Source organism: Scleropages formosus, chromosome 2, assembly GCF_900964775.1.
Source record: "Scleropages formosus chromosome 2, fSclFor1.1, whole genome shotgun sequence".
NCBI lineage: Eukaryota > Metazoa > Chordata > Actinopteri > Osteoglossiformes > Osteoglossidae > Scleropages > Scleropages formosus.
Genome location: NC_041807.1, coordinates 9,103,956 through 9,248,134, shown reverse-complemented (window position 1 = coordinate 9,248,134; position 144,179 = coordinate 9,103,956). Strand labels below are relative to the sequence as shown.

At 45.1% G+C, this 144,179-nt stretch overlaps 1 protein-coding gene across 2 annotated transcripts; it reads right to left on the bottom strand.

Moving 5' to 3' along the window:
* Nucleotides 1-97,915: 97,915 nt before the first annotated feature.
* Nucleotides 97,916-143,876, bottom strand: insc (INSC spindle orientation adaptor protein). 2 transcript variants are annotated; one of them, XM_018761172.2, is made up of 13 exons: nt 143,739-143,876; nt 129,234-129,322; nt 118,838-119,180; nt 117,037-117,089; nt 116,363-116,486; nt 114,566-114,679; nt 108,087-108,212; nt 103,793-103,964; nt 103,537-103,715; nt 101,488-101,554; nt 99,848-100,003; nt 99,603-99,679; nt 97,916-98,227 (listed from the first exon to the last, which is right to left on the bottom strand). In XM_018761172.2, exons 2-13 carry the CDS (start codon nt 129,287-129,289, stop codon nt 98,099-98,101), a joined length of 1,596 nt encoding a protein of 531 aa, XP_018616688.1. In that variant the 5' UTR covers nt 129,290-129,322; nt 143,739-143,876; the 3' UTR covers nt 97,916-98,098. The 2 variants fall into 2 exon arrangements, with proteins under 2 accessions (XP_018616688.1, XP_018616698.1); XM_018761182.2 differs by lacking the exon at nt 143,739-143,876 and adding an exon at nt 135,271-135,570.
* Nucleotides 143,877-144,179: the final 303 nt, after the last annotated feature.

Below are 144,179 nucleotides of genomic sequence, written 5' to 3'. Positions count from 1 at the left end.
CTCCGTCGCCCTGCTCTCTGAATACTATCTCGGAGCCCCAGCGCAGTCGGCGTACGCCCTTCCCGCCCCCGCCGCCGAGGCTCCAGGGAGAGAGACGACACAGCCGATGGAGAGTGCGTTCTCCTCCTGCGCTCCCTCCCGCCGCTAAGGCCGTCACTGCCCGTTTTTGGGTCTCCTTATCAGAGAGACGCGCCGCACCGCGCCGCTCGGGCTAGAATAATCAGCGTTTTCAGCCGCTGCTGCCTTTACGTGCGTTCGGGCCACTGCGCCCCTACGCGGGGCTGTCGCTTGGCGTCAGCAAGCAGCGCTCGCAGTCAGGAGCGAGCGGGACCCGTGTTAATGCCCCAGCAGCGCGTTCAGTCTTTTCTCTTGGATTCGCATGCAGAACCTCCATTTATAGAGAATTAGTGCTTTGTGATTTATACATCGGGACAATTTGTAAATATTTCTTTTTGGTCCTGGAGCCCGATGACAGGATCGCGGTAATAGAACAACAGGCACGGCAAACCTGTGGACGTGGAGACGAGGAGCAGGGGATTACAAAGTAAACACAATTTCAGCAAACATCTTTGAGGGCCGTTGAAAATCTGTAAATCACGAGAGGGCCCGCGTGAAATTAGAAGGTTGAGCCTTATTTTCCCCAAGTGAAATCATCAAAATGTTGAGCGCAGTCTCGATCTTAATTTTTGCAGCTGAAATTGTATGCGCTATTTGTATAGAACACGCTGACATTATGTATCTCCGAAGTCAAATTTGACAAACGAACACATGCGGTTTTCAGTACTCATTATTTATTAGAAATTTATAAGAAAACATTTATGATTGCAGTGTATATTTCTACCTTTTTTTATGGAAAGAAAGTTTGAAAGGAATAGGATTTTTTTGCTGCATGAAGTGGATAAGCCTTTTATATAATAAAATCAGAATAAGTGGAACAGGACATAATTACATTTCAAATATTAAATTTTGTTCATCTTTCTGTGAATGCAATGAACGGTGCAGGAATTAAATTGAAATGGATTTAGTCCGAATGTTTATTTTGAAATTACCTGTGAATATTTCGTTTATAAAAATTGCACTCTCCATTGTATAAATGGGATGTTGCACATAGTTAAATAATTGGGGATTTTCTTTAGTTTACTGACCAAAGCATTGCAGGATTGCTGCTGCTTGAGCAAAGTTTTTAACCTGAACAGCTTTTCAAAATGGAAAATTGTCAGCTATGTAATTCGCTCCAGATAAGAGCTCAGCAACATGAGTAACTTGTCTGTAGAGGAAGGAGGACATGAGGACATACTTTAATGACTGGAAGGAATAGAGCGCGCGTGCGCACGCACACACACACACACACACACACACACACACACACATACAGGGCACCCATCACCTCAACACTTTCCAGCCCCTCCTATCTTTTTCTCGCTCTTTAAAATTTAAATTTCATTCAAATTCATAGCGCCTCTATTAGCATAACCGAGTTATCTTGTCATATATTGCCGGAGATGTAAGTATATATTACATAAAATAAAATGTTAAAACACAAGATCAGACCTTCATGGAAAAATTTTAAATCTGGGCACAGACTGTAGAGCATCCGCACAAACACACCCGCATGCACACTCAGATAATTAGGAGTCATCAAATTTAAATGATAAAAAGTGTTACTCCTCCTCAACGGCACACAAGCAACGTGCTGCCAGCTTTGGAGCGAGTGCCTCCTTCCGCGGCAGCACGAGACAGGTACAGAGGCCCACCGTGGGGCATCTGGCCAGAGGGGGTAGGCAGGTGAGTCACAGTGTCCCGGCGTGTGGCGTCTAAGACAGGAGGAACGCCTCGTCCGCTTTGTGTCCTCGCAGAACCCTGGAGTCGCCCAGCGCGCTCCTGCCCGACCTGTCGACTCTTCTCGGGGTGCCCGGTCCGTCCGTCTTACCTCCCGAGGCTCAGCAAGGTAAAGCTACTCCTCAGGACGTGCTTGGGCCCTCGTCTTTCAATTGATTATGCAGCGTGTTTCAGTGGCGCGGTTGGCCACGTGGTGCTTTGCTGTGTGTGTGTGTGTGTGTGTGTCTCTAGCGCGAGAACCCCAGTGAAGCCTCGGCCGGGAGACGTTCATTACGGCGCTTCCTGCCCTCCTGGCACCAGCCGCCGGTTCGCACGTAATTGTCACCGTGCTTTATTCGCGAGCGATTTGTTTCGGAGGCTAGCGTGGCAGCTTGGGTGTTTTTTCCCTCGGAGAAGCTGCGGTGGCACCGAGAGCGGGACGCCACCTCTGCCCTCCTCCCGCACCTCCCCCCCAGCCCAGCCTCCGTCCGCACTCCTGGCAGCTGTTTGCCGAAGAGCTGCGCTCGCGGAGGCAACGCCGCTCCTGCGGCGCGCCCTCGTCCCCATGTCCGCCGGGCCCCGCCGCTCTCCTCCGGCGCCGGGGGACACAGGGTGTTGCACAGGTGCTCACGGGGACCCCGTCAACGGGCCCTGCGTTCAAGGGCCTCATTAAGCGAGCAGCTTTTTCAGATTTTCTTTCTGCGTTTAAGAATTTAGAAAAGACAAACTTAGACGGAAATCATGTAATTCCTAAGAAATTAGACAAAAAAAAAAAAAAAAAAATGCAGAATTTTGTCCGCTCTTTTCTCAGATCTGCAGCAGCTATGTTTATCGCTGTTTACGTCGAAAGAAATTTTCCAACGCTGAGCCTCGTTATTATACATTTCTTTGCATGCAGCTCTTCCTAGTAAAAGATGTTTGCTTATACGGTACAACAACATTAAAAGGCTTATTTATTTAGTGGTTTACACTGGCAAATCTTTGCCACAAAAGAAACGTTCCCTCCGCCGCTGCTTGTTTGTTCCGCGCAAAGTGTCGCGGTGTAGCGCCATCTACTGGCGGTGTCCCTCAACTGCAGCTCATCTGCTCCAGTATTCATGCTCACCTCCTATAAATTGGAATAGATAATTCAATGTTCCCTCCCTACATGGCTATTATCGACTAAGAATCCAATACCAGACTTTGGGCAAATAAAATTTCTACCTCCCATAATTTAGATGTCTTTGAAAAAGTAATCTATAGTTTAATAGCCCTTGGCTGTAACAAAGACTTTTTTTCTTTCTTTTGAATGAATGAGTATCAGTGAAATGGGGCTAAATGTGGTATACATTCAATGTGCGCTTCTGCATTCACTTGTTTTTTAGATGATGTTGCTGGCCAGGCTGATGTTTATACTGAGCAATGGCAGCTGACATAGACCATCACAAAGAGGTAGTTATATTTATATACTCATTCTGAGAACAGTTCTGAATAATACTGAATAACATCGTGGTTTTTCAAAATATATACATTTCAACTCCATTAGAATTTTCAGTTTTGTACATCTTTTAATATGACGTTTAGTGGAATTACACAATTTTTTAAAAAAAATGCTACGAACATCAAATGTTCTGTGCATTCCTGTGAGTGTCTGTGTGTGTGTGTAGAATTTACTTGAGAATGACATTTCATTTGAGATCCTCCTCCTTAGACTTTTTCATTAATTAATTACATTTACATCCAGTTGAAACCTGACATATTGTGGCAGGGGGCCATTGGTTCTCGGAAATATGTCCTTGTTCGTCACAGAGAAGAGGCTTTGCCACCGCAGACTGCAAATCCGATGTGTGATTCAAGGAATTTCTGCTGAATATAGAACCAGCGTTTGTAACACTTGTGTTTTCTTCCCGTTTGAGTGAAGAGGTGAAAATCTAGCAGAAGAAGTAGCAGGGGAGAGAGATGTTCACACTGGAGCAGGAGACACTGGAAGAGGAATTGATAAGTAAGGTGTTTGCGCCCCGCTTCAGTTGTGATGCATAGGGAAAAAAATCATGATGTACAAGTTGACAGCTGAGGGAGGGGAAAAAGAGCCATGGAATATTGTACTGCAACATATTTGTTGGAAGAATTTTAAAATTTCACATCTGTGGCTTTTTCTGAATGGCTTAGTTTTTTAAGACCAGGAATAATTTCTCTGCATATCTTACGGCGACGCTCGAAGAGGCCTGCGTGTGTCCGGCGAGCAGCAGTAGGCGCTTCGCCCAGCCAAGAACTAGGAAACATGGACGACGAAAGACAGTAATCGTCCGCAAAAAACACGGTAGAGACAAGGTTGCCGGCTTTAGTGATGTTCTCCCTCGAAGTCTTCCGTGTGCTGCGTGCAGAAAAGCCACGCTGCTGCGCTGTGCAGGTAGAGGAACTGGCATCAGAGAACTACAGAATTTGTGTCACATCTGAGGCTATTTTTCTCATCTTCCGTCTTTCTGTTAATCATATTGCAGTTTCAAATAGTATTTGAAATCATCCTGCCCGGAGCTTCTCCTGGATGCTCAGGGTGCGAAACAGGGTACACCCTGAATGGGATGCCAGTCCGTAGCAGGACAGTAACACACACATCATGTACAATTCAGAGTCATCTGAAACACATCTTTGGATTGTGGGAGGAAACTAGAGCACTTGAACGGAACACATGGACCTCCAGAGATGGATTTGAACAGGCATCCAAACCCTTAGCCCAGGAGTTGTGAAGACCAACAAAGCTATTATTATTCTTCTTCTTATTATTATTATTATTCTTATTACTACAGTTCTTTGGATCTCTGTTTTTCCGCTTGTGGTATAATTATACGAGCTCTGGAGTCCTCTTGACAGAGAGAATCATTGAAGATCTTGGGTAGGAGTGAATTCCAGGATTTAGGTCAAATGAAGGTTAGGGCGAACTGGCCTAACCCAGCCCAAAGGAAAATATTATTATTATTATTATTATTATTATTGTTGTTGTTGTTGTTGTTGTTGTTGTTGTTGTCTTTTATCAGCGTCCCTGTAACTCATTTGATTATCAGTCCAGTGCTTCCACTCCAGCCCTTGACATGAAACTGGCTTAGCCTTCTCATGAAAGAATGCATGTGTTTGGCCCTTTAATATTTGAAGAAGAGCACCTTGGACATCAATACATGTGTGATAATTGGGTGTCGTGTTTGCTGTGGGTGAAAAAGTGTAGTTTTCCCGTATTGTGTGATATTATGCATTCTGTTTAGCATTATAGATTTTTGTAACCTCAGTGTCCAGACATGGAGAAGAAAGCATTGTGCCATTGTGTTGCTCGGGTCTTGATGGTCCTTGGTGTCCATTGAGTTTTATAAAGGACTCTTCTGCATTCTCACTGCCTGAAGGCTGGTTTCGTAATCATATTAATGAGATCAGATACATGAAAATGTGTTGAAGGAATGTGGATTAGGTGTGCAAAGACGAGTCATACTTGCGTAGCACCTATACAAATCTTGTGGCCTTGATCAGGGTACAGTAAATAAACCCCAAGGCCTCTTATTGATCAGCCTTGAATCCACTCTTACAACGTGGCATCTGGTTAGTTACTATGAATGTTAGAGTTTGTTTGATGAATTATTTTATCAAACGCACACCGCATTAATTATTTATTTTTAAATAAACTTTTTTTTTTTTTTTTTCTCAGAAAAGTCCCGGGCAAGGTGCTCTTTGTATGGATCCCAGACGTAGGGGTGCAGCCGGATCACGTCACGGAGGAGAGGCAGCAGTTCAATACGGAGCACACAGCAAATTCTCTCGTGGTTCAGCCGGTTTGTTCCATCGCGCACCCGTGAGATTGTATCGGTAGGTTACCTATCTATGTTTTAAAAATTTCTTGAATTATTGATGTCCCTTTTACATCCTACTGTAAGAGAACAGCAATTCAGAAGAGACTTTTCAGTACCAATTCATCTTCACATGCCTTTACTGTATCGCAAGTCACATTGTTTAAAATTTGAGTGTCGGTGCAGATGAAAGGTCAGGGAGAAATCAATCGTGTTTCGATGAATCATAGCTATTTTTGCGCTGTGCATGTTTTACTGCACTGGTATCGAGTCACTTGTTTTCTAAGAGATTAACATGTCTGGAGTATCCACTGAAAAGAAAAATGACAAATATGATAAGAATTAGTTTGATTATTTGGCCATTTGGCACATTCATTGAAGACAGTCGCTAAAAATAAGGTCTTAGTGATTTTCTATATGTCGACTAATGTGGCCCCTGTGTGAAGCATTTCACGACATCGAGCTGTTGAGTCTTTCCCAGGAGATCTGTGGATCCACAGGACTTAGTTTTTGTTACACACATGGCCCACATGTGGGTTTCTTCTGAGTTGGAACCTTTTTTTTGACTTTGCTTGTACTGTCTTATGAAAAATATTACATGTATGCAGATGAATATGTGTGAAAAATATTGTATTACACATCTATTGAGGTGTTGTTTAAAAGTTTCAAATGTCTTTTTTAAAATCACTACCACCGTTTCAGCAAAAATGCAACAAACCTAAATATTCTAGGTGCGGTTCACACTGTAAATTCAAGGTAAATACGCAATAGTTTTTTTTTTTTTTTTTTCCCCTATATATTTAAAAATTTGCTCCATATGGACAGTTCATGAATGAATCAGAAAGGCAGGCTTACAAATGCACATGCTGAATTACTGCCGAGGGATCTCTTAATTTTGAACGGATGACTTGTTAGAGAAAAACAATAATCCTGTTGCTCATAGGATTAATCTCTGGAGTACAAGTTATGATTTTGCCAATTAAGGTGGAACATCTAAAATATTGCCTGAATGCATATTTTCACATTTAACCTCATGACCCCGGCTGTAAATTAACAAGTGACAGCAGAGGTTGTTTTTAGTCACTTTTCACGGGGTGCTGTCATGAGTCATGCGACTTGTTGCATCTCTTCCACCTTAGAATAACTAACATAAGAAATGTTACAACATGGAATATGGTGGGGGGGGTGGGGGGAATTGGAGTTTGTTGCTATGGAAACGAGTAGAGGAGGTCAAAGGACAAACAAAGAATTCTGGGTAATGGAAACAAATAAACAGTTTTGGATGAACCTTGTATTGTTTTATCAGTACATGAACAAAACACGTTACGTCAATTTTTCCTGTGGTTTCCGTAACAGCCTTGACTCTTCAGCGCACTCCATGTTTTTTTCCTTTCTGAGAGATTTGACCAGAATGGGGTCACCATTTTGAAATTTTGCTTTGTGTTCTCACCCGCATGATAATAATACTCTTTCAAAAGTATTTTACCGGGTGATAGTTCTTCCTGAAGATGAATGAAGTGTTGTAAGGGGGGCCAAGATGTAAAGAAAGTGTAGATTGTGAAAGCATTTCTCCGTGCCAAGTCAGATTCTAACCTGATCGATGGCTGTGCCAATGTCCAACGTCTGCACATTTTCATATCTGCACGCAGCGTTGTTTAATTCCTGCCGCTTCCCTGAATACAAAGAAAATATGGAATTGTCTAATCTGTCTTCCGGCCAATGAGATAAAGCAGATGCAATGTTTTTTCTCTTGACCGGACATCCTATTCAAGTGCTAATATATCTGGGAAGCTTGTAATGTAAACTGTAGTAATGGTTTAGTTGATAAGGGATAAGCATGAGAGGGAACTGGACTCCTCTGGCCTTTTGTGGATTCCGGAAGTTTCCTTTCACTTCTGATCTGGGTCCACTCCGGATACCATTGCTCATTCGGTGGACCAGGTCCACTGATCAGCTTCTAAAAGTAGCATCAAAGTTGAGATTTGTAGATAAAATGCTCCTGTCATAACAATTTGGAACTGAGATTGGTAATAGGGATACTTTTTTCCATTGTAACATCCTTGTCAAGTATCCAGAACTTGTCAAGAACTGTACAGACATTCATCTAGTTGCGCTGAATCGACCGAGACATCAATAGACATCAGTTGAGACAGCTGGTAGCATAGTGGGTCCCTGCTCAGTCTGTGTGGAGTTTGCATGTTCTCCCTGTGTCTCTGCGGGTTTCCTCTGGGTGCTCTGGTTTCCTCCCACAGTTCAAAGACATGCTGTTTATGTTCACCCATAGTGTGTGAGAGAGAGAGAGAGAGAGAGAGAGTGTGTTCCATGGATGGCCTGGTGTGGGTCACCTTGGTGAATAAGGTGTGTGGGCTGATAATGCATCTTTTACCTACCTTAAATTGCTCAAGTAAAAAATTGCCCACCTGTATAAATTGGCAAATAATTGTAACCATCTTTACATTGTAAGTCGCTTTGGGAAAAAAGTGTCAGATAAACGTCAGTTATTAGCACAAGTTAGCACTCATCTACAATGTCAAAAATAGCTGTAACTTGACTCAAAAGTCTTTCTTCTAACTAGAATGCCCAGGCAGGGTGAGCAGCTCCTGGCACTTAGACCCCCAGAGGTTTCTTCCTCTTAGTATTTTTTTTCTTTTGTTTGTTTCCTCCATGACCAGCTGGCTTATTTACAGATTTAATAGTTACACAGTTATAGTAGTTTAATGTACAGACAACTTTTTATTTGTATTATGTCTCATGATCATTTGTTCAACATTTTGCGGCACTGTGTGAAAAGAATACTCTGTAAAAATAAATTGAATCAGTTTAAACTTTAGATTTCTTTTAGACTTCACATAGCTTTCAGTGGTGTTGTAGGTGTGGGTCTCTCTCTTTCACACACACACACACACACACACACACACACTCTTACACTTCACCCTGCTGCATATGATCAAAACCTGGAAACCTGCTTCAGAGAGGTTAGGCTCAGATCCTCACCCCAACTGCACAAGCATGTAGAGACATGACCCCCCTAATGAAGAGGGCTCAGCGACATCTCAAATGCCAAGGTCCATCCCATTTATTTAATACGTCTCTGAAGTCACCAGGCAGGAGGTCACTTGGTGCAGTGTGTTCAGATTCATCAGTAAAGAAAAGAAAGCAGGGATTTCTTGTCTTGTATTACCGGAGTGGGCATAATCATCAAAAAGGTCGACTAATTCATACCAAATGGCCCAGTAGTTTGGCTTCATCTTTATAAGGCAGCCTGAAAGTAAAACTTTGCAGTAAAAACTGAATGGACCCCAGTAAAACACTAATAGGGGATGAAAATCAGTGGATTCCTAGAATATGTAATACATTTTTCCTTTTCCTCACACTCTTCTGATGGGGTATGTTAGCAGTCATTTATTGTAGTAACTGTAAGGGCCAGCAGGTGCCATAGTAGCTAGAGCTGCCACCTTCTACTCAAAGGACTGGGGTTTGACTCCCTCCCCACACTGCAGTACCCCTGATCAAAGTACTTACCCTGAACTGACACACACACACACACACACACACACACACACACACACACACACACACACACACACAGACACACTTTCTGACCCACTTGTCCCATACGGGGTCACGGGGAACCGGAGCCTAACCCGGCAACACAGGGTGCAAGGCTGGAGGGGGAGGGGACACACCCAGGACGGGACACCAGTCCGTCACAAGGCACCCCAAGCGGGACTCAAACCCCAGACCCACCGAAGAGCAGGACCAGGTCCAACCCACTGCACCACTGCGCCATCACGCCCCCCCCTGAGCTGACACACTAAAAATTATCCTGCAATACCAGTGTGTAATTCATTGTGAGTTGCTTTTAAGAAAGACATCAGCTAAATAAATGCACATGTAATTGGCTTGTAAACAGGGCAGAGTTGTCACTACTTTGTGCTCCAATACATTATGAAAGGATCTTTACCATGCACTACTGTGTAATGTTTTGAAGGCCAAATCAGGGCTGTTTTTAAGCAATGAGCTAGAAAATCAGAGGGATCCCCCAGTACTCATCTCCTATGTCAGTGTAATGATGAAACTCCGCCAAGGTTCCACAGAGCAAAGCTGAACAATATGCACAAGTAAAGACTTAATTCAATATTAGGAGTGTTTCTGTGAGATTTGTGACTTGGTGAGTTACATTTGTACAATGGCACTCAAAGACATGCAATGCAATAGAGAAAGTAATACAGATCATGGTATTGCTAACTTTTCTTTGTCCCATTTCAGTTCTTAAGTCTCAGTGTGAATATGCTCCAAGGCTTTTGGCCTTTTGTCACAGCTTCATCGCACGGATTGGGACTTCTCAGTACTCGGCCTTTGGGTTTCTCAAGTCCCAGCCATCGGGCCTTTAGTTGATTTTTCCAGTTGGTTGGGTGGTGGTAACTACTCAGAGGCAGTGTATCTGAGTCTGGAGAAAACCTTGTTTTCTTCAGCTTGATCACAGTTGTTTTGTGTGACATACACACACACACACACACACACATTTCCTGAACCGCTTGTCCCATACGGGGTCACAGGGAACCGGAGCCTACCCAGCAACACAGGGCGCAAGGCCGGAGGGGGAGGGGACACACCCAGGACGGGACGCCAGTCCGTCGCAAGGCACCCCAAGCGGGACTCGAACCCCAGACCCACCGGAGAGCAGGAATGTGGGCCAACCCACTGCGCCACCACACCCCTTGTGTGACATAATGGTGTTGAAATCACTTCCACAGTAACTCGGGGAAACTGGAGAATTTCCTGCCAGTGCAACAAACCTACAGGGTTCTGGTTGTATTATAACGTCTTTTGGTGCTTTGCTCGTTGTTGTACCCAAGTTGCTGATGAGGAGGGACTGTGAGAGTCTATCACAGAAGGGGACTGTGGCCAGGAATTGTTGTTAATTCATTTTTTCTGCAAAGAAACTGATGATGTGACATCTGAACACTAAGCTACATACAATGATTTACCCATTTATACAGCTGGGTAATTTTTACTGTATGAATTCAGAGGAAGTACTTTGATCAAGAGTGTTGCAGCAGAGATTTAGCAGGACCAGCACCTTATATTGCAAGGTAACAGCTCAAACCACTTTGCCACCTGCTGCTCTAGGTGGAGAGCAGAACCCCCTCCCCCTGTGCCCCTCTGGTGTCTGCAAGTGAGTTGAGCCCAAAGTCACTGACTCCCATGCAGTCTTTTCCTTTAAAGAGATTTTGCTTTCCTCAGAACAAGCTTCATATGACCTTTCCTTAACCAGCATCAGTCCACATGGTGCTTACTGTATAAGTGCACATATGGAGTTAAAAACTCACTTTGAATATAGTCCTTTAAACTCCAATTAATCTGCCCAGAGTCGTCTGATATGTACACTCCTGAAAGCTTGTGCATTATTCCACGCTGTCCGAACTCCAAAACCATTTCGCTTATGACCCCGATGACCTCAAAAATAAACAGCTTGTAAGGTTTTACAGTGAGTCAGAGCTTTTTCTCCCAAGACAGCTCCAGACGGGCTGCGGACCCTGGGGTAATGGATGGCCGACCTCCTCTCCCCCTCGTGCTGTTTTCTCTCCGTTGTCTATACTTGGTCAAGCGGTCTGCACCACAGGAGAAATTTGCATGTGACTGTGTACCCGCACTTGGCCAAGGAGACAATGGCCAGAAGCAGCGGCTGACCCCGGCTGAGAAGAGGGCCTGCACTCGTCCTGAGAACCCGTTGCGTGGAATGCTTCCACAGGGCTCTGCTCTCCATCAGCCCCGTTCTCCGCAAATAGATGGAAAGGCCACACGATGCCTCCGTGATCCCGAACGCCACAATAAGGTTGTGTTCCCAGGGTCTTTGTCCGTCAGTTGCTTCGATATGCCGAGGACGTTGGATGGTTAACAACCTTGCTTAAAGAAAAAATAGAATAACACAAATCTTTACGAAAAAATTTGGAACTGCTTCATAAGTCAGAACTTTTTTTCTGTTTTTTTTCCTCTGCATTCTTTAAATTGGTTAACATTGTTCCACTTTGGCATGTTTAGGAAGAATGGAACGTTTATTCTGCAGACACATTTTTTTGCTTCTGTCCTTCAGAATAGATTTATACCCATTTTGATGGGGACATGGTGTGGGAAAGAATACAAGCAGAAAGAAGTGCAAGGAACTGTAGAGAATAAATCCAAAGGGAGCCTTTGCTTGTCACTGCAACCTTGATGAACGATCATAAGCCGATACCGGTTGGTGAGGCTGAGCCTGGTGTCCTGTCCACAGGGCTCTGTGACATCAACATTCTAGAAGAGTCTTCTTTGCTCCAATCCAAACATATCCCAGAACAGAGGACTCTCCATCTGTGCACGTTTGGCCACGGCTCTTCTGTGCGTTGATGTACAGAAAGACCAAGGCAGCTTAACAGCTTTGCGTGAGATCTCAGTTCGGAGCCTTTGTGTTCGCACTTAACTCTTCAAAAGTCCCCACGGGTTTGGTGATGCACATTTCAAAAAGATGTTTGTGCATGTCAGAGTCGGAAACAGAGATGCTGAGAGTTAGTATGGTAGATGGAGACATGCATATTGTCCCAAAAGTTTGGTCTAGTCCTATAACTCAAAACACCTTGGGGTTCCCTTAGGTGATCCATCAGCCTCGTGGGATACCCCAGCAAAGATCTGTGGCACAGGATCATACCTACACAGAGGACCATTGAGGTGTGAGCCCTGTTCGTTTTTTTTTTGCATGTACATTACGGTGCTGTGTAATTATCCACTATGTAGGCTGGAGAAGATTTGACCGTCATTATAAAAGTCTTGACATACAGCCCCTCTGAAGATATATAATCTATGTTCTTGACTTCAATGGGGTAACACTCTCAGGTTATTGCCTTGAACGGCAACAGCGTCCCCTTCGGTCCACATTCCATGGATGACAAAGACATCCCATTTTTGTATAAGTATATGTTGGACGGATTTGCATCCACGCATATTTATCAATCCATTTGTCATGAATCAGATTGCATTTGCACCTTCAATTCCCGTTTGCCCTTACATCTCTCTCCTGTACCCTGTCTGTCTATATGTCTACACCGGAGACCACTCCTCCCAGATAAATGTTTGATTAGCAAGCCCTCAGATGCTCCTCCAAAATAACGTGTCCAATAGATTATGGGCACCATCACTCAGTCCCATTCACGTTAGACCGCAGATCTGCATTGCCTGGGTCCATCGTGTGTCTTTGGGAAAAAAAGCATAATTTAATACCCAAAAGTGACTGTCAGATAGTCTTCGCATTCAAATAACTATCAAAGGATTTTTTTCCCAATCTGATATGAAAGCATAAAGTGGGTCATGGGCTCCATCCACTGTACTGTCACAGTAAAAATTCACCAGCTTATCATTATTTAATCATGTTTTAATGGAAAAAAATCCCCACCCCAAATATGGGCACACTTCCAAACTGAATTATTCTCTAATATGTTAAAAGCTGTAATTGTACTGTTTCGTATGGTGCCTTTGAAAGGCCTTGAAAATAAATTACCATTTATAAACGAAAGAAAAGATAATTATGTTAAAGTAATATAGTAGGGATTGTAATTTAAGTTTTTAATCATTTAATTAATTTGATCTCCTGGATTCATTTAAGTTGGTCTATTGCGTTTACTAAAGGTACAGAGACACGTATGTGATGGCTGGCCCCCGCTTCTTTGAGCTGGGTTTAAAGCGTGGAGGACCTCTCTTGATAAACACACGTTTGGACAAGAGCGGGGTGGCGAGGACAGGCACCGAGGCAGGGCCAACTCACTCGGATTGTACGTGTTATTTGATTGGAGTTTAAATGACAGGGCCTCGCCCGATGCGATTGTTAATCAAAGCACAGATTGCTTTAATTACCCGACGGTTTTGGGCCGCCAGCGTGGTGCGCTTTGCCGCATTTTTTTCTTCCCCCCAACAGATGCCCCTGGAATGAGGGGCTTTGTGTGTTGTTTGCCGCGCTGCCCAGCCCATTTGTTTTATAAGCATTCAGGGCTCTGTGTTCTCCGATTTCCCAGGTCCCCCAAGGCCAGCCCCGCTCCACAGGAACGGCTGGAAACAAAATGTTTCATTGAGTGCCACTAGAACAAATACAGTTGTTGCGACACGCGATTAAGTATTCATGACGCCGGACTTGGAGGGACGAGAACAAATACGGTGCAGCTAATGCAACGCGGAACGATCGGATTTTGACCACCTTTTGTCATCATGATTGGACTGACCTGGGGTCGCAGGGTCACGCTTCGTTCTGTAGACAAAATAAGAACTGTGTGAAAAGTATGAGAATGTGCTGCGTCTGCCAGTTTTTCTTCAAATACTGCATTTGCCAGAGTACGTCCACATTCTTCGACTGTCGGTTTCCCGCGCCTATCTTATACTCAGCTGATTTCATCCTGGTATGAACTGCATAAACAATGCACAAAATAATTGTGCCAAGCATCGCAAATACCCATCAGACAACCTCTTCTAGAATTTATTATGTCTTTTGAAACCAGCTCTTTTACTTTTTTCACTCTCTTTTTCTCTGTGCTTGTTCGCTCCTTCTGTCTTCTCATTGTCTCTTTAGATAGATGACCATCCCTGTTCAGCAGCTCTGCCTGTGCTGTTGACTCTCAGCCTTGTTAAAAGCAATGAACAGTGAGAAACGCTGTAGGCCCTAACAGCTCTCAGACTGATTCACGCATAGCGTGTAGTTATGGAGTCTGGATTTTAAATTTTAATACAACATAACTCTATTGCGTTCAGCGTGTGATGAAAGAATCCCAGCTCGGCCTTTGAAGCGTTGTCTATTTTAAGTCTCCGAAGATGCTGTATGTAAAACAAAAGTTTACGTGTATTTGAGACTTTTTCTGTTACAGGAAGGACACTGTATTCTACGTGTGAGAGTGTGTACCGCATATAATGTAGTGATTCGTGTATATTTAATGTTGAATTTGAATATAGAAGCTCAGCTGCGGACCGTTTACATTTAATTTATTTTTCTGATATTGTTCTCCAAGGCAGAGGGGGTGCGGTGGCGCAGTGGGTTGGACCGCAGTCCTACTCTCCAGTGGGTCTGGGGTTCGAATCCCACTTGGGGTGCCTTGCGGCGGACTGGCGTCCCGTCCTGGGTGTGTCCCCTCCCCCTCCGGCCTTACGCCCTGTGTTGCCGGGTTAGGCTCCGGTTCCCCGTGACCCCGTAAGGGACAAGCGGTTCTGAAAATGTGTGTGTGTTCTCCAAGGCGACTTTCAATGTTGGGTTTGTTCATTAAGCTACTTATATACAGAGTCGTTTTTACACAGTCACTTTTGGGTAAGCATCTTGATCAGACCTGAGCTTGGGTCCTTCTGATTGCAAGCTACCTTCTGTGCCTACCAGGAGATATTTTGTCTTTCTGCATTATCTTTATGTCATTTTTTTACTGTGATTCACTATCTGATATAAACTTTTGAAAGCCTTGTCAGAAGGTCGTGAATTAAAACCGGCATGTTTCCAGTTGGTCACTGTGACATTCGGATCATATGCAGAGATGGGTGGAGGCAGTGATTGGCAGCAGTTAAGGGGCAGCTAGGCAGAGGGATTGGTGTACCAGCCACCGCACCGTGATCAGGACCTGCTACTGGAGACGTGAGACATGACAGGGAAATTACAGGCAGCATAGCAGTGAATGAGTGAGCAGGACACCCTGTTATGGTATATCCATCTTTTTCCCCCAGCACGGTCTTTGTGCATATATCCGTTTACTCACTGCGATTCATGAAGGAAAATCTTCAGGACCAAAGTGCAAGCCATTTGTGGTGCGTGATACATGGAGACAGGACATCCAAGACAATTATGTGAGGAAGAATAGGCAGAACCACAATGAGTGTCATCCAAGGACAGGCCTATCCTGTGGTTCTTTGAGTGAATCAAAACATTTGCTGCATATGGAGCTCGAGACCATTGAAAAACCAGAATGCTGCATTCGCATGGTGTCGGTCTTTTATGCTGGTTTTCAAGAGGAAAGAAAACAATTAACGCTGGAACTGAGATTGTGTTTCCCCTTTACTACATGCTGGGCCCTATAAATTCAGCAGTGACATGAATTATGTGTTTACTGCGCCTTTTGTGGAAAGTCCCCATTTAAAGAAAGAGTGGGAACTCCTATATATTATGGAACAGCACCTTAAGATCAAAAAGAAAATGTTACAAAGCCCCCCCAAATACTGCCTTCAGTACATAAATGACAAAGAAGAACGCCTTCTTTTCTTCAGTTCATTTCCTTAGTTTCATCTTAACTGAATTATGTCACTAAGAGAATAATGACAAATTGAACACAGACTGTAAAATCCCAGTGGTGAATAACCAACTCAGCATTATCCCCAATTTGATTTAATATCTCAAATCAAAAAGAATATACTCAATATGTGCTTTCTTGTTCTTTTTGTATTAAATAATGGAGCCTCCCGTCTGTACGCGCCACATACTGAGATGTAAAATACATTCAGCTGCACCCATTCATTCAGAAGTTGTAATTCATTGCAGCCCGCAAGCATTACATCGTTTCTATGCTAATGTTCTAGATAAAAACATATTTTGAAATTAATCTGAATGTTTTACTCGAAAAGCACTGGTTTGTGCATGGATTGTGAATGGTCCCAGTGTTCTCCTTTGGGTGGTGATCAACGTCCACCTGTTGAACACGGGGTTGTTGGCAGTATGAGCTGTGGTCGTCATCACGAGACCCCGATCGTGTCGAGCAGACACAGAAGGACGGGTTAACACAACTTTTGTGCCATTCACTAAACCTTTCCCAATAAAAGTTTTTATATTGTACAGTAATGGAGAATTTTACTGGCCTTCTGTGGGAGGCGGAGCTAAGGTCACAAAGCTGTCTGGGAGGTCAGTGTTTTGGAGGCCCCACCTCAACTTAAGGACCCACTTTAGAGCATTCTGGAAAGAAAGCATGGCTTTATATAGGGCATATGCGCAAAGAGGACTGGATGGAGACTAACTTATTGACAATAAAGCCAATACTTACCTCATCAAACTTGTTGGAATAAGTGAGCATAATTCTTTATGTTGGTTGTTTAATTCACTGTGTCAGGAGTTTCCATCCATTTACCTCATAGAAAATAAGGTTTGTCTCACTGTAAAGCATTGAGTGAACATAAGAGTATTAACTCCATACATTTGAAACCTAAGTTTCACTGAATTTATGAAATTCTTACATATACATATACATTTACATTTATTCATTCAGCAGACACTTCTCCCCAAAGCGACTTACAACTCCGGGAAAAGAAGTGCATTTTCCCAACAGACAGATAGATATAGATGCAGACACGTGATTCTCAGAGTATATTCAGTTTGTCTGATATCACTGCTTAAGCAGACATACCTTATGTGGGTGGCTGTGAACAGCAGTGGTAAAGAGTACAAAATGTTTCAAACGGATAAAATTACGAAAGGTAATTGTGTCAAAAAATTAATTCAAATTTATGGAGTAGATAAGCGATCCAGACAGAAGTCTAAAAGATGCTTTTTGAGACCTTTCTCAATGTTTTTTTTTTTTTTTAAATAGCACTAATCTCACAAAGTGACATAGAATGCTAAACGAAAGATAAATAAACAACCATAACAAAGATCAAAGTTTAGTTACACGTTAAATTACTACAAGAACTATACTACATAGTAACACTACAAAGTAAGCCAACTGGTGATGGAGGAAAGGAAAACAAGAACTCCTACCCAAAAGTAAAGGGAGGAAAATAAAACTACGGGGGTCCAAGTGCCAGCGGCTACCCATCATTCCCGGGCAGCTTCTTGAGAGTTGAAAGGGATTGAGCACTTCTGAGTGACAGAAGGAGATCATTCTACCACACTACAGTCAGAACCGAGAATCTTTGGGTTTTTTGGTGTTGTTTTGATTTGCTTTGGTTTGCCAGTTTACTGCCCCTTTTTCCTGTTCGGTCAACTACAGCAAGGCCAGCCGCTGTGGCCGATTTCTGAACAGGTCTTTCACCGCTTGTGTAGTGTGCTTTACCAAAGGATTGCTCAGCAGAGTCGAAGGCCTCCCACCCAGTCTTGCACCCGCCCCCCTTGTGGGAGGAGTTCTGCTGTGTCCAATCAGATGGGGACATCTTCAGTGACAGTCACTGTAGGAGGCGGGCTTTGTCACCGCTGTGTCAACATGTGTCAGGCTGCAAACTCATGGTGTTACTTTTCATGACTGGTTTGTGTGAAAGCTCCTCTTGCGGACATCCCTGCCTCCAACACCCAACCTCTTTGACTTATTGTTATAAATTGCACATTCTTTCCAAAGATGTGAGAAAGAAAAGGCTGTAATTTTGAATTTAAAACCACTTGGCACACCTACCCCACAGCACTGTACTTGTGCTGGAAGGGGAGATCTGGAGAGACTCAAACAAAGAGTGAAAATAAAAGAGACACCCCCGGCTGAAAGCTGCTGATGAGAAGGATTCTGTTTTCCAGCTGGATGGAGCCCAAGCGACCGCCCATCTGCTCGCCCTCCCAGTTTCGATGTCAGCCATCATCTCCTCCTCTCCTTCCTGGTTTCCTCCTCTGAGGGACAGGATGGGGTGCCAGAGGAGCACTGGGGAGTGAGCTTGCCTTGTTTTTGAGTTTGTTATTCTTTTCTCCTTCGATCAATAAGTTTGTCAGCTTTCATTAAGCTAATTGATTTTGTAACAGATTAGGGCCTGCGGTGCTCAAACAGCATCGCTCTCTGCTTGTGCGTTAAGCAGAACTGATACAGACCGCACCACAGCCATGGCCCGATCCATCTCGTTCGCGACTGATTGTGAAAGCTGAGGGAAGCTTTCGATTCACATGAGTGCCACTCGTTAACATCTCACCGGGTTAATATAGAGTGTTTTGAGGTTTCACTTTGGCTTTCCAAGGCGTTAGTAGGTTCTACTGAGTTCCAAGGAATTCTGGAGAGTTTGGCTGAAGCTGAAAGGATCAATTGTGGGCAAGATTGCACAGAGTTGGGCTGAGCAGGTAACATGCCAGGCGTATGTTGGTGTCTTCCATGGAAGATATTCAACTTACTAATACAGGTATGCATAGCACACCATACAGGAAAGACAACCCGTGGGTGGCAAGAGGGTTAATTGGTTACACGGTTAAAATCCATGATGTAATTCCTTTCGGCGACACCGCTGTTATGAAACTGCATGGGTGTGTAGAGCTTTAATTTCTCTTAAGGGGAAGAAATGGAAGGGTAATATACATTTCCTGTCATATTTTTGTGTAACATCAACTGTTTTCAGCTGCTGAGTAAGCTTCTTCTTTAATTGAATACTGGTGAGGACAATGGTTCCTTTCACTGAGTGTCAAAGGTTTCAATAAAGTCTCTTTGTCTTTGCATTATTTTACCTGTCTGGCTGGACTGAGCCGCCGACTTATTTTTCTGTCTTTCGTCTCCGTAACAAGTTCATTGCACGGGCTCCCACCGACACGTGGCCCAGCCAAAGAAAATAGTGTCTGAATGCAGGGAGTTGCCAGGGGCAAGAGCTCAGGGAATTAGCCCTCCCTCACTCTGTGTGCTTTCTGTTCGGGGGACCGACCTGAGATTGGGCTGTTCTCCCCCACTGCTCTGCAACAGCCCCAGTGACACAAAGCCCATTTCTCTGGGAGATTGCTCCACTGTTTGCAGACGCATGAAGCCAGCGGACACCGTTCTCCGTGGGAGGAGGGCGCCACATATTACAGTACAGGAACAGTCGGGCCAGTAGGAGAGAAAAAGCGCTGCTCCTGCCACTTGTGGTACAAAATGCCACAATTTCTGGTCCTGCCAGAATGGATGCTTGTCCTGATTGCTAGATACAACAGGCGGTCAGCTTCAATGCCTGGACCAGCTATGCAAAGGGCACCTTGTCGATGGCAAAACCGTTTTTCTTGTATGGCCACGTGTGTGTGTGTGTTTTAATGTTCTAAAATTAAATACCTGGAAAGAAATTGTTTGGGACTCTGCCGTTGTATAACAGGAATAATTCCATACCCACATTGCGCAATTTGTGAGGGCTGAACCCGGACTGCAGCAGGCAGATTAGTCCATTAAGTGCAGTCCAACACAAACGGCACCGCCGAACACTTGCCGGGTTTTCTTTGTCAGCTGCGTAAATTGAATAACCCACAGCCCTGGCGGCTTGACCGCTCAACCACACAAGTCCGCTGTGACATTCGCTTCCTGTGAACACAGCCCAAAACTTGCTGTTCCCCTCAGTATCTCCACTTGCTCATAAAGCAACTTACAGTTGCAACTGCAAGCAAAAAATGTAATGGTTATAGTCCAATTTGTGCTTAAACTGAAGAAGTCATTAAAAAAGCGGGTATAGCTGGTGAATTTTTTTGGTTTAAAGGGCTGTCAAGTCTCCGCTGAATTACATGAGCTCAACAGAGTATGAATTGTATGGAACATCGCAGGTCAGGAGTGTTCCTGACATACCTCAGCTGCTGGCAATCAGTTCTGATTAGCATAATTCAAAGCAGCTGAAGGTAGTTGATAATTTTGCACTGATTGATTGTCAGTTACCTGGTACCAGCTGCTGTTCCCTGAAAATGGCATGAGCAAGTTGGCATAGAGCCTCCTGCAGCTGGCGTTCTTCAGGAAAAAGCACTTAGTGTCATCGCTGATTCTTTAACCTTAGCAGCATATTGGGCCTGTTGGGTTTTGTCTCAATTTTTTCCATTTTGTCTAGTATTTGATTGTACTTTAGGTGTGAAAAGTAGATGGTTCTGTAGTTCTGTCTTGTCACATGCCCATGTCTTCTTAAGTCTGGTTAACTGGTGATACAAATAAGGATTGAATTTTTTTTCATGTCCGTTCCTTTACACTCTGACACATGTTGACCGAAAGAAGCAAACTGGGACCTTGTGCCCTTCATTCAGTGTCCTGGTTTAGCGGTTCAAAGAGCTGGACCGGACTGGCAAAATCAAAGCAGTGTATTTGGGCCGTGTGTACAGATTAGCAGTTTTCTGTTCTCGCGTTGTTCAGAAGGCCATGAATTCAACGTACCACAATGCTCTGAAGTTATGCAAATTCATGCATTCTTGGTGATTCATTTCTGTCCTCGCAATCCAAAGACGGAGCAGGAAAAATATGAAGCATCCGGAACAATATCTCTTCAGTAATAATTAAGCTGATGGCCTATTATAGCGTATTGCAAATCAATAAGTATGTTATTTGGCGGCCCTTGAAGTGCGGAGCTTTGGCAGAGGGCCAGCCCCTCTCGCACTCGACGAGCAGTTGCAGGTGCGTCGTGATGTGCCGCCGTATGTCCGGGGGAGGGAAGAATGGCTGCGTGACAATGGCGGTCTGCCTCTTCAGGGTAATTGTTTGCAAGTGCTCGTTTAGGGATTCTCTCTTTGTGGGCCAGGTGCTGTCGCTCTGGGCTCCTTCCTAAGCGCCAGTGGTTGGGGCTATAAGGAAGGGGTCCGGGCGGGTTAGTGGGCGGTTAGCGGGTGGGCTCGGCGACCCACTCCGGTGGTTGGGTTCCGCTCCAGCCACTCTGTGAAGAGAGGGTCTTGTAACTTGGCTAGTGTCCACATCATGCCCGCCATTCTCTGAACGTTTATGAAAACAACTAAGGTGAAAGGCATGTTATCGTAAATAATCGTAAGTGAATTAACGCTTTTAGAATGATAGTCTTTCATTTTTGGGAAAATTTCTCAGTCGCGCATTTTTATAAGGGATAGCTAACTTTTTAGTAATGTTTAGTAATGTTCCTTTTATCCAGCAGGGTCGCTAGCAAAATTAAAAACGAAACTAGAAGCCGTTATAGGTTTACATTAAAATTTGTATCTGAGTTGTTACAACTGTGTTTTTTAGTGTCTGAAATTGACTTAACCTCATTCCTGTTTTAACAGTATTGTGAGTCCGAAGTCCGCATGCAGAAGTCAATATTTTCGTTTCACTCCTTGATTTGTCTAAATAAAGCTCCCTGCAACATTGTGTTGTGTCTGTGCCTACATTGAAGTAAGCTGGCCCATTTTTATATATTTGCTCTTTGCCTTATTTATTATTTTTTTTTTAAACATTATCACATTTAGAAGTCAGCCACATGTTTATCCATTAATTGTTTGGTTGTCATCGTTCCGTCTAATCGGCATTAATTCAGTATTCTCCAGGCTTTTAGGGTCTGATGTTGTTTAGCTGTCATCAAAAGGCCTCTCTATCAAAGTTCTTGTGTTTTTGAAGGAAAGCTGAGTATCGGCATTAAAAATTTAGGGCATATTGCAAAACATCACTTCATAGATTCGCAGCAAGAGTAGGAGCAGATGTTCCTTCAGTGAGCTGTAAATAAGTGGAATTGTAGATAAAGACACTGAGGAGGTTGTTAGCTATGCAGGAAGCGCTGAGGCCCGTGTTAAATCGTCTGCAGGAGATTGTGAGAAAACAGAAGCAGAAAACGGTCGTAAACTGTTAGGGCACATATTTGATTTCAGTCTCCTCTTTTTTTTTTTTCCCTTTTTTTTTTGTTATTCACTTCCACCCTTTTTCTCTTTTGGACTCAATCCATCTTGTGAAAACTTGTCAGGAGGCAGACCTTGAAGACGACTGAAAAATAAATTAATCATTGATTAAAAGAAAAAAAAATATCAACAGAGTACTTGAGTTTAAGAAAAACAGAAGAGAATACCAAAGTTTTTTTTGGCACTCTAACTCCCTGCCATTTATTTTCCATGATGGAAGATTATTAATTTCCTTGCTTGGAACTGGGTTTGTGCCTCAGATTTTTAATGAAATTCTGTTACGCTTATTCATCAGTTAAATTAAGTGCTTGTTTAAAGTGTAAATATGTTTCTTTTGGTTAAATGGTGGAAACGAGACAGAACAATGTGTTTTTAGGTCGTATCATCTTGGATTTTTGTTGGATCTCAGAAAGGGCTTAGTGAACTTGAACAGTGACAGACCAACCATTTTTTTAGGGGAAATTTGTTAAACTCCCTCTATTACTGTAACAAATCAGTAAGTAACTGTCAAATTGTATTGAGGTCACATATATTTGTGTGTCTCTATGTGTGTATATGTGTCTATGTATATATGTATAAATATATGTAGCACATTGCTTGCTTAGGTTGAACACATTTCTCTACACTCTTTGAGGGCTGTACCTTATGGGTGTCTAGAGACTCATTCTGAAATTTGAAATTTAAACTTTCTCCATCTTGAACGCCGGATATTCTCAGCGCTGTGAAATGCATTTTAAATGTTCTTATTCACGTAACTGAAAAAAAGTTGCTTTGAACACTCATCACGAAAAGCAGTGTGAGTGTATGAGACTAGATGTACCGAAAATATGTTGCACTATTTTAGGGGACCTGTTTTATATTTCAGACTCCGTCATAGTTAGTACCCTGCATGTTGTGAGTTCTTGTTTGGGTGGAAAATATTTGACTGTATTTCAGCAGCAGTGGTGTAAATTGGACTACATTAATTTGAACAGATGCAGGGAGTCTTCAGCCTTTCAGTGTATGTTTCGCATTGCGTTAGTCTTTACAATTTTTGGTTTTCTTTGCGTAAAATTCTGTCCAGGCTGCAGAATGAGAGTGCATCCAGTCATAAAATCAAAAAACTGACATCTGCGCTGCACAGTGCAGCAGACAGCCCATCATGCTGGTTTTCACTCGTTTACAAGACAGCTGTGACTCTGGGCAAAAGGAGAGCTGCAACGTAAGGCAAGAATTTCACCCCATCATTGGAGTCAACCAGGGGTTTTTTGTCTGCATATCAGAAGGCTTTACTTCATTTAACCAGCTTTCTTTTGACCGTGTGGGATTGTAGGAGATTATTCCCTCTCCTCCCGCATTCCAAGCAGGACCAATGGATACTGGTGTTTCTTTGTGACTTGTTATGCCTTCATCAATGCGCTTTTCCTTTAGATTCACCTCCCCCTGCCCTGACTCCATGGTAAGTGCCACCTAACCTCCCCCGTCCACAACCGCATTTGGGTCTCCCGCTCAACAGGCAAGGTGTTGATCCCCGGTGTCGGCATCTTTCACATAACCTCCATCTTCTGACAAAAGCGTTAATATGACACAGACAGCCATCACTTTGCTGCGGGCGCCCAATGGCTGTGACACTGAGGTGGCGAATAAGTACTTGCCCAGACTGACAAACGTGTGTGTGTATGTGCGGCTGTGTGAATGTGTATGATGCAATTCTATACATCGTAACTTGAATGCAAGGTAAAAGGTTTACCAGGTTTCTTGTCACTTTGCTGTAAGTTGCACATCACTGAAGGTGTTTTTCAATGAGTTAATGGATCTGATCAATAGTATCTATCAGTTGGGACACACATGACTCTTCTGGTCCAAAAGCCCAAAGGTTGTTAAACTGTGCGTCAGCCAAATGTGTTAATCCTGCTGGTACAGTCCACTTGTTTTGAATTATTCACACAACTAATTTACAGTGAACGAAATCATTCTGCGCCTTTACTGTGTCCACAGATCAGTGTCTCCAAAGCCTCGGCCTCAGCGGCTGTCAAATGGGCTAATCCCCCGCTGAGCCAGAAGTTTCCCTCTGAGTATTTAACCAGCTGCGACTTCCCACTTCATTTCTACTCTTTTCTTGGCGGGGTTTCGATCTCTGCTGAAGCAATTATCAGACTCAGAGTGAACGTTATGGATAGATGGCTCGGTGGAAGGGAACGTCTGGTCTTCAGGATGGAGGGTCTCTCACTAAACTAAGCTGCACTGTGTTTCACCTCTCTGCTCTCCTTGCAGACGACATCTTCAGGGGCCACACAGCACATGGAGCTCTAATGAGGAAAATGCCATACAGGAGAGGCTGTGTGCAAGGCAGGTGACAGTGCACTGTGCATTTATGAGCATTGACACTTCTTGGCCAAGAGCTCCTACTGGAAAGTGGTTCACCATCTGCAGGCCTTACCTCGTTCAGTAGCACTGCTGTCAGCATGGCTGAGCTGTACCTCTCCATTCAACAACTACTAAATGCAAGTTTAATTACAATTAAAAAGAGCAGAAAGTGGCACAGTGGTTTGAGCTACTGCTGCTAAAGGACCCGAGTTGAAATCTCATTCCAACTGTATTGCTCTTGATCAAGGTTCTTACCCCGAACTGCTACAGTAAAAATTACCTAGCTATAAAAGCAGGTGAATCGTTGCAAGTAACTTGGTGTACAGACATAACATTTTAATACATTTAATTTCTTTGAACTTTTAAAATCAAAGCTTTAGGTGCTGAAAATTGTATTATGAACGACACACCTTTTAATTAATAAAATGTATTATTTAAAAACACTTGCAGTTAGAAATCTGTGTCAAGCATATAGTGTATTACATGGAGAACCTCTGCCAGAATATCCCTCCCAGGCTTTTTTTCATCAGGCTCATCCTCTCTCTCTCTGCATTAAGGCAGTTTTACATGTCTCCACATGTTTTAATATAAAGCACAATTTCCAGCTAATCCTGGCAGGAAGGATTTGTAGCGTTGTGACACAAGCAAGCCGAAAATGAGACCCCGAGAACTTCTGACTGGTATGAACAAGTGCAAGGTTCTGCAAGCTGGGGTGGGGGTGCTGGGGGGGGGGGGTGATGCAAATGAGCCACACGCAGACGTGCAAAGAGAAAGGCGCGCATTCACCGGCAGGCCGGGCTATTCTCGCACCTGCAGCCCCCTGAACCCGGTGTCACGCGCGTGTCGACAGCCAGCCGAGACACCAGCACGGTCCTCGCTCATTCACAGCTCTGCTAATCACATGCAAATGAATTCCCTGCAGATCACATCCCCCGGGCTGACACATAATACAACCATGTCACTTCTGTCCTGTCCTCTCCCTCCTCTCCTTTCAAACCCGAGCTTTTCTCCCCATCTCTATCATGTCCCATTGATTGGGATTAAAACAGTGGCAGATTCCTGTAAATTGGCAGTTCATAGTAAATACGTGTTAATCTATTTAGAGATGTGCAAATGAGTTGTACGGAAAAGCACTGATTTAATTATTAGGTACTGCTTATCCATGCTATTCAAGCCAAAATATTCATTTCAATGGTTTTGATGTTATGTTGTTGGTCTTGTTGTAGGGATCTACTCACATTTTTATAAATGAGGGCTCAGACAGTTTGCAACCTAACTGTTCTGAAAGTTCAGAATGGAAATGCAGTGCAATAAAAGAAACATTAGGGATAGTTGATACTGTAGTGGTTAGAGCTGTCTTCACATTCGAAGGTGAGCTTCAAATCTGACCTACTCCTGTAGTACATTTAAAGAAGGTACTTAGCCCAAAAATGACTGGTGAAATTGCCCAGCTCTGTAACTAGATAAATATTTTTAGGCAGCTTATTATTGTAAGTCGCTTTTGAGAAAATCATCAGCTAAATGAGTAAGTGTAAATAGTACCTTTTTAAATTTATATTGATATGGCAATATACTTTGTTATACTTCTTGTCACAGACAGGCTCCTATTGCTGATATGAATTGCTGGCAATGTATCACTGTTGTAATGCTTCAGAATGCTTTATATTTTAGTATCTTAAATTATTTTTAAAGTATGGTGCAGCAGGTGACGTAATGGTTAAAGCTGCTACTTTTCCACTCGGATGACCAAGGTTTGAATCTCATCTCCTGCTGCAATGCACTTCATCAAGGGGCGAACCCAAGTTACTCCAAAAAAAAAAATTGCCTGGGTGTATTAGTGGGTAAACCATTATAAGTAGCTTAACATTAGTCAGTCAGAGAAAAGCATGAGCTAAATAAGGAAATGTAATGAAGTATGACATCAAGGTGTGCTTGAAAAAATGCAAGACCAGGCTCCTAACATGCAAAGTTGCCACCTGGGCAGCTAAACTGTCATACAGCATAACAATCTGAATGTGGGTCATTTGTCTCGTACAGTGGCAGCTAATTACTTGAGCCAAACGCCTGTACTGTGTTTTTCTCTGTACTTCTCGTACTTTATTTCTCCACTTTCGTAAATGTATTTATGAGTATTTTTATGTGTGGTACTTTGATTTACCATCTTTGTTTTAGAATGGGACCCTGGAGGTCCAGCCCTCCTGTAATAACAGTGCTTTTAGGCTGGGCCTTGAGTTGTCACAGAAAGGGGCCCATGTGACACCCAAGTCCCCATACCACATGGTTAACCCTAGGACTCCAACAAAGCCTCATGGTCTATTTACAGAGCAGCCGACCCCTGCCAGGTGGACTGCGAAATAAAGTTTGAAGATCCTTTTCTTTTCAACAGCCACACTGTTGTCTCGGGCCTTTCCAAAGGCTGCTTTGTAAGAGGAGTACACCCCTGCACAGGCGCCCAGTATTCCCCCGGTTGGGGATTGGGTTGCTTGCACCACCAGACCACGTACCGTTTCCGTTGAGTGTCCAGCAGGCCATTGCATTGAGGTGTAAATGTCTGCTGTGGTCTGACACACAGCAAATCTGAGGGGTGTATGTGCATTAACCTTTTGGTATAGTCTTGCAATTTTCTCCTTTGAGCTTTTCAACTTCGATATTGCTGTGAAAAATCACATACTACTGGAGTTATTTTAGTGGCATACAATATATTCATAGTTGGTCTCCAATAAAATTCAATATGTCATTCCTAAACATTTTCCTTGGAGAATCACGCCTTTCTCTATAATTTCCATAGACATTTTGTGTGCAAATGCAGTAATCGACACATTTATAACATCAAAAGGATTCAATTTTCTTTTCAATCATACAACAGTATGAATAGCTTTTTCCATTGAATCTAACAATGAGAGGCCATTACCACAAACTAAAGGATTGGTTGCCTTCAGTAGCTTTTATGAAAGTATGTCAAACAATTTGCTGTATCTCACGTTTGTTCTAAGCCCATAGGGTTGTCAAACATGTCAGTTTTTAATTTTTGTCAGATGAATGTCGTTTTTATATCACTTGAACAGGGTAATCACCGGTGATGCCTGTATTTTTTTAATGCCAACTGGTAGACCCTTTAATACACTAACTCCACTTTTGCAGACTTCGCAAGACCCAGAAGTGACAGCTAGAGTCGGTTAATTGCGGTGCACAAATGATTCTTGAAAGGCTGCTGTGCATAGCAAGTAGTTGATTTCCGTGCACTGAGTGTTTGGATCAACTGATTGCCACCAGCAAATGGGGAAATATTCAAATCCAAGTGTTGACTATTTTTTATTATTATTTTTTATGTTTTCCACAAGTCATTTGTTGTGTCAGTCATCTGATGACTCAGTGTGTAGTGGACAGCAAGGAGATTACATAGATGAGGTTACAGAAGTATGTTGTTTTTTTGCATATGTTGGTCATACCCCGACATTTGCAGTAACACAAAGTCAAAAACAAATCTCATATCAGCTTGGAGTAGGTAGATTATTGGAAATGATTCTTCTGGAAAGACTGTTCTGGACTGAGGTTTTTTTCATTCTGTCCCTTAGAAACTACTCATATGGGTTAAAAACACCCAATTGGAATCATGTCGCCCATTGCACACTGTATGCTTAAAATACACTTGAGATGAAATGGAAGTTTGCTGTTTCAATTCCATAAATGACAGCTTATTTATTTTTAATTTACCTGGCACATTTTGTCCAAAGAAACTTACAACATTATGCTTCTGTACTGTGCTACTTACAGTTATTTACCCTATTATAGAGCTGGACAACTTGCTATTTCAGTTCAGGTTAAGGACCTTGATCAAGTGGATCATAGCAAGAGCAGGGACTTAAACTCAAGTCCTTCAGTTGCAGGGCAACAATTGTAAACACTACGCTACCTGCTGTCTCAATTGTTATTTCTTTTCCTGTGTTTACCTGCGACCTTTCCAGACATGTTGTGCTTTAACAATGTGTATGTAATTCAAATGAAGATATCATGATGAGCATTCTAATAAGCGAGATCTAACCAGAGTTGTGGACACTGTATATTTGCATATTTAACGGCAGTTGTCGGGGGGACGGATTCAGCTGGTGCCTGCTGTGTGGGGGGTGTGGCGTTCGAGCTTTGCTTGGGGTGCCTTGCGACGAACTGGCGTCCTGTTCTGGGTGTATCCCCTCCCCCTTCGGCCTTGTGCCCTGTGTTGCCGGGTAAGGCTCTGGCTCACCACAACCCCACTCAGGATAAGCAGTTGTTGTCGATGGATGGATGGACGGCAGTTGTATTCCAAGAATTTAATATTAGGTAAAATCCATGCATTAGATAAATTAGACTTCACATGGTTTTTCAAGTTGCTCTGCAAAGAATTGTGAAAATCTCATGCTGAAAATTTTTTGGTAGCGCATTCCTTCTATATCAAACAGCCAAAAAGCTTTCTTCTGATGTACATTGACATGCATTTATTTAAAACGGCCATTTACTCCATTACAAAGAACAGGCTTGCTGCAATATTAAAGGAGACAGCGGCACAGAGAACATCATTATACATGTACTGACATTTCATCATGGTCTTTGTCCCTTTGCGTTGTTGCATGTTGGATTTCTTCTCATAGTATTTTTTCAAGCTGCTTTGCGTCTCCTTTGCTTCGCACCATGTCCGTCACAATGCCTCAGTTCACATGTTTAATGATGACACGTTTTTCTTCTACTTTTTTGGTTCCATAATGTGCCCACTTTGTTCTGACTTTGAAAATAAATATAGAAGTGTGGGCATGCTGGCAAACAGACAAATGCAAATCCAGAAGACTATCAGACCAAAAAAAGAATCCTGCCTTAAATGTTTTGCCACATTTTTTTACTTCCGTTTCCTTCTGTTTCAGCTTTTTAAGCAAACCATTTAAAGACAGGATTCTTTTTTTGGAGCCTGGGTATCCATGAAAGAGCTGAACATTTGCAAGGTACTTTTGCAAGGCAAGGTCTTTCGCAACTCATTAGAGTGTTGTAGTTGGAGGGACCCTGTTGTAATACCTACGGAAAGCTCATCCTAGGACTAGCTATCATGCTTCCATTTCTACCTACGTGTCACACCAGACACCAGGTAGAGAAATATTTATCCTGATGTGACGCTGAATGCCGTGTCTTCTGAGGTATCAAAGAAGAAGCTTCTTTGGTGTTGCCTGTGCATGCTGAACTGTGCAATTTTCTCACCTGTAGAACAATTCAGTGCTTCCTGCATGGTGAGCAGCCATCATTTGCTGCTATGCAAAGCATGACTGGTGTGTGAGGGGGGACACCAGTTGCCTTAACTGTTATACTGGCTTTATGAACCTACAGTTGGTTTTTAGAGTATATGCTGTTTCCTTTGTGCGCTATAAAGAACTTTGGATATTATCATGTGTTTGTGTTTGATTTGCCAAAGCACTCCCATGCATCTCCTCTACTCATCCCTCTGCACTGGCTTCCTATAGCTGCCTGAATCAAATTCAAAACCCTGGTTACTGTGTACAATTGCATCAATAGAACTGCTCCCGGCTATTTACAGGACTTGATCAACCGGTACACCCCAACCAGGCCCCTTCGCTCATCTACTTCTGCTCGCTTGGTGGTCCTGCGCACGAAAGGCAAAGCTCGGAGGTTCTCGATTCTGGGTCCGTTGTGGTGGAACGACCTTCCCCTCTCACTCAGAACTGCGGAAACTCTGTCTGTTTTCAAGAAGCGTCTGAAAACCCACCTTTTCCAGATCCACTTTGCCCAAGATCTCTTCAGATCATCTATGGTGTAACTGTTCATGCATTGTAACTCCAGAAGCATCCCCAAATACAACCTTCATTCAGCCATTACTCTGGTATTGTTCTGCTCATTTGTGTATCTCATAATATTTAATTTTAAAAAAAAAAAAAGGTGTGGGTATCGGGATTTGTCTATCCTGTGTCTTATGCACCTACTTGAACGATGAACCTTGGTGCAGCAAGTGGTAGGGGGCAAACTAGGTTTGCTTGAGACTTTCATGTCTGCAGCTATGTCTTCTTCTCTCAATGTAATGCATAAATTGTACTTTTGCTGAGATGTACGTTGCTTTGGACAAAAGCGTCTGCTAAATGAACAAATGTAAATGTATTAAGGTACACTGTGTATACACATCCATGACTCTAGATGAGAGTTGCACATGCCAGCTGACATAGATGCGTATCATCTGCCCCCAGATAGCAACAAATGCTGCATGTCAGGGGAAGAGGGTTGTCATCTTGTCGGGTGTCAGTACTGGACGGGCCGTCTCGCAGCCCTACGCTTTGTTCACCCCCTATATGAGCCTCCTGGGTTATTATAACACACCAGGAGAGCAAGGCCATTACCACCTGCTGACAATGTGTTCACTCCTAACTGTTTCTCTGGTGACACACACGGCGTTCTCGGAGTGGATAATTGTAGCCTGGCAGGAGCTGCGGAGCTCCGATCGGCAGTTGTAACTTCTTGTAGATGTGTAAAAAAAGATGCATTTAAAAGTCCATTCTCTCTCTGTGCAATCACAGCTCTGTCTGCCTTGTCATTGCAGCCCTGCCCTCTGCTTTTAAAGGGGTAGTGAGCCATCAATGTGGCTGCTGTTTGAAGGACCTGACAGGTCCTGGACGTTGCCTTGCAGTTGTCTTCACTTTTGTTCCATTCTTTGAAAATCTTTCCATGTCACAGGGATGGGTTTCCTGGTATAAAGTGTGTTACTGGGGCTCCTGTGAGATGTCAGAACAAACTGCATGTTGACTCTGGTTCTTTAAAGTAGCATTTTAAATCATTAATCGTGTTCATTCTCATTTATATTATTTCTTTCTTATTTCAGTAATGCAAGGACTCCAGGGATCCACTGCTGAGCTGTTCTTCATAACAGAGGAACAGTGAGTAGTACTCGGTTCAGTTTAAATTTATTTTTTAAAATCAAATAAAACAGATGTTGTGGTATCCAAATGTTAATCGAGTGAGCCAACTGGCAGCTGAGGAAAAGAAAACAAAAATCTCTTGACCACAAAAATGGAGGGAAAAAAAAAAACTCTGGGAGAAACAGTGACTGCCCACCGCTTCTGGGCATCTGGGTATTGTAATTTAACACATCGGGCCTGGGTAGGGAAATTAAAATGCATAGGGCATCATTGAATTAGTGTCTGTGATAACAGAAGTCATAGCCCAGTGTTCAGGCAGCTGATCCTGTGTGTCTCCTATATCAGTCATCAAGATCAAACATCAGGCACCTGATCTGTAGGGTGTCAGTACACAAGTCCAACTAAATAACTGGGTATGGCATATGCCAGCCACAGGCGTCCCAACTAATAAAACTATGCTGGGTGATAGAGGTGTTGTGCATCGAAGGGAGGTATCATTAGGCACATGCCACACTTGGGCCTGTACCTCTAATGGCTTGTGGGCCCCCGTGTGTCTCCCTGGATGCTCTCAGGCCGGTCTGCGCTCTGCTCAACTGGACAGACCAACGCCCACTCTTCCACCTGGCCAAAGTGCTCACATACCAGGAAATATACAGTTTGATGTCCTGCATAAAAATGTCTGGTTGGGACCATTTCTAAACTGCTGAAGACTCCTCTTTTGTTCTTAGAAAAAGTTCTGAGGTGAAACCCAAACGCACACACGCTGTTTCCATCTGCAGCATTGCACGTCCGTGGCCAGAGCGCGCCTTCCCTCCACCGAACCATCACCCAGCCAGCGGAGGAGCAAACGCCCTTCACTTACCGCCGAGCACGCAAATAAATAAATAATTCTGTGGGTGGCTAAAAAAAGTGTGCACCAAAAGTGTAGATACCGCTGTCCAGGAGCTCGGATACATTCCATCATCGTCCGACAATCTTTTTTAACAAGTTTAAAATTACAAGATGCCTCGAGTGACATCTGCGTGCTGCCACTCCCTGTAATTTCTGGTGGTGGCATCGTACAATGTTTGTTGTTGTGGAAGCACTGAAACCGCATTGAATGAGGTCACCTCCACTGGGCCTTCCACCGTAATTACAAGGTTAAAAGGCTTCTCCGAGTTTTGGAAGAGAAATTACCGTTCAGACAACCTCTGCCATTCCATATTCACAAATAACGGCAGCGAAAAAGCGTGATGGACAATATCCCCCTTCGACAGCTGCACTTATTTGCGAGCGAAAGAGTTACTCCGGGCCTACGCGCGTGAACGAACAATTCAGCATTGCCGCTCTCCTTTATTTCCTAATAAAATCCTGATCTGCGTTTTTGGCTTTCAAAGCATAAAGGGCTTAAGCGGTTAATTTCCTTTTGCTGTAAACGTTTATACCGAAGCAATGCAGTTCTGCACTCTGTGTTTGCTGAACGGATTGGGGAGGGGCGTTGAAATCATCCGTGAGGCTTCTCGCTCCCTGAAATACAAGAGTCATGGAATAGAGGTAGTCCCCATTAAATTTACTGTCTGTGATTACTTTGGCTTCGGGGTACAGCTACTGCATACAGATTTTCGGGGTGATTCATTACGGAAGGCTTTGCTTCGCAAGGTAACTTTTTTCCATTTACCGTTGTATCGCAGCATCTAACGGGGAAATGAGGACAGGTGGAGCAAGGGATCGTTAACGTTTCTGCTCATAATGTTGGAGTTCTGGATTATTTCACATTGGATATGCAGAAGTATTGTAATTTCGAGCATGTGTAGCAGTTGGCAGCTCGAAGGGGTACGTCGGAAATGGCTGGATACGTGCGGTATCGCTCATTGATGTCGCCGGGAGCAAATGTGCACCAGCGCTTCCTGGACTGACAGGAAGGCAGACATGTGTCTCTGTCACCCGTGATTCACATTGAAAGCGCGCAGGAAAGGGGCGGAGCCAGTGCGGAGAGATGGACCTGGCAAGCTGCGACGCCACATTGTGCAATGAGGTACTTGATGTGTGGAGTTCAGCCTGGCCATTCACTGGCAGCACCGCGGCTGCCATCTCCGTGATTGCCATTGTCTCGCATCCTTTGCAGACACTCATAACAGATGCTGCATGTGTTTTGCTCGCCATGAAAGAGCTGTGTAATGACATGAATATTTTCTTTTCGCTTGGCCCTTGGTCTTTGTTTTATGGCTTTTTTTATTTTTCTCTTTTCTCGTCATACTGTTCTGCTTTTGAATTGTTTAGTCTAAGCGCTGGGCAGAGACACAGCAGCGGAGCAGCACTGTAATTACCGCGAGGCTCTCCAGAGCGATCCACCCACCAGCTGGGGTCATGGTTCAGTTCTGCGCATCGCATTTCCCCTCGTGCTTCATGCTGGAACGTTAGGTCTGCATTTTGTTCAAGAGTCAGCTTGTATTTATGACACGATTATATGGGGGAAAAATTCCTGAAAGAGAGCGGTGTCTCTCTGCCGTTTTGCAGTTCTTGCTTTTCTAGAGCTGGATATTCCTTTGCGGGGAGTTGAGTCGCATCCCGGATCAGGACCGAGTTAGCGAGGTGTACGTGATGGACCCGAGTCCGTGCTTCTGTAGGGACTCGCTTGGGGTTTGTCGCAACCTCCTGGCTCTCGAAAGACCGTAAAAGGCGTTGCTCTTCCACACGATGCAGCGGTCACTTCAGAAAGGCCGCGCGCTGCGGTGTGATGTGCTCACTTGGCCGTCGGCCTCCCTCGTCCCCTTAACGGCCACGTAATGGCCCTTATGATGAAGTGTGTACCGAGCGGTTGCAGTGTTGCGGGCCTTCTGTGTATGTTAAGTCCATGACATGATACAGAGGGACAGTAGAACTATTAAATATCCATCATGTCACGCCACATCAATCTTAATGCAATCAGAAACACATGACTACATCAGCTAAGCCCCTTCCGTCCGGAGTGATTAAGTAAGTCTTTAATTTCCTACACAAATAAAAAATGCAAGATCATTTTATCATAAATGTAAATGACCCGTCTCTTCAGATGACATTTTACGGGCAATGACACTGACACTAATAGAAGACTTTGTATACTTCAGAGAGCACCGTGATTCGCTGGTGGCTCCCTTTTTTCTCTTATTATTTTAATGAGGTAGAATGTATCATTGGGCGAGGCAGAAGACCCAGTCGCCCTTTTGACACCCACCATCTTGTCCCAGTACCCAAGGGTCCTGTGCAAGTTTGTGCTGGATGGGGCTGCACTGCTACTGCTAGTCTCTACATCGCCGTTGCCGTTGGTGGACCGTCACGGCACCAGCACTGGAACGTTACTGTATCGTCCCTGTGCTCACTGCACGGTCACTGCGCGGTTACTGCACGGTCACTGCGCGGTCATTGCACTGCTGATCCAGCCAGTCGGCAATTTGGGTTATCCTGGATTTGATGCTCCCCAACTCTTGACTGGCTGAGCATCATTTACACGGGAAATCACCTGATTGCGCAGGTGAAAAATTGTGAGCTGACCAGACAGTGGCTCAGGTTGTTCACATCTCAGGATGCAAGTTTGCGTTACTGTCTGTCCAAATGATGGTTTTATTTAATCATTTGAGGGCTGAAATAAGAGAAACGCGCAAGCCCTTTGGCCTTCTGGGTGTACAGCTAAACATCATGAAATTACAACCTAGGAAAAAGTGATGAAGGAAAATGCAGAGAGATGCTCAAAAATTGAACTCTGGTGCAGTGACGTCCACCACCGTTTTTAATTTAGGATGTAAGTGCTGACCTAAGTTTTGAGGGGAATTTTGTCCATTTCATCTTCAAGTGAAAATAATGTTTGCGAGCAATTACATGATTTGTTAATTGGATATTCACTTCTATCACTTTAAGTTGTCGATTCCATTAATTAAAGCTTCTTGTCTCAAGGAGTGATGTTTAATGTTCACTTAAATATACTTCCTTAGTGATGTTGCTTCTCCTGTGTATTTTGTACTTCTATTACAAGCCCTTATTTCATTATTGTTCGTCAGCTTAGATTATTCTGCCCTGACTCTGTTAAATCAATTTAGGTCCAGATTAGTTGTCTCCTTTCTTTTATTAAAATGTTGCCTTCAATAAATCTGAAATTACAAACTCCCAGCAGTTGATAATTAAATATGTTTGTCCACGGAGACCGTAATGGGGGTCTTGAAATTAAATTGCTGTCACTCCTTATTTTTTACAGAATGCAAATAGCCCCAACCAATTCCCAGTATCTGTTAAGTGGGACTGGTTAAACAACAGCGAGCGCACAGCCTGATTGGCATCTGTGAGATTGGTAACCTGGAGACCTCGGATTCCTTCCCCTCAGCGCACCATGACAGTAGCAATCTAACAAGCTATCACTTAACTCCATTGCGCATCAGGCTAATATTTAATTAGTCCGCGATTTTTTTTTTTTTTTGTTGGCTTGGAATATATTTCTTATCTTTCAAGAGTTTATTTTTAACTTAATGCCACTGAGATGCATTGATTAAATTCTTACATTGCTTGCCCTTTCCTGTCAATTTATATCTGAATTAGGATTATATTTGCATGACTCGATCCCGCATTAAGTCCTGTTTTTAACACACTCTATCGATTGTTGTTAATATTTGGGGCACGGCGGTTTGTTGAGGCCTCTCACTGTGGGCTCAGGCCGAACGGGCTTGTAAAAGCGGGATGCAGCACTCGCAACGGGTCGCCCTGCAGAAAAGAGAGATCAATAAAGCAGGGCTCCTATCTCTCTGTCAGAGGCAGTGGGCGGGAGGCTGCAAGGAGGCGCATCCTTTGGGTGACAGGGCTGCTGCCCCCACCTCCTCCCCCTCTTTGCTCCCGCTGCTCCTCATGTTTATGTAGAGGTCGGCTGATTTCTTTTGATTCCCCATTGACGTTAGTGATCCGGGGCTGACTCGCTGCTGGCAGGCTTTCAGCACCGTTCTGCAGGTTCGGAGAGCGATTAATTACTCCAGCAGGGGTGGGTTGGCTCTCAGCGTTGCTCCATGCTGCCCCCTTGCTGTTGATCTTTACCCAACCAGACTCGTTGGGGTTTCTCTCAAAGTTTTTTTTCCCCCACGGGCACGAAGAGTTCCAATCTCCCTGCAGAGAGCGGTGGGTCTGCCGTTTTTGGTCGCCTCGTGAAAGCATTACTTATTCATATGGGCTTGGCGCAAAGTAAACATCTTTAAAAGTGTGTCTTTGTCAGTTTGCACACTGGGAATCAGTGGGCGCCTTGTTTGTGCTCCACGGTTGCGGTTCATTCCTCCTGGCTCGCACCTCGCTATCTATGAAAACGTTCCTTTGATACGCATTTGTCTGACAAGCACCCAATTTCCGAGCCGCATTCACAGAAGTTAAAACAAATAGGTCAATTTTGGAGGAGCCGCCACTCTCACTCTGCAATTCCTCAGGACGTATATGGATTTGGTATGAAAATGGGCTCGAAGGCGTCGGGTTTAACCTGAGCGCAGTTGCACAGTGCTTTTTTATGCCGCAATCTTGAACCTGTGAAAGAAGGAATGCTCCGGGTTAATTCTAAGGCGCGAGTAACGAAGGACCTCGTGTTGCTTCCCACGACAGGCGTAAATGTGGTTACGCATGCCATACGTTTGGGCTCGATTGCCGCAGTGTCACGAACATCAATTCAGCGGTCATGTAGCAGAATGAACATCTCAGAAGGTAAATCAAGTCGCTTACTTCGATAAGGCTGGGAGCGGCGGCGCCGAGCTGAGTTCAGGTTTCATACGAAGGAGGCTCCAGATGGGGAGTCGGAGCAGCCCATCCCAGGCCTGCGCTCGGTGACCCAGCTTCCGCTAGCGGACAGCTGGCATGGCGATGGCAGAGCGGGCACCTAAGGCGGGGCAGAGAGAAGAGGCCATTCATTTGGGCTGCAGCGCACTCAATGACACATTCAGCGGCTGCTTCAGCAGCTCATTTGATAATGCTCTCCCTGCACCATTCATTTTGCTGAGAGATGAAAGCTGGCTGAAGATCTCATCTGCTCACTGAGGCAGGGAGAAGAATCTGATATTAGCAGAAAATAAAAAAAGGGATGGAAGTATTTCCTGATTAATTAGCAGCTTTCTGGACCCAAGCGTGGGGAGATATCCCACCTTTTTTCTTGGGAGGTGGATGGTTTCAATTAGACGTGACGTGCGTCATAATTAAATGCTGTGTCACTAGGCTGACGGGGCATAGCTGATCTATTTCCAGGGCAAAGCCACACACATTCATCATTGTAATGGATGGCTTGAAGAGCCGGAATATTGTTTTTGATTTGTTTTTTCCCCTGCCCTTTGGGATTTGTCCTAGCCCATGGATGCCGTAGATCTTCGGATATGTCTTATTTTGTAGGAACCACGCGGTTTTTTGTTTTTGTGTTCTTTGGAAAAAAAAAACTACCGTGAAACTTTCTGCAACTTGGATGTTCTTAGCCTCTGTGGCAGTGAGTCTTATGAGCATCCATTCGCAAGGGATGAGGAGTGAGGTCAGAAAGTTGGTAACTTAAAATTGCAGAGGAAAAAAATGGAACATTTCAGAAAGTGTATCTGAATACAGAAATCTTTTAATGACCCAGATGCAAAAAGAGATGCATCAGTGCTTATGTAAATGTGTCACTGTTGTTGTTCTTGATCAGTAATAGTGAGGTGTGAAAAAAAGGACTTTAAAAAGGAGGACTGAACCACCATGATATTCTGTATACCCAAACTACAGAGAACACATGTCCAGCGGGACCCAGAAGAGAGGGGGTATTTCAGGTGTTGGGGTAGCGTTGTGTTTGCTTTAATGGATGAGAGGATGGAGACTCAGAGAGACTCACAGACAGGCTGCTGCCGTCACATGTAGACATGTCTGGAGGCCCTGGTCCAGCCGTCTTAAGTACATGCTGGGTCCAAAGAAACTTTCAAGCCCAACCCCCCTAACGCCTTTCATTTCAAGTCCTGCCTCTTCGTGTGTGTGTGGTGCGTGCATGTATGTGTACATGATCAATAAATGCTCTCCGTTGTTTCGATGTCACAGTGCACCACGATTCTGCTCCACACCATGGCTTTTGAAGTTTCGCTTGTGATCCACTTTCGATCCGTTCCAGAAACCCATCCTCACAGCCAGTTCCACAGAGAGATACCGACTGTAAACTCCCCTCATGCTTTCTTACCTCTTGAAACATGGAGAGCTGTAAGTTTGTAATAATATGTTTTGGTGCTACGGTTCTCTTATTTGATTATATTAGCGAAGAGTGCTAGAGGTATTTGGACTATCAGTGATTAGCATCACAGAAGCACATGAGGCAAGGAAGCAATTACATTTCCCCGTTTCCTGCTATAACATGGATAATTTTAGCAATAACCAATGCCCTCGAATACAGCACCAGCAAATCACTCTAGCAGGATGTGTTTGGAACAGTTGATTTTGACCACATGTTGCACACACTTTCCAGTATGCAAATGCAATCAAAGGGCCTTGTCTGATTTGCCTAATGGAGTCCCAGAGGGGATGAGGTCTCGGTGCAGGCCTGAAGGTGGTGGAGGGCGGAGCTTGCGGAGAGAGACCGTGACCGAGGTTTTTTACCTTCCGTCAACACCCCCAGGGGCGGCCAAGGGTTCACGCCCTCCCACGCTCTCCCACTGACCGCTGTTTAACACCAAAGGCAGGGCACCTGTCTCGCGTTGCTCTCGATTCACGGCGCCACCATCAGATCTCGACAGTTATTATTCAAAGCGGCGACTGCCCTCATTTGCCCTCAAGCAGAAAAATGATAATAAAAAAGTTGCTCTTGGTGTGCTGCCATTTTGGGAAAACATAGCTGTTGTCTGGATCAAAACTAGTGAAGCTCAGCATTGTTATTTTTGGATTTTTTTTATTTTCTTTTTTGTGAAAGGCACAATGTCAGCAGTGGCCATCTGCGGTGATCGCTTTTCCTCGTGTATAATTTGAGCTTAACCCTCAGCGGTGATGCAGAACAACAGTGCTAAAGGGAGCTGAAATAGAAAACGGGAAAACCGAGAGGTCCGCACACGTACACTTTCAAAGCTGCATTTGGAGGACGGATTCCTGCTAAGCAGTAATCTATAAAGAATTAATTTTTATTGTAAAATACCCAACGCTATGCAGTTTCTGTGTACTTCTCAAAGCACTATTTACATTAATATGGTGTAAAGGTATCATTATGCAGAAGATCATACCATGTTGTCACGAGACATTGTAGGAGTCAGGGGACATGGTATCCTCAGACTAGTAATGTTGTTTCCATCATTAGGTGGCCTAATGCTTAGAGCCACTGCCATGCAGTCTTGGATTCCAATCCCCACTTCTACTGTAGTAGTTTTGATTAAGGTACTTTACCTGATATCATACAATAAAAATTACCCAGCTGTACAAAATGGAAAACCATTATAAGTATCTTAACATTGTAGGGTGCTGTGGGGTAAACATGAGCTAAATGAATAAATAATAGGGGTTGTTTACTGAGTGGTAAGTGTGGTTGAATTCATTGCTGTTCTTTTGATGGGATCTTCTTTTGGTTCTCTTGTGCACAATGTTTTGTGAGTGGGGTTGTCCTGGGTGTAATTTTGGCAGGATGTGGGACATCTCTATACTATGGGTCTTAATAAAACTATTGTTTTCGTACTCTGGCGAATCGCGGTTGTCATCACATAAAATTGCCGATAAGGAGGAGATATATGAATTTTTCTAATACACAAAAATAACAATAAGCTGTGATGCAGATGCCCCATACAACCAGCCTGCTCGTACGACCAACTTGCTTCTAGAAGACCAAACCAATCGGAAAAACTTGCAAATGTTTAAGCTGGAGGACCGCAGTCCTCTGTTTCCATCGCTTTATTAAAAGCTTCTCCGAAGGGCTGCTGAACGGCCGTACGGATTTTCTGCCTGTCCCTCTCCCACTGCAAAGCTCCCCCTGGCTGGGAGTGCAGTAAAATTGCCATGTTCTGTAATAGACTGAGCCATTGGCATGGGCCAGGATACAATGAATGTTGTTGTAATTTCTGCTGTCACAGGGCAATGAATGTTCTGTGTTTTCCTTTTTTTGTTGGCTGTTGCCTATGTGAAGAGAGCAATTTACATGGAGACATTAATGTAACTGCCATGTTCCATCCCTGAGCACCGAGGCGGAACCGCTCTGAGACAGCCCAGCTGCAGTATTGATGCTTGTGGCAGAGGAGATTGAGCTGCAATACAAAGTTAATGGAATTAAGTAAAGAATTCCCCAATTTACAACAGCTAAAAAAAAAACATGAGCATTTAAATAAGCATTGGTTTGGAAATAAATGGCAAAATAAAACATGTAGAGGGCTATCTGCAAATGTAATTTGTGTCTGGCGGTAAAACGGAGGGCACGCGCCGGCAGAGTGAAATATCTACATTATGTGATGCCTGGCGTCTGCGGGCTCAGCGATTCGGCTCCGTAGCCGGCACGCGGATCGCTCCGCCGCAGGGCCTGAGCGGCGTCGGATGAACCGAGAGGCCTCCCTTTTAACTGGACTGCGTTTGTTTTTATCAGATTGTTACCGTCACGTCCGACTCCCCCCTTTATTCAGCGCTGCGTGCGGGACAGAAGGAAGTGGCGCACAGGAGCCGGCCTGCGCAGCATCACTGACTTGTTTTTCCGCTCCATAAAAGGGCTTTTTGTTTGCCGCCTGTTCTGTAAATGGAAACAGATTGGGTGTTCGGGAGGAAACTGATGAGCGCTGTATCCTTGTCTGCGCGCCGAACCCCCAGAGATGGGTTGTTGCTTCCATTTAGCCGAACACAGGGGCTGTACAACAAGGCTGCACTTGAAAGGTACAAGACGCATGAAATAGGCCGTGCTGCCTCGGAGCCAGCCCCCGTCAGGGACGGCTACTCAACCGGAGTAGATTTCCACTTTAGCTTGCTGAATGGCGAGTCACTTTATGATTGGAGATAGTTGTTCTGTGCTGGCCAGTTGTACGTGTTGGAGGACGGTAGCCTCTATATAACGTGTCCTTGGAGTGTAAGAGGTGAAAGTGTTCTGCAAATATAGTCGATTGAACTCCACATCCATCTATATTCTTACTTTTTAATATAAAGTCACATTCTGCTTTTCTGCTTTTGCAAGACTTTTTTTTTTTTTTTTTTTTTCCCCCGCATGCAGTTTCTCAGCTTTTCAGCGCTGCTTTGACTTTGTTCTCCGCCTCGTGAAAAGACTGTGTGCATTGCGTCTTGGCACCTTGTAAGATTAATTGTGTCAGCTCTTTGGCACTATGTGGTCCTTGACCGGGGGCTACCACAGTTTCATATCGCCGTGTTTATGATATTTACTGACTATTCAGCATTACATGATTTAGCTGGCACATTAACCAAGGGTGTAAAGGCCACTGCAAGTGACAGAAGAGGAAGAAAATATTATGGAATGTTTCTGAAAAAATTAGAAATGTATTCTTACACATAATTTTATCAAGATATAAGTTGCAGTTATGCCTGCTGCTAATAAGTTTCTTCATATTACAATTATTGAATAATAATTTAATTCAGTTTAATAAATCAAATTTCTGTGCTTGTGAATTATATCCAATATTCCCCAGTTATCACACTACCTATTATTATTATTTTCCTTTATGCAGCGGCTCTTTCTGTTTGTTTCCCGAAGGTTTTCACGGTCACAACTCGCTCAACACAAGACATTATCGAAAGGACAGTCTCTTGCCCGGAGCCATTATTAGCTGGCTTTTAGAAAGGGTACACTGGGAGTGTACTGACATCACTGCGCAAATGCATTGTGTAGCTCTGTAAGTACTGCCGCTGACAAGGGATCCTCAGAAACAATTTCTGCTCAAATCCCCTCAGACATTTGAGTGAAGAAACGGAAGCGGGACCTTGTGTTCGTACATTAAATGTTCAAAGCGAGCCTTGTTTTCAGGAGGGATGAGGGGCCACGTCGGACCCACGGTAAATGGAGTGCATGCTGCGGTACTCTTTTAATGGTGATTAACTCTGAGGACGGGCTGCTGGGGGAGCTGCCGCCGCCTCGCATGTACATCTCTTTGAAAGAGCGGCTGTGTCGTCCAGTCCACTGCGTTTGTACTGCTGTCGTGGGCCGGGGAGGGGAGGGCAAGAAAAACACATTGATATTTCCACCGCAGAACTTCCATTTCCAGCTTCCTTAAATTTTAAGAGTCTTTCTTGTCTCTTGTGTTTCACAACCACTAGGCATGCAGACTCCCTCGGAGAGCCATACCTGCTGCCGAGACCACTCTGCTCGGGAGAGTCGCCGCGGTCGATATGAATAAAACAAATGCTGTTTTGCATTTTTAACAACCAAACCTATGACAGCGCTCAGCGTGTGAGATGTTTTGATCAATACTTGTCAAATTAAAAATGGATTTTGCATCTTCTGTCTTATTTAGCATCTTATTAATTTAGTTAATATTTGCGTTCCTTTGAGCTCCCCCCCCCCCAATAGTTTAGTTGAAAATAATATGGACAAATACTGCAATTTCATACTTTGTTCGTAGGATTTTTGAAATTTCGTTCACAATTAACTTTTGTATGCTTACAGTACATTTTATTTTAGTCATTTAGTGAAAAAAAAAAAAATATTCAGTTCAACTGTAAAATGTTATGTGAATATGAAATGTTTGTAATTCTATGACAGCACTCTAGAATTCAACAAAGACAAAGTAATAACAAGCCATGAAGTCCATTTGTGGGCGAGTGAATTATGCAATTGCCACATATGTGTTGCCGCTGAATGAAAACAGCTGACTGAATCAGAAATGTGAGAAGCAGAGCAGGAAAACAATGAAATGGAAGAGAAAGTCTTTGGAACTGGAATTGGAATTCGATTAAAAAATTAAACTAAGTATAACAGAAAAGTACAAATACCAATTTGAAATCTGAAATATATGGCAGATAGAATTAACAAAGGAGTGTGGCTCACAGGCTGGAATATAAAAAAGAACTTGATATCTTATGGTGGTCCCATTAAGGTGCACAACTTGGGACTATGGTGAGAAAAAAGCCTGGGCTCGGTTTCAGCTCAGGTTCTAGCCCAAGGGCCTGTGATCTTGTCCCTATAAAATATGAGGTCTCATGTCTCCAGCGAGAATTGTTGCCCGTTATGACACCCATCCATTACAGGACAGTTTAACCATTAAAATAAATGCATGGGCTCCACCAGTCTTGTTCTAGGAGACTCCCAGAGTTCTCCATCATTTTTATTTGACTGACAATCGTTTTCAAATATTAATAACAGGAAATCCTTGAGTCCCATCAATTGTCAAGCCATTCTTTTGGTAAAGGGGCACAGGTTTTCGGTAGACGAAGCACCCTGGGCCTCTTAGCCATAATTACAGGACTGGTGGGCTTTGCCAGGATATGGTCATAGGAACTCCCTGGGTCTCCGAGCCATTTTTTATTAGTTCGACAGGCAATTTGTCATTAATGATTCATTAATACTTTCTTTATTCATTTAGAATGATTTGTAAAGCTTGATCTTAATTGCTTCCAATGATTTTTGATTTGGATCACAGCCAGTCATCCATTGATCCATTTTTTGCCGTTCGGCGAGAGCTGTTATAATGTGACACGGCGCATAACCGTGCAAACGAAAGCTTGGCATGTGATTAATCGCCCAATTCTATTTATGAGGACACTCATCCAGATGACGGGTGAGCGTGTAGTTCCCTTTCTCACAGTGGGGCGCTGTGGAGCTGACAGAAGAAGTTTTCTGAGTGTAACGAGTGATGATCAGTCTTCAAAGGGCACCCATTTATCACGGTCGACAGCCCCTCACACAGTTGTGGAGCATCGCAGAGGGCTGGGGTAGAGTTCCTGGGAAGACCGCACACAGGGATTCTTCTCAGGCCATCCTCACCAAGCGAGCTCCACTAAGGCTTTGCTGTGTCAGTTGTGATGGTCAAACACTTCCTACTCCTCAGGAGGACCCTTGATGGCTGTTAATGTTCTCTCTTCTCTGTGTGGATGACCGTGGTGACTGGCCAGGCCTGCAGGTTGTCAGAAGTTATCATCCAAAGAATTGGAACATCTACTCCTGCCAATATGGGCAAAATGACAAAGGGCTGGTGTACTGACCTCTGTTTTTTCCCACCAGTGATGACATCAGTGCTGTTTTCCCATTCCCATACTTATCTGAAATGTTTTTAATATGTGTGCCGACAGTTAACTGCTGCACATATAACTGTAATTTGTTTATACAGTGCACAACTATTCAACAAATGGAACAGTGAATTGCCAGTACTTGTCAACTTGCCAGCGAAGTAAAACACGTATACAACGAGACCTTGTCCTCAATGCTGCATCAGCTTGTTGACACAGGCAAATAAATGAGAACTCAGGGAACCGTTAGTGGCTGCAGTTTTCGTTTCTGCATTGAAAGGTTTGATTTCCTTACATATTGCTGGTATTTTTACTCATTCACCTAATATGTGTTCTGCAAGTCCTCATTTGCTCTCTAGAGACAGACTGCACTTGCAATGGTGCTCTTGAAATCCTAAGATATTTAGTTCAAACATGTAATTGCTTCCTTAAAAATTGCATCATCAACCAGTCATTATCAGGCCTTTGTTGCCTTGTATATGAGCAAAGAAGGATGGGTAGAGAGTAGCGTAGAAAGAAACGTATAGAAAATGTTTATTTTTGTAGTACTACTGGCTTTATATCATATTATGAAGTTTCCAACATAATTTTTTGCATGACTCGGTGGCTGTACCTGCCACCACAACCATTCTGCTCGGGAGAGTCGTTGTGTCTGATTTCTAAAATTTATCTTTTAGCAGAGCCAATGCTCCCTGTATTCACCTACAAAACTGTCAAATGGCAGAAAAGAGCACCAAGACAGAAGAGAAATGAAAACCATGCAAGAGTCAAATTGCAACTCAGCCACATATACTCTAAATTTAATATACTTCAAAGTCAATAAAAATGTTATAATAATATTAATAATGGTATTTTCCATTTGTTAGTTATGTCCTAGATTTATAGAATGTAATCAAAAAATAAAGTGAGGTCTGTCTGTTGCATTAAGCTTTTATCTATTGCGACTTAGTTTTTCAAAGTGACTTTGGGTTTTCAAATAAACAAACTTACCACCCCAAATGAATTTACAAGGCCAGTGTACTTATTTCATTCAACATAACAATTCAATAATGTAATGTATTATTGTCGCAGTCTATTTCCACCAACACAAAGGCAGACAATAGAAAGTCCAGAGGTCATGTATGCACGTTACAATTCAAAGTAATAATGTCCCATTGACCCTGAGAAATGCAAATATGGCCTGAAGGCAATAAATCAAATCTTTGTCCACTAGATACCCCTGCTGCATAGAGTGTCTCAGTGGACAAAACTGTATAAAGGACTTCAAGTTACTCCGGCACCCCTGGTGAATAGAGAATATCTAGAAAGGTCCCTTGCAAAGGCCTGTGACAACATTCAAGCAAAGCAATCAGTGCAGGGTTACAGCAGATGTGGTACTGCATCAGTCTCACCTTTACAAAAGTTATTTTCTGTACAATCAAACATCAACAATGGCTTTTCAGTAAAACACAGCAAAATGCTTCCTTTATGAAAGGAATGCTTCTTAGCGGGGGTGTGAAGGAGACGCAGTGTAGCGCCATGCTCCTGTGAAACTCAATCAGCAAATTGTGCCGTAATTGTTAACATAGCGTTAGGGAAAAAGTATTATTCTTATACCACCAGTCTGGCAGGTCAAGAAATTCTAGGCATCCTCCAGGGACTCCGCATGCACTCATGTTTAATTAATCCTGCGTAACCGCTGTAAGGAGGCCTATGTCAAAAAAACTGAGCCCCTCGTATTCTCGGGATTGTTTATCTAGGTGTTTGAAGATACGTGTTGACTGCTCTTCGACTGCCGCGCGCAACTTCCCTTGTAGAGGCGCTCCGTCACTTTTGCTGCGCCAAAATGGCATGTCACTCAAGCAGCAATTGAATGCGTGCAAATCAGACACCAGTGAGGGAACAAATATTAGTGATGATGAAAAAGGCCTGGTGTTTAAGACTCTTGTGCGATTCTTTACAAAGCGTCTTGCCCCAGTTTTACCCAGACGAACATGTATTAGGATGTATACACCACTAATTACTGATTAGTATCGTGGCATGATACACTCCAGTCATTCAGCCGCGCTGTAATTTCATCTGTGTTCAATGAGAGTCTCTAAATCCCATCTGTAGAAATCGTTCCCCCCTGCTCTTCAGTTAATCGTGCCGTTCCCCAGCTCTGTCATGGATACCACACATTTACCCTGAAGGAGGGAAAGAAAGGCACACACTCCTCTTCTCTCACACACACACATACGCACGAGCACACACTGTTGCGTGCTTGCTGATCATATATGTGTTGCTTTGAACACATCACTTAAGTGTAATTTGGTGTTTTATATGAGATTTATTCAGAATTAGGGCTGATAAGAAAAGCGACCCTCCTTGGAAATTCGTCGGGGGAGCGAGTACCTGTCACTTCCCTCTTCTGTCAGATCCCACTTCAAAAAGCAGCGCACTCGCAATGAATAAATAAAGAAATAAAGAGAAGCTCATCACAGCGATTGGCCCGCATCTTCAGAACCCGAGTCTAGGAGGCCCCATTGGATCGGCTAATTAACCATTTCTATACAATGTTCTGAACTGGAGTGCCGTTGACTCCGAGGAGCCGTGCGCGATGCACAAATGTAAATGTCGCGGCGGCAGGTTCATAATGAAAATTGATTTTGAAGGTGTGGAAAATGCTGTTGATACCTCCCAACTGCAAAGTTGTTTGCCTTTAATTGCGGACGAATCCTGGCAACCAGGAAGGAAGGAGTGAGGCAGTGATTATGATCGTACAAGGGGTGTGTGTGTGTGTATGTGTGAAATCTGATGAATAAATTGTTTAACACTCAGAGTCTTATATTATGCACACCTTTTTCATGTCAGACAAATGCCTTTTCTAATGTAAATTCTGTTTTTCACTTTACTCGGAATGTAAGCTCGGTACAATTAGCAATACTGATAATAAACCAATCAATAACGATGTTCAATTGTAAAGAGCGGTGTAGTAGCACCGGTGCCTTAAATCTTCTGGGCTGTGGGTTTTGGAGGTGCGTTATAATCCATCTTAGTCTTAATGGAGTTTGCATGTTTTACCCCATGTTTGTGTGGGTTTCTGGGGGGTGCGGTGGCGCAGTGGGTTGGACCAGGTCCTGCCTTCCGGTGGGTCTGGGGTTTGAGTCCCGCTTGAGGTGCCTTGCGATGGACTGGCGTCCCGTCCTGGGTCCGTCCCCTCCCCCTCCGGCCTTACGCCCTGTTTTACCGGGTAGGCTCGGTTCCCCGTGACCCCGTATGGGACAAACGGTTCCGAAAATGTGTGTGTGTGTGTGGGTTTCCTCCGAGAACTCTATCTTCTTCCCACGTTCCAAAGACATGAATTTCAGGCAAACTGGTGCCTCGAAATTGCCCATAGTGTGTGATTGCTCTGTGATGGACCAATGTCCTGCCCAGGGTGTTGCTTTCCTCACACGCTATACTTCCAAAAATATGCTCTAGACCACCACAATCCTGAGTTAGAACAAGCAGTTATTGAATGAATGACATTTACATCCACTCCTCCGTGAACCGCCACCTTATCGTGGTGGAGGGGTTTGAGTGCCTGAATGAGTCCAGGAGCTATGTTGTCTGGGGCTACATGCCCCTGGTAGGGTCTCCCATGGCAGACAGGTCCTGGATGACAGACGAGACAAAGCGCGGTTCAAAAACCCCTTATGACAAAAAAATCAAGGCGTCCGTTTACCCCGCCCGGTATGGGGTCACCGGGGCCCCACCCTGGAGCCAGGCCTGGGGGGGGGGCTCGCATGCGAGCGCCTGGTGGCCAGGTCTATGCCCACGGGGCCTGGCCGGGCTCAGCCCGAAGCCACAACGTGGAGCCGCTCTTCGGTGGGCTCACCACCTGCCGGAGAAACCATAAGGGGCCGGTGCGTTGTGATTTGGGCGGTGGTCGGGGCCGAGTGCCCGGCCGACCCAAACCTCGGGCGCCAACTCTGGTTTTTGGGACTTGGAATGTCACCTCACTGGCGGGGAAGGAGCCTGAGCTGGTGCGGGAAGTTGAGAGATACCGTCTAGATATAGTCGGGCTCACTTCCACTCACAGCTTGGGTTCTGGAACCACTCTACTCGATCGAGGGTGGACTCTCCACTATTCTGGCGTTGCCCAAGGTGAGAGGCGGCGGGCTGGTGTGGGCTTATTAATAGCCCCCCAGTTCAGCCGCCATGTGTTGGAGTCTACCCCGGTGAATGAGAGGGTCATCTCCCTACGCCTTCGGGTCAGGGAACGGTCTCTCACTGTCGTTTGTGCTTATGCGCCTAGCGGCAGTGTAGAGTACCCGGCCTTTTTAGAGTCCCTGGGGGGCGTGCTGGAAAGCGCTCCCACTGGGGACTCTGTCGTTCTACTGGGGAACTTTAACGCCCACGTGGGCAGCGACAGTGATACCTGGAGGGGCGTGATTGGGAGGAACGGCCTCCCTGATCTGAACCCGAGCGGTGAGTTGTTATTGGATTTCTGTGCTAGTCGCGGTTTATCCATAACGAACACCATGTTCATGCATAAGGGTGTCCACCAGTGCACTTGGCACCAGGACACCCTAGGTCGGAGGTCGATGATCGACTTTGTAGTCGTTTCTTCTGACCTTCGGCCATATGTCTTGGACACTCGGGTGAAGAGAGGGGCTGAGCTGTCAACTGATCACCACCTGGTGGTGAGTTGGATTCGATGGCGGGGGAAAAAGCTGGACAGACCTGGCAGGCCCAAACGCATAGTGAGGGTCTGTTGGGAACGTTTGGCGGAGGCCCCTGTCAGAGAGGTCTTCAACTCCCACCTCCGACAGAGCTTCAACCAGGTCCCGAGGGAGGTGGGGGACATTGAGTCTGAATGGACTATGTTCCGCTCCTCCATTGTCGGTGCGGCTGTTCGGAGCTGCGGCCATAAGGTCTCCGGTGCCTGTCGCGGCGGCAATCCCCGAACACGGTGGTGGACACCGGAAGTAAGGGATGCCGTCAAGCTGAAGAAGGAGTTCTATCGGGCCTGGCTGGCTCATGGGACTCCTGAAGCAGCTGACGGGTACCGACGGGCCAAACGGAGCGCGGCTCTGGCAGTCGCCGCGGCAAAAACTCGGGCTTGGGAGGAGTTCGGTGAGGCCATGGAGGAAGACTTTCGGTCGGCCTCAAAGAGATTCTGGCAAACCGTCCGGCGACTCAGAGGGGGGAAGCGGTGTTCCACGAACACTGTTTACAGTGAAAGTGGTGCGCTGCTGACCTCAGCTGAGGATGTTCTCGGGCGGTGGAAGGAGTACTTTGAGGATCTCCTCAATCCCTCCGACACGCCTTCCGTAGAGGAAGCTGAGGCTGGGGACTCGGAGGGGGACTCGTCCATTACCCTGGCTGAAGTTGCTGAGGTAGTCAAAAAACTCCTCGGTGGCAAGGCTCCGGGGGTGGATGAGATCCGCCCCGAGTTTCTCAAGTCTCTGGATGTTGTGGGGCTGTCTTGGCTGACACGCCTCTGCAGCATCGCGTGGAGTTCGGGAACGGTGCCTCTGGACTGGCAGACCGGGGTGGTGGTCCCTCTTTTTAAGAAGGGGGACCGGAGATTGTGTTCCAACTACAGGGGGATCACACTCCTTAGCCTCCCTGGGAAAGTCTATGCCAGGGTACTGGAAAGGAGAATCCGACCGATAGTCGAACCTCGGATTCAGGAGGAGCAATGCGGTTTTCGCCCTGGCCGTGGAACACTGGACCAGCTCTATACCCTCACTAGGGTGTTGGAGGGTTCGTGGGAGTTTGCCCAACCAGTCCATATGTGTTTTGTGGACCTGGAGAAGGCATTCGACCGTGTCCCTCGTGGCATCCTGTGGGGGGTGCTTCGGGATTATGGGGTTCGGGGCTCGTTGCTACGGGCTGTTCGTTCCCTGTATGACCGGAGCAGGAGCTTGGTTCGCATTGCCGGCAGTAAGTCAGACCTGTTCCCGGTGCATGTTGGACTCCGCCAGGGCTGCCCTTTGTCACCGATTCTGTTCATTATTTTTATGGACAGAATTTCTAGGCGCAGTCAGGGAACGGAGGGTGTCTGTTTTGGTGGCCGCGAGATCTCGTCTCTGCTTTTTGCGGACGATGTGGTCCTGTTGGCTTCATCAAGTCAAGACTTGCAGCGTGCACTGGGGAGGTTTGCAGCCGAGTGCGAAGCGGCGGGGATGAGAATCAGCACCTCCAAATCCGAGGCCATGGTTCTCAGTCGGAAAAAGGTGGATTGCTCCCTCCGGGTTAGGGGGGAGTTGCTCCCTCAAGTGGAGGAGTTTAAGTATCTTGGGGTCTTGTTCACGAGTGAGGGAAAAATGGAGCGGCAGGTCGACAGACGGATCGGTGCGGCGTCTGCAGTAATGCGGTCATTGTACCGGTCTGTTGTGGTGAAGAGGGAGCTGAGTCGTAAGGCGAAGCTCTCAATTTACCGGTCGATCTACGTTCCTACCCTCACCTATGGTCATGAACTCTGGATCATGACCGAAAGAATGAGATCGCGGATACAAGCGGCAGAAATGAGTTTCCTCCGCAGAGTGGCTGGGCGCACCCTTAGGGATAGGGTGAGGAGCTCAGTCACCCGGGAGGAGCTCGGAGTAGAGCCGCTGCTCCTCCGCATCGAGAGGAGCCAGTTGAGGTGGCTCGGGCATCTGTTCCGTATGCCTCCTGGACGCCTCCCTGGGGAGGTGCTCCGGGCTTGTCCCACTGGGAGGAGGCCTCGGGGCAGACCCAGGACACGTTGGAGAGACTATGTCTCCCGGCTGGCCTGGGAACGCCTTGGGGTTCCCCCAGAGGAACTGGAGGAGGTGTGCGGGGAGAGGGAGGTCTGGAGTACTCTGCTCGGACTGCTGCCCCCGCGACCCGGCCCCGGATAAAAGCGGAGGAAGATGGATGGATGGATGGATGGACATTTACATCCATTCATTTAGCAGCCACTTTTCTCCAAAGTGATAGAAAATACAATGTGTGCATTACATTACCAGAAATAGAGACTTAGATGCAGACAAATGATTGCAAAGTAGTTAGTTTGTTACTCTCCACCACATGAACCGATGTACGTCACACGAGTAACTGTATAAAAGTTTATCCGAATATCGACAATTCCTAATCACATTCCTAATACTTTTTTTAATGAATGAATGGTAAACAGTGAATGTCCTGCTTAGTAACCAGATGTCAGATAAACTGCAGAAAACATAGGAAACAATACCTGGAAGAAGGTTCAAGAGAATAAAAAGTGGAAGATTAGTTCATGTGGGTAAAACCATGCTGCAGAGGTAGAATTGTTGACCTCTTGTCCTCATGTTGGAGGCAGGGTACAGCATCCCCCCTGCAGGCCATCCTCAGGAGCCACAGCTTCCTCTCCTCTACACCCTGTTTGTGTTTCAAGAAAGACAGAAAAAATGCCCATTGAGCGACAGTACATTACCAGAGGGCATCCCATCTAATAAGAGGCGACAGCCTTAATATCCTGGGGGCTGAGCAGACAACGTGGCCCGGGCAGCACCCACAGGTGGGGATCGTTCACTTTTCTCTGTGGGCTCCAATCCAGTCACCGCCAGCACCAGGTAAAGCTTTGGCAAATTATGGCCCGAGGGCGAACTCTTTTTGCTCGGTGTTCAATGCTGTTTGAAGCCGTCTGACTAGAATTCGTGAAATCCCCAATATCACAGAAGGGGTTTGTTTTCCCGTTGACTCGTTTATGCAATCTGCATTGCGAAGGCCTCCACGTTAAAAAAAAAATAAAAAAATAAAAATAAATAAAAAATCTTAGATGGAAGGTTTTACACGCTGACTTCCAGAATTCCAAACCTGACCGCTTCTTACTTCCTGCCTACACTGTTGACCTTTCTTGGCCCCCATGAATCTACAGAACCTCTTTGCTGTCAGTTTTAAATCCACAGGTCACTTAACATCTTCTGGTTGTAATGTGTTCTTTGACTCGCCGATGTCACTCCCACTTATGCGATATTTGTTCAATATATGCCTCTGTAACAAGCCGATCTACTCAGCTGTGGGCTGGAGCGAACCCCTAGCTTAATGTCTGCAATTCTGTTGCTAGGGCTTCCCCTTTCACTTTATTCCCTTCTTCAGTGGATCTAAACATCGTGCTGTTTTTTCCCTTGCCTCCCTCCCGGTGCTCCAGCGTGTCTGCGGCATCGCGGCTGCCACTCCACTTCACTTCAGAACTCACCTGCAGCTGCCGCGCCGAACTCCTTTCTTCGCTCTTATTTGCATTCTGTTGTGCTTCTCTGCATAAAGACCGTTTAATAATAGCCGGTATAAGACACTACTTTTATTTTCATGCAAATTGTCATCATCAGGGCTTCTGATTTTCCTTTGGCTTTGAGGTAGCTGACACTGTTCCTCAGCTACTTTTGCCATTAAACCGTTTTATATTATTTACATATGTCATTTTATCTTGTCCTTGACATTTTTTATTTTTAACATAGTGCGTTTCTGTGTTTCTTTATATTCCTGATGTATGGTGCGTGGTAAGTATGTGCAAGCAGAACTATAAGAAAGGTTTCTGACTCTGCACTGCAACCACATTGAATTGTACCTTGGTTGTTCTTATTTACATATTTTACTCGACAAATTCAGAAATACCACATTTTTATTCTTTATTACAATTTTTTTTGGGGGGGCATTTTTCTAATGCGAGAATGCTATGCTCTAATCCATTCTGTCTGTTTCAGCATTGCTTTACTAATGCAACTCTGCTCGGTGTTGGAAAGAGGCACTCCAGAGCTCACCCGGCGCGACGCTAAAGAGGCCCTAAACTTCGGCTCTCTTCTCCAGTAATGTAAAATCCCCGTGACGTCTTCATGAGGACGCGCTTAGCGCCCTCCCTGCGCGTTCGTCTTCAGGGCCAGATTGAAGCTGAAGGGCTCCAGGGCTCCCTTTCAGCCGAGGCCTCTCAGTCCTTAATAATTCATGCAGCTGGTCAAGATGGCTTTTCCCCCGCAACCCTGACCCATTGATGAAGTAAAAGGATGCCCTTGAAAGCAACTGGAGGGGGAACCAGCGTCGCCAGCCTTGATTATTGTGTTGCTGGGTGGGGGGTCCTTTCATCCAATTTTTTCCACGTTTGTCCACCGGAGGGGCAAGCCAGCACGCTTTGCTTGTCGCTTGCGTGTCAGAGGGAGACTGAGCGTGTCGGTCAGTGACCTTATTACTAGGATTTTGAATTCCTTCACTAAATTTCAATAATTAATAAGGTGTTTGTCGAAACCCGTCTTAATAGAATTTAGTAGCGTTTCACTTTATTTCAGTACAAAACATTCCTGCACTATTGTCAGTGTGGTTTTATGTTTTTTGTTTCAACAGTAGTTACATTCTCAGCAACTCGGTAATGAGATTAATACATCACAAATCATATTTGCTGAAAATCCTCACAAGTAAGGGTAGAGGAGAAAAAATGGCGATAAGACTTGGTCACTGGCGGAGAGGCGGCGCTCGTGGGGGTTGGGGCGGGGGTGCACATTGACAATGTGGAGCTAATTTTGCCCTCCAAGCGGGCTGGTTCCGTGCCGGTTCTGTTTGACATGCTCAGTGGCTCTCCTTGGCCTGCTGCAGGTCTGCTGCAGCTCGCGGTGCTCCCACTGGACTGGGCTCTTTCCACTAACAAAATGCAAAATACAAAATTAATAAAAACACCCTTTGAAACTGACAAATAAGCCTCGGGCAAAATATCGGCCCGCTGGCTGCTTAAAATTTAATCGGTATTTTTTATTAATTTATTTATTTTTCCACAGCCGTGCTCATCTTTTTAATAACACGGTATGGAGACTGTGTATGTGCAAAGTTTTCTTCCAACAAGAATTACATGTTTAATGGGTCCTGACAGTTCATGGACTCAGTCTCCCACAGGAGCCCCTAGCTAATAAAATAAACAGATTTGCTTTATCTCTTAACCTTATTCCTTGTCCTTTCATAATTTCTGCAGGCCGTGAGTCTGCTCCCCACCTTTGTGAGAGCTTCCTTCCACAATGTGTTACATTAAAAAAAATTAAATACACATAGAATGGGTGTCATGGTGATTAAATATTCAGTGCTCAGATCAATTAGAGGATTCTAGAACCTTGTCAGAATTTCCTTTCATTGTGTCAGAACGTGCAACAAAACCAAAAGAAGAGCATATGAAATGTTAGCATTGTTGGTGCTCAGTATCCAATCAAGTGGAGCCCAGTTTCTCAAGGCTTCTGCCGGGGGACTGTAATTATGTACGCTGTCTCATGTATAATTGAATTATGCTAACATGGGTTACAGTAGGAGGCAAGAAGAGTCAGGAACCTGTCAACCCAATCAAGGCAACAGACTAATCTTGTCGTCCACGTGATTGTTCAACAGAGACATCACTAAAAATCGCAAGATACAGTGCCATAAAACATTTATTTGCAAAATTAATTAAATGTGATATGAGAGTTTAGCCAAAAGTATATTTGCCGAGTAAAATAATCTAGGTGGGTCTGAAATTTCTTTAAGAGGAGTTTTTCAGGTGGATTGTAGCCGTACCACAAATTGACAGCTTATCCTAGAACAGGAAGTGTTAATAAAAAACACACAGAGTTATATGTATGTATCCATTATAATTGTTAAATTGAATGATAAATTATTTTGTCTTGGCCAATGTGCTACATGAGGTACATGTGTTATAATGTGTAGGTTTTTAAAACAGATTTTAAATAATCCAACATGACTAATGTGGATTCACTGGACCCGTAAAAATGGAGGAAAAATGTTGATACGTATTAGTATGGAATCCTGTTTATCTGTATTTTTTTCCATGAGAGAATCTGCCCTTGAGATAAATTTTACATGTCAAACTTTTTTCCTCTGCCTTATCTAAAAAGCTCAGTTTTCTCTTACTTGTTTCTCCTTTCAAGTTTCCTAGCTCTTAATAGTCATCTTGAAAGTCAAAGCTTTCAGTGACAGTCTAGGCTAGGACAAGAATTACTTTAAGTTCTTGGGTTATGAATATTCATTTACAATATATTATGCATATCATTCTTTAAATACCACATAAAATGTCCCTTTTTTCGGTCGATGTTAATTTTGCATACACTTTTAAGTAATATACATTAAATAAAGATTGCTATTAAATTCACAGCAGTAGCTGCTCTCGTTTTGTCAATCAAGTTGCCGCAAACCCTTGGCGACATGTCTGTGTGCCATCTCTTAGCGCTGCAGACAAATCATTGTTCGCCCATCAGGAACTTTTTCAGCGTAGCAATTTGTACTGCGCTGGTTAGGTGGGAAACGTCGTGGGATCAGGCGTATTTCTCAGATAAATGACCGGAGGGAATCTTGTGGCTCCCACAGAGTTTCACAGCACTGGAATGTTAACAATGTACCAGCGGAACTGAAACACAGGTGGTGCCTTCTGCTCCATAACATGTACCAGCTTTCCAACTAGTGAAAACAATGTAAGTCATTATCTCGACTGTTGATACTCTGGAGAGCATTGGTTTGTTGTTGGAAATTGCCACCTGGTCATGCCAGTATTTCCCCGACATTCATGGTTCTTCAGGTTTAGGCAGTCGAGACAGGATTGCTACGCGGTACCTATACAAGCGCTTCCGTAAATTGTATGAACATGATGCAGTAAGTCTCCTTGGACTCAGGTCTTTGTTAAACATATTGCCTGTTTATTGTGAGTTACACGAGCATCTCACTTTTCATGTTCTTCTATAGTTTGAGGTTGAAGGAAGAGATACTATTGTAGGATTTACACATTCATTTAGCTGATGCTTTCCTTCAAAGCAATTTACAGTGTTAAGCTGCTTATAATTACGTTCCCATTTATGCGGCTGGGTAATTTTAACAGAGGGGGGTGCGGTGGGTTTAGCCGGAGCCTGCTTTATGGTGGGTCTGGGACTCGAGTCCTGCTCAGGGTGCCTTGCGGTGGACTGGCATCCAGCCTCGGCTGTGCCCCTCCCCCTCCAGTCTTGCGCCCTGTGTTGCCAGGATAGGCTCTGGTTTGCTGCGACCCCACTCGGGACAAGAGGCTGTAGACATTGTGTGTGTGTATGGTAATTTTAACAGGAGCAGTTTTGAGGAAGTAGCTTGCTCAAGGCTACTACAGCAGGATGAGGAATTTGAATTTCGGTCCTTCAAGTCCAAAGGCAGGAGCAGTAACACCAATTGATTGTAACAGTGCTAATTATATCATACCTCCTGCTGTTGTGCTCTGGATTAGCGCTAGCAGTGCTAGTGTCAGTGGAAATGCCAGGTTCAGCTGATGATGAGGAACACACTGCAGTAATTATCCATCCTCTTAAATAAGCTCACAACAACAAATTTTACTGCAACTTTAGGATCTGAATCAGGATAGTCAATTATTGATTTCAGCCGGCTAATGACGAAACAGGATAAGTCATTCCAAAAATTGAAGGGAGGAGCAGTACAATGAATAAGAATATAATACCCAAGGGTTACTGCACCCTGCTATGTTCAACCACTTGCCAAAGCCTACATTCCCCTGCAACACTTCCGAACCCCTTGTTAACATGCATTAACGTCTCCAGATAGGAGGGAAATGGGGCTGTAGCACTGCTTTAGAATCACTGATAGAAGAGCTTTGATGTATGTGATTAACAAGGCATATTTTCACAAGCTGGAGGAAAACAAGTGGAAACAGGGCATGTGTAACTTTCCCTCCCCTCTGTTTACCTCAGTAGGATCTTTAATGTGTTCTTGCTCGTAGTCTGCACAACTCTCAGAGATACCCAAATTCTGGGCATGTTAATTATGTCTAATGACCAATGAAAAGAATAAAAGCTTCATATCTGTAATAACATTTGCTCTTCAAGACATTATGTTGGTGCTTAATTGATCTGTTGAATTTAATTAATCAATTGTGATTGATTCATTGTAATTCATTCATTGAACTGGTCAACAAATCAACAGGGCAGCAGGTGGTGCAGTGGTTAGAGCTGCTGCCTCATGCTCAGTGGTCGCAGGTTTGGATCCCACCTCCTGTGGTTGTATCCTGGATTATGATACTCTAGCCAAAATTCACACAGTAAAAATTGTTTGGCTGTATAAATAGATAAAATGCTGTAAGCTGTTTGAAAGAAAAGTGTATGCTAAGAGAGTCATTAAAAATAAAAGGATGTACAGTTTGCCATTATATCTTGAGCAGTATTTAGTTTTTACGTTTTGAACTCCTGAGAGTTCAACATCCGGCAAGAGCTGTGGTGAGCACATTTTTGTTGACATGCTACTGTTAGTTTTCCGAAATTGCTGTAATGTGGAGATCTGATTGCTGAAATTCAAATTTCATGAGAAATCTTCACAATCTCCTACTGCATGCTGAAACATGTTCTTAAAAGAAACTGTGTTGCACGATGGATTTATGGACAGCAGTTCTTGCCAAAGTATAGAACACTAAGTTTTGTATCCATGTATGATTTAAAATGCAGGGAAGATGGATGGTACAGTCAAATTTTGTTCTAAAACAAAAATGGGAAAGCAATATTTCATTGATTGTTTTCTTACTGTTTTGTTTCAATTGCATTTTCAGCTAGATGTCTCTTTATTCTATATATTAATTTTTTTTATTTTTCTGAATCAAATTGTCACAGCTAAAACTCCTGTTGATTCGTTAATACTAATTCCTTAACAAATGGCATTAAAGCTACTAATTTCTGAAGAAATGAATGATTTATCTCAAGCAACCTACTAAAGTGGCCTTTGACCTACCAAAGATTTCCCATGTATCCTCCTGCTGAGTAATTGAGGACAGGGGCTGAAGTTGAAGGCTCTTGCTTTCTATCGCTGCCCATATGAAATTCAAGACTCTGGCTGCAGCCTACAAAACCATCAACAGATCTGTTCTCTGATATCTACAAGACCTGAACACTCACTACGCCCCAACCATACTGCTACATTCTTCCACCTCTGCAATTTGGTGGTCCCATGAACAAGAGGTCCAAAATCAAAAGCACAAAAGTTTTCAGCTCTGGTGCCGATGTGGTGGAATGACCTCGCTGTGTCCCTCAGAATTGTTGAATGCCTCTCAACATTCAAGAAGGGTCTCAAAACTCACCCGTTTCAGACTCAGTTCTCCCCGATCTCCTATGCGCTCGATAAACATGTACTATGTTTTCTGTTTAATAATTTCACAAAAAACCCCTATGTGCAGCTACTCAGGTAATGTACAGTTTTATGCAAATGTTTGGGCACCCCTGGGCAAATTGCATATTTAGTTAATCTTGTAAGTAAAAAGTAGTAAACATCTGCCGCAGGAAATGGTGTGTTAAAAAACAACATATTTGCAAATGTTATTGCACAGTTATTTTATATTTCATGAAATTTAAAACATAGGAACAAAGAAAATAGTGATTGTGGTATTTGCAAAACTTTGGACACCCTTCCACTTGTCCAGTAATAAAGACTTTTTTTTGCAAGGTTCCTGACTGTAAGAACCTCATTAGGCCTCAACAGCCATTAGGAGTTTTCACCTATTGACAATTGTAGAGCTTAATAAATTCCCTGACACTCCAAACTTGGGGCTGTCACTCAACAATCATGGGCTCCTCTAAGCAACTGAGTATCTGAAAATGAAGCTAATTGATGTCTACAAAGCAGGGGAAGGCTATAAGATTGCTTCAAGCTTGCAATTTCCACTGTTTATAATGCCATTAAGAAATGGCAGTAAATGGGAACTGTAGAAGTCAAGAGAAAGATCTGTAAGAACAAAAAAACTTTCTGAGAGGACTGCTTGTATGCTGGTCAGAAAGGCAAGGACAAACCTTCATATGACTGCAAAGGATCTGCAGGAAGGTTTGGCTGACACAAGAGTGGTGATACACTGTTCCACATACAGCATTGCTTGCACAAACATGACCTACATGGAAGAGTCATCAAGATGAAGCTTTACCTGCGACCTCATCACAAAAGTCAATGTGTGAGGTTTGCAAAACAGCATCTAGGCAAGCCAGAGGCCTTTTGCAAACAAGTGCTGTGGACTGATCAGGTAAAAATTTAACTATATGGCCACAATTAGTAAAGGTTTGTTTGGAGAAAAGAAGGTGCAGCGTTTGATTAAAAAAAACACCTTGCCAGCTGTTAAACATGGTGGTGGATCCATTATGCTTTGGGGTTGTGTAGCAGCCAGTGGCACAGGAAACATTGTTCGGGTAGAGGGAAGAATGGATTACAGGAAATATCAGCAAATTCTGGATGCCAATGTTAAACAATCAGCCAAGAAGTTGTAGAAGCCATCCCATTTCAAGCTTCAGCAAGACAATGATCACAAACATACGTCAAAAGCCACCATAAACTACTTGGAGAAAAGCAAGCTGAAGGTTTTGTAATGGCCCTCACAGTCCTCTGACTTAAACATCACTGAAAATCTGTGGGTAGATTTTAAACATGCTGAGCATGCAAGATGACCCAAGAAAATCTCATAATTAGAAGTGATTCGCAAGGAAGAGTGGGCAAAAATCCCAGAAGAACTGAGAAACTCTTAGCTGGATACAAAAGGTGTTTACAAGCTGTGAAATGTGCCAAAGAGGGTGTTAGCAAATACTGACTTACTAGGGTGTCCAAACTTTTGCACATGCCACAATTACTAATTTCTTTGATCGTATGTTTTGAAGTTCATGAAATAAAAAGTTACTGTGTAATAAAATTTGCAAATATGTTTTTTTTTTTTAAACACAGTTTCCCGTAGCAGTTGTTTACAACTGCTGTTGACTAAAACTAATTTGGCCAGGGGTGCCCAAACTTTTGCATAAAACTGTATACCAGTTTATACGGTGGTATGTCACAAATTGACTGTACTCTAAATAAATCCAAATCTCTCTTTTTGATGATGCAATGATGCAAAGTGTCTGTGTGGGTTTCTTCCTGGTGCTCTGGTTTCCTCCCACAGTCCAAAGACATACTGGTTAGGTTCCCCCATAGTGTGTGAGTGACAGAGAGAATGTGTTCCACTGATGTATGGATGAGTGAGCCAGTGTAAGTACTGTATCTAGCCGTGTAAGTCACCTTGGTGAATAAGGTGTGTGGGCTGATAACACTACATAGAGTTCATTGAAAGTCACTTTGTTGAAAAGCATCCGCTAAACAAATAAATGTAAAGTGGTCTTTTTAAAATTTCTTTATTTTTTTTTTTTTTTTAAATAAAAAAATCTCTCTATAAATACCTGTGTATTCTGGTTTCACAGAGTATAACTTCAGTTCTCTCCTTGTAAGGGACTTTTGGCAGATGAGCTCAAGTACAGTGTTCATATTTTGGGCAATCGCTACGGTAACCATTGCCGTAACTTTCTAAAGGAAAAAAGATCTAGCTACCTTTATTGTCCAGACCTAAAATGCATATTTAACACATCTAAAAGTAATTAATTGGCAGCATCAGGCTTTTTTGGCTCTTATTCCTGGCAGCGCTATTTCTGTCCTATGCTGAAATGAGTAAGTTTGACACACCCTAAACATTTTGTGCTGCTGCAAACAAAAGCGTACAAGAAGCGACAGCTGTTTTGTCCCTTGGCTTTCAGTTCCGGAGGTATGTGAGATGCTTTACGAATCGTGGTGCAGCGAGACATCCGGACATGCATTGTGCAAAACTCGGTAAATGTCTGTTCCTACTTGTCAGACTGTATTACACCCTTTTTCAGTGTACTTCTATCGCTTTAGCAGAAACCAGAAAAACAGTCTTGTACTAACTTTAGCGTTTCTATTTTTTAAGCTGTTTTACAATTCTTGTTCTGTCAAGACTACAAAACCACAAATGCATTTTCAAATTTTGGGACAACTCTGCCTTAAATCTTTGATGTGCGACAAAGCTCTTTTTTGTCGGACAAAGGCAGAAAGAGGATCGTTTTAACTTTCCGCCAGTGGGGCCAGGGTGCTGAGCGTGTATTTCGCCTCATGCATTAGTGCCGCATTAATTTTGGAATCTCAGCCCTCTCAGAGTTCAAATAATGAGCACTTAATTATTGACAGTCAGCAGATGAATATTTAACGAAGGCGTGAGGGGTTTCGCTCGGTTGGGCTCGGGACACGGAGGCATTAGCGGCCATTCGTGACCCAGAAAGTTCCCTCCTTCGGGAAGATGCCCACCTATGGCTCACGGCAAACGCCACGTGGAGGAGAAGTGCAGGTGCGCGGTGGGCCGCACCCAGAGACCAGCTCCGTGCACGATAGGATAAAGAAGCAGCACTGTGGAAGTTTTTTCCCAGAAGAAGCCACAGTCCTTTCTTAATCATGCACTTAGGCTGAATTATACATAAAATACGTCAAAGCCAGGAGGACATACTCGATAAAATGCAATTCAGCCACCTTTTATGACCCGACAAGATAATACTCCATTTTATATCTGGGGACTAGTTGTCATTTATAATTTCTGAACTGAAGAGGTATAATGGACTTACAATGAAACCCTGAAGCTTGGTTGAAGAGCTCTAGACGTGGAGGCGGAAAAACACTGTCCGCAAGCGGGGCTCTATCTCATGTATTATTATTGATATCAATGTGTACACTTTGGAGTGGAGGACAGAGCTGGCCTCATCGCCACCTGGTCTGCTGGGAGACGCCTGACAGACAGCGTTAGGCCTTGCGTGGGCCGCTGCCTTTTAACGTGCCCCCCGTGCATTTACATGCCTGCCAGCAGGCCACTTCTGCCAGATCCCACCTGGACCTAGCAAGTGGCGCTCAGGTTCGCATGAGACCACGAACCCAAAAAGGCAGGCAAACTCCTGCGTCCTACTGGCCGGCGTGACTCTGCCGTCAGAGCGCCACCCCACGTCGCTTGCCTGTAGGTGCCAGTGCTGAAAGCAGCATGGTCTGGTTCCAGTTTTAAACAGGCATCTCTTGTATCCTTGAGTGAGCTACCGGACTTTGGTTAACAAATCAGCAGAAATACCCAGCTTGAATCCGAGTAATTTTTATGCAATTCGGGATAAAAGAGTAGCAAAACACATTTTAGGCGATGCTTCTGTCAGAAGTCGCAGCATTGGGTTTGTACACTAAGCTATTTACAACAATTCACCCAGTTATACAGCGGGGTACTTTTTACTGGAGCAATTTAGGGTAATTACCTTGATCAAGGACACTGCAGCAGGAGTGTGATTGGAACCCGATTCATAAGGCAGCAGTTCTAACCACTACTCCACCTGCTCTGAAATAACAGTGACACTGACACATTACCTGTCCTGAAGGCCTGAACATGACTATCCTAGAGGGTAGCGCCTTGGCGGCACCCTCTGCACAGACGCAACGCGTTTCCCCAGCGAACGCTGTACCGCGAGTGACCCACACCGACTGACATCTTAATTAAATCTTCAGGACCGTGTTAAAGCTCCTTACTGAGCTCAGGAAATACGGGTTTGTTCTGGAGACAGGAAGGCCTCAAAGGGCTTCCTCTGATGTGCAACAGCCTACCCCCCCACCTTCATTGTGCCTGTATTAACCTGAGCTGTTTTATGTGCATTTCTTCACAAACATGCTGCCTTCTGGCCCCATCACTCCACGCCGCTAATCCTTTCTCTGCGTGATCGTTTTTTCATCAGCCAGCTTGAACTGACAGCTCACAAGGGACCCCCTGGTAGGCTTTTGACAGTAGAGAAATGTCATTACCGGGGGTAATAAATAATGAAATCAATTACACTAATAACATAGTTTCTGCCCAAATTGTAATGAACAGAGCTGAAGGTCAGCTAATTTTCATAAAGAGAGATTTAGAATTTATGCATCTTCCGATCGCTTGGTCACGGATAATTCGGAGCCGAAATGCGATCCCGCGCAGGATGTGCTTTGTAACCGCGATGGCATTTTTTTTTTTTTTTTTTGGCATAAAACTCTATAGAGGGTATATGCTGTGTGACTGAGTAACCTCCGCACTCAGCGCCGCTTCATAGACAAAACAAATCAAGACAAGGAAAACTGATAAGTCATTCATGCTGAAACGACGCAAAGTGAAAAAGCGCGCAGACGAGCGCACAGCATACCTTCACTGGGCTTTAAATGAGGCCTCATACATTACAATACCAGCAAGTAAGACAGAACAGCAGTGTTTCTCCGATTCCTAGATAATTTGGTCTTTTCATACGTGGCCTCCTTTGATAGAACAGCAGGAATCAAAGCTCTGCGAAGATGAAAATGAAGCGAGAGAAAAAAACGTCATGCAAATGACTTTTGTTATTGCGCTCTGATTTTTATTTAAATTGTAAGTGATCATTCTGCCTTTTAGTTACAGCTGTCACCCCTCATTAATGTGCATTACAAATTGCATCAAAGTGCATAAGACCGCCTGTGATTAATTTATACAGCACTTCATATAGGGGTGAGCTGCACAGGTGCAGCCGGGAACTGCGACTCTTCTTTAGGGGTTTAGCGGCTGGGATTCAGCAAATTGGATTTAATCTCTGTGGCACTTGTTATATCTTGGATTTGTTGTCTGACTGGATGGGAACTTTTGCCTTTATTGGCCTGGAGCAGAGAGAAAGAGGAGAGAAGAGAGAGCCTGGGCTCGGAGTCTGTAAAAGCACGCACACACAACAAATAAATAAACAATTCCTCCTTGAGCAATTACAGCTAGAATCATCTGCTTTCTATTAGTACAAAAAAAAACTTCACGTCATCCCTGATCAGCATCCTGTGACCAAGAAAAGTTGTTTTTGTGTTATTTAACGCTTTTTGTGTGTTTGTTTCCAATTAAAAGTGGCTGAGCTTGAGCATGCTTTCCATAATATTCCAGGTCCAACGCCAATTTGCCAACGTAAGGTTAATTCCTTAATTGGCCGCCTGTCAAACAGGTAAGAAACTTTAAGCATTAATTGGTCTGGTAAATAAGCAGTGGCTTAGCCCTACTGATGTATCGTAATTATTTTGGTGGTCGTGGTGTTTTCCCTAATGTGGTGCCACCATACATTGAGTTGCAAATGCCTAATAGCGCCGATTCCAATTCCAACCCCCTTTAACAATTTCCCGATTTCCCAGCTGCACATACATTTGCTACCGGTATGTCTTTGTTGCATCAGCACGTGTTTAACCTTGACATGAAAAGCAATGCACAAACACACTTTAAGGAAATGCACAACATGTAAACATTTTATTTAAAGGGCCTCTTTTCCTATTTGACAGCCGAATTAGGAGCCGTGGATGAAGCGAAGAGGGATCAGGGCCCTCGTTAGGCAGTCGATGCTGGTCGTCCAAAGCTCATTGTCAGCATGCGGATACTGATGCGGCTAATGGGTCCGTGCGCTCGTGTTAGCGCTTGCTCGTCCAAGGCAATGAATAGACAGGAGAAGTTGTGCCCGTAATATGTATTTACAGCGCTCGATAACAGAGCAACACTCACCAGACCTTTTAAAGCCCGAGGAGGACACATGGGCAATAATGGCTATTGGTGCTGGCACTGGGATTTGGGCTGCCGTTCATTTGGTGTGTTTAAGTTTGCACATTTCTCTGCTCTTTTCCAAATCTATGACATCGTTGTAGCTGAAAATAATTCCATATACATGCCTGGTGAGATTTAATTAGATGTCATCCTTTCAAAAATAACGCATCTCATTTTGGAGGGTAATTACATTTCATTAAAATTTTTTAGAGCTTCTTCTAAAATTTTGTGATTATTCCTCTTCATTGTTCAGCTGTCAATTCAATGGCAACATGTTGGTGCAGCGCAAAAAGTTCTCTAGAGTAACATGCATACACTTTTTCTTATTAGTCACACAAAATGCTAATAATTTTAGTATTCCTTCAATATAATTTTTTTTCCACAAGTTTTCGCTTTTTTCAAAAAAAAATAGAGCGACACGGTGTGCGGAATTCAACGGACTCCATGAGTCGAAAACATTGCATTCTGGGGGAAAATTAGACTACCTGTGGTGTTTGCTGGCATGTTGCACAGAAAAGCCCACCCTGAGTCCCTATTACTCTTTCCAGACCTGGATTGCTTCCCCATGTAAAACCTCAGTTGAATCCCTGGGCTTAAATGCCAAATAATGGGTGATGTGTAAAAATATATACTCTGTTTAGGGAACCCAGTTTTCATCATGAAGGACAAAGTCAAAAAAACGGTGGCCTTGCATAACAGGACTAGGTCTTGTAGGGAAAAAATGATGCTCACCCCATCCCCTCCCACCCACACTCCCAAAACCCTGCAGCACGGTCCATTCTTGTGATGTTAAATAAGAACCTGTGAATGTGCTTTTAAGCGCTAGAGTGCACCAAAGAATGAGATGTTTTCAGCTAACATCAAGCTGCTAATGATTTTAATGAGAGCGCCTTCAAGATTCATATTTTTTTCATAGAATACATCACTCTAAAACAAAATCAATGAGCAACATTAATTAGGCCCTTTTAGGCGCCGGCTGGCACATTATCCCCCTGCTTTTCTCCAAGCCACACCAGATGAGTTTGCCGTGTTTTATTTAAACAAAGTTATTTGACATTTAGCTGTGAGAGGAAGAAAAGGGAGGGGAAAAAAACAGTAACAAACACGGGGACAGTTTTTGACAGTTCTTTGTCACGCAGGCGAGAAGAAAAGGGGCCGACTGAGTCAAAGCACTTTGAAGCCCTGGAAATTTGTAATGAAAAATTTAAGATACAAGGCGGGTGGGGGGGGAGGGGGGCAAGCCATTCATTTGGCTCCGCATACATTAGCGCCTGTAATTCAAAGGTTTTGCTATGTGTTTTTGTAATTTTGACTCTAATAAATATCTTAGAGAATTGCTTTGATATCCCAAGATTGTCTCTGTAGCCTGCATCCATTAGGAGAAAAGGGGGGGAGTGGTGATCAACAGTCTCCTGGCTCTAATGAGAAGGTCATTGCACCCTAATTATCCCAGGCAGTTCAGCCCGAACCCCTGCCTGGCCCTCCCCGGGGACCACCGGCAACGCGCACGCCGGAGACAATGCCCTTTGTGGAGCACATCCCCACCTGGAGAACGCACGGGCGCTGCCACCTGTCCACTCTCTGCAGGGTCTCATTATACACACTGAATACTCTTATTGTACCTCTCAGCCCGTTGTCCTCTCTCTCTCTCGCATTTACCGTCAATCTACTACTTACCACCAACCCACTGCTCCCGTTGTCAAAGGGCTGTGGGTGCGGCTGCCCTCCTCCTGGTGCACTCCGAAGACTCGGTCATTTGGGATGAACTTCACTGCGTTTATTTCCTTTCAGCTCAAAGTTTTGTTTGACTGAATGAGTTTGGACATTTCAACATTACTTGTAGGTGATGGTGTTGTATAGAGTGTGGAAAATTTGAGTTCCGTTGTTCTCGGTAGAATAAACTTCTGAGGTCCTGGCTAGAGGGGGAGTGCGGTGGCGTGGTGGGTTTGGCCAGTGCCCGCTGGTTGGTGGCCTGGGGTTCAAGCCCTGCTTGGGGTGCCTTGTGGCAGACTGATGTCCCATCCAGGGTGTATCCCTTCCCCTTGCTCCCTGCGTTGCCGGGTAGGCTCCAGCTCGCTGTGACTCCGCTTGGGACAAGCAGTTGTAGACGTTCATTGGTCAGTCCCGCATATACATTTTTTAACATGTGGGGAAGAAAGAAGCTGTATTCAAGCAAGCTCAGATGTTACATGTATTTCTCACGTATGCTTTTCTGTGAATGCATGGTATGTATTCCTCTGGTCTGTGCATATGACATCACCCGAAGTGACCAAAAAATGGAAAGAAAGCACAATTAACACGATGAACATCCTTAGCACTTACAAAAGCGTATTTAGTGCTGATTGAACATATAGTAGGTTGATCACTGTAGATTTAATAAATTATGAATGATCCAGGCACTTAACGATGCCTGAAACATGCTGTCGTTTTTGAGCGACTCACGGCCATCAGTGTAATGTTTTTGACTGACAGCTTACATTTATCGCTTTAACGCTGTCTCATTACTTTTCAGTCCAACCCAAAACATTTATGACAGACTTCAGTGTGAATGTAATATTTTTTTTCTGGCCATAAGCTTTACTAGTGTAAATACAAAGTTCGGGGGTTTCCTGAAACACCTAGTGGAATGTGGCCAATACTAGCCATTTGTCCCCTAGATTGGCGGCCTTTGGATGCCGGGAACATCTGGGATGGGGTTGGTCTGTGTCCTCCCTTTCGTGGCTGTGCTTCAGAAAGCTGAGTGTGTTTGTATTGCTGGAGTAACAGCAGTGGGGATCCTGCGATGCCAGAGAGAGCCAAACTTTACCCTGATTATCAGGTGACAGAGGTGCCCCTGGAGGGCATTTGCACAGGGCAAAGAAATATTTGTTCAGAATTTACCCGGCAAACAGGGGAAACTTCTGAATACTCAAGTCCCAAATTGGACCGTTTTGTCAGCGGGGGCTGCTTTGCCCATCCGATGGGCCTTCATGGGTCATTGGGCATTTCCTACCCTAATGCCTGCATAGCCGTGGAAGGTGCTCACTCTTTCCCATTCTCCTCAAGCCTGCAAATAGGAAGGGGGAGGCGAGTAGGTGTGGGGGACACACAACAGGCTCTGTCTTCATGATGCATTTATTTCAAAATAATTAAAATGTGCGAGAAAAGTGTCTGAGGCCTTTGTGCATCGAGGCTGAGAAGCAAATGATAATTTATTTATAAGGAGGAAACAGGATTAAGAAAATAGCACACAATGTTTCATTATTAATAGCACTCTTTAGGCAGTCTTAATATATACAATGCTGTGGTTTTAAGTGGGATGAATATGAAAAGAAAATGTTTGTGTAGCCAACTAGTGCTGCCTGGAATGTCAGGAAGATGGAGCTGGTCGATCCCCCAACATAATGTCATATTACTCAATGAAATAAGCAGGAAATGAGTCACAGATGGATGGGTAATGCTTTCCAGCCTCCTAAAATGCTCCCTCCGTAAATCACCGTCGTCAAATTAAGTTCAATAGGAAGCATGAGCATTGTCAGTGGCAGTAAAATGTATTCATTTATATGGGGATTGTGGAGTTCGCCTACAAGGAAGACTCTTTAAAGTGTGCGGCGTAAACACAAGACCAAATGGAGAAGCAGGAGGCCAAGAGAGTTCTGCAGAGTGCTGAGTTTTGAGGTCTTTGGGGGATGATGGCTGATGTCAGCATGCTGGTTCCATTATTACAAACTGGCGGTGAGGTGACCTTGGGTCTTCCCGATGAAATGTTTTCTCCACTCTTCGCGATGGGAGGGGAAGCCTGTATCGGGTGCCGAGTGGTGGATGACGGAATGGACTGTGCAGACAGCACAATTTGAAGCACAGCTCCGCCAGGCCAGGCCTCTAGAGAGCCCTCATCTACACCAGTACCACCAGCCACTAACCAGCCCCTACATCTAGGTAAGTTCTGCAAGGGGAGCAGAGAACCTTCCATAATCCTCACACCAAACTGATCACTTTCCCTTCTGTGAGAACACCACTGATTTGAAGGTCAGCACACCAAACCTGCCAACAGCACGATGGTATTTTTGCCGTGGTCCAGCTCATTGTGGGCAAAGTTTTGGACCAGGCCAGAAAATCACAAGGTGGTGAGATGGCGACCTAGCAGAGTCTTGATAGAAGAGATTACTAGCATGGTAGTGTTATTCTCTATGACAGCTTGAGTTCTCTGGCTTCATGTTCCACATCAGCATGAGGTCTTGTGTTGGGAAATATTTCTGCCGCTGCTCATCCAGCTCTGGAAACAGCCTTCGTTACTCCAGACGCTTGTCTCCTCTCTGCTGGTGTGACTATGAGGCGTCTGACATCCTGGATTAGGAACACCAGTGAGAAAGCTTATAAATCCTCCCATGCTGGCAGAAGACTGTAAGCACTGATCCACAATGCCGAGGCTGGAGAGACACACAGTTTTTGCAGCATTTGCTTCTCTCTTGCACATCATTACTTTGCAAAGACAGGATCCAACTTGGCACGCAGGGGGCGCTGTGGACAGCCCTAATATGGAAGTGGTCAGTGTTGAAGAGTACATTGGGTAAAAGAAGAACCAAATTCCTGTAGAAAGGAACCAGTTACATCAAAGCCCCAGCATCTCGATGAGATGGCTCTCAACCAGCTCTCCAAATAAATAGCATTACCATGACGCAGGATGCTAATCTTGTGAAGTAAGGGGTTATGATAGGCGTGGGTAACTTTCCCTGACGTCCTCCTCTGCTGATTCCAGATGACATCCGGGTGCGACCAGGGATGCCGATGCGTCAACCTGGCTCCATTATGGCGGCTTTTAGCAGTCAGGTGGCTAACGGGTCCTGTTGCAAGAGCGTGGACAAGCCGGGATCCTCCCCAGCCGTCACGTGCCATCTTCGTCTCTGGGACTCATCCTGGGAGGCGGACGCTCTCTGACGGCCCCCACTTTTACTGCGTTCCAGCAGCCCCATTATGGCGGAGTCCCTGAATATCGTGCATCTTTGACGCTGCACATGAAAGAATGATCAGGCAGAGCTTTCAGACAGATGTCAGCTGGGGAGAGCGGCTCTTTGTTGAACAAAATGGAAATGCAGCGGCGAAGGCCCACCTGTTGAAAGTCCTGCCAGCGCTGCCAGCGCCACACATTGTGTTATATGCATTATTACTAACTTGGGGCTGTCAGCTAATATTGAATGTGAGTCTCACTCGAGCAGATCTTCCGAAGCGTGTCATTGAGACCACCCAGTGGTTCTTAAGGCTCCTTTTCCCAACTGGGGGGCTTTGTACTTCATACTGTATGTCTATCGAAGCATTGATCCCTCCCAGCAGTTTCCTCCAGGTGCTCTGGTTACCTCCCACAGTCCAAAGACATGTTTCGGGTGAACGGGTGACTCTAAATTGCCCCCAGTGCGTGTGTCAGTGAATGATTTTCTGTTATTGCTCTGTGATGGACTTCTGTCCTGTCCAGAGAGAACCCTACTTCACACCCTATGCTTCCAGGATAGGCTCTGGACCATGATGACCCTGCACTGGACATGTGGTTACTGAAGATGCGTAAGCATCTAATGACATATAATGTTTGCATTTCTTTATTTATATTACATTTATTAAGCAGATGCTTTTCGCCAAAGCAACTTCCAGTGAACTCTATGTAGTGTTAACAGCCCACACACCTTATTCACCATGGTGACTTACACTGCTAGATACACTACTTACAATGAGTCACTCATCTATACATCAGTGGAACACACTCTCTCTGTCACTCACACACTATGGGGATACCTGAACAGCATGTCTTTGGAGTGTGGGAGGAAAGCAGAGCACCCAAAGACTTACACTGCTAGATACACTACTTGCAATGAGTCACTCCTCCATATATCAGTGGAACACACTCTCTCTGTCACTCACACACTATGGATAAACCTGAACAGCATGTCTTTGGACTATGGGAGGAAACCCACACAGACATGGGGTTAATATGCAAATTCCACACAGACTGAGCGGGGATCAAACCCATGTCCTCTCACACAACCCAGGCGCTGTACAACAGTAGCACTACTCGCTGTGCCACCTGATTTAGCTCCCCAGATAATGTAAGGCGCTATAAACGGTGACATCAGACATACTGACTGTGCTGTACTGTGAGAATCATGCGTCTGCATCTGTTTCCCTCAGCCGGTTGGTGAAATGCGTTTTTGTTTTCTCCGAGTTGTACAACACTTTAGGTGAAAGCATCTAATAATTGAATAAATGTGACATGAACAAACACAAAACATTCATTATTTTCTCATTGAAGAGAAACACAAAAATATTGTATTTTACAATTAACTTTATTCGTTCTGCCACTGGATTAATCAGTCTCTCTCACACACACACACACACACACACACACACACACACACAAACAAACCATGTCTGCTATGCTGAGTAGGCCGCTGGACTCCAGAAAGACCTCCTGCGTAATACGTGAAGCTGGCAGGAGCCACTCCGCATCCAGGGAACGAGATCAAGTGATGAAATGGATAGGGAGAAGCACGTCCCCCTGGTTTTACCCCGTCTCTGCAGAGGGAAGGGTAGGAGTTAACCATGCTGTCCATTCAACTGGAGCCAGTGACATTCTTTATGCAAGAATGACTCTTGATTAGAGTGTGAGTTTTAATGGAAACTAATTAGGCACCCTCTTTAGCCCGGGCATAATGATCAAATGAGCTGTCACCGGGTACCTGATACAATGATCCCCACGCACTTCATATGATATTTTATTCCTCTGCAATTACGCTCCCCCATTGCACTGCGTGTGTTTATTGCCTCGAGCACACATGTCAAATTAAAGAGCCGCTTATGCACCTGATATTTAATTATTGCCTAACTACTGTGCACAATGGGGTGATGTCAAAGCGAGCCATGCTCGACAACAGCAGGCGGCAGACAGCGGCAAAACATGCATGTCTCAATGTGCTGTAAGTGTGTTCTGCGTGCGCCATGTTTGCACAGCATGCAGGCAGTGTGTGTGCTGTATGTACACTGTGTTTACACTCCATGTACACTGTATGTATGATGTATGGATGCTGCATGTGTACTGTATGAATACTGTGCTTACACTGTGACTGTATGTCCGCTGTAAAAGCACTGCATGTACACAGTGTAATGTTTACACTGTATGTGTGTTGTATGTACACTATGTTTACATTGTATTTATGCTATATATTCACTGTATGTACTGTGTGTATGCTGTGTGTACACTGACATAGCCTGTGTGCAATGCATTTGTCTTTAATATTCTGAGAATATTGAATTGAAAATGTATTTAAATGTAATACATTAAATTCAGTTTTTTCTCGTTTTATTTTTTTTAAATACCCCATGTGCGGTTGTTTTTTTACATTCCCTTATCATGTCAGAAAATAAAAATATGGATAATTTTCATTATTGTGGGATTTGTTTAGTATGTGAAATTCAGGTTATTATTATTATTATTATTATTATTATTATTATTATTATTATTATTATTGAGAGTCATACAGTTTAATTTTAAAATCAAAGGTTCCAAAAAAAAACGAAACAAAAATGCCGTGTGCGCGCACATCTGCTGCCTCCCGCGCTCCCGCGTACGGAGACGCGCCATGATTCGATAGGCGCTCCAGATTTAATTTAATGATATTGTAAATAATGCGCAGTGTTTAATTTGTATTTACCGAAGTGCATTTGATATGAAACGGCCGAGAACCCGCAGAGGTTCCGTCGGGACGAGCGCGCACGAATGTCCATGAAAGCGTTTATTGATAAAGTGTCGCGTGAAGAGCGAGCGCAGAAACACCGACAGCGCGTGTCGCGAGTGTGTGCGCGCGCCGCTCCTCCGAAGCAGTCCTTCCTTCCACCACCTTTTTGCTCTTTCCCAAAATCACACGTTTGTTTGTCACACTCTCACCTCTGGTTATCCTTAATATTGTTACGTCACTTCACTTCTGTTGTTGTTTCTTAAACATGCACAGTTATTTTTTTTTTTTTTACAAATTAAGGACCTGCTGCGACCGTTAAACGGCCAGCGCACAGAGAGAGAGACACTTTAACGTCATTCCTTTCATTAATCGTCAGTGTTCAACCGTCACCCGGGAGCGTCACAGGTGGAAGTACCTGGCTGTAGAGTCCCACCTGTGAAATGGAGCCACCTTCTGCTTCTCAGAGTCCGACAAATGACTGCCCTGCCTGGTAGTATTAACAAGAACGACAACACCAGCAGCAACAATATAACTACCACTACTATTAATTATTATTATTTACATTTATTAATTTAGCGGATGCTTTTCTCCAAAGCGACTTCCAATGAACTCTATGTAGTGTTACTCTATCAGCCCACACACCTTATATTCACCAAGGTGATTTACACTGCTAGATACACTACTTAATGGGTCCCTCATCCATACATCAGTGGAACACACTGTCACACACACTATGGGGGAATCTGAACATGTCTTTGGACTCTTATTATTTATTATTGTTGTTGTTGTTCTTGCTTAATAGCAGTTATTATAATATTGCAAAAAACTGAAAAAGTACATTCTGACGTTACCTATTAATTTGCACAAGGGGAACTATGTAGTCCGTGTGGTAAAAATGTTCGGTCGAAGCTTTTTATATTTAATCACAGTCTTCTGTGGTAAATAATAAAAAGTAGCAGTTAGTTAGGAGACGTCAGTAAGCTCATCTGAATTAGTGCGCGCACAGCGCAGGTCCCGTGTGTGTGTGTGTGTGTGTGTGTGTGTGTGTGTGAGAGAGAGAGAGAGAGAGAGAGAGAGAGAGAGAGAAGAGGTTTTCTGAGGTTTTACAGCTGTCGCTTTGAGGCGGGAGGAGGAGGAGGAGGAGGAGGAGGCCAAGGCTGCGGCTTCTTTCACTTGTAAAGCGCGCGCGCTCCGCGGGGACGGTCTCGAGGGCCGCGCGATCGAACGGCGGGACGCTGAGGACCGGGGAGCGGGGGAGGGGGGGGGCTTCAGGAGGCGTTTTGCTCGGATCTCGCCTCCTTTGGCCAGGAGAAAATAAACCCAGGTATCCCTCCACTAAGTCCTCCACTAAACCTAAACGGGCCCAGAAGAAAACGGGGTAATACCCAATTACACCATGATAAGAGGAGCATCGATCGTACGGGGGAGCGGGAGTGGGGGTGGGGGGTGACAACAATAGCTGCGTCACGCGCGGTCTCGTGCGGAACTCTGCATCCATTCATTGCTGCCGCGGTACGATGAGCACCGCTAGTCTGAGTGCCTCGGCTTTACTCGCTTCCCTCACAAAACACGCAGCCTCTTGTCCGCGTTCTTATTTCAGATGCCTGTCAGGTGGATGGATCACGGTCTCGAAGAAAGGTCTCGCAGCGGGACTGCTGTTACCTGCCAACCTGGGCTGTGTGCGGGTGCACCTGTGCCGTAAACACGCGCGCGCCCTCCAGGGAGCCCCCAGGTTGCGGGATGCCCCACGTCGCGCCAACGTATGGCAATCTCGGCACATTCGACACAAGTTCTGATAAAATGCCGAAGTGCAGCGCTCGCGCTTCCGGGGAGCGAGGCGCGCGTCACGTGGAGCGCGCGCTCCCAGGTAAAGGCATTAGCGGCGCTGATGGCGGCAGCAGCGCTCGGGCCGCGCGCTGAACTCTTCCGCAGCTGCCGAGTGCGGTGTTTCTTACGGGTCCCCAGGCCGCCGCGTGGCGCGCGGTCAGCATGTCGGTGCACCTGTGCGGTGTTTTCATTGGAGAGCAATCATGCAAAAAATCCGCCTGCAATAGTATTATTTTATTTAACTCGTGCTTTTCCCCAGGAGTGACTTGCAGTGATTTACTCATTCCTCCAGCTGGGTCATTCGTGCAGCATCAGTTCAGGGTCAGTACCTCGATCAACGGTACTACGGAACGAGGTGGGATTTGAATCTGCACCCTTTAGGCAGGGAAACAGCCCTAAATAATATTACTCCCTTTGTGTTCTCTCAGCGTTTAAGCGTAGAGCCATTGGCTCATTCATACAGCTGCCTCATTTTTATTGTGTCTGGTGCAGCAGGAGGTGGGATTCAAACCCACATCCTTTGAGTGCAGGGAAACAGCACTCTCCGCCCTACACTTCTCAACCTGCTTTTCCATGCCCGCGCTTAGACTTTTGCGCTTATATTCAGTTTGTGATGTGCATCATTCTAGAAACACTGTTGTGATTATGATTAGTTTGACCTTAACTTTTCATTTGCCTTCACTTTAAAAAATTTAGACATTTTTCAGATTTTTTTGCTCATCACCTGACATACAGTGTGTGTGCTCAGAGTGCAGTGTACATGGGTGACCCCTTTAAGGCTCTCTGGCTTCATATATCCATAATCTGGTTATTGCCTAAAGGCTATAATCCGTTCAGGGCTCCGATGGGCCTCACACTCCATCCCGGGTACGAAAGATCTGCACATATCACAGCTGTTGCCCGAAGGAGAAGGTGTGTGACAGAAGTGTACCTGTCTTCTCCGCCTCAATATCACACCTCTCACGCATCGCTGTTTTTTTCATGTGCATATGAATTCGCACAAATTTAGCTTGATTGGTTCACAGTTGCAGTCAACAGCAGCATATAAAAGAGCAGAGCGCTTGAGGGTGTGAGGGCCGCATGTTCTCTGCGTGACAGTGAAAGTGTCCTACGCACGCTAACACGCATGTAAGAATTACTCTGAAGTCACTGGGTGGGACCTACTAGGAGAACTTGGCGCTGAGATGTTTCGGTGGATTTATGCGATCAGAGATTTTATTAAGAAATACAAGTGTGTTTCTCGGGGTGCATCTTTCCATGAGGTGGGCAACTTCTCCGCTTTTCCGCAGAGCTCAAGTTTGAATTTTCACCACCAAACTCTGAAAAGTGCAGGAGTTAAGGAATTTCTCAGTTCTGCTTCTCAAGTAAATGGTTTGCACTCTTGAGAAACACGCACACAGACAGAAATATGTAACAAAAGGAAGAGGTCTTATAGTGTGTTTATTTTACAGGGTTTCTCTGTTATATTTTCACGTGAGTTTTTGGCGCCACCATCTGTTCATTAAAGGGAGAGCAATTTGTAACTACTGTTCATATAAGCTTTCTCTGAATCTTCTTCCTCCTCTTCTTCTTCTTCTTCTTATTATTATTATTTTTATTATCAATAATAATAATGACAAATGCTTCAATGTTAGCTCTATGTCGGATAACCTCAAGATTGCATGTGTCATACTGCATTTTAAAACTATTTAAAAATATAATTTCAGCATTTTTCAATTGATTAATATGAATATTTTAATATTTACATTTACAATGCAGTGTGTTCATTAACTAGCGTGGCTGACTTGTAAGTGCTAACATGTGTTTGTTCAAGAGATCAGTCCTCATTTTGGCTGTTTTTTGGGAGATATTTAAATATCCTTATGATCACAGTTATTTGAGTCAGAGATGTTGCTATTGATTAATTTAAAAAACAACTCATTCCAGTATGTGTATTGCAGTCCCCTATAGAAAAATGTGTAAATCTAGTGGGAGAAAACAAGATGGTAATTGACCTCGGTAAACCATCAGATTTTCAAAATACATATCGAATCATTTTCTAGAGTGTATTTTATACCTACGGTCTGTTCGCTCGTTGGAGTAATTGGCTCTCAAGCAATAATTGATTGGCAGGATATGAAAATGCCATGGAAATGTCAATTTTCAACCTCATTGATTCTGCAGTAAAGTGCTGGATGCCCTCTGAGGTTTTTGCAGTAGTAGCAACGTTAGGTAAATAAAGTTAAAAGGCAGTGAATAGTGGGGTAAATGATGGTAAGATGCACTGGAAAGAGCACAGGTAGGTGAACTCAGACTGCGGCGGTGTCATCATTACGAAGTGGTTTACACTGACGGGTGGAAACACGATCTTCAAGGCAAGGTGTGAGCTGAAGTGGGAGGGGGATCAGAAAGGGAGTCGAACCTGCATAAGACTGGGCCTCTAGGAAGAGATTTCAGGTGCCTTTTAGGTTGCGGGGACATCACACTTCCTTGCCGCAGCCTGCTTCTTGTGAGTCTGTGTTCCACCCCTGTGGACACGGGTGTCTTTGACGTGTCTTCACACTCCTGATCTCAGGTGTTAAAGCAGCCGTAACAACGATCGGGAGGATTTTTCACCCAAATTCCCACGAACACAGCGGGTGGCGTAGTGGTTAGAACTGTCCCCTTGCGACTGAAGGAGCCAGGTTTCAACAATCGCACCTCCTACTTTAGTACCTTAGATCAAGGTACTTGAACTGCTCCAGTAAAATTACCCAGTTGTACGAATGGATAACAATGGCACACACTTGGGAGAAAGTCGGCAGATAAATGAATATATGATGATAATAACACCGTCCATCCACATGCTGAAACATTTGCATGGCCTTGTCAATAGGCAGCAGAGTTCTCGGAGAGAAAAGCTTAATTCACGACAAAACCCTGCCTTCAATGTGCACTTGTCTAGGTGCCGAAGGTGCACTGCAGTTGTTTGCGCACCTCTTGAAATCGGCTCTTGAAGCCTTTCCGGTGTCTAGGTGACGATTTTATGCATAACGTTTGGAAATGTGCCGTGCCAGGGGACTCCAGGGGAATAAAAGGAGGAGAGCGCTTGTTCTGTCTGAAGGCCCCTCTTCGTGACAATCAGATTCCCTGGTTACCGCTACTGTGTCGTGACCCAGAACAAAAACGCAGTAAACTGTATGTCAGTCTGCCTGTCAATAAGTGGAATAAACAGATTGCTCCCCAGACAAACGGTGGGCAAAAAGGGCCTTGCGTTTGAATAGGTGCCTGTAATACTTTGTTTAGATCTCAAAAAAAGACGCATCAGAACGTTTTAAGCACCCCTATAGAATAGCCATTTCCCAGTTCCTCCTCAATCATATGTCACAGTTCTTTGGTGATGAAGGGTTTTGAGAATAACGAGGATGAAGGTTGTGCTAATCTTCTAGTGTGCAAAGTTAAAGCTTTGTTCATTCATTCATTCATGCATTCATTCATTCATTCGCTCATTGACAATCCTTCACTGTTGCCTTGTTCTCTCTAGGCTTACTGTTTGACCCTGATTATGGTCTCCAGTGTAAACTTTGGGATGAGGAGCTTGCAGGAGGTGAGGAGATGCAGCAGCAGACGGCTAAAGCAGGAATCGGTTGGGTCCGAGGACGGGGCCCGGTGGCACGCTCTGAAAAGGGCAGCCGGAGGCTGGCTGGCTTGGGAGCCCACTGTGCTTGAAAGGCCTTTTTGGAGCACATGTCTGCATATATCTGTGTTGACTTCCATCCAGGATCAGTGGGAACATCTGGAGTGCCTCATTTAGCATTAACGCAGTACAGTAATGAAACGGGAATAACGGGCGATCTGTCCAAGGCGCTGTGATTTTGTCCACCGCTAACAGGGAGCACGTGCTACGTAATGAACAACAGCCCACAGGAATTTTAATACTCACTCAAGCTTACAGCACACCTGATTTTGAGAATCCTCTGACTACTGACAACCCCTTTTAAGCTTTTCTCCCACCTTTTTTTTCTTTTTGATTGTCTTGCATATAAACCTTTAAATGTGGAAGCTATTTTATTTGTTGGATTTATAGGGTCATTATTCATAGCCGTGTGACTTTTAATGCTAGTCATGTTAGCTGCTGAATGTCGTAAGGTGACAGAAGGAAGTCAATTGCCTGTTAAAGGACAAGGTTCTAGAACAGGACATTAGAGGAGAAGTCGTAAGGACCCCCCCCTCTTAGTACCACCAAGTTAGTTCTAGAGAAGGATCCTTCCCCACACCCTTCTTCACACTCTTCCTCAGATCCTTCATCATACCCTTCCTCACACCCTTTTTCACATCCTTCATCACGCCTATTGTCATACACTCCCTCACATTTACCTTCATACCCTTCCTCACATTCTTCCTCACACTCTTACTCACATCCTCCTTCACATCCTTCATCATACCCTTCGTCATACCCTTTCTCACATCCATCCCCACATCCTTCTTCACACCGTTTTTCATCTACATATCTACACGAAGGTTCCAGTGTCCACAGATCCTTAAAGGAGGAGAGGATGAGTTACATTATAAAAATAATCATATTTTAAAGGAACTGTAATACTGTAAAATTAATGAATAGACTTTCCTTACTAAAATAATACATTCTGCTTACAATACTCTTTTATTCAGGGCTGCTTAACAAAGCTTCTGGTTGAACACTAAATGCATTCATACAGCTCGTTTGCTTTTTTGCTCATTTAATCAGGGTACAAATTACATGACTTTATTGTATCGAAGCACAGGACCCATCTTGTCACAAACTAGTCTCTTTATTAATATACTGGATATCGTGTAGCCAGTTATAAGCTAAATTAACTTGTCCTTTATACCTGATGGAAATGTTTGATTTACTGTTCCAGTATGTTAATTTTCAACATATTTTGTACATGTACTTAAATATCAGTTGTTTAATTTTCTGATCTTTCATAATTTGCACAATCCAAACAGCGTTCGGATTTAGGTTGCTGGTTTCATATGTCATCCATAAATTACTTGGTAATATACTCTGATTTAGCCAATTTTCACAAACGCCCAGAAGGCCGGTCAATAGTGTATTTATCCGTCTGACCAATAGTTATAGTAACCAGACCGGCTGGTCTGCGGCGGACACCTAATGCATGATACATGAGCCTTACATATGACTGCAGACGGGTCAGTTAGCGTGTATGGGTTAACAGCCTGGCCCAGATCGGTCGTCTAAGTGGACGATGAGCAAAAACCTTGTTATACGATCAATGACGATAAGCTAATTTTCTGGCACACGACTAAAATGTTTTGCTCTGTAATAATGCTGTTACAGTAATATATATTGTACTTCTTACTGCCGTAATGTAGTGTCACCATAATGTTGTTTTTACTGTAAAACAGATGGAATTCAGTTTAGAAAAAAGCATAGGTGTTACACTTTTTTGTGAAGACGGCACGGTGCTCGGGATTTTGAGTGACACCTCTCGTTTGGAAAATCGGGATTTTTTTTTCCTCTTGCTATCAGCTCTACGTGGGCATAATGAGGAGCGACAGTTTAAACAGATGGCCCCCGATCTCGTAAAATAGTCGTTTTATTTGTCAGATCCATGTTAATATCTGGAGGAGAAAACAGGCGATGAGAGCACCGCAATGCTGAATTTTTGCGTGTCTGGCAGATGTATATGTGACACGTGCAGACAGCGTTTATTCACTGGATGGAACTGGAGGCCCGCATTTCCCTGCGATTCTGTGAATTCAGCGATGGAAAGGGGCCATCCTCATGTACCAGTCAGGACTGGGGAAAGGTCGTCCTCCTATACCGTTCATTGTCGGGAAGGTGAGATTCTCTTCAATTCACAGGTGTCAGATGTTGCCATGCCATGTTGCCAAGTTGTGTTTCTCCTGCGAGGATCTGAAGCCCACGCCGTACCCCCCGTCTCCCAGCCATGCGATCGGGACCTCGAACGCTGACGTGAAGCAACTCGTGCACAAAGCGCCCGAGAGCTTCACGCGCGGAGGCTCGTTGAGTTACACGCGGTGCTGTTCGCAAATCCCGCTCCCCGTCCTCAGAATTCTCTTTTTTTTTTCGAAGTGGGACTTTGATGTGCAATATTCTCTTTGATTTTTTTCCGCTTTAAATTTTGACGCGTGAATTATTTACGCGGAGTGGACAGCAACAGGGTGTTCATTGTTTCTGTCGAGGGGTGTCACGCTGTTCGCGCGGCTCATTCCAAAACCCCAAGGCCGGAAGCAGCCGCCGCGCGTTCACAGCACCGCCGGATGAGCCGCAAGCGTGCGTGAAAGGGTGTGCCCGTGTGTGTGTGTGTGTGTGTGTGTGTGTGTGTGTGTGTGTGTGTGTGTGTGTGTGTGTGTGTGTGAGTGATGGGGGGCACTTTTTCAAGTACGTTCCAAGCTGTCACGGTACACAGATTGATAATTAATGTATATTTCTGCCAGAGCTGCTGCACACCACGTAGGAACTATGTGATCAAAAGGTTTCACCTTATATGGATAGAATATTTAACATATTGTTGAAAGGGTAAATCTGACATACTTTACCGTGTGCGGGAACCCGCCTTTGATTTCACGAGACAGAGAATTTCAAGAATTTCAATAATGGTGCCGAAAGGAATAGCGGCGCACACTAACTCGGCTTGATAATTAATGACTTTATCTTATGGATTGCGGCATTGATACAATTGGTTACGTTTCGGTGCCGTTTGACATTTATATTCCATTTTTTCATTCGGCTGACACTTTCCTCCAAAGTAAAGTACATGGTAATTAATATTGTATGGCTTGTATGCTAAACTTACTTACAGATGATTGCCCAGGTATACGGATGGGTAATTTGCATTGTATCATTTCAGGATGAGCACCTTAATTACTACAGTAGGCGGTGGGATTCAAACCCAGATACTTGGGTTGCAAAACATTGGCTGTATGATACACCATGTACAGTGCTGCTTGAATGTATGTGAACTCCTGGTGTCACTTACTTTCAACACAAATTCACTATTTTAATATTTTATGCAGGAAAAATGACCATCCTTATATGGTACACACACTTTCAAGCAGAATTCTGCCTACGTATGCATGCGTACAAATCATTATGTTATTAGAAAAGAGTTTATATTCTTTACCGTTCCATTTTTGCAGTTGTCCTCCCAGATCAGGTGCTTAACCACGTTTAATAGTGAATACAGGTACTGCTAATACACCTGTTACCCCAGTACTACTTACACGGGAAAAACTCGGCACTAATGCATGTCAGTAAGTGACCACATGTTCACATGAACACATCTGACTTCATCTATCATTAAGGGCTACAAAATGTGGGGATTAGTGGTATTTTTGCTGACGAACGGTGTAAATGTCACTCGTGCCAAGAGGCTGAGCACCACGAGGAAGAAACACGCAGGTTTTTCTACCGAGGGAATGTCCTCTGCCGGGGGGCCCGCGTTTCAGACGAGGATGCTCTTCGGATGAAGCGGAGAGGCACGGTTGCGGCAGTGGACGCCACGCTGGGGGTCCCTCGGAGATGGGCCTCGCCGCCACGACGGAAAGTCAGGAAACAGACAGGTTAATTAGAGCAGCTGGAGGAGACGCGCGCGAACGCGGAGGAGGACGGGAAGCGGCGGCTCCCGCTGTCTCGGCTCTCGTGCGTAGAAAGCATCGCGCAAGATGGGAAGAAAGGAGCCGCGGAAGGGGGTTCTCCTTTGTAACGAGCAGTCGCCCCCCTCATCACAAATATATGGCATGCATAAGTAAGTAACTCGGGAGCGGGGGAGGAGGAACCCTGGGAGGACCTCAGGGGAACACCGGAGAACAATTCCCATAAAATGAAAGAATGAGCGCGGAGGTTGTAAACACATATTATAAATGACAGAGTCTGGAACCCGAATAAATGTTTACAATGAAGCGTTTGAGTCCCGCTCCCTGCGTGGGAATTGCGCGTGGAGCAGCCGTGCATTGAGAGGGCCGTCCGGGGGACTGTTTTCCGTCTGCTGTGCTCACGGAGAGGTGCCAAATCCCAAAATACTGTACGTCTGCCGGACTCCTTAGCGCCGCCGCCCGACGTCTGGTTCGTGTAGAGGGCAGCTACTGGGGTAGCTGAGTAGGGCATTCAGGTGTATCCTGCAGGTACGGGGTTCAAGTCCCCTGTCCCCCGTTACTGCTTGAGCACCCTTGATCCGGTGCTTAGCTTTCACTGATAGAGTACTTTGTTGTCTAACATGGTAAATCAATGTGAGTCACTCTGGATTAAAGAGTCAGCTCAGAAACAAATAAAAATGACATAGGACCTGTGGCAAAAAATGCAAACTGGAATAAAGTGATACATAGTGATACAGACATTAATAGTTTTTACGTATATGTATATACACACATATAGACGGGTTCGTGGTGGCCCAGCAGGTTTGGACTGTGCCTGCTCTCTAGTGGGTGTGGGGTTCGAGTCCCGCTTGGGATACCTTGAGATGGACTGGCGTCCCATCCTGGGTGTGTCCCTTCCCCCTCCAGCCATTCTCCCTGTGCTGCCAGGCTGGGCTCCGGCTTGCCGCGACCCTGCTTGGGCCTAACGGTTTCAGCTAGTGTGTGTGTGTGTGTGTGTGTGTGTGTGTGTGTGTGTGTGTGTGTGTGTGTGTGTGTGTGTGTGTGTGTGATGCTTTGAATACAGGGCCAACTGGTAGTGTAGGGGTCAAACCTATCACTTTGTAATTAAACGACCTTGGATTGAATCGCCACCCCTTGTTCAAGGTTCTCGCCCTCAACTGATAAAGTAAAAATGACCCTGCTGTGTGAAAGGGTAAATTTTTGAAAGTAGCTTAGTGTAGTATGCCTGACACCGTAAGTTGCTTTGAACAAAACTGGCAGCTAAAGGATTTTTTCTTTTTTAACCTCCATTCTCCCGACACGTGCGCGATCCTCTTCCCTCCGTGTCGAAGCCACCGAGTCACCGTACGCTGGGCTGCGTCTTCTCTCGCTGTGCTCCCCATTCATAAACCGGGCATTTTTTCCTCATAATTAATCGACAATTTGTGAAGCACTTACTGTCACCCGTTCTGTTTTATCACACAATGTAGCTGCTTTTGTTCCATTACACAAAAACGTTAGAAATGATTACGATGGCCCGGCTGTGTAGTTCGGATGCAGGGCTGGTAACACAATGTTTTTCCTTTAATGAAGTGTCATTAAATTTAATGAAAATTGTGAGGATTCGCTTCTGCGGCGAAACGGAATGAGGACAACAATACCGCACATAGCCCGTTTCAGATTACCTATCATAATAAAGAAGCAGCACGTGCATATTTTACAGGCCCGGCCAGTGTGCTTGGAGGCGGGCCAGAGTATCGACAAACTTTTTTATTCCTCCTGAATAATTCAAGGCCCGCTGCATCTCCAGAGGTTTGTTTCTTCTCCCTTCAAATGAGTAAATAAATACCATTGTGATGCAGGAATTCATGAGGTTAAAGTTGACAAGCCCCCCCCACTAACCCCCACTAAAAGCAGAATGTACGATGCTTTGAACATAATTAGAAAACACGCCCTGGAATGCGTGCGACGTCTCCCAGGTGCTTTTGATCGCACGCATTAGGCGAAAATGAGGATTGACACGGGTGGGAATGTAGGCGGAGCGGCTGCGCGCTCAATTATTAAGGCGCGTCGTGGGGCTTAACCGTTATTAAAAGGTGGACGAAGGGAACGAGTATGTGCACGCAGGACACGGGTGCGAGGTCTCCCGGCGAAACTGCACCTGCAACAGGGCGCTCTCACTTAAACGGACTAATCGCGTAATAATGTAAATTGCATGGGTTACATGAGATTAATGGTTTATAGGGTGTATGAGGGTGTGATTTAATGCGAGGGCTCCCTTTATTACATTACTGTAGTTCATAAAATAATGTCATATATTTGACACCAAAGAAACATACAATGCTAGGTTTTTATACTGAGCTACTTGCAGTGATTTACCCATTCATACTTTTGAGTATTTTACTGTATTTTCAGTTCAAAGAAAAGGCCCTTGATCAAGATATGTACCTTAGATTTAGATTATACTTACATTAATATGGTGCTTACCATCACAGTACCAGCTGCCCCATATGCATATACAGAGGGGTGCAACAAGGGTCAGTCCAGGAGCAAATGTTAAGATGTGTCCCAGGCCTTGTAATTCCAAGCAACATTACTGTGTGTGCATGTGTGTGTGTGTGTGTGTGTGTGTGTGTGTAAAATATGTTGCATACCAGAATGGATGAGGATTTAACATCTTCTAAAGCGGCAAACCCCCTCATTACTCTCGCCTATTTCACATGTGCTACTGGGTATTGAAATGAGATTGATTATGGATTGATGGAGTGAAAAACGAGAGCTCGGATGAGTCTGCCGGTGAAATGAGCAGGGGAAGTACGCTTTAACCCGGACCGGTGCCAGCGGGTGTCATTGTTCCAGCGTTTTCACAGGTGACGCGGGAGCACAATGGAGGCCAATTAATTTAGTGCCGCGAGAGCTCATTTGCTGACGCCCGGGGCACCGTTTGTATATAAATGCTAATATTTGAAAGTCAAATTACAGTTGAAAAGGCCTGTAATAACAGTTAATTAACTCTTGTTTTGTTTTTAGCCCTCAACAAAATTGAACCAGCTGAAACATCGGAAAGGGTCGTCCTTAACATTTCGGACCACAAAGATGAATTTTCAAAGCTCCGAGACGGGCCTTTGATGTGGGTATTCTCTGTAGATTAGATATTATTTTAAGATCCCCTTTGTTTAAAAATTCATTTTTATTATCCCTGCATGAAATCCCGGGCAATTCCCCACATAACCGATCATCAGCGCAATTAACATCTTCGATCGAGACCATATTCCTGATAATTAATACAGACTTCGCGGCTCCCCCGCGATCGCTCGCAGGGCCCGGCTCTCTTTCCAGCAGCCCTTCGTTTACAGAATCGGTTTCATCCTAATGAAAACGGAACGTGAGGCTTTAATGAACAAGACTCCACTGTCACAATGAGAAAGACTTGGCAACAACGCTAAGGCCGGCTGCCCGCGTCAGCCCACGGAACTCGTGTAGCGACATCAAACCAATTAAGTGTGACGATAAGCATTTACGCCAGTGGCACCCGGAGCACGCGGCTTCAAGAGCGACTCGTAAGCGAGTGTTTTTGAGTGCATCGTCGTGGAACTGTGCTCTATAGCGCTACAGAGGATGCGCGTGTCGCCGATCACAGGGGAAACGGCAAGGAGTTCTGGGGAAAAAAAGCGGTTTTCTGAGATGAACACGGAACGGAAATGGACTTGTTTCTGGACAGGGAAATTGTTATTTTTGTTTGCATAACTCATGTTATTATTTGACAGGAGCAGCTGGTAACTGATCGGTGTTGTTTAATTGTTCAAGTCCATTTTGCCACATGGGAGGAGTTATTCTTTCATAAAACTCCTTATCCTGAATTTTGCTATACATTTCTCATGCTACAGCGATCAAACACACCATCTGAAACCGCTTGTCCCATACGGGGTCGCGGGGAGCCGGAGCCTAAACGGGCAGCACAGGGCGTAAGGCCGGAAGGGGAGTGGACACACCCAGGATGGGACGCCAGTCCATTGCAAGGCACCCCAAGCGGGACTTGAACCCCAGACCCAGCAGACACAGCACCCAGTCCAACCCACCTTCTACAGCACTCAGCTTTGTTAAAAAATTCAGTTACTTTTGGTACTTAATCCTTATTTCATTCTGCCATAAATATACAGTTGATTTACATTCGCGGTAATTCATATAATATTCGTTATCTTGAGGCCAACTCCCATAAGGCCTCTGCACAAGCAGCAGCATGGATCCACAGAACAAGGCAAGAAAGGCATAGAGAATTGGCCATATATAGAGGCTTGGTGCTCCGCTGTGCTATTATGGACTGAAAAAGTGCACCTTAAAGTGAACTGATAAATAATAAAGCCATTTTTTTTTCCAAAAGAAATAACTGTTAATATGGACTGTTGCAAATTTTACCAATCCAAGACATGAAGTTCAGGTGGATTGGTGGACACCTTTTGTGTGTGTGTGTGTGCGTGTGTGTGTGCGCGCACATGCTATCCTGTGACAAACTGGAATTTTGTCCAGAGTGTACACCGCAGTCTTGTACCCAGTGATTCCAGGACAGGACAGACCACTGCAACTCTGACCAGAACAACCTGTTAGCGAAAATTAATGAATGAAATTAATCATTGCTGTAATTTCCATAATTTGCTGTATTAAGAGATAATATATTGATTTAGCGATAAATACTGGTAGCCTGGTAGAGGGGCATGGTGGCACAGCGGGCTTGACCGGGTCTTGCTTGCTGATGGATCTGGGGTTCGAGTCCTGCTTGGGGTGCCTTGCAATGGACTGGTGTCCCGTCCTGGGTGTGTCCCCTCCTCCTCCAGCCTTGTATTGCTGGGTTAGGCTCTGGTTTGCTGCCACCTGCTTGGGACAAGCAGTTTCAGACAGTGTGTGTGGGTGTGCGTACCCTGTGATATGTACACCATGGTAGCACAGTGAGTCATACAGAATAGAAGCAGGAGGCAGCTACAATCCCTTTTATTCCTGTAGAAATCTGGCATACTACTGTACTGCAAAAGACATGTACTGTAACAGCATTTTCTTCAAAGAAACTTATTTTATTCATAAAAGACCACACACACACACACACACACACACACACTTTCAGAACCGCTTGTCCCATACAGGGTCGCGGGGAACCGGAGCCTACCCAGCAACACAGAGAATAAGGCCGGAGGGGGAGGGGACACACCCAGGACGGGACGCCAGTCCATTGCAAGGCACCCCAAGCGGGACTCGAACCCCAGACCCACTAGAGAACAGGACCCGGTCCGACCCGGTCCAACCCACTGCGCCACTGCGCCCCCCCTCATAAAAGACCGTTGTCGACATAAAAGCATTTTCGAAACTTTTGAGTTTGAGTCAAAGTGTGTCTCCTTGCATGTCTAGGGACTTATCTGCAGAGATGAAGTGTCTCACAAGGAGTTACGGTTGCAGATAAGGAGTGACTTATCTGTGGAACAGCGGCTCTCATCTGTACTCTATAAATCACGTCCCTTTTCTCAGCGCAGAGATAGTGTCCCTTTCTTTAACTCTGGGTCAGCTGCCTTCTCTGTCCAAAGCACACGGTTTCCACACATGTCATGGTGTCAGGTGGGCGCGGTTTCAGCGGCATTATTGTGCCTTGAGGAGTTCGAACCCTGTGCCTCCCTTTCATTGTGTCAGTGTCGAGTCCTCTGCCGTTTGGCATTTCATCCACCCGCCCCCCCGAACCCCCCCACAGAATGCAGTCACAGCTTCTGTATCGTGAAACCCAAAATTTACAATGATTTCCTCCCGCTTGAGGACACCGTACTCCACGTCGCTCTTCCCAGATGGTTCACACACGCAGATTTATCGTTGCTCCTATCAAGTTATTCTGGGGCTTTTAACCGTTTTTATTTTCTTGTTTAATCACCTGATTTGAATCTCCTCTGTATCCGTGGTTTAATTTACTGCTGCCACTGGCTTCTAAGAGGCCCATCCCAAGACGAGTGTCCGAGCCAAGACAAATGCACAAAATGTGTTTTGCTCCTAAAAACCTCTCTAAGAGACCAGCTGCTTTCCCCTCCCACCTTCCCTTGGTTGTGTGCACAGCAAGTTCGTGTCCAACATGCGGCCGTAATGCATGTGTGTGCCAGGAGGACCCTTAATGGGGCATTCTTTCTCCATAAGGGTTTAAAGCGTAATGATCCGCCAAAAGATCAATCGCGGTAAGGATCCGAGCGAACTTTCCGTGGGAGGAAAAAAAGAAAAATTCCCTTTCAAACTGCATATCTGAAAGAGTCTGTCAGCTCCAATAGAAGCGGGACAACTGCGCGGAATAGCGCGAGACAGCGGCAACTGTCAGCAGGAAGGTTTCTCAGCAGCTTCGCTGAAACACGTTGACCGGGATGGACAATGATGTTTGACTCTCCAGGTGTGCTGTCAGGGTCAATTTAGACTTAACGTCTGGTTTCTGGGCATCGAGTCCACTGTTCGGTGTCTCGCCTTTGGAACCTGAATTTGTAATCAGAACGTTTGAATCCCCGTCCTGCTCTACTTGCTTACGCAGTTACACTGAACTGTTATAGTAAGAATATCCCTGTATAAATGGGTAAATCATTGTAAAGATTGGTGTCGGACTTTGACACTTTGGTGTCGGAGAGACTCTGAGATCCTGCCAACATTAACTCTGTATAACACTCTACCATGGAAGTAAAAATGTCCCCAGTTTCTCATATTGCATTATATTGCCTTATATTCTGCGGGTTTGGCCTGTGCCTGCTCTCTGGTGGGTCTGGGGTTCGAGTCCCGGTTGGGGTGTCTTGCGACGGACTGGCATCCCGTCCTGGGTGTGTCCCCTCCAACCAAAGCCTTACACCCTATGTGTTGCTGGGTTAGGCTCCGGCTCACCGTGACCCTGTTTGGGACAAGTGGTTTCAGTCAATGTGTGTGTGTGTGAGCTGTAGAAAGCCTGACCATTTCTCACCGTTTTAAAAGTTCCATAACTGATTGTTCAGTGTGTTTAATGACCAGCTCCCCAAATGTCCGTTGTCGGCAACTTCTTGTCCCAGGTGGGGTCACGGTGAGCTGGGGCCTTGCCTGGTGGTGCAGGGTGCGGGGCTGGGGGATGGGGGACACACACCCAGGATGGGGTCCCAGTCCGTCACAAGGTACATCAAGCAGAGCTCGAACCCCAAACCCCACACACAGCGAGGACTGGACAAGCACGCCGTGCCACCGCACCCCCCCCTTCCCTGAAGGTCTTGTTTCATAATTTGAAATTAAATATGGAAGATCTGTATCCTTTGTTCATTTTTTCATAGATTCAGTAGTCTTTGCATGCTTTGTATTATACTCTCGTTCTTCAGAGCAGAAATAACTCATGAAATATGACTGTCTGCCGAGAAAATCAAGAGAGCATCTTTAAAATGTGCTCCTATTATTTCGGGAGAAGACAGTTTGCTTTTGTCTGAAATGCAATATTTACACTGAATAACATGAAACAGATTGCTGAATAGAAAGTCACAACTGCGAAGTTCAATTTTTAAAAAGAAATAATGAGTTCTATTGTGTGCGTGTGTTTTTTTTATGGGTATTTTCTAGGACACAAGGATGATGATATATTTAAGTTTAAAGGCAACATTAGGGACAGATCAAATACTGATATTTATCAAGGGAATCTGAGACCAGCGAACTCATCACAGTCCCCGAGCCATTGATCTAAGAACCTTTAGTAGACGGTAGCTGGAATTAATCGTTGCTCAATAAATGACACAACTTTTGCACGGTTCCGATTTTGGAAACCATGAGCAGGTAGAGCCTAATCAATATTCACGTATTATTAATAATCCAACATAAACACATGCTATATTTGATCACTTAAAATCTAATTAATAATTTCTAGTAACTGGACCCTGATTCATCATTTTGCTTTTTTCCCTCTGAAATTTTTTTTTTCTTGTTTCTCTTGATTAACTTTTGAGCGTGCAGCGTTCTGGGAATTCCTGAAATTCCGCGTGAAATCCATCCAGCAGCTGTCATCGTAGTACCGCTTCTTTAGCTTTAATGTCATCTGAGATGTGAGCTGTCCAGCAAGGCAGGTTTCCCCATCGGAGCACCGAGGCTCCTTTCCAGTCAAAGGTATCTGAACACTTGTCTGGAACAATGTCGATGTTGGGTGTAGCTCTCAACCCGGACCCCGCCCCCCCACGGTGATTTGCAGGTGATTTGATTTGTTTTGATTTCATTTATTTGTTGCTGCCTGTGATCATGCTGGAGCTGCTGTGGAGCTTGTCACTTGAAAGCGCAGTTTTTCCTGCTGAACTTGGAGGTGGTGCGATGTTCATGCTGAGGCTCGCACCGCCTCAACACCGTCATAAACATTATCAGACTCCACCTGTCGTGTGTGTGCAGCGGAGCCCCGCAGCTCATGAGGCTGTCCCTCCCGCCCCCCAGCCCACAATCAGTGCTCATTCACTCTGATCTGACATCTGTCAGAGCAGCGTTCCCTGGAAATATTCAAAAAAGGCTTTTTGTGCCATTGAAGGCTTTGGGTTTTTTGGACAGTATGTGACTTTCCCGTGAAACGAGGGCATTTCCACTGTCCACTCCCACCTCTTTCACATATGGCACTGCATTGTGGTTCCAGCCATCACTTCAGAGACAAAGTTCCTAGGTTTAAATCCCACTTCCTGCTGTACTGATCAAAGCACTTACCTTAAACTGGTGCGGTAAAAATTACTCAGCTATATAAATGAATAAGGGGCACGGTGGCACAGCAGTTTTGACCTGGTTCTGCTCTCTGGTGTGTCTGTGGTTCAAGTCCCGCTTGGGGTGCCTTGTGATAGAGTGGTGTCCCGTCCTAGGTGTGTCCCCTCCCCCTCCAGCCTTGTGCCCTGTGCTGCTGGGTTATACTCCGGTTCACCGTGACCCCACTTGGGACAAGCGGCTTCTGTGTGCGTGTGTGTGTGTGTTACTGTAAGTAGCCTCCAAGTGACTTGAGTTAAATGCAGAGTGTACCCTACCTCCTGCCATCATCTTCCAGGATAGCCTCTGGATCACTGCAGCTCTGTATTGGAAAGGGGAGTGTTAATAATGGATGGATGACTGAAATTTAATCAATGTGTCAGAGCTCCTGGGTCATGCATCCTTAAGTGGGTTCAAATCTGGCTCATTCTATGTGGAGTTTGCATGTTCTCCCTGTGTTTGGGTGGGTTTCCTCCCAAAGACGTCTACTTCAGGTGAATTTGAGATACAGCAATGTCTTGTGTGTGTGTGAACGAAGGGGCAGCAGGTAGCGTAAAGCTTAGAGCTACTGCCTTTGGATTCGTAGCTTGTAGGTTATGATCCCTTCTCCTGCTAAATTAAGGTTTGTGGGCTGCTTACCTTGAGTTGCTCTTGTAAAAATTTCCAAGACGTATTCATGGGTAAACGCCTGTAAGTAGCTTTGCAGCGTCACTCGCTTTGGAGAAAAGTGCCTGCTGAATGAATAAGTGTAACGTAAATATTACGTTGCTTTGTGCAAAAGTCATTAGATGATTGCGGGTAGTTTATTCTCTAGGATCTAACATTATAAGTCACCTTGGACAAAAGCTTTAGCTAAATAATGTGCGGTAGTAATAATAATGAGGGGGATGCGGGGGCGCAGTGGGTTGGACCAGGTCCTGCTCTCCAGTGGGTCTGGGGTTCGAGTCCCGCTTGGGGTGCCTTGCAACAGACTGGCGTCCTGTCCCGGGTGCCTCCCCTCCCCCTCCAGCCTTACGCCCTCAGTTGCCGGGTTAGGCTCCAGTTCCCCACGACCCCGTAGGGGACAAGTGATTCCGAAAGTGTGTGTGTGAGTAATAATAACAGTAAATGATGAAGGTCACATGACAGCAGATGTCTGATGACCAGCTAGAATAATGCTGCCATCCCTAAAGACCAGTTTCATTCTCATTTAGAGGACTAATCAACATGGTTTTCACACTACCTGTTACCTTCTAATACAGCCCAGTCTGAAATATAAAATGAAGTCAGGAAAAGCTGCACACTGAGTTTATCCATCTTTGGGAATTATACAAAGGCTGCGTGTCGGAAAGTTGGAGCCCGCAGAATGACACAGATAATAAATATGGAAATTTAACACAGGCTATTAATATTAGCGCTCTTTAATGGGGGCTGGTGCTGAATTATCTATAGGTCTCTGTGATTCAAAAAGGACCTTCAAACCTTGACTTGAGAGCTGTGTCTTGTAATTGAATAATACATTACATGTGGCAATTATTTTTCGTTACAGCCAGACTGAGAAATCAATAACCATGGGATCAAATCAGCGACTCAAGGGTTCCTTTCGGTTCTCCCCTGCCGCCCACACCTCCACTTCTACCCTCTAGCGCTGCTCTTCCCCACCTTGACCCGCTGCAACGCTATCGTTGAAACAAAGACCATGTGCTTTAAGTTCAACCGTTTAAAAAATTTCTCTCCTCGCACCCCCTAACAAAAGTTCAACTCTTAAACTTCTGTCGTGCGGCAAATGTCGGTAGTTGTGTATTGCAACCTCTCTGAATGCAGCAGACTGATTCCTAAATTAACAGGATATTTATGTTTGATTTTAGTATCATTGCTCTGAGGTCACCCATAATAGTGGAGAACTCGTTTTTGCGGAAAAGTAATCAAAGTGTCTCATTGTGGCTGAGAAGGAAGAGGATGGAATGGAAAGCTCACCACCCCATTGATCAACAGGGTAAGGGTTTGGTTACAACTTTTTGAAAGTAAGTATTAATAGCAATTAAAGGGGAAATGCTGTACATTATAAGTTCTGGGGGGGGGCGCAGTGGGGCAGTCGGTTTGACCGGGTCCTACTCTCCAGTGGGTCTGGGGTTCGAGTCTCGCTTGGGGTGCCTTGCGACGGGCTGGCATCCCGTCCCCCTCCCACCCCAGCCCTACGCCCCGCGCTGCCAGGTTAGGCTCCGGCTCCCTGTGACCCCATATGGGGCGAGTGGTTTCAGACAATGTGTGTATAAGTTCTGGTTTGAATTCTGGCTCCGATCGCTAAAAATTTACACAGGTGCGACGTTATACTGCATACAAACATGTCCATTTAGACCCGTATGCAATAACCGGTGTACGTTCAAGTCAAAGCCAAAAAAAACTGCAAGAAGGCTGCCAGGAAGATAATTTGTTGGTATTGAAAATGAAACACTTTTGTTTTGAAGTATTGAAGGTCTATAAAAAGCTGGATATCAGGTCTCATTAAAAGTCAACGTGGCTCCTAGGTAAAGAGACCGGTGGCACCATCAAAGGTGCAACATGTCCAGCCAGTGCTAATTGGCGTGACGCCCATGAAAAAAACACACCCCACACACTGAGGGTGCCATCCACTTTCTGTTTGTGGCCACAGCACAGGTTACAGTGCCCCCACTTGGACACCTGGGAGAAGCACCCTCATCATGGGCCATCGCTCACCGATGAATAAGTTGTTTTTCTTCAAAAGTTTTGACACTCTAGCTTTCGTTCCATATCTGAAGATTCCCCCGGGACCTTCTCTTTTTCAAAGTACCTCCCTTTACACTTCATGTGACTTCAGGTATCGGAGTCTTGCAGCGCCCCAGAAACTTCTCAAGGATACGCAGCGCAGGATTTTTTGGCATCATCTTCAAGGCAAATGCTTCTACGAGCTGAACGCTGTCGACCTGCTTGTTGTCTGTTCCAAACATGCTCAGTCGAAGAAAACCACCCACAACCATCATCTCAACGCGGAAGAAGCAACCGAGGGACTAAACAGAAAGTGGTCCTGCTGCCGGTGCTGTGAGTCCCAAGGCCTACAGGACATGTGCTGTACAGACAGTCTCGGAACTCCTCGGTCAACCCTCCTATCAAGTGTTTGCGGAAAGCCGGTTTATAATCAGAAAATTATTTAAAAATTGCATATGGATGGTGAGGGAATTAGCGAGTATCTGCGGAGCACAGGTTTGTCATCATGTTAAGCTGGTGACATAGTGTTTAGAGCCCCTGCCTTTGGATGCAACGATTGCAGGTTTGAACCCCACCTACTGCTGTAGTACCCTTGAGCAAGGTACTTACCCTGAAGTGCTCCATTAAAAACATCCAGCTGTATAAATGGGTAAATAACTGTAAACAGCTTGCCATTATAAGATGCTTTGGAGAAAAGTGTAGAGTAAATGTAAACTCTTACCACTATTCACTACATCAGTGAGCAGGAAAGACAGACATTGAAAATGCCTTGAAGGTGTCTATGTCTTTCTTACATTAATAGTAAACTTACGTATCATCTAAAACTTTTGAGCATCTAAATTTCAACTTCACTGCATTTTAGTACTGCCTTGATCAAGAGTCTGTACGGTACTGTGCAAAAGTCTTAGCCACTTAGATGTTTCCCAGAAATATTTGTTTTAGGCGGTTATTTAATGTCTTCTCCATTAGTGTCAATGGGAAGGAGCATATTTTAGATTTCCAAGCGTTTCTTTTGCAAAAAGTTACAGTATTACAGTAAGGGTTTTGTATGTCGTTGAAGAAAGAAAGTACACACACACAGTGTGAAACCTTTTGTCCCGAGCGGGGTCGCGGCAAACCGGAGTCTAACCCGACAACACAGGGCACAGGGCCGGAGGGGGAGGGGACACACCCAGGACGGGACGCCAGTCCATCGCAAGGCATTCCAAGCAGGACTTGAACCCCAGACCCACCAGAGAGCAAGACTCCGCCAAGCCTGTTGCGACCTCACTCGGGACAAGCGGTTGTTGATGATGGATGGATACTAAGCTTTGTAGGAAGTTTATTAATTAAGAGCATTATTTTTGGATGCATTCTCGCTTTACAGCTGTTTTCCCCAAGTGCCTAAAACTTTTGCACAGTACTGTACTTTGTTAATTTCACGTGGATCACAGGCATTCAAAGTGTTACACGCAATTCTTCATAAATCTGATTTTTATTTATTTTTAAATTATTATTTTCCGAGAAATAAATCTGTTCTCGACGACACTACATGACATCTATGTTGGACGATGTTTTTGGATTTTTTTTAAACGAGACCCCGTTGAAAGTGTGACGGAGCCAATGTATGTATGTAACGGAGGGAAAGGGAGCGCTGCTGTGTTTGGGAAGTTTCCAAGCTGATGTGGGGGGTTCAGTCTGTTTCTTGTCGGTTTATTTACAATAAGTCCATGTCACAGAGGTCAGATTAAAAAGCTACACATCTGTGAACCTGGTTCGAACCTCTTGGTCAACGGTCACTACACTCGGTGTGGATGTGCTCTGCTGAGGCTGTTCAACACCAAACCCCGTTCCCCTATTTCCACATGACAGTCGCGAGAGGGTTGTGTTAATCATGAATCTCGGGTCCCTTTGTGTAGTCAAGACGTCACCTTCTGGAACTGAGTTGGATGCTCACTTGTGACCCCCAAGACCATTACCGGTTACCATCCAGGGGCTCTCCGGGGATCTGGATCCTAGCAAAACCAGATGTGTGGGTGATATCAGGGTTGTGAAGGAAAATGAGGACTGCGGCCCACGGAAGTTGGAGGACCAGGCGTCCCTACATTGGGCCAGAGTGGCCACCCGCTGAGAGGAGGAGAGGGGCGCTCACCAAGTGAGGATCATTGGCAGGGCGGCAGCACTGTGGCGCTCCGAGGTGGATGGGGAGAAGAGAGCATTGGAGAGGGCTTTACAGAAGGTTAGAACATCCACAGGCTCCGTGGATCAAGGCGCGCACAAGCAAAGGAGCTGACATCAAAAGGGCCTGTTCAGAAAAAAGTGAGCTATTCTGTATGGTGTGTTCGCTCTGCATCATTAATGCCTTTTACGCTGATAGAAACCTGACTACCCGTCTCACCGAACTGAACCCAACGCTCCCCCACACAACCGAACTGCGCGGCGAGGAAACGCTTCCCGATAGGCCGCCCGTGCCCCGTCGCCGCACAGCGAGGGCCCTCGGGGGGCGCCACAGGACCAGAAAACGGACCGTTAGCGCCACACGGGTCTCCGACGGAGCAGCACCGAGCGGCACGCACCGACGGAATCTGCAGCCAGAGTCCAGCAGCAGCAGCCCGGCGGCCCTGTGATGTCTGTGACCTGATAGTTCAAAGCCCCGGCCGGACCCCTGGCCCCCCGGACCCCCGGACCCCATCGCGGGTGCCTCAGACAAAAGCTTTCTTCACAGCTGCTTTGTTCATAATAAAATAAAAGCTGCAACATTGTTTCCTTGGAGATACGGAGGACTTCCAAAAGAGCAGTGGTATATTTAAAAGGGAGAAAAAGGAAGCGGGACGAAGGGGAGAACAGGCCTATTACGTGAGCGGGCGGTGCGGTATTATCAGAGCACGGGCGGTGCTGAGAGGCCCGTCTTTGACAGCCCAAATTGCGCTTGGCCATTAAGAGGTTTGCATTGCCTGTGAGTGATTGTGTCGCTGCCTTGTTTTCGCTCAGTGGGAGCCGTTTTCAGGAACACCATAATGGAGCCCTTATGAAATCTTAATGTGGCGTGCGCGCACACACACACGCACACACACACACACACGCGCACACACACACACACACACACACACACACACACACACACACACACGAGCGGGCACACAACAGTTCACAAAAGTGTTGCAAGGAGTACCACAATTCTTGATTTCTCTCTGTTTCTGCACGTCCAATTATACCACATATTTCATTAAGGTTTTTTATTGTAAAAGAAAAAATAAAATACCGTTTTTTTTTTAAATCAGGCTCGGAACAGGGCATCGGATAAACATGTATTATTTCCTTCCGATGTCGTGGGAAAAATTCAGGTAAAATTGTTGCAGAAAATGTTTACCTGCTTAATTTATAACTGTTTATATTAGAATAATGTTTATTCTAACATAGCAACAAAAATGGTCACGGTACTGACAACATAGAGCAACAGTGGGTTTGTCTGGGGCAGCAGGTGGGGAGAGAGGTTGGAGCTGCCATCTTACACAACAACAGAGGTTTGAGTCCCACCTCCTGCTGTAGTAACCCTCATTACAGTACTTATCCTAAATTGATACAGTTAAAGTGTCCAGCTGTATAAATGGGTAAAACACAGTAAATGGCTTAATGCTGTAAGTTGCTTTGGAGAAACGCATCAGATAAAGGAATAAATGTAAATGTCCGCTAAAAAGACAGCTGCAGATCTTGCTTTACGTGTCTCACAGGTCCCCATGCTGCAAACATCCTGGATGGTTGGCTGTTCTTAACAGTGCTGTCCTACAGGCCCCTCCAGTGTGTGTGTGTGTGTGTGTGTGTGTGTGTGTGTGTGTGTGTGTGTGTGTATGTGTGTGTGTGTGTGTGTTCACTGCTGCCAAACCAGCTTCAGTATCATGTTCTATAGAAGAAGTCTAAGTATCTGAGTAACTCACACACATACTGTCTGAAACCACTTGTCCCAAGCGGTGTCGCGACGAACCGGAGTCTAACCCGGCAACACAGGACGCAGGGCTGGTTGAGGGGACACATCCCGGACAGGGATCTGAGTAACTGGCCACATCTAATACCGGGAAAATGGGTGTGTAACATTGCCGGGGGGGGGGGGGGGGGGGTCTCGGAGGTGGCCGGCCTTAGGTCATACAGAGGCACGTCAAAGGCAATGACCACAAGGCGTCTGGTCCCCCTGAGATGGCAGCGTGTCTGAGCGATTAAAGTTGAAAGTGTGGTTGGAGAACACAACAGAGCATGTGCTGTAATGTGGTGTACCATGCCGTTCTGTACCGTGCCATGCCATGCCCACGGGAAATGCTGAGAAGCTGAAAGCGAAGCAATGAAAGGAGGGCAGTTGTCCGATGTAAAGCGGTACAGTAGGCACGTTGCTGATGTAGCGGTACCCACGCTCTTCCCCACGTGAAGGTATCGAGAGGGGGTCTCCACCACAGTACAGCTGTTTCATCCGAAATATCCTTGCAGAGGTAGTGTGGGCACTCCATATAGTAACACACTTTTCAGTGAATACATACAAGTAATATATACAGCTGATATTTATTAGGACAAAACTCAAAAAAAAAAAATTTAAACATATAAAGTGAATTCTGCAAAGATTGCAAAGCTTTCACTATACATCCATCTTTTAACTACATGCAATAATAGTGTATTCTGTTTTCAATTAAAAATAATGCAACTGTAGTGAGAAATATGCTGCGGAATGTAAATTTTTGCCTATTTATTGGCAAACATGTATTTTTTTAATCAATAATGGCATATGAACTTTGTAAAGCAATGAGTTTTCGCGTATCGTTTCATGGCCAGCCAACTTACACTCCACCCCATCCCACCCCTCTCGACTGCGGAGCGGGACTCTACACAAAGCTCTCCTCCATGTTGGAGCACAGTAGAAAGGAGTCCACCAGCCGGGGTTTGATGAGCTGTTCGTGGTCGGCCTCATCGACGCTGTTCGGGCACATGGCTGCCAGTCTGCGCAGAGCCGCCTGCAAAGCGAGGGGCGGAGACCCGGTAAGCAACACGTCACCGATGGGCATGAGGTCTGTTCCGCTACTCAAGACCTTATTGCTGAGGACCTACCGTTTTGTACAGAAGCCAGACCCCAAAAGGGGCACTAGACATGGATAAGACTGGTCAGCACTTGATCATATGGCTAAGGGGCCATAGGAGACATACGTGTGCTGGAATAAATATTTATTGATGGAGAGTGCTGTCTCCTGCTTCACTAAGTATACATTAATTACACTGTAAAAATAACATGTTAAAGACCAAAGCCATTACAGCTACACTTCATCGCTGAAGGGATCAGTGTACGTGTGCTTATTAAAATGTTTTATGTACGTGAAACCCTTATTCAAGGTTTATATACTAAGGGACTTGCAGTGATTTAGCCATTTATGCAGTGGGGTATTCTTACTCTTCTAAGTGAGGGTAAATACCTTGATCAAGGGTAATAATGTATTAAGAGTAGGGGTTTCAACCACAGTCCATTGAGTCGCGAGGCCCCAGTTCTAAACACTACAACAGCCGCTGCCACACCCACATTACTTTCATTTTAAAACCTGGTTTGAACATGCTGCAAAATATAGAGGCTTGTACTGTGACATCTGGCAATGCAGCAGTTGAGGACATGAGCTGAAGCTGAATGTTGTTCAGGCATTGGTTTCCTGCAGCTGCCCACATCAAGCTTAACCATCAGGCTATGGCCTACAAGACCATCAGTGGATCTTTTCCATGAAACCAGCCACTTGGAGTTCCCACACAAGAGGTCCAAAATCAGAAGCCCAGAGGTCCTCAGGGCTGGCATCAGTTTGATGGAATGGGCTCCCTCCGCCCCTCTGAACTGCTGAACCCCCCTCAGCATTCAAGAAGAGTCTCAAAGCTTGCTTCCTCTCGATTCTGTATACAGCTATTCGCAATGTAATGTATTCTGGTTTAAACAATTATATCGGACAAGCCGACTATACTTGGCGAGTTGTCTGTCTGCATCTATGCCTCTCCATTTGTAGGGAAAATGCACTTCTGTTTTGTCTCAGTTGTAAGTCGCTTTGCAGAAAAGCATCTACTAACTTAATTAAATTATGCAGATATAGGTATTATGGGTTCGACTTCCGCTCTTCCCTACCGCTGCTTTACTTAGCAGCAAGGTACTTACCCTACAGTGCCCCAGTAAAAATTCCCTGCTGTTTAAATGGGTCAGACAGTGTAAGTCATTCTGGATAAGAGCATCAGCAAAGCAATGAAATGGTAGCTGTAAACACACAGTATTATGCAAAGGACATCTCTCCAACAAATGGGATGCTGTACTAATTTTGGTCATACTGAAGAGGGGTGGGAAAAGGACAAGGGCAAGACACGTACCAGACAGGCCACAAGCACGGAGTCGCTGCTGTTCCTCTCGGCTGGTGAGCGGCACAGCTCTATGAGGCGGGGAATCGCTGAGGAAGAGAGGAAATCACAGCTTTCACTGATACGCAGCCCTACCAAGACCCTGGGACCACTGGATGCACCTGTCCAAACTGCTTCTTTCCCCTTTGCGGGACACACACAAGGTGATGGAGGACGCTGGACAGCTCAGCATGTCCTCGCAGGAAATCCAGATGTACCCTGTAGCCCGATGGCTTCCTGGGCCACGTCGGGGTCCCGGCTGAGACGCGCCAGCGTGACCGCGGCCTTCTGCTGCACCCGCTCACACGCAGCGCACTCCGACGAGCTAGACGAGGAAGGCTTCTCGGCCAGCAGCAGGAGCAGTCGCTCGATCCCTGTACGCAGACACACACAAACACACACCTCGTCAGAATGCACTGTCACCCACAGTGTCCACCTTCACCGACACGTTCGCTACCAATGAAGGCTCCTGCAAGATGCAAACACAATCCATAAAGGACAAGATAGAATTATCGCGGTAATAGAGACCGCGTACAGGGAGGAGGTACGAAACCTGGCAGCCTGGTCCTCCGACAACAATCTCATTCTTAACGCCAGGAAGACAAAGGAGATTGTGCTGGACTTCAGGAAGAAAAAGAGAACTGACCCTAGTCCTGTGCTCATAAATTGCCGTGGAGAGAGTCCCCAGTTTCAAATTCTTGGGGGTGAACATTACAGAAGACCGCTCTTGGGCCACACGCACCTCTACTGTCATTGGAAAGGCACAACAACGCCTCTATTTCTTGAGAAGACTGAGGAGAGCGAGCCTGCCCCAGGACCTTCCTGTGAATTTCTACCGATGTACAGTGGAGAGTGTACTGATGTACCGCATTACAGCATGGTACACCAGTAGCACAAGAGAAGAACACAAGGCTCTGAAACGGGTCATCAGGACGGTTCAAAACATCATCGGCACATTCATCTGTCCGGATGTCAGAGCGGAGCCTCCAAAATGATCAGGGACTCCACTCACCCTGCACACCACCTCTTTAAACTGCACCCCTCTGGCAGGCGATACAGGACGATTCGCACACACAATGACAAGGATGAAGAACAGCTTTTTCCCCAGAGCTGTGAAACAGCTGAACACTGTTTAATTTAGCAGTACAATGATAATAAAGTCTTCAATTCAGTTCAATTCAATTCACTTCAATTCAGTTCGATTCATTTCAGTTCAAACAATGAATCCACAAGTCTCCAGCACTAATTTAATTTTGTCAAGGAACAAACTGCCCACTTGTTTTATGGTAAAATGGCCCTATGCCTCCATCTTTAGGTAAAGGACAGAATGACAAGTTCCACATGTGGCTGCACTTGTAACACCATCTTCCACCCACCCAGTCGCACACTGCCACACCTGTGATTCCCTCTCTATAGGAGGGCAAACAGCGAGCTTCAGCTTTCTGGAGCTCTGTTCAACATCAGAAGGCTGTAGGATCCAGTTCCGTAAGAAGAAGTGTTTTTCTTCCTTGAGCAAGACACCAGGTGTGCAAAGCTTCAGCAAAGCTAAACTGTCTCTAAAATTTTTCACTTAACAAACTCTTGTCCATTATTACCCGGCGCAACTGATTTTGGTGTGTCTTCTCTAAACCCCCAGCCAATAGTGATGAGGCAGCTGCTGGAACAACCCGGGTTCAAATCCTACCCCTTGCTGTAGTACCCTTGATCAAGGTACTTAGCCTGAATTGACACAGTAAAAATGATAAAACTGTATAAATGGGTAAATCAGTGTAATGCACTTGTATAAATAAGTAAATATAAATGAAACGTTCGGTGTAGACAATCAAGAGACGTGTAGATGTCAAGGTGGGTCACCAACCCTTTTCCTGGAGGACCTCTGCAGCTGACTGCTCCAGGACAGAGAGGTTTGCCAATATGGTGACGACCTGGAGAGCAAGAGCCAGGGAGCGAGAGACAAAGAGGTGGTGAACACGGCTGCAGTACCTGAGGAACGTGTCTGACCCCATGAACCTGGGAATTAATTGGAGGCGCAACGTCATCGTGCAAACTGTCTGCAACTCACACGTAGCGCTTTTCACAACTTTTGACTGCAAACAACAGGGCTTGAACATTTAATTGGGAAAGATGGAATAACTCAATAATATGTCTGCTGAATTAGTCATCAAAGAATTGCTGTATGGGAATAATATGGGAACCTAGATCATTAAAACATGACTTTATCACAACATTGTTAGATAACAGGCAGTGAAGATTTAAATTATTAAGTGTTGTAAAAAATGGTTCCAGTTAATAAAATTCTATTTTTTAAATTTAACATTATATTGAAGCATGTCGTTATGTAAGTTTTTTCCATGAATTCTATGTATATACAGACATATATTATACTATATTATAACCGCTGTACAGTATGGGGGAGCGCAGTTGTGTGGAAGGTTTGGCCAGGTCCTGCTCTCTGGAGGGTGTGGGGTTCGAGTCTTGCTTGGAGTGCCTTGCAATGGACTGGCTTCCTCTCCTGGGTGTGTCCCCTCCCCCTTCCAGCCTTGCGCCCGGTTCACCGCGACCCCACTCGGGACAAGCAATATCGGACAGTGTGTGTGTGCGCTGCACAGTATGCCAGTGCCACAGGTATCTACTGCTGGACTGAGTGTTATGGTAGCTTGGGTAAAACAAATTATTGGTAAACTTAAGAAGAGTTTCTATCGTCTCTCCGGTGTATTCTCGTGATTTCTCCAAAAGAGAATTGTTGTAATCATACTAAGAGGCAGAGACATTAACACACTGCATACAGAATATGCAAATGAGCAGGGTAAATCCTGGGAAAGAGCAGTGATTTAGATGTGCTTTGTTTCTCAGCTTTTGAGTAAATGCCTCTGATCTGGTGCCCGTCTCATATGTGTGACGACAGTTTCTGCAGGTATTCCATTCAGCACGGAAAGGGTGAAACTGCCTGCACCGAATCTCACTTAGTTTAATTGAAGCTGAATCCTCAGTTCCATAGGCGCACAATGAAGGCCGCTGGCTTTAATGTCCCATTAAATTTAACCTCATGCAAAACAGTGCAACAGTTCATCTCAAAATCTGGAAACTTCTCCCTGAGATCAAATACAAAAAAAGTTTCATTACCACTAACACAGCAGTAGATATATTGGGCACTAAAAGGATTTTAAATTAAACTCTGAAGATTTCCGGGTCAGTGTTCACTATGGTGCGTTATAAATATCATATGAATGTGGTTTAAAATTGAATGGGCTTCTTGAGCAGGGAGAGAGGAGGTACAAAAACGACAGGCTTCTTATATTGGACCACAGGTTGTCTTTGGAGTCAAGACATCAGCTGTAATTCTTTAAAATGCAGAGATAAACTTTAAAGCAAATTGCACCTTATGGTTTAGGTAGAGTGTGTGAATTATGGACACCTGAATGATGATGTCACTGGTGTCAGTTCTGATGCGAACCCATCAGTCTGTGGCATGGAAATAATGCACATGCATGAGGACTTGAGCTCCTAATTTGTTTCATTACACAAATAAATTGTTAGATTTTCTCCCATTCTCTCTATTCAAAGACTGTCAGGTTGTTAAAGAGCCGTAGCAGCTGTATGAAGACCACAAGTAAGGACTTGTGGGTTGGAGGGAGAAGGCAGGCAGGTGGGTTGGTTAGTATACACCGTGTCACCCTTAGACTGAAGCCATTGGTGCAGGGCAGGCAATCTCAGCATTGTTCTACGGTGTTTTTACCGTGACCATTTTGTGGCCTTTGAACTAAGATTAGAGCTCAATACCAAAGATTTTAGCTAGTAGCAGAGTAGTACCTAAGACGTGACTGTTGAGGTTTGACTTTTCACAGGGGGAAGCTCTGCCTCCTTGTGGGTTTTCATTTCTGTGAGGATCGCTGAGGGACAAGCGTACCTGGTCCTTGGAGTAAGGTGTGTCCACTCTACGGCGGTCCCGGCAGGCCTCGAACAAGATGTGTATGGCGTCGAGCTGCAGGAGAATCTCGCACGCCATTGTGTCAAAGAAAGTGATGTTGGCCAAGGCTGCAGAGGCCAGGAGGAAGGCCTCACCGGAGGAGGCATCCCGGCACAGCTCTATGGAGAGTGAGCCAGTGTTACAATGACTGACAGCCGTCTCTTGGCAAGGAGGGGTTGCAGCAGCGTGGACTCACTGATGAGGGCCGTGACGATGTCCTGCATGTTCTCCAGGAAGCTGCTCAGATGCTGGGTGAAGGTGTGATGGGGGGAAGTGATCTGGGCCACCACGGCAGCTGCCTCCGCTCGCGCTGCCTCTGCATTGTTCTCGTCCGTCAGGATATCTGCTAAGCACAGGATCCCATCCACCTGCAGGGAGCACCACACATAAGAGAGGTCACAGGAATGCTGACCTGCTCTCAGAGTGAGCATCTGCACTTATTTAAACTGGGCTGTTTCCACTTCAGGGGGCTCAGTGGTGCAGCGGGTTTGGCCAGGGCCTGCTCTCTGGTGGGTCTGGGGTTTGAGTCCCGCTTGGGCTGCCTTGCGATGGACTGGCGTCCCGTCCTGGGTGTGTCCCCTCCCCCTCCAGCCTTGCGCCCTGTGTTGCTGGGTTAGGCTCTGGCTCGCCGCGACCCTGCATGGGACAAGCGGTTTCAGACTGTCTGTGTGTGTGTGTGTGTGTGTGTGTGTGTGTGTGTTTCCACTTCATTAGCATGGCTCACGCACGTAGATGTGACTTTGCAGAGATGACGGACAGCACCCTCCGTCGCTGCTTTGGCACAGGGCCAGCCGCCTTAATTGTCTTTTAATACATTGACGTAAGGCTGAGATTTAATCTAATAAAAGCCCTTTTATTGCTGCCGAGAAACTGCCGGCCCGAGCAATTTTTTTACATTTTATTTTTATAAGCCCTGGAAACATGCCCTGGTTTTATTTCACTTATAATTGAACATCATTTGAGATGTCAGAGGTGCAGGGAGCCGAGCTGGCAGCAACCGAGCGCCAGCTCACTGCAGGGTGCAACTGAACGCCAAGGCTGAACTTTGAGTTCAGCACTTAATGTGTGGTGAGAAATAAATTTACAAGAGCATTTGCTCAGCTCTGCAAATGACAAGCTACATGAAGGGAAGAAGGGAAGACGAGCCTCGTGGTTGGGGGGGGGGGGTCGTCTTTACTCCAGTTGACCACCAGGGGGCGACGTGACACAAAATTTGACAGAAGTGTGAGGGTCAGCCCTTCAGTGGGGCTTCTCGTTTTTGTGTCCTACTGCTAACAGACATTTTGAAACGTTTACAACTTTTTGAACCACGTTCACATTCTGGAATTTTATAGTAAACATGGGAATTTTATTACTTTTAGAAAAAGGCATCATATTGTTTAAAGAAAAATTAGCCCGCAAACTACATTTAATTTTATATCCCCTGATAACTGCCCTGCCACCACCATTACCGTGACTATTAATAACCATAACATGTATACGCACTCACACATGCGTGATGCCAGCAGCTAGAGGTGCTTGTGGACAGGAGGCACCTGTCCACAGTCAATGAGTCAGAGTGCAGTCAATGAAGGTGCTAAGCGCACACTTCCCTCTCCAACTCGCTGTGTCCTGCCACTTCTCAAGTTCATGGAAAATGCCGGAGTCTCCGCACCCCTCTCAGTCTCCACGGCTAAAGCCCAGATAAGGAGCAGCACCCGTGATCCCGGTTCAAGGGTGCCGGTTAGGGACGGTGGGGCATCAGGCTCCGGTGACTGTCCCACCAACCTCTCCTTGGATACCACCTTCCTTTATTACCCCTCTGCCTCTGTTCTTTCACCTCACTGCCCACACCTGCAGCTGGGGGTGTGTGGCCTCAAGGGGGTCCACAGAAATCAGAACTTTTAACGAGTAACAAAGGGCCACTAGCTGGCATGGTGGTTAGAGCTGTTCTAGTGGTCAGATCTGAAGGTCAGAGGGTTAAAATCCACCCCCAGTAGTAGTGGCCCTCAAGCGAGGTACTTACCATGAATTAATACAGTAAATCAGCAAGCTATATAAATAGGTACATTGGTGTAATTTGCTTTGAATCATCTAAATTAATATCATAGCAGTAATAAATATCATAGCAACTATTCTCACACTACTGAGAAAAACACTTTAGAAAAAAATTATTTGAACTGAACTGCAGTGAATTGTACTTCTGCCATAGACCAATGGTGGACAAAAAGAAAAGGAACAGAGACATTTTCAGCTCACAAGTATCCAGTGAAACCCATCTGCGCAATTAATACAGTAATTCCATGTGCACCATCTGAGTCTGTGGCTCTTCACTCCTGCTGTGTTCTCTGGGGAGGTATTTGGGGACGGGGTGAATCACCGCTAGGTGTCTGTCAGGGGGTCTCCATAGGAGTTCAAGCTGTCAATCCCATCAACTCCCTGATTCCACCTTGACCTCGACCTCTATGACAAGGTGCCGGTGTGGTCCTGCGGTCGCATTCCGAACAGTCCATCCAACACTCAATAAGGAGCAGGTCACAGAAGCTTGGATATGATGCCGCTTAAAACAGTAAGTAATAGGAGTAATTATCAACAAGTCAGCTGCTCTGCAATGTGATTGTTTTGTATGTATATTTTTACATATTTTGTCTTGTTTCTTCTCTAGACCCCGACCACATGCAATGATGTCTGAGCTAAACAACAAAAACCAGATTTCAGAGAATTTAGCCTTTGTTGTGCATTGCAGATTTTCTGGAAGATTGTCAAATGTACATCCGTACCGGCCATCTATCCCGCATGCAGATCAGCCCACCCCCATACTGCACATCAAGTGCAAATTCACGTGTGTTACCATGTGTAGATGATGCTCTTCCGCAAACTTCACTGTGCAGCAGGGTTTGGTAACACTGACACCAACTTTTCTTAACCAACTGCCCTGGATCTGTAGCGCATAGACTTATTATTGTTATGACACATTTCTCCCAGGTAGCTTACAGTGTTGGGTTTGAACATGAAGCTATTTAAAATGATTTATCCATTTATTCAGGAAGGTAATGTTTACGGTATTGGTTCAGGGTAAGTAGCACAGTCAAGTGAACTGGAGAAAGACCAGAGATTTGAACCCGAGGTCTTTGAATGTAAGGTGACAGCTCTAACCACCACACCATCTGCTGGCAGGGCTTGAGCACCATTAATTGTACTATTTTAGGTTAGACTTCGACGCTAGTCTATCACTTGCTGCACAACAGGCTGCAAGGAAATAAAAATCAGTCTGTCTTTCACTTTGTTGCACTTTTTGCCTCCAGTAAACCTGTCCGTATGGGTTGCCTTGGACAAAAGGTAAATACGTAAATACACACACACACACATATTTTCAGAACCGCTTGTCCCTTACAGGGTCATGGGGAACCGGAGCCTACCCGGCAACACAGGGCGTAAGGGACACACCCAGGACGGGACGCCAGTCCGTCACAAGGCACCCCAAGCGGGACTCGAACCCCAGACCCACCGGAGAGCAGGACTGTGGTCCAACCCACTGCGCCACCGCACCCCCATTATTGGAGTACATAATACAGAAAAAAAGAAAAACTGGGAACTTTTTTTCAAGCTTTCTGAAGGTTTGTTGTTTTCTAATATATGCAGATTTTAAATCTGGAGTGAATCCAATGCTGTCCACAATGGGCACAGTGCTCATTCATTCTGCTCCATGCATCGTATCATGGCTCCTGGGCATAAATGACTGTTCTTATTTACTCTGGTATGAAGACTGTTCTAGTGGCAGCGCTGCACATAGAGATCCTATTTCTGTCCACTGAGAGGAATTTTGCCTTTTTAACAATCTGGGACAGGAATTCACCCTATTTGTGTATGGAGAGTATAACGTACGTAATGTGCATGGATGTCCATCTATTCAAGAAGAGTAACAGTAGTCGAGAGCCTATCTCAGAAACATAGGGCACGAGGCAGGGTACAGCTGGGATGGGGCATCAGACCATCACAGGGCAAATCACACGCACTCATTCACTCACATATATACGTTAAGGGCAATTTAGCATTACCAGTTCACCTGAAACACATGTCTTTGGACTGTGGGAGAAACCAGAGCACCTGGAGGAAACACACATGACTTCTCACAGACAGGGATGAATTTGACCCTCAATTCAGGAGCTGCGATACTTATGTTAGAGTTTGCTCTTATAACAGGAAAAGGCTACGAAGGCGTGGTGAAGGTCTTGGGGTGGAGTGGATGTCACAGAAACTAACAGAAAGGCACTAAGAAAAGGCTTCCATTGTAGGCGACAGCAATCTTTCTCCACCGTATTCATCATTGCTATCATTTCCCCATCCCTCCTTCTGCTGACGGGTTCTTTGACGGGTGTGATGAGGTGTTCGGGCGGTCTGCGCTCGGCAAAAATCCCAACTAGCACATCTGACGGAGGAATAGAGACGTGGCACGCAACAGAAAGAAACACAATGCATTCCGAGTGGTATGTGCGATCCGTGCGTGGCACCTTCTCCAGTTGGTTGATGCCTTCCTCCACACAGCAGATGGAGGCCACGGTTCTCAGGGCATGAGCGTACAGGCAGCTGAAACAGTCCTGGCGGCAGATCTTGAAGAGCGCCACTACCGCCCCCTCCTGGAGAAAGAAAGGCACGAGCACAGCGTTACCCAACGAACAGCAACAGGCAGAATGATGGTGAGAACAACGGCCTTGCAGTCGAAGTGATGGGTTCCAATCAGTTCTAGAGTGCACTTGATTACTGACCATGACACAGTAAGAATGACCCCGCTGCATGAAAGGGAAAATAGCTGTAAAGTGTTGTGTGAAAGTGTAAAATCCGAACACCGTGAGTCACTTTGGAGAGAAGTGTCAGATAAATAAGCTAAATAAGTAAAAGATTAACAAAAGTATGTTAACGAGCACCATAACCCCGTTCTCCGAGTTCACTCTTCATGTGACACGGAAACATTTCCGACCAGTCCGTTCTGTTGACCCAGCGACTTTCCGGACTTGAACTTTCTGGGTTTTATCCCCATCGCAACTTTACAGCCCTGTTCTGCTACACAAGAGAAGGAATTTCCCCTTGAGGAGAAATAAACGGTTCCAGTTAGGGCTCCTCACTATGGAAAACACAGGGCAGATTATCATGCGTAACACGCTCATCTCTTCTTTTGAAACCGCTTCGTTCGCTCGCGTCCAAGACGTCATCAGAAATCCGTCTCACGGTGACACAGACGGCGAAACGAGAAAGAGAAAAATTAGGATCGTCCGTCCATCAGACGAGAGCAGTTACTTAGGGTACGCGGCAGCCACGCGCGTTGTGTCAGTAAGTCCTCGTCGGAGTCAGGCTGACATTCCCATCAGCCTCCTGTTTCTGTCGCTGGCAGAGAAGTGGCCCACTATAATACTATCACACAACTTAGTGTGTGATGCTCAGACATAGCCGGGGGGGGCAAGCCTAGAAAGATCGAATTCGCAGGCCTCCGAGGAGAGCGGAATTACCCACAACACCAGGTAACTACCACCATTATCTTAATAAGCTCCATTATTCCTCTGACGACACACGTCGATACCAGGGGGCTGCCGAGGCGGAGCAGGTAATGGCGCAACTCAAAGTCGACAGCGATTTGCGGCTCATCCGGCGAGACCCACTCAGCGGCGGACCCATAGTACGCTTCCTCGACGGCGACGCGCGACGTAGCCACTCGAATCGGCCCAGGCTTCACCGCGTCGGGTCGGCGAACTTTGTGTCGGACGCAAAATAAACCAGTTGTTGAGCGCCATGCCAGACGTATGAGTGCACGAGTGCCAATTACGTTTTTGTTATAGAAAAGCCAAATAAAGTGAGAGCGTGACAAGACTTTGAGTGACGAAACCACCAAACTGCTCTGTAAAGTAACGCCAAGCCGGGCTTTGCTGCGCCAGTCATTTGGGAGCCGTACGTCAGACGGGGCCAAAGCTCGTGTACTATATAAATGACTTTGCGACTTCCTATATTTGGAATTCCACAATAAACGCGCAGTGCCACCCCGTTTCATAAAAACCACCGTAACCCTTATATCCAGCGTGGTCGATATTTGTGAGGAATATTAACGACGCCATTGATTAATAACACAGTCCCAATCATGTAACGAAGTCCCCCTTTATGAAAATTCCAAGCAATGAGCAAAAGTTACTTGTATCGAGAAATCCGCATAATGAGCTGTCAGCTTTCACTTACGTGAAATGGCTTATGAGAACAGACATAAATGTAAAATGCACACCTTAGCGACATCGCGAACCAATAACAGTACAGCCTCTCCCGTACGTCAGTTCTCAGATAGCCATGCCGGCTTTGTTACAGCGCAGTCTAGGGTTGGACTGCAACACAGAGTTACGGAGACTGACTACCACCAGACGGAAGTGCACCAGTTTGTTCAGGACACAAATTCCTCATTTAAGACTGAAAGGTTAAAGCAGCAAAGCCCAGCACATCAACATCTGATTCTTATTGCGCATTTGTGAAAGAAAGGTAAAAGGGATATGATCAGCGTGTACCTAACAGGAGATGACTTATCGTGTAGATAAACCTCAAAATGTTGTACCGTTAAAACTAAAGCAAGTATCTCCTCTTCAGCAGTGTTGTAAGTAACCTAGGGGGTGCGGTGGTGAGGTGGTGCAGCGGGTTTGGCCAGGGCCTGCTCTCTGGTAGGTTTGGGGTTCGAGTCCTACTTGGGGTGCCTTGTGACAGACTGGTGTCCCGTCCTGGGTGTGTCCCCTCCCCCTCCGGCCTTACGCCCTGTGTTGCCGGGTTAGGCTCTGGTTTGCTGCGACCCCGTGTAGGACAGGCAGTTTCAGACGATGTGTGTAAGTAACCTGGTGCTTGCTAGCATCTCTCAAGATTCTTGTAACTCTTGTCATATCTAATGACTTTTAAAGTGAAAAAAATTTTTAAAAATTTAATGGTTGAAAAGGCAAAGAAAGCAAAACTTGAAGGAATAAAATGCAAAAGAACAACAAAAGGCTAAGAGTGAGACAAATCATAATGGGAAAGTGGGAAAAGGAGCACACAAATGGGTGATGTATGAGCAATTATGAACACGTGGGTCTTCAGCCAGGATTTAAACATTATTATGGACTTGGATATGAATTACGCTTTCACTGGCTATGAAAGATAAGATAGGATTTTTTACATATTTGATTAAAAGCTCTTATTATGTACTTAAAGTCTATGTACCAATGCAAAACAACACTCCTCTGGGACTTAAACCAACAACCTTTAGGTGTCAAATCCACATTGTTAACTACAGCCACAGTCAAGAACACTGATATCAGGCACATTTGTTTAGGCATTTCTTTGTCTAACCCTGAACTCTTCAGGACAGCAATTACTCATTTTCACACACACTACCTGTCGGAAATGAATCATAAAGCAGTGAAGTGCCTTTCGTACCCAAGAATGTATAGATCCTTAATGACAGTATTATTTTTGTAGCATTCGTCTGCTTTTATTAGAGAACATAATGAGTCATTGAGGTGTGATTCCAGTTCACATTTTAATTAAATCAGTCCTGAACGTTGTTTGAACCACATTATGTAATTTAATGGATGTCGGGATGATATTATTAACTTGTAGAATTCGTTCCATATTACAAATCCAAGATTCTGTCAGCGCGAACGAGGCGAAAACGAGGCGTTGCTGCTGATGAACCCAAATGCGGGCGCGTTTTATTGAAGATACACCGTGATCGGCGGCAGGCGTGGGTCGGACGATTCGCAGGCGGGATTCCATGGGATGAGACGAGAGATGGGGTCAAGAAGTAAGCAGAGGTCCGACCGTTACGAGGGCCGAGGGCCGAGGGCCGAGGGCCGAGGGCCGCGCTGGAGATGCCGTTGCTCAAAACAAGGCTCCGCAAGCAGGTGTACCGGCACGGTTCATTTATAGCCGTCCTTTCTGATCGGCGGCAGGTGCGGGCGTCATGCGCGTGGCCGTGGGCGTGACGGATACATTGAATATCGGCCAATATTCTGCTTGCTAACATAAATTTAGATCAGCAGAAAGCATCAAATATATATTAATGTGTACATGAAAAAAAGGTATCAATAAACTGATTTGCAGCTAGTCACAATCAATAAAAGATTAATAACACATATACGTTTGGTTAATCCCTGGGTTAAATTCTGTAAAAATCCCAGAAGTGGCCATAATTAGCTTAAAAAAAATAAGGCATATGACCTTTTTAACTGCAAGTTACATTAAACTTAAATGTAAAACAAATAATAAAAGATATTGCCTGCACAATCTCCTGTTCAGTGTTAAAGTTGACCGACTCGCTGCATAAAGATTTAGGAAGGTTTCTCATCATCTTGTTACAGATCCCCAGCCTTCAGGAACATCAGAGATGAGCAGTAAACACTGTGTGATTGAAATGATGAGTTGGTTCCATGCTCCTGTTTTGTTTCTATGTTCATTACTGCAGTCTAACGGCTGCTGGTCAGGTAAAAACCGGTCATATTTACTCTACAATAAAAAAACATCTAGAAAAGAGATATATGAAATAATCCCGATTTTAAATAAACCTTGCATGTTCACAGATTTGCAGTTTCACCATTCATAGCATGTGGAGTCAGTGTATTTAGTGCATGGAAAGACTGCCAAGCTTTAAGTTTTAACTTTTCATTCCCTGTGTAGCAGCTGTTACCGACTTCCAATAGCAGATGTCGCAGCAGCCGTGGTTGGTGTCTGGTCAGCGAGTCAGTGGCGTCACTACGGGGGGTGCGGGGGATGCGCACCGCACCGAGTGACGTCATCAGAGGGGGTGACACCAAAATGGCTGTCTATCAAATTTTTGTAGTGTTTCAGCAGAAATTGATTGCTTTTGATAAAAATATCCCTGTAGCTAGTTATAAGAACAAAAACATTTTCTCGTAAGCGCAGCTTACATGCATCAACATGCCCACAAGACTAAAACTCTATGCTCATTTACTTTCTGAACTTTCTAACGCGCTCCGCTCAGAGCTCTCATTATTATCCAATGACAATGACGCTTCGAATCACGTGGTTTCGTCTGTACGCGCTGCGAGCGCGCGCTGTGCTTCCGTTGCTGCTCCTGTTCTTATAGTCGCTGATTTAGTCAAATTTTCTGGTGTGGTAATTTGTATTTGTGAACTTATATCAATAACAATAAAATAAACATGATAATTTTGATGTAGTTCTTAAACGTTTTTACTTCGAATTCTATTGTTTTCTTACTGAATTTTCACTTTAACCACATGAAACTGTAAACGTAAATACATTTAGGCTGTGCCTATGATGTAACTTAAAAGGTGTCGTTTTAATTTTGCTAGTTGTTTATGTCATTACTATTGCCATTACATTCACTGATATACCAGAATTACGATTTACAAGTAACATTAATACAGAAAACATTACTAAGGATTCTGTATGATCTGGTATGGGAGGAGGTCCTGGGGGGGGGGGGGGGTGTCACCATCGGCTATCACACTGGATGACACCAACCCTAGTGACACCACTACAGAGAGTTCGTCCCATTCTGAACTGCCGGTGGACTGTAAAGGGACAGGAACACGGACACATGACCCACTCTGCAACATTTCACCTGAAAGACTGTGAGAAGATGGAGGGCCCTCCTTCAACTCTCCTCTCAATTATTCCTCCAAAGTTCACAACCCACTTGAAGTGGAACGTTCATTGTTATTACCATACTGTTAGCCTGAGAGGAACGCACTTGGGCGACTAGAGAGCCGATTACGTCTGGCTCCAGTGGGGTTGTGGCTCCCGGCACTTCATAAGAGCTATTTCTGTCTGGCCTGCTTTCATGGCATCATCTTGCTGTTAAACTTCATCTCTGGCTCTTTACCCAGTGCATCAACAACCAAAGGCATCACTGTCAGCGTGGAGGAAGGAAGAAATATTGTGTTCCACTCAAGTGGGAACAAACACAATCTGAAATATACACTGTTGCATGAACAAAACATTTCACACCAGAGCGGTGAGCTGAGGTCAAGTTTGCTCATCTGATTAAGCGATTACCTTCTCATATGGGGACAGCCTGGGGAAAGTTGTGATGCAGTTCAAACAGTATAAAGGTTTTTGACCTCAGTTAATGCATTCTTTCTGTTTTGACAGCTTACTTACCGCTATCATGTGGATATACTGAAAAATCAGGTTAACTTGGACTTCCCTTATGGAATGTGAACCAACAACTAGGCCCAGTTCCTTTGACCACTCCATCACCAGTGAGAAAGCTTAATTTTTTCTGTGCAACGGGGTTTACCCTGAAGGAAACATTGTAGTGAAAACTATGGAAGTGCCATGGTGGGCACTCCAGTTTTTCAGAACAGTCCCTTCCCCTGCACGCCTTTGAGGACCCAAGAACATAGTAAAAGACCTCTGAAGTACATGGCAGAATAATTAACAACTTTAAGAATTTCTGGGAAACATGGACAATCTCAAAGGAATTGTTGGAATCTCTGAGAATCTCTGAGAAACATGGTGAGTCTCTAAGAGGGCTTTTTCTGAGCGGACCTCTGAAGATCTCTCAGGAACACGGAGGATCTCTGAGGAAATGTTATTTCTGAGCAGCATAAGAGTTTATTGCAGCAGTCTGGATGCTAAGGAGAGCTGTTAGAGTCACAGAGGAAAATGGAGGCTCTCTGGGGAACATGGATGATCTACAAGGACATCTAAAGAAAACATAGGATCTATCAGTAACACTGAGAATCTCCGAGAGGGCTATTTCTGAGATGATCTCGGAGGGGAAATTGAGAGGTCCGAGTGAGCTGGAGATATCTGGGGAAAGATGGTGTGGTTGGTCTCTGAGAATGCTATTTCTGAGCAGAACTCTGAATATCTCTGAGGGTACCTGAGAAGCTCTCTGGACCAAGGAGGATGTCTGAGAAAGTGTTAGGATCTCTGAAGATCTCTGAGGATCTCTGATGAACATTCCAGCAATGCCTAACCCAGGGAGAGGTGGCAAGTGACTCACCTTGGCAATAATGCGGCATAGCTGCGGCCCATCTTGTGTGAGTGAGAGCAGGCTGCTGATGGCACCCCCTATGGTGTACACGTTATCCGACGTTTCGATTTGTCGAATTAGGATCTGTTGAGGGTGAGAACAGGCCTGTTGAAGTTTCACCTTTGCAGAAGGGTCTGAGTTGAGAGCAAGTCATACTGCTACAGCTTCTCATCTGTACTGTGGTCACGTAGACCACTAAAACAATCAGATATAAAAGCCAATAAACATGACAGCTTCCAAGAATAAAAAATAAAGTTTTAGTTTTCATATCCTGCGTAATCTAATTAATTAAGTAAATAAAGGAAATGTGAAATTTTCATTGACCCAAGAGTGCATTTCAATTAACCATAAAGCAGGTCTAATTGAGCTCAATTGTCTGTCTTGTTTTGGAGCAAAATCATAATTCTTTATAATTGCAGTTTCTGTTTTCTTAAGTTTTAACCTTGGCTATATTCTGAAAATGTATATCTATAAATCACCTTGGTGTCACAGCTGATTTGTTTAATTTTAAATCTTGAAACCATAGCAAACGGGAAGGAACAGGTCCTCCAGACATGCCTAATGGAGCTCAGCTATGACACCACTGAGAAGGAAGCTGTAGGCCCACTTATTCCCAGTGTTTGTAGCAGCAGGTTTTTACACCACGGCTGTGTTTGCCACACAGTGTACATGCCATACATGTATTATAAATGATAGTACATTGTTCTGGATGTTCCCAGTCCCCTCGCTTCCAGGTGGTGTTTGAACTTCCAGCAGACGCCTTGTGTGCCACTACCCTAATGTGAAGGTTTGACAGCGAGGACATACACTCCAAGCGGATGTTCCAGGAAAAAGAAGGACGATGGAAAGACATTTTTCCCCATACGACTAAGGTTTCATTGGGCACAATGAACGGTGAGGCAATGCATCGTTTGTTGGAAGCCTTAGTGGTAGTCATCATTTGCATGGACCGATGAAGTGGTCCAGAGCAGCGTCACTCCACCCTGCATCCGGGCAGTTGATGGGTTATTCAGGCTTTAACTCCAGACTACTCCTTGCTTGATACAGCTAGTCAGTTTCACCACTTTTTCGGAAAACGGATTTCACAGCATACTTTTATTAGCATAATTGCACTGCTGTGGCTTTTGGGGGATCTGAAACATACTTCTTTGCAGAAAAAAATCAATTATTTGCTTAATTAACCATAACTGATTTCTTGATAAAGGCAGGAGTAAAGCCTTAAATAGCTTGTAAGCCTTGAGGGAGATTTTAAAAACACTGAAATAAAGCGTTTGACAGCATTTTGCTATTGTTAGTACATTTATACACTTTTTGATAATTCAAAAAAAAAAAAAACTTGTTTAATGATGCCTGATTTCACAGTCTCAGCTGGAAGCCCAGGAGGAATCATCTGTGCTTATTTGTTTTGCTCCCCTTCTGATGTGACCAGCCATTTACTCCTTCTAGGTTTACTTGTCAAACAATCAGTTCTGTTAAAGAAACTTTAAACAGGAATCAAAATCCCACTGGGCAAATATATTAACAACAAAAAATAACAACAGATTCTTTCAGAATAGCTTTTATAGTGTAAAGATTAACAAATTCGTTATGAGAAATGAGAGTATAACAAATGTGTTTCTTTTCCATATATGGTACAGGGGGAGGTGGAGGGGACATGAGCCATAGTGCTCAAGAAAATCCAATCCCCCCTCCCTCAGCGTTTGCACAGTTACTTTGAGCACCACTGATAATATTTTTTGCCTCCAATATCTGACAAATTTCTCCCACCTGAATTTCATTGGCCAGAGCCATGTCAATCATCTGGCTGAACGAGTCACTGATGTCAGTCAATATTTCCTGGATTTCTTCCCTCATTGACTTCAGGAGGTTCTCATCCTCAGTGTGTACACACCTGCAGAGATAACATGACTCAGCGGGATTTGCGTGAACCACAATCCAGTAATCAGGACCACAGGGCCAACCCTTTTTCCTAGGCTGTATAACAGTCCTGGCAGAAAATTGTAATTGGCTTAGAAATCAAAAGCAATTGGTGCGGAGAGTGGAGAACTGTGACACAAACACTTTGGTCTACTATTTTATCTGAGTGATTGACATAAAGCAGTCACACAGTCCAGTACAACCAACCCTCATGGGCATCATTATGTAACAATCAGGCAACAATCAGTGAAACAATTGGTGTTTCTGAAGAAGGAAAAAACTATTTGACAATAAGCTTTTAAGGGTGTTAATGATAATGACACTTATGATGCTTTCATGAGATGATCCATTCATAACAATGCTACGGTGGCCACAGTGGTGCTCTGAAGGTCTGTGTGAGGACAAAGTAGATTAGATAGATAGATACTGCAGAAGACTATAGCAGCATTTCTCTATTGTACACCAATAAATTGAAGTTTATTACATATATGATGTCATAATGATGGTGTGCAGCACATGTGTACCTCTCTGTGATGGTGGTGAGCTCCAGGCATTTGTCCAGGAGGGTCTTCTCATACTGAGAGTGGCGTGCAGATCAGATGGAAATCAAAGCAGAGAGGGATATGCAGATTAAAACAAACTGGAGACGAATATATTTTTATAAATCACATTGGTGTCGCAGCTGACTTCATTGATTTTAATTCTTGAAATCATAGCAAACAAGAAGGAAGTGGTGGAGGATCTCAGCAAAAGGATCTCAGAGTGATGGAGCTGTGGCCTTAACATGACCCCAAAAGGCAAGATTTCCACTGAACATCAGTACTAACCACCACTGACAACACAAGTCAGCCTTCTCAGACATACTAATTACCACTTTGGACTTGAGGAACCAGTAGCCAGTCAGCACAGCGAGCACATCTGCATTGTCAGTAATAAGACAAATTTCAGCAGCTATAATCTGCTGTATATTTAACCATAAAGTGAAAGGCCACGTGTAACATGTGAACATGACATGGACAAGGCCGTGTTTTACTGTAACATCTAGACATGGACATAAGATGGGTGATCTCAAATGCAGAGTTTATATACAAGTGCTCAACTCAAATTAGGATGAAGAACACGGAGCAAAGAGATGCAAAAGGGCGTTCTTCCAAGGCTAAAAATTAGAACGGGGTATGGGACCGGAATTAGTACGCAGGCGTGACAAAGACAAGGCTGAAACATGGGACCTGGACCAGAACGCAGAAGACCAGTGCAGACAGGGCAGGAGCTTGGGAATGGAATAGAACCACACTAGGGATGAGAGTGGGTACGTAAACAATGGCCATAGGTTATCACAGGAAAAGTAGTAGAGAGCTGATCAAATACCCACAACTACTCAAGTTTCCTGCTTGCTTTTTGTAATTTGTTCACCAACTGGGAACAGGTGGGCAGATTTCAGCCAAATGCTTCAGAACAGGACCTCTGGTTGTTACTGGGATTACAACTCATGACACCATGCTTAATATGCCGTCTACAAGACATTTAGACAAATATCTATGTTTTTGATTTTTATAATTAACACAAGTTACAATGACACAAATATCACATGCAAGAAGTCAGGCCAATTAAATTGCGAACTATGAGAGTGGTGCTTCAGTAAAGTCCGATGAGAAGCTTCAGAATATTAATTGTGATTTGCTTCCTAAATTATGGTTCAGCCTTGATCTTTACAGAGCAGCCAAGCACTTCCTGGATGACTGAATGTCCACATGTGTGATGAAATCAAACAGGGGCATGAAGCTCTCTATTACAATTTATTTCTGTTTCAGGTCCGTCTTAACTGCGACTTATTTTTCTACGAAAGCAATACATTTTGTGAAAAAAGGAAACATAGTTTAGGTAAGAAATGTTAAGCATGTGGTTTATTTCGTTTGTGGAAGTAAGCCAGCGTTTGCAAATCCGGGCCACTTTGTTAAAGTTACTCAGCCTGTACACGTGACTTAATTTTTCATCTTTTTGATATCAAATACGTAGATATAAAGGAGTGATGACTCCCTGCATCTCTGTTGTTCTGCTCTGAGGACCTCCAGGCCAAAGAATCAGTCACATCCTTTGTCTGCATCAGACTTGAGACACAATTTTCTTCTGAAATATGTATATTTTTGGTGTGTTGGAAGATGATGCAACTTTCTGGATTAATTTGTGAACTTTGGGGATGCAAAAGACTCATAAAGGGCCCAGGTGTTTTTTGTGTGCAGTCCTTTGTTCTGCGTGATTCCGAGGGCAACGGAACGAGCGTTTGTCACCTGTTGGTTTTTGATGGCTCACAGAAAGGGGACTCACCTTTTGCATCTCAGCTGGGGAGCTACGGGTAGACGAGTACTCGTGCACAAGGGTGCGCACGTGGCCGTTGGCTCGGGTTGCCGTGCTGTGCACACGTGACCAGCGGCCTTTCTCCAGCCGGTGGAAAACCTTTCCCAGCTCAGCGCTGACAGCAAAGGCGCGCTTGAGGAGCGTCTGCAGACCATCCCTCGGCACTCGCTCGTTGCCTACAATGAGCTCACCCGCTGCCTCCTCATCCACGCTGATGGGCTTCGACTGCAGGATGCACATGCACTCCACCTCAGTCATGTGACGCAGATCCTCCATCCAGCGCTGCACTGAGTCCACCTGGAGCACGTGCATCCTGGGATTGGGGAGCAAACTCAGTTCAGGTCACAAGCTTTGGCTCAGTTTCAACCCCTAGGAAACCTTTAGAACTAAATACAAATAACAAGGTCAAACAATGAAAAATTCAGCCCCTTAATCGCTAATCAACACAGCACAGTACAAAAGCAGTGTAAAATTACAGGATTACCTTCCACTGATATCAGTAACAGATTCAGTTCAAAATCAAATTTACTGCCCAGACAAAGCATTAGAGGAAATGTGAAATACTTCTGGTTTCCTGAAGGTTCAGATCAGGAAATTATCAATAAAATTAATTTAATTGCCTTTGTCATGATAATGCATTGTTTTAAGTGCTTCTGTGAAATACTTTCAGAAAGTCTCATCAGCCCATACCGTGGCTCCCTAAATCCCACTGATTTCCCCTTGGTTCGCCTATACCCCTTGAGCGAGGACCAGCTGCTGACGCAAAACTGGGTTCTTCCTGGACCCCTCATATCGATAGGTCACAGGTCAGTCCGAAATCGATCAATAACGCAATATGGCACAGCGACATTGCGGAGAAGGAAGTGTGCAATTACTAGCAGGTATAAAAATAAGAAAGCAATCAGTGGCTGAGGACAGCACCGGGATCTAATGAGCCTGGGGTTTAACTGGGATTCCCACCTTCTTCCAGAGATCAGCAAGATGAGAAATGAGCACTCCTGGGCATGTAGGGTAGAACGGAACTTTATGATCCTCCTTCTGCCCTTCAATCAGGTCTCTGCCATGAGCAGAGAATGGAGGACACAACAATGAATTTTATATCACTGGGAAATTTGGTTAACAAACTTCTCTGAATGGAAGACCACAGAGTTAAAAATTCACCAGGGCAACCTCATGTGTCTCACTTGCAAATATATTTATTTAGCAAGTCTAAAATAATAATAATAATAATAATAATAATAATAATAATAATAATAAAGACAAATATTGCCCTTTACCTACTCAGCCACTTGCATATTATGTTTCAGCTTTTAAATAGAATAGGCACAATGCTGTAGTCTTTTTTGTGCTTTATAATCATCAGACCCCACCTGGGCTTTACTTTTATTGCTGAATGAAGGAGAATGATTTTTTTGATGAAATGAAAACTGAACATATCCTTTATGGCCGCGTACACACTTGTGATGTTGTGCCCGGACCGTGGAACCAGCTGAGACAAACTGATTTCGTTTCCATTTAATTAGGATGCTTATATTTGAACTGGAGGTAGGGTACATCGATACCACCACGTGTGTGTGTGTGTGTGTTTGAGTGAGAGTGCATGTGGGGGGAAAGAAAAGGAAATTTCCCGCACAAAAGTTACTGTGAGTGTCCATGTGAACATAGACCATCGTAGCCCTTTCTTGGAAGTCATATGCAAGTGCCACATTTTGACAAACAGCAAAATTAACAAGGGGCTGCTGGAGACGGAGCTCGACCCGTCAAGGCACAGAGTCGATCGAAACATAAGGAAAAAACAAGGGCACTGGCTACACATTGTTCCTCTGCTGTGCGAGAGTATTTCACATCTCCAGTTTGGAAGGTGGAAGCGACACATGAGAGGGGGACCCACTCTGACACCTGCCCCCCTTTCTTCCGGCCTACACCGGACTTGCGACACCGCAAAGAAGTGCGTTCACAAAACAGGCAAAATTGCACTGACCGAGATGGTCAAGAGACCCCTCAGAAATGCTCTCTACGTGCCTTCGGGGAATGGGGTGACGCGACCGTGCCGAGGCGATGTGGTGAGCGAGAGGTGCTTCACAGCTGATGGCTAACATCTCCTGTATTATTCAAGAGGCAGCACCAGGGTCACGGGTTCAAACACTTTTCCCACACACCTCTCCTGGGCACCTCTGCCCTGGAAGTATACCAATCAGTGCAAAACGAAGGTGTGAGAGAGCTGCTCGGATGAAGAGGGCTCCGAGTAACTGAAGTCAGTTGTGTCACAGCAATCGTCATTCTTGCGATAGTGACAAAATGAGCAAACGCATTATTGGAAATCGGTTCTGTTCGCCAATTAAGAAAAAGTGCTTGCTTATGTTACTCTACACTTCATAATTGAAAATATATTGCACCCCTGTTAATACATCCAGTGACAACCTTAGGACCTCCTATTAATCTGTAATACTTGTCTGACACTTTCTAACGCTGTCTGAATATCAACTTTACAATGATTTACTCTGTTACGCAACAAAGTGTACTTACTGTACCGGTTCAGGGTACTTTGCTTAGAGGTATAGTAGTTGCAGGACTCAAACCTAGAAAATGAAGACTGCAAACTGACAGCCACAGGGAGCAAAATTAGCAGGTTTTCTTGTAAAACTTAAAATTAAAAACCTAGAGATTTGTCTTTATATGAACAGATCAGGGGATCTCTTCATTTTCTTTTATTACAACCTCATCCTCATCCCCTTGCTAATAATAAGTAGGCAGCAAAAAAGGTACATTTGTCATGATGGTAGATCTGAATCAGAATAAACACAATAGGCAAGATTGCTATATTGCTAAAAGGTAGAACTTAAAGACAGAACGGTTTCCGCTGAGATTCAGACAGGGGCAAAGCACTGTAGCACTGTACTAAGCGCTTCTCCAGAGATCCTGCTAGTCCTCCTGGAAGAGCAACTCCAGGAGATTGGGGCTCATGTGCTCCAGACATTGATCTGCCCATAGGATGCAGAACTTCCTGGAAGACAAGAGACCCATTTGAGAGACGAGGAGATAGAGCATCTTGGTGGTCCCAGTCGAAAAACCAATTATGCATTCAGGGTGGAAAGGTCAAAGAGCAAACACTGTAATGCCACATGGCCTAAGAAGTGCCTCCAACTCAGATCAAGGACCAAACTGTTTGCCATAATTTCCATTCTGTTTTTATTAGCCATCAGATTTCACTGCATACACACATCCGTACTAAATATACATACAGATAAAGAGGATGCAAGACATTCCAGCGCCCAAAGGCACCCACAGAAAGCCCTGTATGGATTCAATTAGTATCCATCATATTCCGGTGTCCGTTTGTGCAACAAGTGTGTGCACAGTTGTGAAGAAAATCTTTCCCAAAAAAAAGACAAATCCCTTGTTTTTTATATTTTTAACATTTTCACTTCTTTTGGTTCTAAAGTGGAAGCACTTTTTTCTTGCTTATGTTAAAGAAGAACAGTGGATTTTCTGCTGTTTATATCGCCGATAGAAATTCTTCTCTAAGGCTCTTCATTTTGCAAAACTTCAACCTCCACCGTCATTAAAAATTTCTCCGGTTTTGCTGTTTGAACACAACAACAACAAGAAGCTCCATGGGTAGATTCTCGTGACATCTGTAAAAGTCCACACTTTCCACTTAGGAAGCAATGTATGAATTAACCAGAAGGCCTGAAATATTCCGCAGCCCTCAGGGTGGTAAATATTTACAAAACCGTCAATCAGAAAAGCACAGCGGCCCCGGCTTATTATCGTAAAGCTCGTTGAGAAGATGTGGCATCCCTCACCTCCGCCACGGCACATGGGGACCGGGGAGAGCAATTACAGCACTGCCGGTAAACACTCGAGGCGCGCGGGCGTGCGGGTGGGTGGGTGGCAGCCGTCGTTTGGCGAGTCACACCGCTGAAAACACAACCCCTGGGAGAGGAGCTGCAGTCGGCCATTTCGCCCTTTCTCCGGAATCCCTATCCACCGCTGTCATCGCCAAAGGATTAACCAGCCTCCTTCACGGCGCTGCTTTGACAAGCATCAATACGGAGTCCCTGAGAAGCCAAGTCTTCCGCTGTGAGAAGAGTTTGCTCGCATTTTGAACTCTTCTGACGGGAAGTGCCTTCTGCGATGGGACCAAGTGACATCAAGCTTTGTCCGAAGGGCAAGCTGGAGCAAAATCGGAAAAGATGTGGCGCACGGCTGCAGTAAGTGGTCAGCAAGAGCAAATCCATCACAGTGCTGCTCTTGGGATTGCGAGAAGGGCCCACCATCACTGTGTCAACACCTCGGATGTTAAGCGCTTTCTAGTCCATGTGACCCATGATAGAGTGCCTCCGGAATGTTCTGTCTTCCACTTGTGTCCTTAGGGTTGTAAGGCACATGTCTGTTTTCACTGTGATTGAGAGACAGCTGAGCATTGAGGAAATACGAGGTCAAGACCACGGTTCGGTCACTTGTTAGTCTACTTCGTTTAGCAGGTAACAAAACTCAACAAAATTTCCGCAAGGTTAAGTAGGATAAGCACCGTTGAGTAAAAGTTGACTCTTGGCAAACATTCACGTGGCTTTTCAAGGTAGTGAATTATTGGGAGGTTGTTGAAGCGTGTTCATCATAGGGGAGAACACGCTAACTCCACACAGACTGAACCCAGGTCCGAAACGGCCGCCCAGGAAGCGTGAGGCGCCAGCGCTACCCTCTGGCCCTCCCTCCAGCTCCATCATGTTGTGGGACGTAAAAGCGATGCTGCATCATCGACAGCCGCAATAGGAGACCGGTGCAGTTTATATCATGACACTGAACTTGTTTCTCAGGCAGAAGAAATGGCAAAATAGAAAGACGAACTTCACCGAGTTCGTCTTGACGTCGCGTCTCGTCTTCGCGTCGAGTCTCGTCTCGTCTCCGCGTGACCTTTCCCGCTTTGCAAGAGGCTTTCGATGCAGGTCCATCCAGCAGGGGGTGCTCGTCACCATCCCACACTGCGATGGGTTGCGTAAGCCCTTCCCGCGTACACACCTGAGTTACACTTACAACGAAAAGGTTTGCATTTACTAAAATGTTCTATCCAACAGCAACATCAATAATTGTTTTCATCAGCAGAAGAATTTTAAATGCGCCATATATAAAATATAAATGTTTTTTTTCCCTCATTTCTGGATGTCACAAGTGCTGCTGTAGTGACGATTTTGACAGCCTGGCCCACTCAGAAGCAGCAGAGCTTCATTCAGTGTTATTTACCAGCTTACTGACTCAGAAAAGCACATCTCGCAAGTGCAAAAAGTTTCTTTTTTTTTTAAGTATTAATATTGTGTTCAGGAAGAGGAGCTGTTTTTTTCCTCTTGCGTGGAGAACTGTCAGCATTCAATCTCATAGGGGAACAGCTATGAACTGGGGAGGTGTCAAAAGAAGTTTGGGTGAGTGCGCGTGTGTGTGTGTGTGTGTGTGTGTGTGTGTGTGTGTGCGTGCGTGCGCTGGTGGGGAGTGTTATTGTTCATCTGAAACCGAATGGAGTTTATTCCCTGAAGTGAATCATTTGTTTTTAACAGCATCTTTTCACCTTTTCGCGTCATTAGTACACAACTCTTTTTCACAGGACTCAGCTTCTTTCATGGAGTTATGCAACAGCACCAGTTCCACCACACTTTGGCAATATTACACACAGTATAGTTTATATTTAGACCATTTAGATTAGTACGGTATATATAAACATGCATTATATATATATATATATATTTATATAGTTTATCTTTAGACCCTTTATATTGGGGTGGCACGGCGGCACAGCAAGTAGTGCTGCTGTCTCACAGTGATTGGGTGGTGTGAGAGAATGTGGGTTTGATCCCTGCTCAGGCTGTGTGGAGTTTGCGTGTTCTCCCTGTCTCTGGGTTTCCTTCGAGTGCTCTGGTTTCCTCCCACAGTCCAAAGACATGCTGTTCCGATTCACCCCAGTGTGCGAGTGACAAAGAGAATGTGTGTTCCACTGATGTACAGATGAGTGACCCAGTGTAAGTCCCCACGGTGAATAAGGTGTGTGGGCTAGTAACACTATTGTAAGTCACTTTGGAGAGAAGCGTCTGCTAAGTGAATAAATGTAGTCCATGGGTTGTGTTCTGAGGTCACACGTGAGAAGTTGCGTGTGCTCTGTTGCTTCATATTGATGATGTGTTTCAGGAGAAAGGGCTCTATATCCCATGACAACAGGTATAAATGAATCCGTCAGAGTCACAGGGGGACAGCAGAACCGCGGCCACCTGTCGCTGCTCCAGTGCGGTGCTCACGGCACGTTCCAGAGAAATCGATTGTTCACAGCACCGTTGGCGGGGGATTTTAAGTTCGCTATTACTGCGTGTATTGTGCATATCAAAGGAGAGAATATTACTCACCTGCACAGTAAAAATTAAAGTAATGGAACTTTACAGTCGGTTTGCTGACAAACAGTGGTACACCAGAGAATGCATAACCACTGCTTACAGCCTGTTGAGACCCAGCAAAAAAGTTTTTTTTAGTTATTTGTAGGTTAGAAAGTTGTCCAAACCTACGTAAAAGTATGTGGTATATTTCAGATTTTTACATGTATTTATTTAGCAGATGCTTTTGTCAAAAACAACTTCCAACAAACTCTACATAGTGTTATGAGCCCACACACCTTATTCACCGTGGTGACTTACACTGCTAGATACACTACTTACACTGGCTCACTCATCCATACATCAGTGGAACACAGACTCTGTCACTCACACACTACAGGTGAGGAAACCAGAGCACCCAGAATAAATTGAGGTGTTCAGCAGTTCGCCGAGCTTGGCATTTAGCTTGCAGATGTTTCATCGCCAGTCGAGGTGACATCATCAGTGCACAAATTATCTTCTCGATAATTTCCAACCCAGAATAAATCCACACAGACACAGGGAGAACATGCAAACTCCACACAGACTGAGCAGGGATCAAACCCATGTCCTTTCACACCACCAAGGCACTGTGAGACAACAGCGCTACTCACTGTGTCACCGTGCCAGTCCTCTTTTTTCTGCCCCTTTTATGCCCATTTGTAGTGACTCTGTAATTGTGTGGGGTTTTATCAAGGTGAAGAAAAGCTTCTGGACACCAGAATATCTGGGGATTTAATCTGCAGCTCTGCCGAAAGTCCAATAGCCGAGCTATAAGATTCGGGTTTTCAGCACATTCTTGAATTGGAGGGTTTCATGTTTATTAAAAGTAGAAACTCAAATAAAGTCAGTCCATCAGAAAGATATTTTCATGCTACTGAGAAGCTGGAAGGATGTGGTCTCATAATGGGATGCTACCAGTTCCTTAACAATCGCATATAAAACCCCCTAATGAGCCCCCCTCAGAGCCCTTAAAGTAATGTCACCAAGTAAAATTTCTCACGCATTGGAATTTTTTCCCTCTCCTTTCAGAGTCACCGGGCCTCAGGTCATGCAGGACTGGAGCCACCAAAGCTGATGGAATTAGTCACGAGACAGATGCTGTAGATGTTCTCTGGGGCTCTAAAAGCGTCTCCTCTCCAGCAGGACACTGGATGGGAGATGACTTCATGCTCCGTGCCAGAAAAGTCAGGTCCCGCGTGACACGAGATCAGTCAACCAGGCTCCTCGGTCTATAATTAGGCCTTGCATTCAACATCATACATTGCATTTTTATTCATAAGCAAACGCATTAATTATGCTGCACTTTGTGACAGCTACGCCTCTGGCTGCACCTAATCGGACATTCTGGTGGGTCAGGCAGCCGTCTGTTCCCTGGTCCCGGGCCAAGGCATCCATTTCATTTACTATAAACATGCACGTAGGAGGTAGGGACCAAAAATTGATTCTCAGAGCACATTTCGTTTTGGAGGAAAAGACATTTGGATGACGGGTGTCACTCGAGGAGCTCCAACTCTCCATTCAGTCAAAAGCCCTTTTAGGCAAATCCCTCTGCCAGGCAGCTATAAGAAGCACCTTGACTTTTAAGAAAGTGTTTGCAGCACCTTTAATTACCGCAGCAGTAAGATTTAATGACATTTACATCAACTGGGGGAGTAACATGGACTTATTGTGTGTACATTTACTGGAGAAATGTATTTCAGTCTCCATGCAGGGGGGGCGAGGTGGCGCTGTGGCACAGTGGGTTTGACCGAGTCCTGCTCTCCGGTGGGTCTGGGGTTTGAGTCCCACTTGGGGTGCCTTGCGATGGACTGGCGTCCCGTCCTGGATGTGTCCGCCTCCCCTCCAGCCTTATGCGCTGAGTTGCCGGGTTAGGCTCCGGTTCTCCGCGACCCCGTATGGGACAAGTGGTTCAGAAAGTGTGTGTGTGAGTCTCCATGCAACTTTTGGATGCAAAGCCTTTCTGCTGATTTTGTAATTAAAGGCAAACGAAACATGGAACAAAGACCTGTGTAGTAAACAGTGAAAATGTTGGTCCACCTCTCCATATTGGGGGTCAACTCTGTCTTTTGTCTTGGGAAAAATGTTAATTGTGCTGAATTGCCTTTTAATTGTTGTAACAGGGGAATGTCCCCTTGTGGGACAATTGAAGTTACACACACACACACACACATTTTCAGAACCGCTTGTCCCATACGGGGTCACGGGGAACCGGAGCCTACCCGGCAACACAGGGCGTAAGGCCGGAGGGGGAGGGGACACACCCAGGACGGGACGCCAGTCCGCCGCAAGGCACCCCAAGCGGGATTCGAACCCCAGACCCACTGGAGAGCAGGACTGTGGCCCAACCCACTGCGCCACCGCACCCCCTGTCAATTGAAGTTACATTTACATTTATTCATTTAGCAGACGCTTTCCTCCAAAGTGACGTATGTCTCAGAGAAAAATAGATAAAGTGCATTACATCAACAGAAGGGGAATTTTAAATGTAGGCAAATAATTTTTGAGAACCAATATACCTGACACAAGTATCTGTATATAAACTTTTGAACAATCTATTATTAATATATAGGATTTTATTAAACGCACATAATGTCTACAACCGCTTGTGCCAAGCAGGGTTGCGGCAAAACTGAGCCTAACCCAGCAACACATGGCGCAAGGACGGAGGGGGAGGCGACACACCCAAGATGGGACATCAGTCCACCGCAAGGCACCCCAAGCGGGATTCGAACCCCCAACCCACCACACATTAGGCCCCGGCCAAACCCGTTGCTCCACCGCACCCCCCCCGCATTTATTAAACATATTGATTAAAAAAATTTAAACACAACAAACACGTAGATCTATGGAACAAATGATAAGTTCACATGACTTGTGCTCTGCTCTTATAGCCACACTTCTTTGTGTTCTCTTTTACTTTCTGGATTCCTGCCTGATGCCACTTCTGATACACCAGGTGACCATGGGAACACATAGGCATGAGCAGAAGCTATAGGAGACTCACACTAAGAGACTGTATCTCACTGATGATGCGTGACCAAACATACAACTGTGTTTCAGATCTGTGAAGAACATATTGTGCGTAGCTGTTCCACTTCAAATTCTACCTTTTAACCCTGAGTTGTGGGACACAGCGACAGCTTCCTTCAGAGCTTAAAATCAAACCCTACCCAAGGGATGCCGCTCTCGGGGAAACAGAACCACGGCTCAATCCTGGAGACAGTGATGGAGACCTCAGATATAAGAGGTCATGGGACATTCAACCATCTGACTTCCAGATGTTCCCCGATTCCTCACCGCTGGCAGACTGACAGCCTGGCCAACAGCCAACACCAGTTATTCCACACCTACAACTCACACCGCACCGCATTCACCTGCCCCTCCCTGCTCCCTCCCCCAGGGTCCGCCAGCGAGGTCAAGGCCTTCCAGTAACCGCCAGCATGATCGCGAGGGCCAGCCACGTAAACACAGCAAGGGGAGGGTGAGGGGAAAAAAAAAACACACAATTCCAATTCTGTAATGGTCGTAATGCAGGCCATATTTTGGGCTATAACAGGCATGATGAGATGGAGGAGGGACAGGACTGTGCAGAAAAAGCCACATTAACGTTGCAGTGGCTTTCAAGCAAAGCAGCAGATTGCATAATAAGGCACCGACACACCGGCCGGAGACACACTGGGATCATTACTGTGCGTCATCATGAAAAGAAACACGGATCTGTGTTTCTGGTCTCCATTTGGAGGGAGACGGGAAAGAAAGGAACGGTTTCCTACCACCAGTGCAACTACTATCATTACTATCATCATCACCATCATCATCGTCATCGTTGTCATCGTGATCAAGTAAATCGGTATCATCATCTTAATGCCAGACCTTGCGTCTCCGTGCCGTCTTTTGTGATCGAAAAGGTAGCATGGATACCGTGTTCCAGCAGTCATCATGGTGGAACATCAGAAGGTTTTTCTACTTACCTTGGAGGAGATGGTAGGAGAGACTTAATGTGTCTGCTGCTCTGAGCGGTTGCCATCCTTGCTGGGCTTCTCACACGTTAGCATAGCACCTAGAAAAGGGCAACAGGACGCCATCAGCCCAGTTAGTGAGGACCACCACAATAATAACTGATAAAGTGCTCATGGGGCTCGAGTTTAGTCCAGGTGTGATCAGACCCCCAGAGGGTAACTGTAGCTGGTTGCTTGAAGACCTCCTGAAGAGCTGGCTGTCAAAACAGCAAGCTCCTGCAAGTCATTTCAGGACATTCCTAAATATTAGTAAAATCGCACAGGTGGGATTACACAGGGCGGCACAGTGGTGTAGTGGGTACCACTGTTGCCCCACAGCTCCTGGGCAGTGGCCTCAAACATGGGTTAGAATCTGTGGCGTCTGTGGGTGTTTAACTGTTCACCAGCATTTATATGGGTTTCCTCCTACATGTGTGTTTCAGGTTAATTGGTGCGTCTGACTTTCCCTTAACGTATGTGGTGGTGTCTCCGAGTGAGTGTCCTAGTCCTGCGAAGTGGTGTCCCATCCATGGTGTATGCTGCCCTACGCCCTATGCTTCCAGGCAACAGACCACCACAACTCAGCTCTGGACAGGAGGTTATTAATAATGAACGGATGGAGATCGTATATCTCCTATTCAACAATAATCCACTGAGGAAGATCTGCATCAGACAAATACACACACACACACATTTTCAGAACCGCTCGTCCCTTATGGGGTCACAGGGAACCGGAGCCAACCCGGTAACACAGGGCATAAGGCCGGAGGGGGAAGGGGACACACCCAGGACGGGACGCCAGTCCGTCACAAGGCACCCCAAGCGGGACTCGAACCCCAGACCCACCGGAGAGTAGGACTGCGGTCCAACCCACTGCGCCACCGCACCCCCTGCGTCAGACAAATAAATAGTAAAAAAACAATTTCTGTAGGTCCACCACAAATGAGACTATCATTGGATTTGGATGAGAAGATGAGGCTGTACTGCAGTCATAATAATTTCAGAGAAATGTTCTGTGGACTCTTCATGGCAAACAGCTCATATGATAGACGTTAAGGGTGAAAAAACTTAATACAAGGTATTTCCTTATAGACCGCCAATATTTTTACCCGGAACACGTTATTATCGTTCTGTGTGGCTACATGTAGCCTCTGGTTGGGTGGAAAATAACTGCCCTCAAACTCATACTGTATTTATACACAGCCAGCATTTCAGGGAATTTATGCGATTATGCAATTACCTAATGTGCACTCCCAACCAAAATGGAATTACATAAGGCTATAATTCGCTGTTCTTCTCCATGGGGCTTCGGTAAGAAGAAAGAAAGTTAGTTGGATGTTTAATTCCTTAAATCAGTTTTGAAGCCTGTCCACAGCCTTCCTTTTCCATGCCAGCTCTCGCGCCCATACACTCAGGTATAGTCCATATACTCAAATCATTAATCTCGCCAGCAACCTTTGGGTTCACAGTATTTATAAGCAAATAACCCTATTTAAAGAGGTACTTGGGAGTTACCCTTGACAAGTATTGGAAAATATATGGTAGTCCAGGTCTTTTTTCTTAGGAACTGAATTATCAATAAACCTTTTACACAGAGCTGCAGCAGACCAGTAAAACAATATTTCTTATGCTCACTCTAACTGGCTGACTGCCACCCAGCCCTGCACTGTCACCTTAAGTGCTTTCAGCGTTGTCCACCGTTCTTTTCTGATGGATCTTGTTTGGATTTTTCTTTTTTTTTTCCAGTCTGAGAAGCAGCGGGTTCCTGATTTACCCTAATCCATTTAGCTAATGATGTCCTGCCACGGGAAAGTTTGAGACCGGCTCCTTATTGCGATTTATCTAATTAGCACATAAAGAAACCAGTTCCTACAGCCCTGTTTGAACAAACAGGACACCGAAAACGGGAAGGTTTTATATATGCACTTTCCCATAAAGTGGTGTACATTTCAGGGTGTCCGAGAGTTTTACATAGATGCTTTTTATAAAATGTTCATGTTTAACTTGATTCAGATGTTCACCTTAGAGGAGGCTTCCTTTGAAATGAGAGTCTGGTCTCAGCATCGGTGCCCGCAGACATCTCTGCCAATGCCCTTCTAATGCCCATGTGCACTTTCAAAGGGATTGTGGGATGTAGGCGGGGCCATAGAGCCACACCCATTACTCAGTGGGAAGCATCATGGCTCCACCCTTTTCCCAAGTGACAGCTGTTTTGTGATTGGTCAGTGCTCACACAGGGGCGTGTCCACCTCACAAGGAGGCGGGGCTGTGGTTGCAGTTGGCTGAGTTGAACCACGAGGAGAAAAAAAGCTGCTGTTCTTTTCTGGAAGGAAGCTGATTTGGCCCCTTGGCCTCCCATTTCCAAGACGCCATGTGGTGAAACAGTGGAGATAAACACACGAAACAGGAGGCACACTTTGTCTGGCTCCCAGCGAAGGATTAAACACACACTGAGGGTTGTTGAATCTCACATATACAAATAAATTTCCTCGTAGATATAACCCTGAGTAATGCAATGACAAAAAGAAATTTCAGTACTTTTGTAACTGTAATATTTGCATATGGTGACAAATATGCATAGGTGTTGTAGGTGCATAATTAGCTTATATTCAGCATGTAGAAGGACCCCAAAAAAAGAAAAGGAAAAGGAAAACACGCATTTTCTGCTCAGAGACAATGGTCTCAGTGAAAGTCCCTCAGAATCACTGTACAATCTGAGGTGAAGTATCTTATGTGATCAGCCATGCAGTTCAGTTATAACTGCAGCAGCAACGGTTAGAGTGGGTAATTCAAGTGGGCTACTGCGAAAGCAGAATAAAAACGATATTCCATCATACATCTACAATGAGACAGGAGAAGCTTATTTCTGAGCGTGCTCTGGTGGTTGCTTCTCCTCTCTCATCCCTCCGACAGCCCAAGAGAAGACATTCAAAGAACACTCGGCATGGATAAATCACTTTTCACATAGATACGGTAGACACCTTAACTCAAAATGCTTCAATTTCAGTGTTCAACTACTAATACTGACCAGATCAGAAGAGCAAAATAGACTATACTGGAAAAATGTTCAACATAATTGTAGGGTGTTAGCTGTCTGGTGTCAGGTGGTTTGAGTTGCTAGCTTTCTCTCAAAGGACTCATCTCTGAGTCCCACCTCAGCTGTGGTGCCATTGATCAAGGTACTTACCCTGATGCAGTAAAAATTACCACCTGTATAAATGGGTAAATCACTGTATGGAGCTTAACACCGTACGTCGCTTCAGAGAAAAGGGTCAGCCAAAGCACCAAATGTAAATGTGGAATTGGGTCAAAGGAACTGTCTGATGTGGTCAATGTGATGATTATGGTGGGGGGTTGCATTTTCAGTCTTTCTGGAAAGGCCCCAGCAAGAAGATAGCAGTAGGGGGTTGGGCAAAGGTGCAATGCTCATCTTTATTAGCTCCCATCGTCGCCCTACTCCTGTGACCGTTGCCCAGCCACATCAGGACAATCCATCTCCACTCACAGACTATCAGGACCAAGTCCCCAGAAGTACAAAACGGCCTCCACAAGTCTTCAGAGAAATGATTCCTACGTTCACATGAAGCCTTCGGAGACACAGAAGTTCACAGAAGTGCGTAACACTAATCCTCAGACTATCACATACTGTACAACAATACTATTTTTTCAACTTATTTATTAATAAATGTGACTTTTATCAAAAGTGACTTACAGTGCGAGCTTTGCACACTAAATTTCTCACAGTTATGTACCCATTTATAAAGCCGGGTAATTTTTACAGTACCCATTCATGATTAGTACCTTGACTGAGGGGAACATAGCAGAAGCAGAGATTCAGATCAGGGTCCTTTGACACCTCTAACCATTATGCCACCTGCTGCACCATAGACTTCTGAGAAAATACAGCATCAGGAAAATCATTAGACTAACTGAAAATAAAACCTTAAAAAGACAGTAGGTAAGCTAGAAAAAACAATTACACTAGAGGCTGCACAGTAAATGCTGTAAGATGGTGGGACCCAAGCGTGGTCATCTGAACAGTTAATAAAACCATATTGCTTATAAATTTCATATTGAGAGAGAAAACAAGCAAAACACACTGGAGTGAACGCAAGAGACAATGCGGCTAGAGCCGAACAAGAGCAGAGACAGCAGGAGCAGCGCAGGAGCTCATTGCTCATAGATTGGACAAACGCACCTTTCGGTCTGGGGAGACCGGAGGGAAGATGCGTTGTTGGTCTCTTTCTCAGTCAAAGGGTGAGACTCACTGACTGTGGTCTGAGGCTACAGAACAGATTTAAAAATACCATCTGGAGACACATTCATGTAGCATAAAGAACAATCTGTGCTGCTCTTTTTTTTTTTTTTTTTTTTTCCAGAAAAACCACTTTGCCTGGATACACGGATGAGGACCAGAAAGTCAAAACACAAAGAAAATAGAGGACTTGCACAGAACTTTTCTCCACAATGCTTTGCCAAGGGCTGTAAAAGAGCTCTTGGCCGAGTACAAAACAGCTCAAAGCTGCTTGCAAGTGAGTAATAAATGAGCCCACTTACCATGTTTTGGGGTTCAATTCACCCTGTCAAAAACAAGGCTTTATCTTTTACTTTCGGACCAAGGAAAAGATGAGAACTTTTGATTACGTTCACACCCTGGGCTGTTTTCCTCAGGAACTGACTTTTTTGTTCTCCCTACATCTTTTAATCTCCTGTGTTGAAACACGACAAATCCAGACGATGCCTGATAACAGAAACGATAATCCCCCCACGTCCACACACACACACACACACACACACACACATTAACAGTAGACAATATGTCCCCACTCAGGGTGACGGAGTGGTCACAGTAAGGGCAGTGGGAAGGATGGGGCCTGGGTGTGGGGTTGCGACCCCACCACGACCGCAGCATTCCTACCCCACGCAGGGCGGAGCTGCTGAACGTGGGCTCTGTTCTTGTGGAAGTTCATCCACGCACTGCTTCAGCTGCTCCCGCACTAGGGACTCAAAGGCAAATCCACAAAGGATTCTGGGAGATATGATATGCAGGGGCTCTATTAAGATGATATTTTCTCATTAGTCAAGGGATTGAGAAGCTATCAATATCGGCACAGTAATGCTCTAACATGATACCTCAAAGCCGCATTGTTTTTTTTTCTGCTTCAGCGGAACATAGACAAGCACAGACCTTTTCCCCTTTACCTTTAACTGTGTTTTTAAGCTCCTGCTTGACTAAATAGGTGAGAAATAATAGCAAGCTAAACTGTATACTGAACCAACAAGCTTCAATTACCCCAGCGCTGCCAATTTCTGCAGTGGCATGAGTGCCAGGAAAAAGCCCGGTCAAGCGTGGCGCATAACAAATATCTGAGTGAGCGAGGGAATGATCATTAAATCAAACGTAAGAATTAAGCGTCTGATTCCTCCCACAAATTGTACCATTAAAGCAGCAAATCTGTGTTTCCTTATCGCAGTTCGCTGAACTATAAGTGCCCTGTATGTTTGCAGGCCATGAGACTAACCTGGCAGACTGTACAGAAAATACTGTATATATGGCAAGAATAGAGCACTTGATTAGTGTTCTCCTACCTGCCAGGTTGTCAAAATATCAGTCCACACTGCAAAGAGTGCCTCTGTCATTCCCAACACTTTGGTAGAGTGGAAGGGGTACCTTGACAGGAGGATGAGTGTATGCAGATTGAAGCACACCAGCAGATACAAAAATTGTTATCATGACCCTTCTCATTTACTGTTAAAAACGTCCGATGGCTTGTTCAGGTGACACCAGGGGTCACTCATTAGGACCCTGGTTAACGTGGTGTCCGATACCGTTAACGATCAGAGGGCGGGACAGGGCTGCGTCTCACGGTGCGCTTTCTCGATTCTTCCGCCTTCCCGGAGAGAAGCGGCTGATGGGCCACTGGAGCTGAAGCTCTGCAGCACCGAGGAACGGTGACAAAGATGAGTCACGGTCCATGTGCGGCATCAATTAATTAGCTCACCCACTCACATGTTGAGGTGGAGTGTCACCGGTGTGACAGAAGGAGCCTCTTCCCAAATCGTCGCGGCGCCGCTGAGAGGAAAACCTTCCGGAGATGTTCGGGTGAGGTGGGGGAACCAGCCAGAGAGCAGTCAGAGAAAGCGCTTAAAGCCTGGAGAGCGGTCCATTATGAGCAAGTCAACCGACCTCGTTCGGCAGGGTGGATCTTGGAGGTCGCGTTACGGGTGTTTCCTTTCCCGTGCAATCGTATTTGACTTGATTCTGCAGGAGTCTTTAATCGCAGCGAAAGAGAGCGCAGCTCCGACCCATTTGTCTGCTCCTTTAATAAAAGGGACTCCCTTGTATGGTGAACTGAGCGAGACAGCAGAGTTCCAAAAAGGCAGCTGCTATTTTAGTCCTCCTTCTCAAAGTGATCCCGAGCTCTTTTAGGCATAATTCCTGCTCCACTTCCATAAATGCTTAGCAGGGGTCAGACCAGGTTGCCTTTCACTTCCGGCACACAGCATAACCTAGGTAGACCGGTGAGGGCCACAGGCGTTCTACCGGGTTTCCACAGCAGGGCTTCCAGCTAGACTCACATCTCCACCCAGAACTGAAGCAGTCTTGGGCCACAGTCCAAAACAAGGTCAGGGTTAGGGTTAACTACTCGTGCCGAAATGTGACTCAACCATCCTGTCTCTGCGATACGTTTCAAACACGCTGGAAGGAGTTCTCCGCGCCGTCCGCTTCTCACCTGGGTGTGAATGCGTTGCCACACATACGGACAAAGTGAAGCCTCTATCGATACTTTGGCCCTTTCTTAGTTCCCATCCGTTCCCTCAGATTCCACATACCAGCTTTTATGCATTAAGAAAGAAGCTTTTACAGTAACACGACATCATGTGAGTCGCCATACCTGCTGTAAGTTGTCCAGCGAGCAGACTGGAAACCTTCACAGCAATCCCCAGGGACTCCATTCACTTTGAGAACCAAAAAAGGGGGAAAAACATCAGTGAAGAAAGGATGAGCCAAAAAAATGTGAGTTCTCCGGGCAGCACTGTGCTGAACTCCTGGCTGGCAGTCGACGCTGGAGAGGCGGAGCGGTGAATCGGAGCGAAGGGAGCCGAGGCTGCACCTGAGGCCATGCATTCTCCCGTGTGGTGCAGCAGCACCCGCGAATACACACCTGACACCTGACGCCGTTTCCCTCAGGCAGGACGCTGGCTGCCTTTGGCATGGAGCCTTTTAATAATGGATGGGTGAAACGCGACACCAGACGCGTGTGGCCAGGGAAGCAGGGCCTCGCCTCACCTTCGCAGGTATTAGAGGATCTCCTCCAAAGCCTGCCGCAGGAGCAAGACGGCCACTCCAGATTTACCATGAAATCTTAAATATAATGCGTACCGCTGGATAATGCACTCCACAATCTTGGCTCTTGCTATGATTTAAAAATCTAAACATCAATGTATAATGCTGTCATGACCCACGGGGGCAATACCCCTAAAGACCAAAGGGGGCGCCACTCAGTTCCGCTAATCCAGAACCGTACACCTGTTCACAATTTAAAAATCAGTCACAGATAAATGGAGCAAGGTTGTGGATTCTTAATCGGGGGTCTGTTGTGAACCTTGCTTGTGCAACGTATTTCCAAAGTCTTGTTCCACAAGTGTTTATGTTCCAGTCCCGAGTGCCTGTCCTGTTTAAGCCTGTTTTTGTGTTCCAGGTCCAGGTCTAGGTCCAGGTCCAGTGTTCCAGTCCAGTGTTTTGTCACACCTCCCTTTTTTTTGTTCCACTCACAGATTTGTGGTTCACTTTTCACCTTTGTGAGAAAACACTGTGTCTCTTTGTCTTGTGTTCATCACTTCACCTCTACACTGTACTTTACAGTTCACTCATAAATACAATCTGCACGCGGGGTCATTATATTTAATGTCTGTGTCCGGACTCATGTCCGGAGGCGACATATACGCCGGTTTACTTCAGGGCCAGCCTCCAGTAAATTTGGCACAGTAGCGCTATAACAAATGTTATACTTAAAGTAATTGAAGTGATAATTGTTGATTTAAGTTCAGTTTATTATAAGTTTAATATTTTAATCCCGGGGGGGGGGTGCAGTGGCGCAGTGGGTTGGACCGGGTCCTGCTCTCCGGTGGGTCTGGGCTTCGAGTCCCGCTTGGGGTGCCTTGCGACGGACTGGCGTCCCGTCCTGGGTGTGTCCCCTCCCCCTCCGGCCTTGCGCCCTGCGTTGCCGGGTAGGCTCTGGTTCCCCACGACCCCGTCTGGGACAAGCGGTTCTGAAAATGTGTGTGTATTTTAATCCCTGTTTAATTTATGAAAATAAAACAAGTCTTGGCTTGCATACATTGCAGCGAAAAAATTAACTATAACTTACATTGATGCTACCACGAATAGACCAGATAGTCATGAATTCAAGATTTGATGCATTGTTTCAGAAATTGCGTTTTTTTTATTATATAACACATAGGGCACTCTTTGATTTACATAAATACCTATAATAAACAACTTTCAGTATGTGTCTTTATTTTTGCAAACACTAGAAGGGTTACATCTCTTAAGGAAATATTTTAAGTAGAACCTCAATTCCAAAGAAGTTGGGACAGTAAGGAAAATGCTAATAAATACAAAAAGGAGTGATTTTTAAGTTTGCTTTGACTTTTTTCTTAGGTACAAAGACAAGATATTTCATGTTTTAAAAATCAACTGCATTGTTTTTTGAAGATATACGTTTATTATCAAATTGATGCCTGCAACACATTCCAGAAAAGTTGTGACAGTCGAGTGTTTACTGCTGTGTAACATCATCACGTTAATATCACTTATTAAGGGTTTGGGCGCTGAAGACACCAGCTGGTTAAGTTTAGCAAGTGGAAATTTCCCCCATTCATCCGTTATACAGGTCTTCAGCTGCACAATTGTCGTATTTTGTACTTCATATGAGGCAGACCAGTCTAGTACCTGCAGTCTCCGCTTACGCAGCCATGCACTTGTAATCCGGGCAGAATGTGGTTTGACGGTGTCCTGCTGGAAAATGGAAAATGCAGGGACGTCCCTGGAGAAGATGGCATCTGGATGGCAGCGTACTGTAGGTTACTTCAAAATTTGTAGAGGGTGAAATGTCCAAAATCCCACCCATTTTTCTTTGAGGAACATTGTTCTCAAAGGCCTGTATTTGCTGACACATCTGTTGGTAAATTGGTACACTTCAACCTCATCCTTGCTCTTGAAGGACTTGGCCTTTTGTGGAGGCTCTTAATATACTGCAACACTGATCCCTCACCTGTTTCACATCACCATGTTCTCTCAACTTCTCACATCCTTATTAGTCCTAAACTACTCCTGCCCCAACTTTTTTGGAATGTGTTGCAGGCATCAATTTGAGAATAAAATATATCTTCAAAAAACAATGCAGTCGATTAGGAAAAACATTAAATACTTTGTCTTTACATTAAGGCAAAGAATGTACTGTTTTTGTTTGAATACAACAAAGTAAATTTGCAAATCACTCCTTTTTGTTTTTATTAGCATTTTCCATGCCGTCACAACTTTTTTTAGAATTGCGGTTGTAAAATGAAATATGTGTATGTTTAATTTTTTAAATGCTAATTATCATGCTATAAATATACCTGGAAAAGCAGCATTGTGTCTGCCCTGCTGCCATGTTGCGCCAACATGATGTTCACATGATCTAGAACTTGGTGCTGTATTTACAAAGCACACCTAGATTTTTTTTTTAAAAAAGTATGAAAAAAAGCAAGCGTTATACCCAAGATTTTTTTTTAACTATTGAACATTATTTCCATGTACACGTTATCCTCTTTTTTTCATCTTCATGCTTATCCAGTGAAAGGTCATTGTAGTCCAGAGACTGTCATGAAAGCATAGGGCATGAGGCAGGGTACACCCTGACACTAGTCCATCTCATGGCAATCCCACACACTTATTCTCGCACACACACATACACACACTCTATGGGTAATTTAGTCACCATTTCACCAGTAACCCATGTCTTGGCACTGTGGGAGGAAATACACACGAAGATGGGTAGGGCATGCAAACTCCACCCAAACTGAACTGGATGGGAGCCCACATCTAAATCCATAGCCCAGGACCTGTGAGGCATCAGCGCTACCCACCGTACCACAGTGCTGCTCTTCTCTTTTGATGAAATTTATTTATTTTTCCAAGAGAGGCTTCAGTAGTTCAAACCTCGGAACTCACAACTTGCTGCCTACCAACCCAGCAGCGGACAGTGTGGTTAATGTCCTTGTGACAAGGCACAGATACATCTCAGGTCATGCGCAAACATACAAATCACAGTAGCATCTAAATCCCTCCGTGGATGTTTTTATTGACACCAGAAAGAGACTGAGCTGGTCTTAATGGAGAGAGGATGTTACGGAAAGGCCGGGCACCTCGCCTGCAATAGGTGGCCAGATGGTTGTCATTAAGGATGGGTGTTTTCCAGCATACCGCGGCCACACCCGAGAGCCTTAGAAATACTTCAGGGGTGTTCGAGATTCCTGGGGTGCTTTCAAAGCTATGTAATTCAAACACCATTAAAGTCAAAAGAAAACACGGCTCAGACAGGGGTGGCAAAATAATAAACACGGCGCGCTGAAAGTGCAGGCCGTGCAGAAGTGAGCACAAAGCCCATCCACAAATGTGACACACAGCTAGATCCATGGAGGGTCCTCCAAGCCTGACTAGATTGCTAAGGAAATCGGTGCGGACTCATGGCCATGCAGCGGAGCATATTTAACTCCGGAGGTCGAGTCAATTAAAATTGTGATCAGACGAAAGTACCGTTCAAGTGCTGCTCCCCAGCGGGCCGGCATGATGGGAGAGGACAGCAAAACGACGGAGCCAGAAACGCGGAAGGTAAGTCGAGAAATCTGGCGGAGGTCAAACAAACGAACACAACGGAAAGGCAATTAGCAGAGAGGCCCGAGGAGCCTCACAGAACCCCTCGGGGAGCCCTCCGCTTCCACTCGTCTCGTCCCGGCCCTTGGTCCTCCGTGGGAACACACGCCGCCCCTTGACACGCTCATATGGTCCTCACATCAAACAAAAGTGGACCATCTTGAGTGCAACTGGAGCGACGAAAGATGAAAGGCTGCCCGAAGAGTGCCGATTAAGTTGCGTGGTATGGATTCCATTACTGAGCATCTCTGCCAGATTTCCTCACACGTTAGGCTAACCCGCAGAGACGCATGCATGCAATTCCCCAGTGAAAGCGTGCCTTTCGCCCCGTGTTCCATCAGTTCCGTTGCTCTCTGCAGTAACGAACGTCCCGCTTTGAGCCGTATCGCCCCGAGGAGATTAAATGCTACCCTGGGTCTCCCCCGTGCAGGACAGCGCAGCAGCCTGGCGCTCATCCCGCATTTCAAGGGCAGGTCAAAGTCTTTATTGCCGGTTTTCATTTGCTTACACAACAGCTTTTCTGAGGCTCACCACTGAGCCATTACCCAGAGTGCAGCTGGATGCTTGCTGCTGTGTTTTGTGCGTTGAGCTATCGCCTGGGACAATGCCAGCACCCCGATCCATGGCTGACACACGTCTGTTTTCTTTCAAGTATCTTGTACATCATTTTACGCTTTTCTTCGCGGTATAACTGTGGCAGATAGATGAGACAGAAGGTAGCCTTGTGATCAGATCCGTCACCTTACCATCAAGAGACATGGGTTTGAATCTCTGCTCCCGCTGTAGTACCCTTGACGAAGGTACTTACCCTGTGTTGATGCAGTAGCAATTACCCTGCTGTATAAATGGACAAATCATTCTAAGTAGGTGTACAAACACGACATTGTAAGTCACCTTGGCATCAGGTAAATAATGTTTAATGATAAGATTCATGTTTCGAAATGCCTTTAAAATGTTTGTGTTTCATTCAGTTTGCAGAGATTTTCTATTTAGAAGAAGTAACGGTAACTCTTCAGCTCACACAGTAGCAGGGCACTTAACATGATATCTGAGTGCTGATAACCATTGCCTCTGTGCGCGACCCCCCCGCCCCGAGCCACAGCCAAGTCGCCACTTGACCGTCGCCTCTGCCGTGCAAGGTGAGGAGTCAACAGCTGGGAGCCACTGGGGCCGCCTCTGCTACCAAGAACTCCGGTCACCATAGCAACACAAAGAAGAATGTCTTCAAGACTGTCAAGCGATGTGCTTTTAATCATTTCCATCCAGCTGGAAGTTACAGTTGCTGAAATTCTCTTAGATCGCCGAGAGCAGAGGAGGCACGGAGGCGATTCCAGCAAGTTCTCTCCGCGCTTTTTCGGCACAGCAGATTTGATGCAAACCATACTTTTTTGTCTCTGTTCCAGTCGAGTTCTGCAGGTTCCCATAGCTAAAAAAATTCCGAATCAGTGGCGCTGCGAGTTTTTTCACCTGATTCAACTTGACTAATGAACTGCAAGCAACACCTAATAACCCCGGACTGTTATCAGGCGACAGGATATACCGACTGCACTTTTTCCATATCAAAAGTTCGCAAATCCGGCGTGCGTCGAAGCAAATTGCAGTAAAGACGGACACAGAGTTGAAAACGTGCACCGACTCAGCACGCCCACAGCAGCACAGACACCTTAAGACCTTTAAAGGGTTTAAAGGCCCATTAAGTAAGGTGGGCTGGCCTGAGGCTGACCTCACACTGACTCTCACCTCTTCCGCAGGGAACATCGCTTTATGCCCGAGTTCCCAGACGAACGGAGAGTGCTGCAACGGTTGATTCATAACAATGCTACGGTGACCTCAGCGGTCCTCTGAAGGTCTGCATGAAGTACATAGATAGATAAAGAAACTACAGCAGGAGTGCAGAGGTGTAGCGAAGAACTGAGGAGTAAATAAATATCAGCTAGACTGGTACAAATGAGTGCAGAAATAGAAAGCCCCATTGCATGATGGGGATAATGACGATAATGACTATACACCCTTTTAATCAAAGCAAAGAACAGTAGAAGATGGACGTGACCCAGCCTGCTGACCACGGGCTGGGTGATCTGCATGACTATGGGTCCTCCACCCAGGACTGAGGTTCTCAAGTACTTCTGAGGTCTCAAATGCTTGATTAAAATGACAAGGTGAGACAGAGGTTTGGCTCTAAGTGGTCCTCTCTACTCCGCCCTCGCACAGCTACGAGCTAGCTGCCGATGCTAACGGAGCCAGACACATCTCAGCCTTGCAGAGCCTCTGCATGATCGTCAGCGGTTCCTCCCAAGACAGCCATGCTCCTCACCCACACCCACAACAACGAGGCCTCTGACAACCTGGTAACTGGAGCTTAAAGGAGAGGGACTCTGCTTTAAACCAAAAAACACACACGAAGAGCCTTTCTTGTGAAGGTGTGAGGGAGACAGCAGATCAACGGAGTCCGTTTCCAGGCATCCATCCTGTGTCCAAATCTCTACTTGGGGGAGGTCTTCTGCTCGGCTGGACCTCTCAGTACTGTCCTACCACCACAGTTCACACTCTGCGCAAGAACGGGCAGATACCCTACGAACAACCCAGCATCCACAGGTCTGTGGTTCTGAATAACAGTACTCTTCATTATTTTGTATATAATTTGATCTAATGTTTGATTTTGCACTTTTAGAGAAGCTGACAAATCAGACAGGCACATCGTCCTGCAGGACCTGGTGTCCACCGAAAAGCAGACAGCAGCATGATGGAAACCGATATTCAAACAAACAGAGTAAATTACCAAGAACGAGAGCCCTGCACATGACGTGCGGCTCAAAAATGCGGGTGTGGTATTCATTAGACTCCTGCTACCTGCCCATTGAGATGCAGAGACGCTGAGCTGGCTCTAAATTAGTGCCTCTGCCATCACACAAGTAATATACAGGAACCGGTTCTTTAAACTCCTTGATGCACTTTACTATTACCTGCCATTTATCGTTGTTACATTGAAGGTGTGTCGCTGAGTTACTTCACCGTAAAACAGGTCCAAATTCTTTTTCCCACTTTACCGCAGCAAGTTAACAAACAGCTTTCGCAGTTTTGTACAGGTTCTGTGACTACAGACTGAAAAGGGGTGTGTTTTTCTCATGTGAACAAGTTCATTTAGACCTTTGCAAAACCATATAAAAAGCTAAAGAATCACACACAAATGCCATTTAATTCTCCGGCTTCCCGTAACATGAAGGGCGCGGTGAAAACTAAAGCAAACTGAGGCAGCATGGCACAAATTACCCTGGTAAATATGTGAAGGGTAATCCTTCGGAAATCTCCCAGGATTAGCTACTTCAAAGGGATGTATGAGAACAGCCACGGTTAGACCTAAATGTCCCGCAGGCGACCTTCTCCACCAACACTAATGAAAAATTGCTAAGGCTCTAATTCTGATTGAGAAATCGTAATCGTATAGAAATAATAAGGTGGCTGCCACTTGTAGCTTTCAACCCAGAACGCAGTCCAAGTGTAGAAAAAGAAGGACTCCAGCTGCTGCCAGATAAGATGCGAGCCTTAGCCTCACTTACCCTAACCGTGGATGTGAATCTCAACATGTTCCGGCAGCTTCCATCACGGGAGCGCACAGCTAGCGCGACAGAGCCATTCTTCAGCCGATCCGTCCAGCTCCTTCGCCACGCCGAAGTTTCCCCAACGTCTAAAGTGACCTTGGGATTTTCCTTTCGAGCCGAGCCTACATCCCTCCGTCAGTCAAGCAGCACGGCATACTTTCAGCTGGGCCGCGCTCCAAACAGACATGAAACTATTCTATTTTCGTCTGCCATGTGAGCAGCAAGGCTGCACTTTTACAGATTCTGTGGTCAAGCATGTAATTGCACAGTGACCAGTTATGGCGAAGAGTAATTGTAGACCTCATCGGCTCCAGCCCAGCTGCCAACGGCACAAGGTAAATTACTTTAAAGTTCCACAAAAACAACACAAACCACATAAATAAATGCCAAACTGAAATC

What these genes read in the sequence shown, in the direction of transcription:
- insc (XM_018761172.2), bottom strand. Translation starts at nt 129,289, where the DNA reads ATGGCAACCGCTCAGAGCAGCAGACACATTAAGTCTCTCCTACCATCT. An exon ending in GCATCAACCAACTGGAGAAG is followed by an intron (nt 103,965 to 108,086) that starts GTGCCACGCACG and finishes TGCTCCCTGCAG; the next exon opens with GTGGATGGGATCCTGTGCTT. An exon ending in CACCTTACTCCAAGGACCAG is followed by an intron (nt 101,555 to 103,536) that starts GTACGCTTGTCC and finishes CTTGCTCTCCAG; the next exon opens with GTCGTCACCATATTGGCAAA.